The sequence below is a fragment of the Strigops habroptila genome, chromosome 22 (genome assembly GCF_004027225.2).
Source record: "Strigops habroptila isolate Jane chromosome 22, bStrHab1.2.pri, whole genome shotgun sequence".
Classification (NCBI taxonomy): domain Eukaryota; kingdom Metazoa; phylum Chordata; class Aves; order Psittaciformes; family Psittacidae; genus Strigops; species Strigops habroptila.
The window spans coordinates 2,702,966-2,834,853 of NC_044298.2; the positions used below are offsets into that span (position 1 = coordinate 2,702,966).

The following is a 131,888-nucleotide window of genomic DNA, read 5'->3' on the forward strand; positions in this document are numbered from 1 at the left end:
AGGTGCTATTCCTAGAGGAACACATCTAAAAGGGGCCGCAGGCAACGGAGCCAGCGCACCCTCGCTGTCACTCGCTGGATGAAGGAGTAAGTCCTGTCTTTCACTTCCACTTAACAACTGCCCTTTTCTTCATGGAGTAACTTCCACATTCGTTGTGCTTTAGGCACTTTGATTACCAGCTGAAATCCCAGTTTACATTGCATTTTGCTGATCAGAATCCTTTGGCTCCTCTTCCTACAGAGTGCTCGGAGGCCAGGAAGGTTTTTTGCCTGTCCAAAACTAGCGTGTGTGGTTATGTGTATGGATGTCAGTCATGTGTATGGATGTCAGCTATGTGTGTGGATGTCAGTTATGTGTATGGATAGCTATGTGTATGGATATCTGTGTGTATGGATGTCAGTTATGTGTATGGATAGCTGTGTGGATGGATATCTGTGTGTATGGATGTCAGTTATGTGTATGGATAGCTATGTGGATGGATATCTGTGTGTATGGATGTCATTTATGTGTATGGATGTCAGCTATGTGTGTGGATATCTATGTGTATGGATAGCTATGTGGATGGATATCTGTGTGTATGGATGTCCGTTATGTGTATGGATATCTATGTGTATGGATGCCAGTTTAAGTTTTGGGCAAAAGTTGAGTGAGTTTTAAGGCAAGAAAAGCTCTTTCTTAACCTCGCAGAGGCTTTAAGAGTTGTATTTGCAGATGAGTCCAGAGCTATCCCATCGAGCTCAAGTTAAGCTGAACAGACTTTGTGTCTTCAATCGCTGTGCTTCCTCATGGAATCATAGAACGGTTGGGTTGGGAAGGGCCTTAAAGCTCATCCAGTTCCAACCAGGGACACCTTCCACTGGAGCAGGTTGGTCCAAGCCCCTGTGTCCAACCTGGCCTTGAACACTGCCCCATTCAATTGCCGAGGTGAGTGTCTCCAGAGAGGACGCCTTTAACACCGGAGCGGGGGGAAGCACAGCGTCCCGGAGCCTCAGTTCGGAGCGGCAAGAGCGACCGAGGGAGCCTCCAGTCCCCGACAGGACTTGCCCAGGAGCCGGCAGCTCAGCTGACGCGAGCAGCTGACTCACAGGGGGCGGCGCCAGGAGTGGCGGCACCAGCCCTCAGTGGGGAAAAACCCATCCCAGGGGGCGCGGCGAACAGGGCGTGGCGCGGCAGTTTGCGCGGGCAGGGCGGGCGGGATGGTGAGCACTCGCCTCAGGAGCAGGGCCCGCTCTGGGAGCTCTGCCCCGGCGGTGGCCAGCGTAGGCACCCAGACAGAGCCGATGAGAGGGGAGGCTGCTGCGCAGACCTCGGAGTGTAGAAAGTGCCTCGACTGGTCTCTTGAGGTGAGGGTGCGCAATGGACAGGGCTGCACTCGGTGCGCCCTGGTGGAGGTCCTCCTGCAGCAGGTGGCTGAGCTGCGGGAGGCTGTTGGAGAGCTAAAAGATGCCAGGGAAGCAGGGCTGCTTGCTCCAGGCCCAAACTGCACAGGGGCTGCAAACGTCCAGCATTGCTCATATAGGAAAGAAGGAGGGCAGCAACCCAGGAAGCTGGGAATTAGTCATGAGAAAAACTAACAAAAAAAGGAGGAAGAGGACAATTAACGACAAGGGGCTTCCTCCTAAATCGGATGTCCCCACCCAGAACCGCTTTGCAGTTCTGCAGAGGGCTAATGAGAAAGCACCCACCACACCTAATGAGCATCCTGCTGATGCACCAGTAAAGAGGATCGCTACTGGTGCCTCCAGGAAAAAGCGGCGGGTCATAGTAGTAGGGGACTCTACTTTGAAAGGCACAGAGACACCCATCTGCCGGCCTGATCCAGTCTCGAGGGAGGTGTGTTGCCTGCCAAGGGCTCGGATCAGGGATGTTGCTGAGAGGCTGCCTGCTCTAGTAAGTCCTGCTGACCCATTACCCCCTTCTAGTGGTCCATGTGGGTGCTAGAGATATAGATAGCAGTAGCCTGGAGAACATTAAGAAGGACTACAGAGCCTTGGGAGAGGTGGTTGGGGGCTCTGGAGCTCAGATAGTTTTTTCATCGATTCTCCAGGACAAAGGGGAGGACCTTAAAAAAGCTAGGTGCGATTGGCAGGTTAATAAATGGTTAGAATGGTGGTGCCATAGTCAGGGGTTTGGCTATTTAGAACATGGGGCTCCATTTGGGAGGCCAGATCTGCTGGAGGCTGGTGGAGCTGGTCTGACAAAGAAGGGGAAGAGCTGTTTTGGTAGGAGGCTTGCCAGGCTGGTCAAGAAAGCTTTAAACTAGATGTGTTGGGGGAGTGGAGCATTGATCCATCCCAACACTCCTGGTCAGTTGCCAGCAGCTGTAATAAGTGCTTGGAGCGATGTAGAGATGTTCCAGCCGCCCCAGCCATTGAGTCGGCTGCATTTGGAGCTCGGCTAAGGTGCCTCTATACAAACGCCCATAGTATGGGGAACAAGCAAGAGGAATTAGAGATGTGTGCAAGGCTACAGGAATATGATGTCATTGGTATCACAGAAACATGGTGGGATGGCTCCTATGACTGGAGTGTCGGAATGGAAGGTTACACGCTATTTAGAAAAGACAGGCCAGGCAGACGGGGAGGGGGCGTTGCTATCTATGTCAGTGATAGGCTAGAGAGTATGGAACTCTGTCTGGGGACGGGTGATGAGGTAACAGAGCGTTTGTGGGTCAGAATCAAAGGGAGAACAGCAATGGGGGACATTACGGTGGGGATCTGTTACAGGCCGCCTGATCAAGAGGACTCTGTGGATGAAGCGCTCTACGGACAGATAGGAGCAGCCTCACGCTCGCAGGCCCTTGTCCTCATGGGGGACTTCAACCATCCTGACATCTGTTGGAGGGACGGTACGGCCCGGCACAAGCAATCCAGGAGGTTCCTTGATTGTGTGGAAGACAACTTCCTCTTTCAAGCAATAGAGGAGCCGACGAGGAGAGGTGCCATGCTCGACCTTGTGCTCACCAACAGGGAGGGACTGGTTGGAAATGTAACGCTCCAGGGCAGCCTTGGCTGTACTGATCACGAGATGGTTGAGTTTGAGATCCTCAGGACAGTGAGAAGAGCATGCAGCAAGCTCACTGCCCTGGACTTCAAGAAAGCAGACTTTGGCCTCTTCAGGAACCTCCTTAGTAAGGTTTCATGGGATACAGTCCTAGAGGGCAGGGGGGCCCAAGACCGCTGGTCGATATTCAAGGATCACCTGCTACGTGCTCAAGAGTGTTGCATCCCGACTAGAAGAAAGTGCAGCAGGAGGGCCAGGAGACCTCCATGGATGGACAAGGAGCTGCTGAGGAAACTTAGAGGGGAAAAAAGCAGCTTATAGAAGGTGGAAGCAAGGACAGGCGGCCTGGGAAGAATATAGGAGCATTGCCGGGAAGCTAGGGACCAGGTTAGGAAAGCTAATGCCCAGCTAGAATTAAGTTTTGCAAGAGATGTAAAAGATAACAGGAAAGGATTCTATAGATACATAGCAAATAAAAGACAGACTAGGGACAATGTGGGCCCTCTCCAGAAGCTACCAGGAGAACTGGCTACCATGGATTTGGAGAAGGCTCAGTTTCTTAATGACTTCTTTGCCACAGTCTTCACCAGCAAATGCTCTGACCACACCACGAAAGTCTTGCAAAGCAAATGCAGGGACTGTGAGAATGAAGACCTTAGGCCCACTGTAGGAGAGGATCAGGTTCGAGACCATCTTAAGAACACGAATGTGCACAAGTCCATGGGACCTGATGAAATCCATCCACGGGTCCTGAAGGAGCTGGCGAATGAAGTTGCTAAACCACTGTCCATCATATTCGAAAAATCCTGGCAGTCAGGTGAAGTTCCCGATGACTGGAAGAAGGGTAATATAACCCCCATTTTCAAGAAGGGGAAGGTGGAAGACCCAGGGAACTACAGACCAGTCAGTCTCCCTCTGTGCCTGGCAAAGTCTTGGAACAGTTTCTCCTGGAAAACATGCTAAGGAACATGAAAAACAACGAGGTGGTTGGTGACAGCCAACATGGTTTCACTAAGGGGAAATCCTGCCTGACCAATTTGGTGGCCTTCTATGATGGAGCCACAGAACTGATTGACAGCAGCAGAGCAGTTGACGTCATCTACCTGGACTTGCGCAAAGCGTTCGGCACTGTCCCGGACAACATCCTTGTCTCTAAATTGGAGAGACATCAATTTGATAGATGGACCACTCACTGGATAGAGAACTGGCTCGATGGCAGCATGCAAAGCGTTGTTGTAAATGGCTCAATGTCCAGTTGGAAAACAGTAACGAGTGGTGCCCTCAGGGATCGGTGTTGGGACCAGTCCTGTTCAACATCTTTGTCGGCGACATGGACAGTGGGATTGAGTGTGCCCACAGCAAGTTTGCCGACGACACCAAGCTGTGTGGTTCAGTTGATACGCTGGAGGGAAGGGATGCCATCCAGAGGGACCTTGGCACACTTGTGAGGTGGGCAGATGCCAACCTTATGAAGTTTAACCAAGCCAAGTGTAAGGTCCTACACCTGGGTCAGGGCAATCCCAGGCACTGCTACAGGTTGGGCAGAGAAGAGATTCAGAGCAGCCCTGCAGAGAAGGACTTGAGGGTGTTGGTTGATGAGAAGCTTAACATGAGCCGGCTTCAGTGTGCGCTTGCAGCCCAGAAAGCCAACCATATCCTGGGTTGCATCAAAAGAAGCGTGACCAGCAGGTCGAAGGAGGTGATCCTGCCCCTCCACTCTGCTCTTGTGAGACCTCACTTGGAGCACTGTGTACAGTTCTGGTGTCCTCAACATAAAAAGGACATGGAGCTGTTGGAGCGAGTCCAGAAGAGGGCCACGAGGATGATAAGAGGGCTGGAGCACCTCCCGTATGAAGACAGGCTGAGAGAGTTGGGGCTGTTCAGCCTGTTGAAGAGAAGGCTGCGTGGAGACCTCATAGCAGCCTTCCAGTATCTGAAGGGGGTCTACAAGGATGCTGGGGAGGGACTCTTCCTTAGGGACTGTAGTGGTAGGACAAGGGGTAATGGGTTCAAACTTAAACAGGGGAAGTTTAGATTAGATATAAGGAAGAAGTTCTTTACAGTGAGGGTGGTGAAGCACTGGAATGGGTTGCCCAGGGAGGTTGTGGATGCTCCATCCCTGGCGGTGTTCAAGGCCAGGTTGGACAGAGCCTTGGACCACGTGTTTTAGGGCAAGGTGTCCCTGCCCATGGCAGGGGGGTTGGAACTAGATGATCTTAAGATCCTTTCCAACCCTGCGATTCTATGATTCTATGATTCTATTCCTACTTGCTCTGATAGGAAGGGCACAAATGGAAGCAGGTACAAGTTCTGAAGCAAAGGAACACGAAGCAGAAGAGCTCCAGGTGGGTTTGTGCTGCAGTCGAGTCCTCCAGCCCCGCTCCCAGCTGGTGATGTTCTGGGAGATGAGCTGAAGCGGCCTCTAGATGTCATCGGCGCTCTGCGGTGCTGCGAGAGGGGACGTGGTGCTGCTGCTTCGGGCTGGGTTTTGCCAGAGGGAAGCCTGGCGAGAGCATTCCAATGGGTTCTTGTGTGTTCCGTGTCCCGCCCGACTGTTCTCTCCCGGTTGTTCTCTTCCAGACTTCAGCAACGTGATCAGTAAGAGTGATGTCAAGTCTTTAGCTGAGGCTGATGAACAGGAGGTTGTGGCTGAAGTTCAGGTGGGTTGTGACTGTTTTGACTCTTTTCAGTAGATCTTCTATTCCAAAAGCAGCAGCAAAGTGCCCACACAAGGTGAAAGCTCAGGTGTGGCCACGTAGCTCTGGAAGAGCATGCAGCAGCACTGCAGCAGCCTCAGGTGGGAGAAGAGATGAACATAGGTGCTATTTGCAGTTCTCTTTCATTGCTAGTGGACGTACCAGGCGATGGTTCACGAGCTGCTGGGGATTAACAACAACCGCATCGACCTCTCCCGGGTGCCGGGGATGAGCCAAGACCAGCGGGAGGTGGTGCTGTCTGCGGAGAACGACGAGTTCTACGCCAGTGTAGGTTCCTAGTGGGACCTTAATGGCTTCAGCCTGCCAGAGGGGAGGCTGAGATGAGCTCTTAGGCAGAAGTTCTTCCCTGTGAGGGTGCTGAGGCGCTGGCAGAGGGTGCCCAGGGGTTGCACCGAGACCCGAGGGTGTGTTTCCAAGGAGGGTTTCAGCACAAATATCCCTTGGTGCTGAACCCTGCAGCCACCCAGCAGCAATGGCCCCAAGCTGCTCCTGAGAGCCAGGAGCTGGAACCGTGTGCTCGTTGCTGAGTTCCCAAAGGAGCTGGCAAGGTCCGTGTTGCCCCTGTGCTGAATCTGACTTTAGGAGCCTTGGCTTCACGATGGATCTGGCAAGTGATGGAGGGTAGAGCCCAGTGCTCCCTTTTCTTGTCCTGCTGGAGCTGGCGGGAGCAGCAGCAGCCCCGAGACACGTCCCCATCCCTCCCTGCAGGCTGAGGGCTCATGTCCATCCTGCACAAGACACATCCTCCCACCCCAATGGGCCTATGTCCCACCATCCGAAGCCTCCCATGGGGAATGACTGTGGAAGGGCTCCTGATCCCAGCAACACAGCTCCCCCATCACCCTCCCATTCCCCAGCACCCACTGCAGCTGCCCCAGCACAAAACGGACACCTGAAAACCTGGTGTTTAAGGTTCCAATTCAATGCATACATGGACAGACATTGCTGGAATTAGGGACCATACCTGTGCCACCAAGCCCTGCCTTGCAGAGACAGCCAAATGGGCCACCTCAGCTCTGCCCCCTCGAGATGCTGTGGTGCTGCTGCCCTGCACGCTGGGAAACACCCAGTTGCACCCTGCTGGTGTCACTGGTTGCAGGTTCAACACGTCGTGCACTGTCACACTGCTCATCAGCCCTGTAAAGGCAGTCGCTGGCAGCAGGTGATGGTCAAGGAGCTCCCACATCCATGGGGAGCCTCAGGAAAGGCTCAGGTTGGGTTTCCCTGCAGGTCTCAGGGCCAACAAGAGGGTTTCCAAGCAGTTAACCATGAGAGTGCCAGGGTTCTTGAACAGCCTTGCAGGAGGCTCCATCCCTGTTCTGCTGAGGGCTGGAGGACGGGACCTCTAAGTAGAGGAAAGGAGAAAAGGTGAGGAGGGAAACTGAGGCACGGAGCTGCCCTGAAGGCAGCGGCAGAGCGCCGCGAGCTTGGGCTGCAGGAAGCCCATGTGGAGGAGACTGGGTGGCTGCTGCTGTAACAGACACTGGTTGTGAGGGTTCCTTTGCATCGTTCTGCATCCAGCCCGGCTGGGGCCTTCATCCAGGAGCGGGGGGTGATGAGACGAGGAGAGATGTCAACCGCAGAGCAGCCTCAAGCCAGAGCGAGGAGGAGGAGGAGCTGGAGTGCCAGGGCCACCAGCACGCTGGTGGTGGTGCAGGATGTGGCACTGGAGGACTCATCTGGAGGCAGAGGGAGAGCCAGGGCATGGGGAGGGCTCTGAGCTGCCCAGACCAGGCAGGGGACCCCCCAAAACCCCTCCTCATACAGTCTCCTGCCACCCACCAGCCCACCAGAGCCATGGGTCACCTCCAGGCTGGCAGGGACCCGCTGTCCTCAGGGGACCCTCCAAAGCCAAGGCCACCTTGCAGCCCACCCACCCAGGTTCTGCCCGCTCTGCAGTACCTGTCCAGGAGCAGGGGTGCCTGTAGATCAGCGAGGCGTTGTTGGAGGACACAGGGTTGCTGACCCTGCAGGTGTAGGTATCTGGCGAGGTGTTGAGGGACACATGCAGCTCAGAAGCACTCACACGGTCCCACTGGAACTGGGAGGGGGAGATCCACTCATAGGTCACCCCTTCAAGCCCCACCGAGCACTCCAGGGTTGCTTCACACCGCTCCGGGTTACCCATGACCACTTTGGCCTTCACAGTGGGCTTTGGGACCAGCTCTGCGAGAGGCACCAGGATGTCACAGCCTGCCCCTTGTCCCCTCATGGGATGCTGGGACAACCCTCCCACGTTCCCAGCTCACCGTACACCGTCAGGAGGACGTTCTCAATGAGCCCCTTGCCCATCTCATCCTCCAGGTACAGCTGGTACATGCTGCTGTCGTTCTTCTGCAGGCGGCTGATCTTCAGGGTGTTGTTGGGGAAGAGCTCCAGGCGTCCCCTGTAGCTGTTGTTGCGGTACCAGACCTTCCCGCTGCTGTCCCGGATGGCGAGGTTCAAGGTGTCATTGCGCCGCCAGTGGACTTCATGGTAGGAGATGGTGCTTTGCAGGCTTGGACTGAGATATGCTACCCCATGAACGGCCCCGACCACCTCCGATGATGGCTTCTGTCGTGCCTGGGCTGCTGAGAAAGTGGAGACTGGAGCTGCTTGGCCAGCTTGGCCAAGGGGTGATGGGTTCACACTTAAACAGAGGAAGTTCAGCTTGGGCATAAGGAAGAAGTTGTTCCCTGTGAGGGTGCTGAGGCGCTGGCGCAGGGTGCCCAGAGAAGCTGTGGCTGCCCCATCCCTGGCAGTGTTCAAGGCCAGGTTGGGCAAAGCCTTGGGTGACATGGTCTAGTGTGAGGCATCCCTGCACATGGCAGGGGAGTTGGAACTAGATGATCTTAAGGTCCTTTCCAACCCAAATTCTATGATTCTGTGATTCTAAAATGCAAATAACCCATTTGCTCACTGCTTCATAGAATCATCTTGGAATGATTTGGGTTGAAGGGACCTTAAAGCTCCTCCAGCTCCAACCCCTGCCACGGGCAGGGACACCTTCCACTAGAGCAGGTTGCTCCAACCCCCTGCCACGGGCAGGGACACCTTCCACTAGAGCAGATTGCTCCAAGCCCCTGTGTCCAACCTGGCCCTGAGGATGTGGCAGCTACACTCTGTGTCAGTGTCCCACCACGCCTCTGTGCTTTCGGCCACGTTGCAGGGATACTGTGGTTTCAGTGGTGCAGAGACCGATGGTTTCAGGATTTCCTCTTTCACACACTGAGCATGTGACCCCACTGAAGTTGTTTTTTGCCTTTGCTTTAATTTTGCTCCCTCTGTACTCTCAGCTCACCCAGAGCAGCTCCTCACCCCCAGCCCCTGGCAGCGATGCCGGGGATCCCATGGGAAGGGAGCCAGTGGGTGATGTCACGGTTTGAGCCCAGCCGGTAACTCGGAACCACGCAGCCGCTCGCTCACTCCCCCCTTCTGCCCCCCGCGCTCCCGGAGCAATGCGGAGGCGAATGGAAAGAACATAACTCAAACAGTTTGAGATAAGAGCAGCCCAGTAACTAAGGAAGAATACAAACCACTGCTGCTACCACCAGTAATAATAATGATAAGGTAAATAACAAGGGGAGAGGATACAATTGCTCACCATCTGCCAACCGATACCCAGCCCGAGCTGAGCAGTGATCTGGGCCTTCTGGGTAACTCCCCCAGTTTCTGTACTAGGCATGACATGCTGTGGTATGGAATACCCCTTTGGCTAGTTTGGGTCAGGTGTCCTGTCTCTGCTTCCTCCCGGCTTCCCCTCTTCCCCGGCAGAGCATGAGACTGAGAAAGTCCTTGGTCAGAGTAAACATCACTGAGCAACAACTAAAACCATCGGTGTTACCAGCGTTGTTCCCAGGCTGAAAGTCAGAAACACAGCACTGCACCAGCTACTAAGAAGGAGAAAAATGGCTGCTATAGCTGAACCCAGGACAGTCACACCATGGCACAGCGCTGGGATGGGAAGAGCTGAGGTGGAGCGGGATACAGGGAGGGTTTAGCCATGAACACATGCCCAAGGTCTGCCTCCCAACCCCAAAGCCATCTCCTCTCAGGTCAGCTCCCTGGGCAACCCACCACCGTACCTTGCGTGATGAAGAGGGGGAAGAGCATCGCCACTGTCAGCCCAGCCACCAATCTGCTCTCTGCATCCAAACCCAAGCTGCAACACGGAGATCCTCGTCGCCAGGCAGTGGCTCGCCCAGGACCCCGTGAACCAGCCTGCACCATCTGAGCATGGTCCCTGCACGCAGCCGTGATGGGACCGTGCTGGAAAAGAGCCAACAGCAGAACTTGAAAATGTAGCTGCTGCTTCCTGCCTTTCCCTTCCCTCAGGCAAGGGAAATGAAGAGCATGCGCAGTTCAGAAACATCACGCAGCAGCCTCAAACCTCCCTGGCAACACCACGCACAGCGCCCCAGGGACCCCGACCCCATCAGTCACCACCACTATGATGGAAAATGAAGCACAGACCCCACAGAAAACCCCACAGAAAACTGCAGGCAAAAAGCAGTTGTGATCCAGTGCTGAGAAACGATGAAGTGGGTTGAGGAAGTGTGGCTTGTGACATGAAAAATAGGCAGAGGAAGGGCAGGAAGCCCCAGCACCACGAGTTTATAGCCACTGGGAGGGATTCAGGATGGGAACACTTGTGTGGTGTCAGGAGTCTGAGCAGCGCTGTTCAGTTTAAACGAAATTAGAACAGAACTGGTGTGTGTTCAGAGTCATGTCTTGGGTGTGAAGCTCCAAATGTGAAAGGGATTGAGCTTCTACTTTTACATTAGCAGATAAAAGGAGACAGAGCAAAAGGGTTGCTTTGCCAGTGCCTCTTGGAATAACAAGGGAGATCACGGGTAACAGAGTGAGCTCGTGGGTAACATCACCACTTTGGAAAGTTCGTTCTGTAGCTGAATGGCTCTGAGAAGGAAACCCACCACTTTGGGAGATGCTACAGCCATTCACTTGGTGTATCCCGAGGTGTTCCCACAAAGCCGTGGCTATGTGTGTGTTCGGGTTTGAGTTATAAGATGTTTCCATCTGTGCTGCTTTGGGAGAAGCCTGCCCACCCCGTATCAGCCTCGCTTAATGATCAGTTTTCATTGAAGACTTAGATTCAACAACCAATTCACCATCAACAACCCCAACGTGCAGCCTCGGGGGGAAGCTCCAAGAGGGCAGTAGCGTTTTGAAACGGGTTTGAACTGCGTTTGGGTTCCTGCAGCAGCGCTCAGGCAGAGGGCGCCTGTGGAGCAGAGCAGAGGCAGGTCTGCATCCTCCTGCTGCGAGCTGAACGCCGTGAGGACACCAGGACACACAGAATCCATCAGGCTTTACTGGTCCAACTGTTGTGGTCGGAGGAACAGCGCCGCGATGCAGCAGAGCCCCAGGTTACGTGGTGTTGGCTGGGTACGTGATGTGGTCCATGGCTTGGGGCTCATCCTCGGCATCCCCTGGCACAGAAGCCGCAGGGGAATCTAACAGCAACAGAAGCAAGGCACGTCTCTGTCTCCCTGCTTCAGTTTCTGTGCCACACAAGGAATATCCCAGCTGCTTTTTGTCATGAAACATGAGTAAAAGAGGGTGACAAATGGGGTTGGTTGCGAGATGTAGCTTTCATGAAGAGATCTGCTTGGGCTGATGGAACATCAAACCACAGAAAGAGGGGAGATCTAGCTGAGATATGAGGAAGAAGTTCAGAGGCTGGTTTGAGTTGAAGGGACCTTAAAGCTCATCTAAAGCCACGGGCAGGGACACCTTCCACAGGACCAGGATGCTCCAAGCCCCGTCCAGCCTGGCCTTGAACACTCCCTGGCCCTGCTGCTCACACGCTGGTGATGCAGCCCCAGCACACGGGTGGTTCCTGGGCTGCAAGTGCACAAAATGAGGTCACCCTCCTCTTCAGCAGCACCAGCTCTGCTTGAGTCATGTCCAAGCACCCAGAGGAGCCTCTGCTAATCGCCCTAAGAACAGGAGCCGGGATTAGGTGCTATTCCTAGAGGAACACATCTAAAAGGGGCCGCAGGCAACGGAGCCAGCGCACCCTCGCTGTCACTCGCTGGATGAAGGAGTAAGTCCTGTCTTTCACTTCCACTTAACAACTGCCCTTTTCTTCATGGAGTAACTTCCACATTCGTTGTGCTTTAGGCACTTTGATTACCAGCTGAAATCCCAGTTTACATTGCATTTTGCTGATCAGAATCCTTTGGCTCCTCTTCCTACAGAGTGCTCGGAGGCCAGGAAGGTTTTTTGCCTGTCCAAAACTAGCGTGTGTGGTTATGTGTATGGATGTCAGTCATGTGTATGGATGTCAGCTATGTGTGTGGATGTCAGTTATGTGTATGGATAGCTATGTGTATGGATATCTGTGTGTATGGATGTCAGTTATGTGTATGGATAGCTGTGTGGATGGATATCTGTGTGTATGGATGTCAGTTATGTGTATGGATAGCTATGTGGATGGATATCTGTGTGTATGGATGTCATTTATGTGTATGGATGTCAGCTATGTGTGTGGATATCTATGTGTATGGATAGCTATGTGGATGGATATCTGTGTGTATGGATGTCCGTTATGTGTATGGATATCTATGTGTATGGATGCCAGTTTAAGTTTTGGGCAAAAGTTGAGTGAGTTTTAAGGCAAGAAAAGCTCTTTCTTAACCTCGCAGAGGCTTTAAGAGTTGTATTTGCAGATGAGTCCAGAGCTATCCCATCGAGCTCAAGTTAAGCTGAACAGACTTTGTGTCTTCAATCGCTGTGCTTCCTCATGGAATCATAGAACGGTTGGGTTGGGAAGGGCCTTAAAGCTCATCCAGTTCCAACCAGGGACACCTTCCACTGGAGCAGGTTGGTCCAAGCCCCTGTGTCCAACCTGGCCTTGAACACTGCCCCATTCAATTGCCGAGGTGAGTGTCTCCAGAGAGGACGCCTTTAACACCGGAGCGGGGGGAAGCACAGCGTCCCGGAGCCTCAGTTCGGAGCGGCAAGAGCGACCGAGGGAGCCTCCAGTCCCCGACAGGACTTGCCCAGGAGCCGGCAGCTCAGCTGACGCGAGCAGCTGACTCACAGGGGGCGGCGCCAGGAGTGGCGGCACCAGCCCTCAGTGGGGAAAAACCCATCCCAGGGGGCGCGGCGAACAGGGCGTGGCGCGGCAGTTTGCGCGGGCAGGGCGGGCGGGATGGTGAGCACTCGCCTCAGGAGCAGGGCCCGCTCTGGGAGCTCTGCCCCGGCGGTGGCCAGCGTAGGCACCCAGACAGAGCCGATGAGAGGGGAGGCTGCTGCGCAGACCTCGGAGTGTAGAAAGTGCCTCGACTGGTCTCTTGAGGTGAGGGTGCGCAATGGACAGGGCTGCACTCGGTGCGCCCTGGTGGAGGTCCTCCTGCAGCAGGTGGCTGAGCTGCGGGAGGCTGTTGGAGAGCTAAAAGATGCCAGGGAAGCAGGGCTGCTTGCTCCAGGCCCAAACTGCACAGGGGCTGCAAACGTCCAGCATTGCTCATATAGGAAAGAAGGAGGGCAGCAACCCAGGAAGCTGGGAATTAGTCATGAGAAAAACTAACAAAAAAAGGAGGAAGAGGACAATTAACGACAAGGGGCTTCCTCCTAAATCGGATGTCCCCACCCAGAACCGCTTTGCAGTTCTGCAGAGGGCTAATGAGAAAGCACCCACCACACCTAATGAGCATCCTGCTGATGCACCAGTAAAGAGGATCGCTACTGGTGCCTCCAGGAAAAAGCGGCGGGTCATAGTAGTAGGGGACTCTACTTTGAAAGGCACAGAGACACCCATCTGCCGGCCTGATCCAGTCTCGAGGGAGGTGTGTTGCCTGCCAAGGGCTCGGATCAGGGATGTTGCTGAGAGGCTGCCTGCTCTAGTAAGTCCTGCTGACCATTACCCCCTTCTAGTGGTCCATGTGGGTGCTAGAGATATAGATAGCAGTAGCCTGGAGAACATTAAGAAGGACTACAGAGCCTTGGGAGAGGTGGTTGGGGGCTCTGGAGCTCAGATAGTTTTTTCATCGATTCTCCAGGACAAAGGGGAGGACCTTAAAAAAGCTAGGTGCGATTGGCAGGTTAATAAATGGTTAGAATGGTGGTGCCATAGTCAGGGGTTTGGCTATTTAGAACATGGGGCTCCATTTGGGAGGCCAGATCTGCTGGAGGCTGGTGGAGCTGGTCTGACAAAGAAGGGGAAGAGCTGTTTTGGTAGGAGGCTTGCCAGGCTGGTCAAGAAAGCTTTAAACTAGATGTGTTGGGGGAGTGGAGCATTGATCCATCCCAACACTCCTGGTCAGTTGCCAGCAGCTGTAATAAGTGCTTGGAGCGATGTAGAGATGTTCCAGCCGCCCCAGCCATTGAGTCGGCTGCATTTGGAGCTCGGCTAAGGTGCCTCTATACAAACGCCCATAGTATGGGGAACAAGCAAGAGGAATTAGAGATGTGTGCAAGGCTACAGGAATATGATGTCATTGGTATCACAGAAACATGGTGGGATGGCTCCTATGACTGGAGTGTCGGAATGGAAGGTTACACGCTATTTAGAAAAGACAGGCCAGGCAGACGGGGAGGGGGCGTTGCTATCTATGTCAGTGATAGGCTAGAGAGTGTGGAACTCTGTCTGGGGACGGGTGATGAGGTAACAGAGCGTTTGTGGGTCAGAATCAAAGGGAGAACAGCAATGGGGGACATTACGGTGGGGATCTGTTACAGGCCGCCTGATCAAGAGGACTCTGTGGATGAAGCGCTCTACGGACAGATAGGAGCAGCCTCACGCTCGCAGGCCCTTGTCCTCATGGGGGACTTCAACCATCCTGACATCTGTTGGAGGGACGGTACGGCCCGGCACAAGCAATCCAGGAGGTTCCTTGATTGTGTGGAAGAAAACTTCCTCTTTCAAGCAATAGAGGAGCCGACGAGGAGAGGTGCCATGCTCGACCTTGTGCTCACCAACAGGGAGGGACTGGTTGGAAATGTGACGCTCCAGGGCAGCCTTGGCTCTAGTGATCACGAGATGGTTGAGTTTGAGATCCTCAGGACAGTGAGAAGAGCATGCAGCAAGCTCACTGCCCTGGACTTCAAGAAAGCAGACTTTGGCCTCTTCAGGAACCTCCTTAGTAAGGTTTCATGGGATACAGTCCTAGAGGGCAGGGGGGCCCAAGACCGCTGGTCGGTATTCAAGGATCACCTGCTACGTGCTCAAGAGTGTTGCATCCCGACTAGAAGGAAGTGCGGCAGGAGGGCCAGGAGACCTCCATGGATGGACAAGGAGCTGCTGAGGAAACTTAGAGGGAAAAAAGCAGCTTATAGAAGGTGGAAGCAAGGACAGGCGGCCTGGGAAGAATATAGGAGCATTGCCCGGGAAGCTAGGGACCAGGTTAGGAAAGCTAAGGCCCAGCTAGAATTAAGTTTGGCAAGAGATGTAAAAGATAACAGGAAAGGATTCTATAGATACATAGCAAACAAAAGACAGACTAGGGACAATGTGGGCCCTCTCCAGAAGCTATCAGGAGAACTGGCTACCATGGATTTGGAGAAGGCTGAGGTTCTTAATGACTTCTTTGCCACAGTCTTCACCAGCAAATGCTCTGACCACACCACGAAAGTCTTGCAAAGCAAATGCAGGGACTGTGAGAATGAAGACCTTAGGCCCACTGTAGGAGAGGATCAGGTTCGAGACCATCTTAAGAACCTGAATGTGCACAAGTCCATGGGACCTGATGAAATCCATCCACGGGTCCTGAAGGAGCTGGCGAATGAAGTTGCTAAACCACTGTCCATCATATTCGAAAAATCCTGGCAGTCAGGTGAAGTTCCCGATGACTGGAAGAAGGGTAATATAACCCCCATTTTCAAGAAGGGGAAGGTGGAAGACCCAGGGAACTACAGACCAGTCAGTCTCACCTCTGTGCCCGGCAAAATCTTGGAACAGTTTCTCCTGGAAAACATGCTAAGGCACATGAAAAACAACGAGGTGGTTGGTGACAGCCAACATGGCTTCACTAAGGGGAAATCCTGCCTGACCAATTTGGTGGCCTTCTATGATGGAGCCACAGAACTGATGGACAGCGGCAGAGCAGTTGACATCATCTACCTGGACTTGTGCAAAGCGTTCGACACTGTCCCGGACAACATCCTTGTCTCTAAATTGGAGAGACATCAATTTGATAGATGGACCACTCACTGGATAGAGAACTGGCTGGATGGCTGCACGGAAAGAGTTGTAGTAAATGGCTCAATGTCCAGTTGGAAAACAGTAACGAGTGGTGTCCCTCAGGGATCGGTGTTGGGACCAGTCTTGTTCAACATCTTTGTCGGCGACATGGACAGTGGGATTGAGTGTGCCCACAGCAAGTTTGCCGACGATACCAAGCTGTGTGGTTCAGTTGATACGCTGGAGGGAAGGGATGCCATCCAGAGGGACCTTGGCACACTTGTGAGGTGGGCAGATGCCAACCTTATGAAGTTTAACCAAGCCAAGTGTAAGGTCCTACACCTGGGTCAGGGCAATCCCAGGCACTGCTACAGGTTGGGCAGAGAAGAGATTCAGAGCAGCCCTGCAGAGAAGGACTTGAGGGTGTTGGTTGATGAGAAGCTTAACATGAGCCGGCTTCAGTGTGCGCTTGCAGCCCAGAAAGCCAACCATATCCTGGGCTGCATCAAAAGAAGCGTGACCAGCAGGTCGAAGGAGGTGATCCTGCCCCTCCACTCTGCTCTTGTGAGACCTCACTTGGAGCACTGTGTACAGTTCTGGTGTCCTCAACATAAAAAGGACATGGAGCTGTTGGAGCGAGTCCAGAAGAGGGCCACGAGGATGATAAGAGGGCTGGAGCACCTCCCGTATGAAGACAGGCTGAGAGAGTTGGGGCTGTTCAGCCTGTTGAAGAGAAGGCTGCGTGGAGACCTCATAGCAGCCTTCCAGTATCTGAAGGGGGTCTACAAGGATGCTGGGGAGGGACTCTTCCTTAGGGACTGTAGTGGTAGGACAAGGGGTAATGGGTTCAAACTTAAACAGGGGAAGTTTAGATTAGATATAAGGAAGAAGTTCTTTACAGTGAGGGTGGTGAAGCACTGGAAGGGGTTGCCCAGGGAGGATGCTCCATCCCTGGCGGTGTTCAAGGCCAGGTTAGACAGAGCCTTGGACCACGTGTTTTAGGGCAAGGTGTCCCTGCCCATGGCAGGGGGGTTGGAACTAGATGATCTTAAGATCCTTTCCAACCCTGCGATTCTATGATTCTATTCCTACTTGCTCTGATAGGAAGGGCACAAATGGAAGCAGGTACAAGTTCTGAAGCAAAGGAACACGAAGCAGAAGAGCTCCAGGTGGGTTTGTGCTGCAGTCGAGTCCTCCAGCCCCGCTCCCAGCTGGTGATGTTCTGGGAGATGAGCTGAAGTGGCCTCTAGATGTCATCGGCGCTCTGCGGTGCTGCGAGAGGGGACGTGGTGCTGCTGCTTCGGGCTGGGTTTTGCCGGAGGGAAGCCTGGCGAGAGCATTCCAATGGGTTCTTGTGTGTTCCGTGTCCCGCCCGACTGTTCTCTCCCGGTTTTTCTCTTCCAGACTTCAGCAACGTGATCAGTAAGAGTGATGTCAAGTCTTTGGCTGAGGCTGATGAACAGGAGGTTGTGGCTGAAGTTCAGGTGGGTTGTGACTGTTTTGACTCTTTTCAGTAGATCTCCTCTTCCAAAAGCAGCAGCAAAGTGCCCACACAAGGTGAAAGCTCAGGTGTGGCCACGTAGCTCTGGAAGAGCATGCAGCAGCACTGCAGCAGCCTCAGGTGGGAGAAGAGATGAACATAGGTGCTATTTGCAGTTCTCTTTCATTGCTAGTGGACGTACCAGGCGATGGTTCACGAGCTGCTGGGGATTAACAACAACCGCATCGACCTCTCCCGGGTGCCGGGGATGAGCCAAGACCAGCGGGAGGTGGTGCTGTCTGTGGAGAACGACGAGTTCTACGCCAGTGTAGGTTCCTAGTGGGACCTTAATGGCTTCAGCCTGCCAGAGGGGAGGCTGAGATGAGCTCTTAGGCAGAAGTTCTTCCCTGTGAGGGTGCTGAGGCGCTGGCAGAGGGTGCCCACGGGTTGGACCAAGACCCAAGGGTGTGTTTTCAAGGGGGGTTTCAGCACAAATATCCCTTGGTGCTGAACCCTGCAGCCAGCCAGCAGCAATGGCCCCAAGCTGCTCCTGAGAGCCAGGAGCTGGAACCGTGTGCTCGTTGCTGAGTTCCCAAAGGAGCTGGCAAGGTCCGTGTTGCCCCTGTGCTGAATCTGACTTTAGGAGCCTTGGCTTCACGATGGATCTGGCAAGTGATGGAGGGTAGAGCCCAGTGCTCCCTTTTCTTGTCCTGCTGGAGCTGGCGGGAGCAGCAGCAGCCCCGAGACACGTCCCCATCCCTCCCTGCAGGCTGAGGGCTCATGTCCATCCTGCACAAGACACATCCTCCCACCCCAATGGGCCTATGTCCCACCATCCGAAGCCTCCCATGGGGAATGACTGTGGAAGGGCTCCTGATCCCAGCAACACAGCTCCCCCATCACCCTCCCATTCCCCAGCACCCACTGCAGCTGCCCCAGCACAAAACGGACACCTGAAAACCTGGTGTTTAAGGTTCCAATTCAATGCATACATGGACAGACATTGCTGGAAGTAGAGACCATACCTGTGCCACCAAGCCCTGCCTTGCAGAGACAGCCAAATGGGCCACCTCAGCTCTGCCCCCTCGAGATGCTGTGGTGCTGCTGCCCTGCACGCTGGGAAACACCCAGTTGCACCCTGCTGGTGTCACTGGTTGCAGGTTCAACACGTCGTGCACTGTCACACTGCTCATCAGCCCTGTAAAGGCAGTCGCTGGCAGCAGGTGATGGTCAAGGAGCTCCCACATCCATGGGGAGCCTCAGGAAAGGCTCAGGTTGGGTTTCCCTGCAGGTCTCAGGGCCAACAAGAGGGTTTCCAAGCAGTTAACCATGAGAGTGCCAGGGTTCTTGAACAGCCTTGCAGGAGGCTCCATCCCTGTTCTGCTGAGGGCTGGAGGACGGGACCTCTAAGTAGAGGAAAGGAGAAAAGGTGAGGAGGGAAACTGAGGCACGGAGCTGCCCTGAAGGCAGCGGCAGAGCGCCGCGAGCTTGGGCTGCAGGAAGCCCATGTGGAGGAGACTGGGTGGCTGCTGCTGTAACAGACACTGGTTGTGAGGGTTCCTTTGCATCGTTCTGCATCCAGCCCGGCTGGGGCCTTCATCCAGGAGCGGGGGGTGATGAGACGAGGAGAGATGTCAACCGCAGAGCAGCCTCAAGCCAGAGCGAGGAGGAGGAGGAGCTGGAGTGCCAGGGCCACCAGCACGCTGGTGGTGGTGCAGGATGTGGCACTGGAGGACTCATCTGGAGGCAGAGGGAGAGCCAGGGCATGGGGAGGGCTCTGAGCTGCCCAGACCAGGCAGGGGACCCCCCAAAACCCCTCCTCATACAGTCTCCTGCCACCCACCAGCCCACCAGAGCCATGGGTCACCTCCAGGCTGGCAGGGACCCGCTGTCCTCAGGGGACCCTCCAAAGCCAAGGCCACCTTGCAGCCCACCCACCCAGGTTCTGCCCGCTCTGCAGTACCTGTCCAGGAGCAGGGGTGCCTGTAGATCAGCGAGGCGTTGTTGGAGGACACAGGGTTGCTGACCCTGCAGGTGTAGGTATCTGGCGAGGTGTTGAGGGACACATGCAGCTCAGAAGCACTCACACGGTCCCACTGGAACTGGGAGGGGGAGATCCACTCATAGGTCACCCCTTCAAGCCCCACCGAGCACTCCAGGGTTGCTTCACACCGCTCCGGGTTACCCATGACCACTTTGGCCTTCACAGTGGGCTTTGGGACCAGCTCTGCGAGAGGCACCAGGATGTCACAGCCTGCCCCTTGTCCCCTCATGGGATGCTGGGACAACCCTCCCACGTTCCCAGCTCACCGTACACCGTCAGGAGGACGTTCTCAATGAGCCCCTTGCCCATCTCATCCTCCAGGTACAGCTGGTACATGCTGCTGTCGTTCTTCTGCAGGCGGCTGATCTTCAGGGTGTTGTTGGGGAAGAGCTCCAGGCGTCCCCTGTAGCTGTTGTTGCGGTACCAGACCTTCCCGCTGCTGTCCCGGATGGCGAGGTTCAAGGTGTCATTGCGCCGCCAGTGGACTTCATGGTAGGAGATGGTGCTTTGCAGGCTTGGACTGAGATATGCTACCCCATGAACGGCCCCGACCACCTCCGATGATGGCTTCTGTCGTGCCTGGGCTGCTGAGAAAGTGGAGACTGGAGCTGCTTGGCCAGCTTGGCCAAGGGGTGATGGGTTCACACTTAAACAGAGGAAGTTCAGCTTGGGCATAAGGAAGAAGTTGTTCCCTGTGAGGGTGCTGAGGCGCTGGCGCAGGGTGCCCAGAGAAGCTGTGGCTGCCCCATCCCTGGCAGTGTTCAAGGCCAGGTTGGGCAAAGCCTTGGGTGACATGGTCTAGTGTGAGGCATCCCTGCACATGGCAGGGGAGTTGGAACTAGATGATCTTAAGGTCCTTTCCAACCCAAATTCTATGATTCTGTGATTCTAAAATGCAAATAACCCATTTGCTCACTGCTTCATAGAATCATCTTGGAATGATTTGGGTTGAAGGGACCTTAAAGCTCCTCCAGCTCCAACCCCTGCCACGGGCAGGGACACCTTCCACTAGAGCAGGTTGCTCCAACCCCCTGCCACGGGCAGGGACACCTTCCACTAGAGCAGATTGCTCCAAGCCCCTGTGTCCAACCTGGCCCTGAGGATGTGGCAGCTACACTCTGTGTCAGTGTCCCACCACGCCTCTGTGCTTTCGGCCACGTTGCAGGGATACTGTGGTTTCAGTGGTGCAGAGACCGATGGTTTCAGGATTTCCTCTTTCACACACTGAGCATGTGACCCCACTGAAGTTGTTTTTTGCCTTTGCTTTAATTTTGCTCCCTCTGTACTCTCAGCTCACCCAGAGCAGCTCCTCACCCCCAGCCCCTGGCAGCGATGCCGGGGATCCCATGGGAAGGGAGCCAGTGGGTGATGTCACGGTTTGAGCCCAGCTGGTAACTCGGAACCACGCAGCCGCTCGCTCGCTCCCCCCCTTCTGCCCCCCGCGCTCCCGGAGCAATGCGGAGGCGAATGGAAAGAACATAACTCAAACAGTTTGAGATAAGAGCAGCCCAGTAACTAAGGAAGAATACAAACCACTGCTGCTACCACCAGTAATAATAATGATAAGGTAAATAACAAGGGGAGAGGATACAATTGCTCACCATCTGCCAACCGATACCCAGCCCGAGCTGAGCAGTGATCTGGGCCTTCTGGGTAACTCCCCCCAGTTTCTGTACTAGGCATGACATGCTGTGGTATGGAATACCCCTTTGGCTAGTTTGGGTCAGGTGTCCTGTCTCTGCTTCCTCCCGGCTTCCCCTCTTCCCCGGCAGAGCATGAGACTGAGAAAGTCCTTGGTCGGAGTAGACATTACTGAGCAACAACTAAAACCATCGGTGTTACCAGCGTTGTTCCCAGGCTGAAAGTCAGAAACACAGCACTGCACCAGCTACTAAGAAGGAGAAAAATGGCTGCTATAGCTGAACCCAGGACAGTCACACCATGGCACAGCGCTGGGATGGGAAGAGCTGAGGTGGAGCGGGATACAGGGAGGGTTTAGCCATGAACACATGCCCAAGGTCTGCCTCCCAACCCCAAAGCCATCTCCTCTCAGGTCAGCTCCCTGGGCAACCCACCACCGTACCTTGCGTGATGAAGAGGGGGAAGAGCATCGCCACTGTCAGCCCAGCCACCAATCTGCTCTCTGCATCCAAACCCAAGCTGCAACACGGAGATCCTCGTCGCCAGGCAGTGGCTCGCCCAGGACCCCGTGAACCAGCCTGCACCATCTGAGCATGGTCCCTGCACGCAGCCGTGATGGGACCGTGCTGGAAAAGAGCCAACAGCAGAACTTGAAAATGTAGCTGCTGCTTCCTGCCTTTCCCTTCCCTCAGGCAAGGGAAATGAAGAGCATGCGCAGTTCAGAAACATCACGCAGCAGCCTCAAACCTCCCTGGCAACACCACGCACAGCGCCCCAGGGACCCCGACCCCCATCAGTCACCACCACTATGATGGAAAATGAAGCACAGACCCCACAGAAAACCCCACAGAAAACTGCAGGCAAAAAGCAGTTGTGATCCAGTGCTGAGAAACGATGAAGTGGGTTGAGGAAGTGTGGCTTGTGACATGAAAAATAGGCAGAGGAAGGGCAGGAAGCCCCAGCACCACGAGTTTATAGCCACTGGGAGGGATTCAGGATGGGAACACTTGTGTGGTGTCAGGAGTCTGAGCAGCGCTGTTCAGTTTAAACGAAATTAGAACAGAACTGGTGTGTGTTCAGAGTCATGTCTTGGGTGTGAAGCTCCAAATGTGAAAGGGATTGAGCTTCTACTTTTACATTAGCAGATAAAAGGAGACAGAGCAAAAGGGTTGCTTTGCCAGTGCCTCTTGGAATAACAAGGGAGATCACGGGTAACAGAGTGAGCTCGTGGGTAACATCACCACTTTGGAAAGTTCGTTCTGTAGCTGAATGGCTCTGAGAAGGAAACCCACCACTTTGGGAGATGCTACAGCCATTCACTTGGTGTATCCCGAGGTGTTCCCACAAAGCCGTGGCTATGTGTGTGTTCGGGTTTGAGTTATAAGATGTTTCCATCTGTGCTGCTTTGGGAGAAGCCTGCCCACCCCGTATCAGCCTCGCTTAATGATCAGTTTTCATTGAAGACTTAGATTCAACAACCAATTCACCATCAACAACCCCAACGTGCAGCCTCGGGGGGAAGCTCCAAGAGGGCAGTAGCGTTTTGAAACGGGTTTGAACTGCGTTTGGGTTCCTGCAGCAGCGCTCAGGCAGAGGGCGCCTGTGGAGCAGAGCAGAGGCAGGTCTGCATCCTCCTGCTGCGAGCTGAACGCCGTGAGGACACCAGGACACACAGAATCCATCAGGCTTTACTGGTCCAACTGTTGTGGTCGGAGGAACAGCGCCGCGATGCAGCAGAGCCCCAGGTTACGTGGTGTTGGCTGGGTACGTGATGTGGTCCATGGCTTGGGGCTCATCCTCGGCATCCCCTGGCACAGAAGCCGCAGGGGAATCTAACAGCAACAGAAGCAAGGCACGTCTCTGTCTCCCTGCTTCAGTTTCTGTGCCACACAAGGAATATCCCAGCTGCTTTTTGTCATGAAACATGAGTAAAAGAGGGTGACAAATGGGGTTGGTTGCGAGATGTAGCTTTCATGAAGAGATCTGCTTGGGCTGATGGAACATCAAACCACAGAAAGAGGGGAGATCTAGCTGAGATATGAGGAAGAAGTTCAGAGGCTGGTTTGAGTTGAAGGGACCTTAAAGCTCATCTAAAGCCACGGGCAGGGACACCTTCCACAGGACCAGGATGCTCCAAGCCCCGTCCAGCCTGGCCTTGAACACTCCCTGGCCCTGCTGCTCACACGCTGGTGATGCAGCCCCAGCACACGGGTGGTTCCTGGGCTGCAAGTGCACAAAATGAGGTCACCCTCCTCTTCAGCAGCACCAGCTCTGCTTGAGTCATGTCCAAGCACCCAGAGGAGCCTCTGCTAATCGCCCTAAGAACAGGAGCCGGGATTAGGTGCTATTCCTAGAGGAACACATCTAAAAGGGGCCGCAGGCAACGGAGCCAGCGCACCCTCGCTGTCACTCGCTGGATGAAGGAGTAAGTCCTGTCTTTCACTTCCACTTAACAACTGCCCTTTTCTTCATGGAGTAACTTCCACATTCGTTGTGCTTTAGGCACTTTGATTACCAGCTGAAATCCCAGTTTACATTGCATTTTGCTGATCAGAATCCTTTGGCTCCTCTTCCTACAGAGTGCTCGGAGGCCAGGAAGGTTTTTTGCCTGTCCAAAACTAGCGTGTGTGGTTATGTGTATGGATGTCAGTCATGTGTATGGATGTCAGCTATGTGTGTGGATGTCAGTTATGTGTATGGATAGCTATGTGTATGGATATCTGTGTGTATGGATGTCAGTTATGTGTATGGATAGCTGTGTGGATGGATATCTGTGTGTATGGATGTCAGTTATGTGTATGGATAGCTATGTGGATGGATATCTGTGTGTATGGATGTCATTTATGTGTATGGATGTCAGCTATGTGTGTGGATATCTATGTGTATGGATAGCTATGTGGATGGATATCTGTGTGTATGGATGTCAGTTATGTGTATGGATATCTATGTGTATGGATGCCAGTTTAGGTTTTGGGCAAAAGTTGAGTGAGTTTTAAGGCAAGAAAAGCTCTTTCTTAACCTCGCAGAGGCTTTAAGAGTTGTATTTGCAGATGAGTCCAGAGCTATCCCATCGAGCTCAAGTTAAGCTGAACAGACTTTGTGTCTTCAATCGCTGTGCTTCCTCATGGAATCATAGAACGGTTTGGGTTGGGAAGGGCCTTAAAGCTCATCCAGTTCCGACCAGGGACACCTTCCACTGGAGCAGGTTGGTCCAAGCCCCTGTGTCCAACCTGGCCTTGAACACTGCCCCATTCAATTGCCGAGGTGAGTGTCTCCAGAGAGGACGCCTTTAACACCGGAGCGGGGGGAAGCACAGTGTCCCGGAGCCTCAGTTCGGAGCGGCAAGAGCGACCGAGGGAGCCTCAAGTCCCCGACAGGACTTGCCCAGGAGCCGGCAGCTCAGCTGACGCGAGCAGCTGACTCACAGGGGGCGGCGCCAGGAGTGGCGGCACCAGCCCTCAGTGGGGAAAAACCCATCCCAGGGGGCGCGGCGAACAGGGCGTGGCGCGGCAGTTTGCGCGGGCAGGGCGGGCGGGATGGTGAGCACTCGCCTCAGGAGCAGGGCCTGCTCTGGGAGCTCTGCCCCGGCGGCGGCCAGCGTAGGCACCCAGACAGAGCCGATGAGAGGGGAGGCTGCTGCGCAGACCTCGGAGTGTAGAAAGTGCCTCGACTGGTCTCTTGAGGTGAGGGTGCGCAATGGACAGGGCTGCACTCGGTGCGCCCTGGTGGAGGTCCTCCTGCAGCAGGTGGCTGAGCTGTGGGAGGCTGTTGGAGAGCTAAAAGATGCCAGGGAAGCTGAGAGGAAGCTGGGCTGCTTGCTCCAGGCCCAAACTGCACAGGGGCTGCAAACGTCCAGCATTGCTCATCTAGGAAAGAAGGAGGGCAGCAACCCAGGAAGCTGGGAATTAGTCACGAGAAAAACTAACAAAAAAAGGAGGAAGAGGACAATTAACGACAAGGGGCTTCCTCCTAAATCGGATGTCCCCACCCAGAACCGCTTTGCAGTTCTGCAGAGGGCTAATGAGAAAGCACCCACCACACCTAATGAGCATCCTGCTGATGCACCAGTAAAGAGGATCGCTACTGGTGCCTCCAGGAAAAAGCGGCGGGTCATAGTAGTAGGGGACTCTACTTTGAAAGGCACAGAGACACCCATCTGCCGGCTTGATCCAGTCTCGAGGGAGGTGTGTTGCCTGCCAAGGGCTCGGATCAGGGATGTTGCTGAGAGGCTGCCTGCTCTAGTAAGTCCTGCTGACCATTACCCCCTTCTAGTGGTCCATGTGGGTGCTAGAGATATAGATAGCAGTAGCCTGGAGAACATTAAGAAGGACTACAGAGCCTTGGGAGAGGTGGTTGGGGGCTCTGGAGCTCAGATAGTTTTTTCATCGATTCTCCAGGACAAAGGGGAGGACCTTAAAAAAGCTAGGCGCGTTTGGCAGGTTAATAAATGGTTAGAATGGTGGTGCCATAGTCAGGGGTTTGGCTATTTAGAACATGGGGCTCCATTTGGGAGGCCAGATCTACTGGAGGCTGGTGGAGCTGGTCTGACAAAGAAGGGGAAGAGCTGTTTTGGTAGGAGGCTTGCCAGGCTGGTCAAGAAAGCTTTAAACTAGATGTGTTGGGGGAGTGGAGCATTGATCCATCCCAACACTCCTGGTCAGTTGCCAGCAGCTGTAATAAGTGCTTGGAGCGATGTAGAGATGTTCCAGCCGCCCCAGCCATTGAGTCGGCTGCATTTGGAGCTCGGCTAAGGTGCCTCTATACAAACGCCCATAGTATGGGGAACAAGCAAGAGGAATTAGAGATGTGTGCAAGGCTACAGGAATATGATGTCATTGGTATCACAGAAACATGGTGGGATGGCTCCTATGACTGGAGTGTCGGAATGGAAGGTTACACGCTATTTAGAAAAGACAGGCCAGGCAGACGGGGAGGGGGCGTTGCTATCTATGTCAGTGATAGGCTAGAGAGTATGGAACTCTGTCTGGGGACGGGTGATGAGGTAACAGAGCGTTTGTGGGTCAGAATCAAAGGGAGAACAGCAATGGGGGACATTACGGTGGGGATCTGTTACAGGCCGCCTGATCAAGAGGACTCTGTGGATGAAGCGCTCTACGGACAGATAGGAGCAGCCTCACGCTCGCAGGCCCTTGTCCTCATGGGGGACTTCAACCATCCTGACATCTGTTGGAGGGACGGTACGGCCCGGCACAAGCAATCCAGGAGGTTCCTTGATTGTGTGGAAGACAACTTCCTCTTTCAAGCAATAGAGGAGCCGACGAGGAGAGGTGCCATGCTCGACCTTGTGCTCACCAACAGGGAGGGACTGGTTGGAAATGTAACGCTCCAGGGCAGCCTTGGCTGTACTGATCACGAGATGGTTGAGTTTGAGATCCTCAGGACAGTGAGAAGAGCATGCAGCAAGCTCACTGCCCTGGACTTCAAGAAAGCAGACTTTGGCCTCTTCAGGAACCTCCTTAGTAAGGTTTCATGGGATACAGTCCTAGAGGGCAGGGGGGCCCAAGACCGCTGGTCGATATTCAAGGATCACCTGCTACGTGCTCAAGAGTGTTGCATCCCGACTAGAAGAAAGTGCAGCAGGAGGGCCAGGAGACCTCCATGGATGGACAAGGAGCTGCTGAGGAAACTTAGAGGGGAAAAAAGCAGCTTATAGAAGGTGGAAGCAAGGACAGGCGGCCTGGGAAGAATATAGGAGCATTGTCCGGGAAGCTAGGGACCAGGTTAGGAAAGCTAATGCCCAGCTAGAATTAAGTTTTGCAAGAGATGTAAAAGATAACAGGAAAGGATTCTATAGATACATAGCAAATAAAAGACAGACTAGGGACAATGTGGGCCCTCTCCAGAAGCTACCAGGAGAACTGGCTACCATGGATTTGGAGAAGGCTCAGTTTCTTAATGACTTCTTTGCCTCAGTCTTCACCAGCAAATGCTCTGACCACACCACGAAAGTCTTGCAAAGCAAATGCAGGGACTGTGAGAATGAAGACCTTAGGCCCACTGTAGGAGAGGATCAGGTTCGAGACCATCTTAAGAACACGAATGTGCACAAGTCCATGGGACCTGATGAAATCCATCCACGGGTCCTGAAGGAGCTGGCGAATGAAGTTGCTAAACCACTGTCCATCATATTCGAAAAATCCTGGCAGTCAGGTGAAGTTCCCGATGACTGGAAGAAGGGTAATATAACCCCCATTTTCAAGAAGGGGAAGGTGGAAGACCCAGGGAACTACAGACCAGTCAGTCTCCCCTCTGTGCCTGGCAAAGTCTTGGAACAGTTTCTCCTGGAAAACATGCTAAGGAACATGAAAAACAACGAGGTGGTTGGTGACAGCCAAGATGGCTTCACTAAGGGGAAATCCTGCCTGACCAATTTGGTGGCCTTCTATGATGGAGCCACAGAACTGATGGACAGTGGCAGAGCAGTTGACATCATCTACCTGGACTTGTGCAAAGCGTTCGACACTGTCCCAGACAACATCCTTGTCTCTAAATTGGAGAGACATCAATTTGATAGATGGACCACTCACTGGATAGAGAACTGGCTGGATGGCTGCACGGAAAGAGTTGTAGTAAATGGCTCAATGTCCAGTTGGAAAACAGTAACGAGTGGTGTCCCTCAGGGATCGGTGTTGGGACCGGTCCTGTTCCACATCTTTGTCGGCGACATGGACAGTGGGATTGAGTGCGCCCACAGCAAGTTTGCCGACGACACCAAGCTGTGTGGTTCAGTTGATACGCTGGAGGGAAGGGATGCCATCCAGAGGGACCTTGACACACTTGTGAGGTGGGCAGATGCCAACCTTATGAAGTTTAACCAAGCCAAGTGTAAGGTCCTACACCTGGGTCAGGGCAATCCCAGGCACTGCTACAGGTTGGGCAGAGAAGAGATTCAGAGCAGCCCTGCAGAGAAGGACTTGAGGGTGTTGGTTGATGAGAAGCTTAACATGAGCCGGCTTCAGTGTGCGCTTGCAGCCCAGAAAGCCAACCATATCCTGGGTTGCATCAAAAGAAGCGTGACCAGCAGGTCGAAGGAGGTGATCCTGCCCCTCCACTCTGCTCTTGTGAGACCTCACTTGGAGCACTGTGTACAGTTCTGGTGTCCTCAACATAAAAAGGACATGGAGCTGTTGGAGCGAGTCCAGAAGAGGGCCACGAGGATGATAAGAGGGCTGGAGCACCTCCCGTATGAAGACAGGCTGAGAGAGTTGGGGCTGTTCAGCCTGTTGAAGAGAAGGCTGCGTGGAGACCTCATAGCAGCCTTCCAGTATCTGAAGGGGGTCTACAAGGATGCTGGGGAGGGACTCTTCCTTAGGGACTGTAGTGGTAGGACAAGGGGTAATGGGTTCAAACTTAAACAGGGGAAGTTTAGATTAGATATAAGGAAGAAGTTCTTTACAGTGAGGGTGGTGAAGCACTGGAATGGGTTGCCCAGGGAGGTTGTGGATGCTCCATCCCTGGCGGTGTTCAAGGCCAGGTTGGACAGAGCCTTGGACCACGTGTTTTAGGGCAAGGTGTCCCTGCCCATGGCAGGGGGGTTGGAACTAGATGATCTTAAGATCCTTTCCAACCCTGCGATTCTATGATTCTATGATTCTATTCCTACTTGCTCTGATAGGAAGGGCACAAATGGAAGCAGGTACAAGTTCTGAAGCAAAGGAACACGAAGCAGAAGAGCTCCAGGTGGGTTTGTGCTGCAGTCGAGTCCTCCAGCCCCGCTCCCAGCTGGTGATGTTCTGGGAGATGAGCTGAAGCGGCCTCTAGATGTCATCGGCGCTCTGCGGTGCTGCGAGAGGGGACGTGGTGCTGCTGCTTCGGGCTGGGTTTTGCCAGAGGGAAGCCTGGCGAGAGCATTCCAATGGGTTCTTGTGTGTTCCGTGTCCCGCCCGACTGTTCTCTCCCGGTTGTTCTCTTCCAGACTTCAGCAACGTGATCAGTAAGAGTGATGTCAAGTCTTTAGCTGAGGCTGATGAACAGGAGGTTGTGGCTGAAGTTCAGGTGGGTTGTGACTGTTTTGACTCTTTTCAGTAGATCTTCTATTCCAAAAGCAGCAGCAAAGTGCCCACACAAGGTGAAAGCTCAGGTGTGGCCACGTAGCTCTGGAAGAGCATGCAGCAGCACTGCAGCAGCCTCAGGTGGGAGAAGAGATGAACATAGGTGCTATTTGCAGTTCTCTTTCATTGCTAGTGGACGTACCAGGCGATGGTTCACGAGCTGCTGGGGATTAACAACAACCGCATCGACCTCTCCCGGGTGCCGGGGATGAGCCAAGACCAGCGGGAGGTGGTGCTGTCTGCGGAGAACGACGAGTTCTACGCCAGTGTAGGTTCCTAGTGGGACCTTAATGGCTTCAGCCTGCCAGAGGGGAGGCTGAGATGAGCTCTTAGGCAGAAGTTCTTCCCTGTGAGGGTGCTGAGGCGCTGGCAGAGGGTGCCCAGGGGTTGCACCGAGACCCGAGGGTGTGTTTCCAAGGAGGGTTTCAGCACAAATATCCCTTGGTGCTGAACCCTGCAGCCACCCAGCAGCAATGGCCCCAAGCTGCTCCTGAGAGCCAGGAGCTGGAACCGCGTGTGCTCGTTGCTGAGTTCCCAAAGGAGCTGGCAAGGTCCCTGTTGCCCCTGTGCTGAATCTGACTTTAGGAGCCTTGGCTTCACGATGGATCTGGCAAGTGATGGAGGGTAGAGGCCAGTGCTCCCTTTTCTTGTCCTGCTGGAGCTGGCGGGAGCAGCAGCAGCCCCGAGACACGTCCCCATCCCTCCCTGCAGGCTGAGGGCTCATGTCCATCCTGCACAAGACACATCCTCCCACCCCAATGGGCCTATGTCCCACCATCCGAAGCCTCCCATGGGGAATGACTGTGGAAGGGCTCCTGATCCCAGCAACACAGCTCTCCCATCACCCTCCCATTCCCCAGCACCCACTGCAGCTGCCCCAGCACAAAACGGACACCTGAAAACCTGGTGTTTAAGGTTCCAATTCAATGCATACATGGACAGACATTGCTGGAATTAGGGACCATACCTGTGCCACCAAGCCCTGCCTTGCAGAGACAGCCAAATGGGCCACCTCAGCTCTGCCCCCTCGAGATGCTGTGGTGCTGCTGCCCTGCACGCTGGGAAACACCCAGTTGCACCCTGCTGGTGTCACTGGTTGCAGGTTCAACACGTCGTGCACTGTCACACTGCTCATCAGCCCTGTAAAGGCAGTCGCTGGCAGCAGGTGATGGTCAAGGAGCTCCCACATCCATGGGGAGCCTCAGGAAAGGCTCAGGTTGGGTTTCCCTGCAGGTCTCAGGGCCAACAAGAGGGTTTCCAAGCAGTTAACCATGAGAGTGCCAGGGTTCTTGAACAGCCTTGCAGGAGGCTCCATCCCTGTTCTGCTGAGGGCTGGAGGATGTGACCTCTAAGTAGAGGAAAGGAGAAAAGGTGAGGAGGGAAACTGAGGCACGGAGCTGCCCTGAAGGCAGCGGCAGAGCGCCGCGAGCTTGGGCTGCAGGAAGCCCATGTGGAGGAGACTGGGTGGCTGCTGCTGTAACAGACACTGGTTGTGAGGGTTCCTTTGCATCGTTCTGCATCCAGCCCGGCTGGGGCCTTCATCCAGGAGCGGGGGGTGATGAGACGAGGAGAGATGTCAACCGCAGAGCAGCCTCAAGCCAGAGCGAGGAGGACGAGGAGCTGGAGTGCCAGGGCCACCAGCACGCTGGTGGTGGTGCAGGATGTGGCACTGGAGGACTCATCTGGAGGCAGAGGGAGAGCCAGGGCATGGGGAGGGCTCTGAGCTGCCCAGACCAGGCAGGGGACCCCCCAAAGCTCTCCTCATACAGTCTCCTGCCACCCACCAGCCCACCAGAGCCATGGGTCACCTCCAGGCTGGCAGGGACCCGCTGTCCTCAGGGGACCCTCCAAAGCCAAGGCCACCTTGCAGCCCACCCGCCCGGGTTCTGCCCGCTCTGCAGTACCTGTCCAGGAGCAGGGGTGCCTGTAGATCAGCGAGGCGTTGTTGGAGGACACAGGGTTGCTGACCCTGCAGGTGTAGGTATCTGGCGAGGGGTTGAGGGACACAAGCAGCTCAGAAGCACTCACACGGTCCCACTGGAACTCGGAGGGGGAGATCCACTCGTAGGTCACCCCTTCGAGCCCCACCGAGCACTCCAGGGTTGCTTCACACTGCTCCGGGTTACCCGTGACCACTTTGGCCTTCACAGTGGGCTTTGGGACCAGCTCTGCGAGAGGCACCAGGATGTCACAGCCTGCCCCTTGTCCCCTCATGGGATGCTGGGACAACCCTCCCACGTTCCCAGCTCACCGTACACCGTCAGGAGGACGTTCTCAATGAGCCCCTTGCCCATCTCATCCTCCAGGTACAGCTGGTACATGCTGCTGTCGTTCTTCTGCAGGCGGCTGATCTTCAGGGTGTTGTTGGGGAAGAGCTCCAGGCGTCCCCTGTAGCTGTTGTTGCGGTACCAGACCTTCCCGCTGCTGTCCCGGATGGCAAGGTTCAAGGTGTCATTGCGCCGCCAGTGGACTTCATGGTAGGAGACGGTGCTTTGCAGGCTCGGACTGAGATATGCTACCCCATGAACGGCCCCGACCACCTCCGATGATGGCTTCTGTCGTGCCTGGGCTGCTGAGAAAGTGGAGACTGGAGCTGCTTGGCCAGCTTGGCCAAGGGGTGATGGGTTCACACTTAAACAGGGGAAGTTCAGCTTGGGTATAAGGAAGAGGTTGTTCCCTGTGAGGGTGCTGAGGTGCTGGCACAGGGTGCCCAGAGAAGCTGTGGCTGCCCCATCCCTGGCAGTGTTCAAGGCCAGGTTGGACAGAGCCTTGGGTGGCATGGTCTAGTGTGAAGCATCCCTGCACATGGCAGGGGAGTTGGAACTAGATGTTCTTAAGGTCCTTTCCAACCCAAATTCTATGATTCTGTGATTCTAAAATGCAAATAACCCATTTTTTCACTGCTTCATAGAATCATCTTGGAATGATTTGGGTTGAAGGGACCTGAAAGCTCCTCCAGCCCCAACCCCCTGCCACGGGCAGGGACACCTTCCACTAGAGCAGGTTGCTCCAAGCCCCTGTGTCCAACCTGGCCCTGAGGATGTGGCAGCTACACCCTGTGTCAGTGTCCCACGACGCCTCTGTGCTCTCGGAGCCCGCTCCCCGAGTGATGGGAAGGAGAATCCGAAGAGCGTAACTCCCACTGGTTGAGATAAGAGCAGCCCAGTAACTAAGGTATAATACAAAACCACTGCTACTACCACCAATAATAATAATGACAAGGGAAATAACAAGGGGAGAGGGTACAATTGCTTGCCACGTGCTGACCGATACCCAGCCCGACCCGAGCAGTGATCTGAGCCTTCTGGGTAGCTCCCCTTGGTTTCTATACTGGGCATGACATGCCATGGTATGGAATACCCCTTTGGCCAGTTTGGGTCAGGTGTCCTGTCTCTGCTTCCTCCCGGCTTCCCCTCCTCCCTGGCAGAGCATGAGACTGAGAAAGTCCTTGGTCAGAGTAAACATCACTGAGCAACAACTAAAACCATCGGTGTTATCAGCGCTGTTCCCAGGCTGAAAGTCAGAAACACAGCACTGCACCAGCTACTAAGAAGGAGAAAAATGACTGCTATAGCTGACCCCAGGACAGTCACACCATGGCACAGCGCTGGGATGGGAAGAGCTGAGGTGGAGCGGGATACAGGGAGGGTTTAGCCATGAACACATGCCCAAGGTCTGCCCCCCAACCCCAAAGCCATCTCCTCTCAGGTCAGCTCCCTGGGCAACCCACCACCGTACCTTGCGTGATGAAGAGGGGGAAGAGCATCGCCACTGTCAGCCCAGCCACCAATCTGCTCTCTGCATCCAAACCCAAGCTGCAACACGGAGATCCTCGTCGCCAGGCAGTGGCTCGCCAAGGACCCCATGAACCAGCCTGCACCATCTACCACAGTCTCTGCTCGCGGCCGTGATGGGACCGTGCCGGAACACGGCCAACAGTGGAAACTGTGGAAAGCGTTACTGCCTTTCTCTTCCCTCAGGCAGTACGCGGCAAATTTTTGAAATCACGAGCATGCGCAGTCAGCAAGAGCAGGCAGCAGCCTCAAACCTGCACGTGACCGTGATGGGACCGTGCTGGAAAAGAGCCAACAGCAGAACTTGAAAATGTAGCTGCTGCTTCCTGCCTTTCCCTTCCCTTGGGTGATACACGGCAGCTTTATTGAATCACAAGAGCATGCACAGTTCAGAAACAGCACGCAGCAGCCTCAAACCTCCCTGGGGACACCACGCACAGCGCCCCAGGGACCCTGACCCCCATCAGTCACCACCACTGTGATGGGAAATGAAACACAGACCCCACAGAAAACCCCACAGAAAACTGCAGGCAAAAAGCAGTTGTGATCCAGTGCTGAGAAACGGTGAAGTGGGTTGAGGGAGTTTGGCTTGTGACATGAAAAATAGGCAGAGGAAGGGCAGGAAGCCCCAGCACCACGAGTTTATAGCCACTGGGAGGGATTCAGGATGGGAACATTTGTGTGGTGTCAGGAGTCTGAGCAGCGCCGTTCAGTTTAAACGAAATTAGAACAGAACTGGTGTGTGTTCAGAGTCATGTCTTGGGTGTGAAGCTCCAAATGTGAAAGGGATTGAGCTTCTACTTTTACATTAGCGATAAAAGGAGACAGAGCAAAAGGGTTGCTTTGCCAGTGCCTCTTGGAATAACAAGGGAGATCACGGGTAACAGAGTGAGCTCGTGGGTAACATCACCACTTTGGAAAGTTCGTTCTGTAGCTGAATGGCTCTGAGAAGGAAACCCACCACTTTGGGAGATGCTACAGCCATTCACTTGGTGTATCCCGAGGTGTTCCCACAAAGCCGTGGCTATGTGTGTGTTCGGGTTTGAGTTATAAGATGTTTCCATCTGTGCTGCTTTGGGAGAAGCCTGCCCGCCCCGTATCAGCCTCGTTTAATGATCAGTTTTCATTGAAGACTTAGATTCAACAACCAGTTCACCATCAACAACCCCAACGTGCAGCCTCGGGGGGAAGCTCCAAGAGGTCTGTAGCGTTTTGAAACGGGTTTGAACTGCGTTTGGGTTCCTGCAGCAGCGCTCAGGCAGAGGGCGCCTGTGGAGCAGAGCAGAGGCAGGTCTGCATCCTCCTGCTGCGAGCTGAACGCCGTGAGGACACCAGGACACACAGAATCCATCAGGCTTTACTGGTCCAACTGTTGTGGTCGGAGGAACAGCGCCGCGATGCAGCAGAGCCCCAGGTTACGTGGTGTTGGCTGGGTACGTGATGTGGTCCATGGCTTGGGGCTCATCCTCGGCATCCCCTGGCACAGAAGCCGCAGGGGAATCTAACAGCAACAGAAGCAAGGCACGTCTCTGTCTCCCTGCTTCAGTTTCTGTGCCACACAAGGAATATCCCAGCTGCTTTTTGTCATGAAACATGAGTAAAAGAGGCTGACAAATGGGGTTGGTTGCGAGATGTAGCTTTCATGAAGAGATCTGCTTGGGCTGATGGAACATCAAACCACAGAAAGAGGGGAGATCTAGCTGAGATATGAGGGAGAAGTTCAGAGGCTGGTTTGAGTTGAAGGGACCTTAAAGCTCATCTAAAGCCACGGGCAGGGACACCTTCCACAGGACCAGGATGCTCCAAGCCCCGTCCAGCCTGGCCTTGAACACTCCCTGGCCCTGCTGCTCACACGCTGGTGATGCAGCCCCAGCACACGGGTGGTTCCTGGGCTGCAAGTGCACAAAATGAGGTCACCCTCCTCTTCAGCAGCACCAGCTCTGCTTGAGTCATGTCCAAGCACCCAGAGGAGCCTCTGCTAATCGCCCTAAGAACAGGAGCCGGGATTAGGTGCTATTCCTAGAGGAACACAGCTAAAAGGGGCCGCAGGCAAGGGAGCCAGCGCACCCTCGCTGTCACTCGCTGGATGAAGGAGTAAGTCCTGTCTTTCACTTCCACTTAACAACTCCCCTTTTCTTCATGGAGTAACTTCCACGTTCATTGTGCTTTAAGCACTTTGATTACCAGCTGAAATCCCAGTTTACATTGCGTTTTGCTGATCAGAATCCTTTGGCTCCTCTTCCTACAGAGTGCTCAGAGGCCAGGATGGTTTTTTGCCTGTCCAAAACTAGCGTGTGTGGTTTAGATGGGTCAGGATTTCTGTAGGAAAACTCCAATTCCAAGCATCAGATTTTACTTCTCCTCTTCAAAGTGACTAACACCTCACTGAAGGAGGTAGTGGGGGGACCCATAGCCCAAGGTACTGCTTTCTGTGCATAATAATTGCAAACTAAGTTAAAACCCAGTATTTGATTGCATCCTATTGTTTAGACTGCAAATGATTTAGTGTCTGGAAAGTACCATTTCATTGTCTGTTTGCTTTGTAAATGCTTTTGTAACCATGCCAGTGATGAGGGTTTTTTCAGCTAAATAAGCCCAGAGTGTTGTCTCCTCCTTAAATACATCTTTGTCCTTAAAGGAATACCATCTTCCTGCAAACTTCCTACAAGGAGCAGCCTTTCTACCAAAGAAATACCTTGAATTTCCCTATTATACCCCATCCATGTGTGTGTTGTGGCGTCCAGGGACCAGATCAACCAGTGACATGAGTGAGTCCAGCTCTGGAAATGGGTTGAGAATGAATCATTTGCTCCTAGCAATGGACACCTTCAGTTCAGCACCAAAATCCCCTTCCTCTTGTGTCAGGAAAAGGGCAGGAACATCTCTAAGTATAGAGGAGAGAGGAAAACCAGATCACTTCAGGCAGAAGGGAGCTGAAATCTGTGTAAGCTTTGACAAATAGAGGAGTTGCCTGGAAACGGTTGTGTCCTGTGATGAGTTTCCTCCTCTGGTTTTCATTAACACAGAATCATTTCTTTACCTGTCCCTCTCCTGGCTGCAAGAACGTTTCCAGCATCCCAGGCCCTGGGCTGGTTTCTGGTGGCTTGGGAGAATCTTGACCCTTTCCCTGTGCCTCAGTTCTTACTCTAAAGCAGCGCTGGTGACTGAAACATCTTCTGCCAGAGCATCCAGGTCTCCTGCTCTTGGCAAAGGAATAACATTTGGATGAGTTTCCATCTTTGAAGCCCAAAATGAGTTTGTTTTCCTATTAGCTTTGCTTGTCAGCTGCCATTTAACCCTCTGCTTTTCTACTCAAGCTGAAGAAAGAACTCATCACACCATGAGGAGGCATGTCTGTCTTTCCTACTCCATTATCTCTCAGGAGTAAATCCAGGTAACACCATTTAACTGCCTTGGGAACAACATCTGCACCCATTGAGCTGCCCTGCAGCAAGTCTGGTGGTTTCCTCTTGGAACACGAGCACACTTCAGGAGGTGCAATGCTTCACCTCATTCTTTTGTCGTAATCTGATTGTGTTTCCTCTTTCAATAGTGACAAGGGGGAAGAAAAGAGGTAAATAAACAACTAAAGGTGCTTTTGCTCCAGAATCTTCTCCAGTGTCTTTTGAAAACTGTATGGATGCCATTATGTGTATGGATGCAAAGGTTTTGGGCAAAAGTTGAGTGAGTTTTAAGGCAAGAAAAGCTCTTTCTTAACCTCGCAGAGGCCTTTAAGATTTGTCTTTGCGGATGAGTCCGGAGCTATCCCATCGAGCTCAAGTTAAGCTGAACAGACTTTGTGTCTTCAATCGCTGTGCTTCCTCATGGAATCATGGAACGGTTTGGGTTGAGAAGGACCTTAAAGCTCATCCAGTTCCAACCAGGGACACCTTCCACTAGAGCAGGTTGGTCCAAGCTCCTGTGTCCAACCTGGCCTTGGACACTACCAGGAGCACAATCCTACCTTCCTCTTCACTAGTGAACTGGTTCAGACACCATTGGCTCAGCGGGGCTCTGCCTCACCTCACTTCTTCAGTGTCTCAGCACCGCTCACCATCTGCTGCTCTGCCTTTATCCCCCTCTCCTCCCATCCCTGATCCTCTTTATGGCAATTCTTCTTTATCCCAATGTCCCCTAACAAATCCAGGCTAGTCACCATACGCTTTAATCTCCATCATTGCCGCGACGTGAAGCACCACAACGGCGCTGCTGTGTCCCGCTGCGGATGCCCCTGGAAGCATTTCCAACCTGGTTGATTCCATGATTCCTCCTTTGCACAAACACTGCAGCCGGGGAAGGGGAATAGAACCCCTCTGGGGGGGCCGGGCCGGGACAAACTGTTCTTTCTTTGCTGGCCCTTTCTCGTCCCCGGCCACCATAAACAATCCTTTTGTGTGAGATACAAACAAGGCCGGGCGCTGGCACGGAACAAAGGCGTGATTCAGGCCGGGATCAGCTGAACCCTGCGCATGATGCTGCTGCTCCCAGACCCCCGGCGCGGCCGGTCCCACCAAGGGCTGCAGCAGGAAGATGGAGCAGAGCAGCAAATGGGGCCACAGGGATGCGTGGGGGGCTGGAGCATCTCTCCTATGGACAAGGACCTGGGACTAGTTAGTGCAGAGAGGAGCAGGGTGAGGGGATCCCATCAATGCACACCAATAGCTCAAAGGGGGTACCCGAAGGATGGTGCCAGACTCTTCCCAGTGGTGCCCAGCGACAGAACGAGGAGCAATGGCCATAAACTGAACCACACCAATGGTGCCCCGTTGCGATCCACCGGGATCTGCTGGCACATCCCGCAGCATAGCCGCTGGCAGCACGAGGCTCCTCGCACCGGACACTGGGCGCTCCAGTTCGGCTCCACACTGGGGGCTCAGGCCCAATGCTGGGGGGTTCAAGCCCCACATTGGAGGGTTCAAGTTCCACACCGGAGGGTTCAAGCTGCACATAGGGGGGTTCAAGCCTCACATTGGAGGGTTCAGGTCCCACATTGGGAGGTTCAAGCCCCACGTTGGGGGGTTCAGGCCCCACATTAGGGTTCAACCCCCACACTTTGGGGGTTCATTCCCCAGATTGGGGTTCAAGCCCCACATTGGGGGGGGTTCAGGCCCCACATTGGGGTTCAAGCCCCACACTTTGGGGGTTCATTCCCCACATTGGGGAGGGGTTCAGGCCCCACATTGGAGTTCAAGCCCCACACTTTGGGGGTTCATTCCCCACATTGGGGTTCAGGCCCCACATTGGGGGGTTCAAGCCGCACACTTTGGGGGTTCATTCCCCGCCGGGGCTCGGGCCGCTGCGCCGTTACACCCCGGCCGCTTGGGGGCGCTCTCCCTCCCCTTTCCTGCGCAGGCGCCGTGGCGCGGCCGGAGCCCGGGGGCGTGGCCGCAGCGCCGCACGCCATTGGCCCGGCGGGGCGGGGCGGGGCGGCCGCGTGCGCCCGCCAAAGCGTTCCGGGCGGGAACGGGGGCGGTGCCGCGTGTCCCCCCCTCCTCCCTCCACCCCCCCCCCGGCAGCGCGGCGGCGGCGGCGGGGCCCGGAGCGCTCCCGCGCCATGGAGCCGAGCGCAGGTAGCGCCGCGGCCGCGCTGGGCCGGGGGGGGGGGGCACCGCGGCGCCGGGCCCCGCCGCTGGGGCGGGTCAGCGGGGCGTCGTGGCGGGTTGGGGTCGCCTCAAGCGGCGGGAACCGGTGGGGGGGGAGCCCGGCTTGGCCGCGGGCGTCAGCGGGAGAGGGTAACCCGGGAGCGAGCAGCCGTTCTCCGGTCGCTTCCCCGGCGCGGAGCCGGTGGGGCCGCCGTTTGTGACCCCGGTTCCATCGGGCTTCCCGGTGCCGGGCGTGGGGCTGGGACCGGGGCGAGCCGTGCCCGCGGCTGGGGCGCGGGAGCCGGTGTCTGGGGTTCGCTGGGGTGATGGGGTCGGTGCGAGCGGCCGCCGGGGCCTCGTCCGGGCCCCATGGAGCTCCACAACAACAACTTCGGAGTTGCCCGGTCGGAATCGCGGGAGGAAAAGGGAGTTTCTCGGCCGGGTAATTACAGGTTGTGCCGCGGCCTCGGAGCACTTTCCTTGTGGGTGAGGAGCCCGGAGGTGACTCACGGGCTGGAGCAGCTCCACAATCCCCTGCTTAAGGGAAACGTCTTTGCACCGTCGTGGGAGTCGCTGACGCAGGGAGCGCGGTAACGGGAGCGGGACGGGGCCTCCCGGGTCACATCCCCGTCTGTGACATGGGCCGGGGGGGACCATGAGCCGCACGGGCGGGGGGGGTCTGCGCCGCGCCCCGGCTGAGCCTTCGGCGATGGATCGCAGGGAGAGGAAAGGCGCCGCGGTCAGGTTGAGGAGCTGGAAAAGCTGAGCCTGGTGGTTGGAATTGTCGGTATCGGGTCGTCGACAGTGGCTGGATTCTTCTTTATGGAACCATGGAATGGTTTGGGTTGAAGGGACCTTAAAGCTCATCTAAAGGCACGGGCAGGGACACCTTCCACTAGAGCAGGTTGCTCCAAGCCCCTGTGTCCAACCTGGCCTTGAACACTGCCAGGGATGGGGCAGCCACAGCTTCTCTGGGCACCCTGTGCCAGCGCCTCAGCACCCTCACAGGGAAGAGCTTCTGCCTCAGAGCTCATCTCAATCTCCCCTCTGGCAGGTTAAAGCCATTCCCCTTGGCCTGTCCCTCCATCCCTTGTCCAAAGCTCCTCTCCAGGTTTCCTGGAGCCCGTTTAGGCACTGGAGCTGCTCTAAGGTCTCCCCTTCACGCAGCAGAGGGGGAGCATCCCCTCCCTGACCTGCTGCTCACACTCTGGGGGTGCAGCCCAGCACACGGGATCCATGTCGGGGTTTGAGCCATTGTTCTGCCTTTGGGATCTGTCAGAAAGTTGTTTTATAATTTATCTCCAAAAGCACAAACTCTCTTAAAATGGGAATTGATACATAAGAGTGATGATGATGATGATGGGGGAAGAGCCTCGGACCTGATGAAGCTGCTGTGTTTGTGTTGGAGGGTTTTCTATGGCTTGGAGGCTTCGTTCCCGTGCGGCTGCCGACGTGTTCATCAGCCCAAGGTTTAGGCTAATCTGGGTGTTGAAACGAGCAGGGTTGTATTTGGAGCAAAGGGAAGCAGGTGATTGCGGCTCTGGAAAATAGGGTCGAGTTTTATTTAGCAGCAGTTAAACGTATGAAAACCATCACATTTTTATAAACTTTCACTGTGCCTCTTGCTTAACTGTTGCTTTCCTTGTGCTCTGCCTCTTGAGCAACAGCATGTGTTTAAATACACCTTTTCCCTGCTGGAAAACCTCTCTTTGTTGGGATGGCACTGCTGTCCCAAAGCAGCCTGAGATGCACTGAAAAGCTTCAGAGCTCACCTTTGAGGCTGGAGCTTCCCAAGGTGGTCAAAGAGCTGCTTGTACCAAACAGGAGATGCTGTAGCCTGACCATGGGCTGCAAATATCCCTATTTTAGTGGGCTGGATTCCTTTTTGCAGGGCGAGTAAAGACACTGTGGTCAGATGAAGTCATGTAGCTGGAAAAGCTGAGCCTGATAGCTGGAATTCTCTGCCTCAGGTCACCAACAGTGTCTGATATCTTCTTGATAGAACCATGGAATGGTTTGGGTTGGAAAGGACCTTAAAGCTCATCCAGTTCTATGTGCAGGGGCACCTTCCACTAGAGCAGGTTGCTCCAAGCCCCTGTGTCCAACCTGGCCTTGAACACTGCCAGGGATGGAGCATCCAGACCTTTTCCGTTCAACCCGTTGCAGTGTCCCACCACCCTCACAGGGAAGAACTTCTTTCTCGGATCTAACTCTGTCTTCCTAATGTCCAGTGACTGTTGCCCTGGATGAAGCTGAGCCGCTCGCTCCGTGTCCACCTCGCACAGCACCTAGTCGGAGCTCAGCGCCTGTGAGCAAGGTATTAGGTCAGGTCAGGCTCCGCGCTAATCCCGGCTCTGTTTTGGCTGTTGTCGCCTGCGTTAGGTAACCTGCGGTGTCAGGTCAGGGATGCTGGACCAAGGCAGCACCCTGGGATCCTGGGGAGGAGGAGGAGGAAGCGAGGAACCTCCCTTGGGAACCTTCAGGTCTGGCTGGGTTGGAGCTGAGCCCCATCAGTAGCTGGGTTTGCTGGTAGCTATTGTGATGAGGCTGGTGAAGGGCAGGGCTTGGTGATGGCGCCAAACCTCCCTTGGCTTGTGCCACGGGGCAAGGTTTGGTACAGGTCTGGAGGGGATCAATCCAGTTCCCTCTGTGTCAGTGGGAAGTGCTGCTGATCCCGGGTGGATGTTTGGTGCTGGAGTTCAAACACATCACATCCTGCTGCGTTGTGGTGGGAGCTTCCTCCAAGGGGAGCTTTGCAAAGCAAAGAGGGGGATAAAGGGCAGCAAAAAGCTCCTGCCTGGCTCTGGCAGGATCAGATCCAATGGGTTTTGGCACCTCAGTTCCCATCTGAAGGTGCCTGTTGGAGGGTCCCACTTTGAGGCCCCCCGGCTCCTTTCTGCCCCTGGACCTGGTGGAGGCGCTCAGCCAAGGTTGTGCATTGACTTTGTGGGGCTGGATGGAGCCTGGAGCCTGCCTCGGGTCCTGCCCTCCTCAGAAACAACGTGGAGAATCCCAGGAAGAGCTGGTGCAGTTTAACGCTCCTAAAATACTTTTGGAAATACCTTTTTAAATGTAGCAAAGGCCACTGGCTACAGGAATCCCACATCACGTTTCAGGCTGAGTTTTGCTTTTAACCTTGTTCTGTTCTCCACATAATTCCCTTGTTTTAATATTCCAATGAAAGCCCCTCAGAGTGATGATCCTGGAGCTGATATCCATCATTCCCGTGCTGTGGATTGGGTTTGTTTCCAGGGAAATGCTTATTTAGGTAAATGTGTTGGATGACTTCCCTCTTCCTCGTGCCCCGGGAGACACAAGGGATGAAGCTGAGCTACATTTCATTATCGTACCTTGCTTCCTCTTTATCCCTTCCCTCGGTCTCTTTATTTGCCTGATGGAGTTGGGGCAGGGGGGTTTCTGCAGCAAGCATGGAGGAAATGGGTGCTCTGAGCCTCCCTGGCTCTACTTCTGCTGAACTCCTACCAGACCCCTCAAATCTAACCCTGGAGGTGTGTTATCCTGTGGAGACGAGGTAGGAAGTCAGGGGGTGCAGTTCACGTGGCTTTGGTGTGTTGTTTCAGGCTTTAATCATGGAATGGTTCAGGCTGGGAGGGAGCTTAAAGCTCCTCCAGCTCGAGCCCCTGCCACGGGCAGGGACACCTTCCACTAGAGCAGGTTGCTCCAAGCCCCTGTGTCCAACCTGGCCTTGAACACTGCCAGGGATGGGGCAGCCACAGCTTCTCTGGGCACCCTGTGCCAGCGCCTCAGCACCCTCACAGGGAAGAGCTTCTGCCTCAGAGCTCATCTCAATCTCCCCTATGGCAGGTTAAAGCCATTCCCCTTGTCCTGTCCCTGCATCCCTTGTCCAAAGCCCCTCTCTGGGTTTCCTGGAGCCCCTTTAGGCACTGGAGCTGCTCTAAGGTCTCCCTTTCACACAGCAGAGGGGGAGCATCCCCTCCCTGACCCGCTGCTCCCGCTCTGGGGGTGCAGCCCAGCACATGGCGGGGTTCTGGGCTCAAGCTCACACTGAAGCTGGGTCATGGGGAGCCCAAGCCCTTCTCCTCACTTCCTCCAGCCTCCATCCATCCTGTGCTCGTGTTTCAGGTGAGCTTTTGGCATCAAGTGTTTTGGTTTCTGTTACTAAGGTTTTGCTGTGCAAGGATTAACTAAACCCAGCTTCTTCCTCACTGCCCCTTCCCAAAGGCAGAGCCGGGCCGGTGCTCGTCACCGGTGGTTTCCTGCGCGGAAGGATGAAGGTCGGTGTTGATGGAGGATCCTTGCGGTGCTCCGGGATGCAGGGCTTTCACTCTCTGCTCCTATGGGTGTGGTGACCAAGCAAGAAATACTGTTTGTGTAAGGCTCAAGCTTATTATAGTTCAGAGCAAGGTGTGACTCATGGCTCCGGGTAATCTCCCCTCTGCTCGCTCCATGGGAAACACCGCGGTGCTCAGGCCCTGCGAGCTGGGGGAGAGGTATTATAGAACCATGGATGGGGTTGGGTGGGAAGGGAGCTTAAAGCTCATCTAAAGCCACGGGCAGGGACAGCTTCCACTAGAGCAGGTTGCTCCAAGCCCCTGTGTCCAACCTGGCCTTGAACACTGCCAGGGATGGGGCAGCCACAGCTTCTCTGGGCACCCTGTGCCAGTGTCGCAGCACCATTAAATAACACAGGCTCCAAGCAAAGCTGGAAGGTTATGAACAGATCAGTCCCCACCTTGAGATGTTTCTAACATTTCAAGCCATGGGGTGGTGGTGAAATCAGCAGCAGCAAGGAGAGGAGAGGAGGAAGGGCTCACAGGCTCCCATCTCCTGTCTCGCCACGCATGGAGATGCCAGGAGGGAGCAGCACGATGCCCCGCCAGCCCCCGAGGTGTTTCTCAGAGCTTCCAGCAAATGGTTTCAGGCTGATTCACCGGGGTTTGGGTATTGTATTGTCCTGTCCAGAAAGGAGGAGTGAGTTCATCGCTGCTGGAAATACTTCACCCCGTTCTGCTGTCATGCCTCAACACGCTGTCATACCTGGCCCTCCTGAGCTGTGGAAGGAACCAGCCGTCAGCAGTGGCTAACGAAGGAGATGCTTCCACCATGAGAAAGCCTTTGCAGGCAGTACAGGGTTTCAGACCAGAAAGCTCACCCCGAGAGATGCTGGTGCTGCCTCAACAAGCCCCCATGTCCCTGCTCGCCTCAGGAACCGGGAGCCAAGCCCAGAACCAGGCTCTTGGAGGTGCCATGAGGGTGACTTGGTCTCGAGGAGTCAGAAGCAGGTGTCCTCCTTCACCCTGGGCATCCGCTTCCTGCTCGCTCAAGGAGCAGGACACAGCAATTCCATCGGGAAACTTTAGTTTCAGCCCAAGGGAAACACTTCATTTGGTGTCAGAAGCTCATGTGCAACCTCACTTGGTCTTAAACTCCTGCTATTAAGTCAGTGTTGTGCAGGACACCATCAATGAGAGGACTTTCTTCTTCAAGTGCATTTAAATACTCCCCTCACATCACATATATTCTGTGGGCTTCCTGCTGCTTCTGCCAACTGGCCAGGCTGAGAGAGCTGGGCTGGGGCAGCCTGGAGAAGAGAAGGCTCCTGAAGGGGAGCCCTTAGAGCAGCTCCAGTGCCTAAAGGGGCTCCAGGAAACCTGGAGAGGGGCTTTGGAGAAGGGATGGAGGGACAGGCCAAGGGGAATGGCTTTAACCTGCCAGGCTCCTGGTTTTGCTGCCCAGCACTCATCCATCTCCTGCTTCCTGCGACTGCTTCCAGTGTCTCATTAGGGTGAGGCTTAATGAAGCTTTTGATAGCATTTTACAAGTATTAGCTAAGGAAATGTTGTGACATCCCTGTGGGGCTGGTATTTTTCCCTTACCCTTTTCCATCCATACAGGCACCGGGAGAATGGTGTTGCTTTTGAAATGAGGTTTCTGATAATGCCCAATCCTTGAGGGCAACCCACGACTGACATTCCAGCAGCCTGCTCAGCAAATACTGCCATTCCCAGAGGTTTGGGAGTGTCAATGTTATCCCATGCCCACGGGACGCGTCCAATGGAAGTGTGAGATGATGTAAAAAGGCGTCTGGGGATTGGAGCATCCTTACAGCTGAGTGGCTTTTAGGCCAGCTGAGGTTGTGGATGTGGTGAAGGTGCTGCCGGTGGCCTGCTCATAGCGACGTCTGGAGCTTGTGTTTAACAAGTGTGTGTTTCTAGAGGAGAAGGAGAATCTGAACTAGGGTGAAGGTGGGTTCCACACTGAGCTTTTACCTCATTTCTTACCTTTATGGCACTTGGTGGGAGATTGGAGTCATATGTGTTCAAGGCCAGGTTGGAACGGGCTTGGAGCAACCTGCTCTAGCGGCAGGAGCTTGGAACTGGAGAAGCTTTAAGGTCCCTTCCAACACAAACCGTCCCATGACTCAGTGATATGAAAGGAGCGGGGGTGCTGGTACCTGGGACAAGGGAGGGGAAGGGTCAACCCTCCGAAACGCCGACTCCATGTGGATGGTGACACAGCAGATCCTGGAGGGGAGCTGAAAGATGCCAGTGTTCCCTGCACCGCGGGGGTTGCTTTCACCGGGAGCACCCGCAGCGGCTCCCGTCGGAGCCCTCGTGTTTCACCCGCATAGCTCAGCACTTGCATCACGGCAGAAGAGGCGTTGTTGGGCTCGGAGATTCCTGAGGGCCGAGGACGTTGTGGTTTCTCCAGCGAGGAGTCATGCTCGGTTCAAAGCAGTCTTGACACCACTGTCAGCTCCAGGGCTTGGTCACTGCGTACCCGGTGGAAGCCTCCGAGCTGCTGGTGCTGCCGCTGACACCAGGAGAAGGTTTGTTTTCTCTTGAGCTTCTCCTCTTGGTAGGACAAGGGGTGATGGGTTCAGACTGAAACAGGGGAGGTTCAGGTCGGAGATAAGGACGTTCTTCCCTGTGAGGGTGGTGGGACACTGGAATGGGTTGAATGGAGAAGCTGTGGCTGCCCCATCCCTGGCAGTGCTCAAGGCCAGGTTGGACACAGGGGCTTGGAGCAACCTGCTCTAGTGGAAGGTGTCCCTGCCCATGGTTTTAGCTGAACTTTAAGCTCCCTTCCCACCCAAACAGTTCTGTGATTCTCTTTGAGCTCTTCTACCTTTTTTGGCTTGTTCTGTTGGAATTTCAGCTTGCTTGTGCTACCTTTTGCTTCGTTTTGAGTTTCTTCTCCCTGGGCTTTGCCAGGTCCTGTTGAAACGTGCTGAAACATCTGGGCAGCTCCGTGCTGGAGCAAAACCCATCAGCTCATAAGCTCTTATGGTTCCAAAGGTTTGACCCAGCATTGTTGGGATATAAGTCTTTGGTGAATTGAATGCTCTGCAGTTCCTAGTGGAGGGCAGCTCCTTCGAGGAGGTTGTGATCAGATGGATCATCCTCATCTGTGGTGGTTCATCCACCGCATTGTGGTTCATCCGCCATCCCCTTGTTCAGCCTCCCACCAGCTCAGGGGCTCAACAGTGAGATTTGAGTGACCCACAGGAAAGAAAACGTGGAGAAAAGGAAAGGAGGAGATCAGGAAGAGCACAACTCCATGGGGTAGCTAGCTGGAAGGAGGGACCTGAGTTACCATGCCAAGAACATGAGGATTGCAACCAAGGACCTGAAGCCTGAAGCCTTTATTCTGCAGTGACCAATCCAACGGATTATTCCCTTGAAATTAGGGGGTTTTCCAGGTTTTAAACTGGAGCTGAACGGGAGGGAAGGGGAAGGAATGCACCGCATCCCTCGGTCTCCTGTTTGGTTGCAGGGTGATGGCTGAAATGGGATAACTTCTGTCCATTGGAAAGCTGCTGATGGAGCTGGGTATACATTTTGTATCATCCCCCTTCCCCAAACATGCAGCATTCCATGTAAACAGCCACTGCCGCTCCACGGTGTCCGTGCCAAAGAGTTTTAGTGCCGGGGTGGGATAACAATGTGCAATTGTGTGATTCCCACCAGCAGGGTTGCTCAAATAGCAACCTCTTCCCAGACACTGCTGCGAAGGAGGCACCCGCTTCCCCACGCTGCTCTTCTGGTCCTCGGTGGGAATTCTGGGGAGGCTTATGGATGTGAGGCCAATCCCAGGTGTAAATCCTCCCGATTCCCAGCACAGAGCTGCATTCCCAGCTCTCAACATGGGATATTGCACCTATTGAGGTGCTGGAGCGGGGCCAGGGAAGGGCGACGGAGCTGGTGCAGGGCCTGGAGCACAAGTGTGATGAGGAACGGCTGAGGGACCTGGGGGGGTTCGGATGGAGAAGAGAAGGCTCAGGGGGGACCTTATCGCTCCCTACAACTGCCTGACAGGAGGATGGAGCCAGGAGGGGGCTGGGCTCTGCTCCCAAGGGATGGGATGAGAGGAAATGGCCTCAAACTGCACCAGGGGAGGTTTAGATGGAGATGAGGAACAATTCCTTCCCCAAAGGGAACTTGGAAAGAGACTGGGGGCATGTGTTCAAGGCCAGGTTGGACACAGGGGCTTGGAGCAACCTGCTCTAGTGGAAGGTGTCCCTGCCCGTGGCAGGAGGCTGGAACTGGGTGAGCTTTAAGGTCCCTTCAACCCAAACCATTCCAGGATTATATTGCAGCGAGCTTCCAGTTAGGAACTGTTCCCTGTTTCTATACCTCTTGCTGGTGGTTAGAGGGTATAAATACACGGCTTCCAGTCAGGGCTGTTCCCTATAGTGGTGATGGGGCGAGAGCAGGAATTCCCTGCCCAATTCTGCTGTCTGAATAGTCTTAGGTTTAGGCTTTGCCTTCAGCTGACAGTGCTGAGGAATGGTATTTAACCAACAAAGCCAGGAAATTCCAGATTAAAGCGTGGATGTTTGACTTGCTTGGGCTTTGGGAGTTGTGTTGTTAGGGAGCTTTGCCCATCTTTAGGAATAATCCTGAAAAGAGGCACTTTGAGGCACGAGGAGCTTTGCCCATCAGGAATAATCCTGAAAAGAGGCAGTTTAAGGCACCAGAAGCTTTTGCCCATCAGGAATAACCCTGGAAAGAGACTTTTTACCCCAAGACATCAGGAAAACAGAGAGGTTTGTTCCTCTCCCACTCTCAGCAGGGCACCACCTCCCTCAACCCCTTCTCTTCAGCTGGGGATGAATTGTTTTTCCAGCAGTTTTTGGTTCCTTGAGAGTGGAATTTTGATCCCAACCCTTTAAGTGCAATAAACCCAAACTCCCAGATTGCTCCTTGCCCGGTCCCGGCTCCGGTTGTGCCTCGAGGAATGCAGAAAATCAGGATTTGAATGCCCAGAAGGAGCACACACCTTGGAATCTCAGCTTCTTCAGATTCAAACTTCAAGTTCATGTAATATCCCTTGAGCCAGGCTGGGTTTGGGAAGGATGATCCCAAGTGGTGCATTCATTTCTTCCTGCAGCTGGAGGGGGTTTATTGCCTATAAAGGGGCTTTGGAGAAGGGATGCAGGGACAGGCCAAGGGGAATGGCTTTAACCTGCCAGAGGGGAGACTGAGATGAGCTCTGAGGCAGAAGCTCTTCCCTGTGAGGGTGCTGAGGCGCTGGCACAGGGTGCCCAGAGAAGCTGTGGCTGCCCCATCCCTGGCAGTGTTCAAGGCCAGGTTGGACACAGGGGCTTGGAGCAACCTGCTCTAGTGGAAGGTGTCCCTGCCCGTGGCTTTACATGAGCTTTAAGGTCCCTTCCAACCCAAACCGTTCCATGATTCTGTGATAGGCAACATCTATTAATTCCACCATTTGGGTCTTTTATTCTGCTCTGATTTCAGGGTGCTCAGTGGAGCCCACCCATGCTCTCTACAAAGATAGAAGAGAAGCTTCCAGCTGTCTCACTGCTTCCAAAGAAACTCCTTTCTTTTCCTTGCTACTTTTCCATCATTTTGGAAATAAAAGCATCAACACCTTTGAAATGAGGAAGAAACCCCCTAATTTGCTGAGCTTTCGCTATACCCAGCAGCAGCAGCATTACAGCCCCTTCATGCGGGGAGAAAGCAGCAAAACCTGTAGTTTCCCTTCCAATTATCCATTGTTTAAGTCCTAAATCCCAACTAATTTTAGGGGAGGGAGGTTTATTTCCCTTGCCATCAGGTAGCTTGGCTCCTGCCTGGCCTGGCTGGTGGGTTTATGCTTTGCAATGTGAGCTACAGGCGCTGTTGGTCTCGTTCCTAGATTGATGCCGAGGTGCTTATCCGGGCGCTGCTGACCCCAAGCTGCCGGGAAGGATCCATGAGCCACGACCTTGGCTATGGACATCGTTCTGTCGGATTTTGTTCGCTCAACGGGGGCAGAGCCGGGACTGGCCAGAGATCTCCTCGAAGGTAAACAGGATTGGGAATGGAAGCAGGGAAAAGCCAGGCAGAGGCTGATGGGGAGCTGGGGAAGGACAAAGGGGTTGGAAGAGGCGTGGGAGCTGCTGCTGGTCAAACCCAGGGGCTGGTGGTTGGTGAGTGTGGTGCTGGAGCTGTTAGAGCTGTGCCCTCAGCAGCGTGGCTGGTGACATTCAGCCTTGGTTTCTTGTTACGCATCCATCAGGGAATGAATTTCAAGTGGTTGGAAGGAGAACGCATCAACCAGGAGCGCGGTTTCCTTCCCTCCATCCTTTCCCTTTGCCTGTGTTTGATGCAAGTGGCAAAAACGAGGGTTTCTTTTTCTTTATAGCAGCAATACCTTCACAAGGGCTGAAGGAATAGCATTAGGTGAAGGCTGCCAGTGTTTTGGAAGCAGTATAGGGATAATTATACAGGCAAAACTATGCTTTTACTGGTATATCTTGTTCTGCTTGTGGCAGTGGTTTGATTATGCCGATAGAACTTGCTGTTTGGTGGGTGCCAGTGACCTCTCCTGGCAGAGCATCCCCTTAGAGCCCTATTTACACCGGGGCTGGAGGCTGCTCCTGAGCAGGACTGGTGGGTTTAAGGTGATGGAAGGTGCTGAGATGCTCTGATGCTTCCTCCAAACTACTGGGAAGTTGCTCACTCCTGATTGTGTTTAGCTGGAGGCTGCAGGTGCTTAATTTCCACCCTGTACTTAGTGATGGGAAGAGCAGAGGAGAAAGGACACCAGGTCTTAATGCTTGAGCTGTAAACTTGCTCATGAGCATGGCCTTTGGGTTCATGTAGACAAAAGGATGGTGAGTAAATACCAGTGTGTGTTGTAACGCTGGAGGACAGAAATGTTGCACAAGGAGCTCCCCATGACCCGGCTTCAGTGGGAGCTTGGAGCCCAGAACCGCCCGCCGTGTGCTGGGCTGCACCCCCAGAGCGTCAGCAGCAGGTCAGGGAGGGGATGCTCCCCCTCTGCTGCATGAAGGGGGGACCTTAGAGCAGATCCAGTGCCTAAAGGGGCTCCAGGAAACCTGGGGAGGGGCTTTGGACAAGGGATGGAGGGACAGGACAAGGGGAATGGCTTTAACCTGCCAGAGGGGAGATGGAGATGAGCTCTGAGGCAGAAGCTCTTCCCTGTGAGGGTGCTGAGGCGCTGGCACAGGGTGCCCAGAGAAGCTGTGGCTGCCCCATCCCTGGCAGTGTTCAAGGCCAGGTTGGACACAGGGGCTTGGAGCAACCTGCTCTAGTGGAAGGTGTCCCTGCTTGTGGCAGGGGTTGGAGCTGGAGGAGCTTTAAGGTCCCTTCAACCCAAACCGTTCCATGATTCTATGATTTTGGGCTTGGTTTTTCCACCCTGTAATTATAAAGCAAGACCATACTTGCTGTGTTTCTTCCTATCACCCCTTTTCTTGTATAATACAGGTCATTTTTGTCACTGTTTGATCCCAGGACCAGCTGATGCTCCCACACCATCTGCACCAGCTCCCTGGTGCTGCTGCTCTGGATGCTGTAGCAATAATGAAGTCAAAGCCCTGAAATCCTTGCTAGAATCCATGTCTTTAGGCGCTTTGCTCCACCTCCCTGCCTTGGTGCTCGCAGCATCCATTGGGAGCTTGTTCCTCTTCAGAATTCCCATTAGCTGTGCTGGGTTCAGGGCTTCACCCTTTCACTTTGGCAGCCCCACGTCACCTCCGCAGGAGTCTGGCACGTTGTGAGGTGTGTGGTGTGGTTTTGTGCTGGTTCCTGGGTTTAACTTGCTTTGTTTCATCTCAGGGTTTCTAAGATTATCTGTTGGAAGACACATTTAGGCTTGTGAGAGCAAAGGTTAAAGCAGATGTTGCTTCAAGCCTTCCCTCTCCTGCTCGGCACATGGGTGGATTATTTTGGCTCAGTCCTGTGACGTGCTGCTGAGTTGCTGCTGTTTCTCCTGCAGCCTCAGTGGAGCTGACAGCTCCAGGGGTGGGAATGAGGGAAAACACAGAGATTTTTCTATTTTGGGTGGGTATTAGTGAAAGCAGTTGGATAAAATAGATGTCTAAAGTGAATTATTCAGATGCAGAGTTGGAGGGGGATATAGAATCACAGAACGGGTTGTGGGAAGGGACCTTGAAGCTCATCTGAAGCCACGGGCAGGGACACCTTCCACTAGAGCAGGTTGCTCCAAGCCCTGTTCAATCTGGCCTTGGGTTCTGCTGCTTTAAATCACCCCTGGTTCTGGCAACAAGAGCTGGACTTCTGGCCCGTGGTGTCCCCAAGGGACATCGGTTTTCCTGCTGGAGGAGGGAACCTCCCTTTTATCTCATCCAAGCACCAGCACAACCCGCTCTGTGCAAAAAAACCTCCCTGAGCACTTGAACCACCTCTCTTGGCAAGGTCCTGCACATGGGCCAGGGCAATCCCAGGCACAGCTACAGGTTGGGAGAGAAGTAATTCAGAGCAGCCTGAGGAGAAGGACTTGGGGGGTATTGGTTGATGAGAAACTGAACATGAGCTGCGTCAGTGTGAGCTTGAGCCCGGAACCCCCCGTGCGCTGGGCTGCAGCAACAGGAGTGTGAGCAGCAGGTCATGGGGGGGATCCTGCCCCTCTGCTCTGCTCTGTGAGACCCCCCTGCAGCACTGTGTGCAGGGCTGGGGTCCCCAGCATAAGGACATGGAGCTGTTGGAGCAAGGCCAGAGGAGGCCACAAGGATGAGCAGGGGCTGGAGCAGCTCCCATGGGAGACAGGCTGAGAACATTGGGGCTGTTCAGCCTGGAGAAGAGAAGCTGCGTGGAGACCTCAGAGCAGCTTCCAGGGTCTGAAGGGGGCTACAAGGATGCTGGAGAGGGACCTTCATCAGGGACTGGAGTGACAGGACAAGGGGTGATGGGTTCAAACTGAAACGGGGGAAGTTCAGGCTGGATGTGACAGCAAACTGGATTTTAACCTGATGGGTCATTCTCATCCCTTGACACTGATTCACTATTTCATTATAAGAAACCCCAACCAACCAACCAAAAATAGCCCCTTGACTCAAAAGGTGAAGCTTAAAATAACTTTCCATGTGGAGTCAGTCATTAAAAGCTGCCAATTGCATCTCTCAAAAGGATTTAAATACCTGAGGAGCATATTTCCTTTAGGGAATTAGACATAATGGCTTCTTTTATTGTCCGTGAGCTATCATATAAACCAACTGGTGGTTCATGTGTCTGCCTGTAGTGGAGTTACTCTATCTACAGGTGGCTGTACATAGACTGTGTATAGTGTACATCATCACTTCTACTTGCTAACTTAAGCAAGCACAGGGTGCCCAGAGGAGCTGTGGCTGCCCCATCCCTGGCAGTGCTCAAGGCCAGGTTGGACACAGGGGCTTGGAGCAACCTGCTCTAGTGGAAGGTGTCCCTGCCCAAGAGCAGCAGCTCTGGATGTGTCTCTGCACACACAAGGTGTAAAGCACCCATGTAACCTGTGGCAGCAGAGCCAGCACCTTCTGAGCGCTTGAGGTTCATGGTTCTTGCAGAAATGCAAATCCTGGACAGAAATATAGTGAGTGTGGTGCTGCATCCCTTGCTCCTGCTGGACACCTTCATGCTTCGTGGCAAACTGCACTAGTACTAGTTTCTACTGTGGAACTAATCTACAACTACCTGTAAGGAGGTTGTAGTGAGGTGGGGTTGGTCTCTTCTCCCAAGGAACAAGGGATAGGACAAGAGGAAACAGGCTCAAGCTGGGCCAGGGGAGGTTTAGGTTGGATATTGGGAAGAGTTTATCCACCTAAAGAGTGCTCAGGCATTGGAACAGGCTGCCCAGGGAATGGTGGAGTCACCGTCCCTGGAAGTGTTCCCAAACCACGTAGATGAGGCCCTCAGTGCCATGGGTCAGTGCTGGGGAACGGTTGGACTGGATGATCTTGAAGCTCTTTTCCTGGTTGATGCCATGACTCTATGTTAAGGAAATGACTTTGCTTTCTTGCTTGTGTGGTGGTGACCTCTCTTGCTGCCTTCCCATGCAGGCAAGAACTGGGATCTGAGCGCAGCCCTGAGTGACTTTGAGCAGCTGAGGCAAGTGCATGCAGGCAACCTGCCCCCTTCCTTCAACGAGGGCCGCCCCTATAAACCCCCTGAGAAGGAGACACCTCGTCCCGGGCGGCCGCCGCTGCAGCGGCAGGATGACATCGTGCAAGGTCAGTGTCACAGAATGGTCCAGAGCCATCCAGTCTCCCTTCTGGTGCCTGGAATACTCACATGCTGGAGCCATGCTGGGGTGCACTGGGGGGAGTGTGGCAGCAGGTCAAGGGAGGTGATGCTCCCCCTCTACTCAAGCCTGGTGAGGCCACATCTGGAATGATGTGTCCTGTTCTGGCCTCCTCAGTACAAGATGCTACTGGAAAGGGTCCAGTGGAGGGTCACAAGGATGCTCAGGGATCTGGAGCATCTCTCCTATGAGGAGAGACTGTGGGAGCTGGGCTCGTTTAGCCTAGAGAAGAGCAGAGTGAGAGGGGATCCCATCAATGCAGATCAATAGCTCAAAGGTGGTACCAGCAGGATGGTGCCAGACTCTTCCCAGTGGTGCCCAGTGACAGGACAAGGAGCAGTGGCCATAAACTGAACCACAACAAGTTCCACCTCAGCATGAGGAAGAACTTCCTGACGCTGAGGGTGGCAGAGCCCTGGCACAGGCTGCCCATGGGGGTTGTGGAGTCTCCATCTCTGGAGACATTCCAAAGCCACCATGGACACATTCCTGTGTGAGCTGCTGTGGGTGGCCCTGCCTTGGACTGGGTGATCTCCAGAGCTCCCTTCCAGCCCTAACATTGGGGTTCTGTGATCCAGCTACTTGCAACCAAAAGCCACCAGCTGAAGGCAGGGATTTGATCATGGCTTGTGCACCATTCACGTGTCTCCTCCCCTTCCTCTCCCCCTCAGAGAAGCGCCTGTCCCGAGGCATCTCTCATGCCAGCTCCACCATCGTGTCCCTGGCCCGTTCCCACGTCTCCAGCAACGGCAGCAGTGAACATCTGCTGGAGATGCCCATTTGCACCTTCCAGCTGCCCGACCTCACCGTGTACACCGAGGACTTCCGCAGCTTCATCGAGCGGGACCTCATCGAGCAGTCCATGCTGGTGGCCCTGGAGCAGGCTGGTGAGTGCTGTACTTAATGCCAACACAGTGCAGTGGTGCCAGTGTGGCAGCAATGCCAACAGGAGCGAGCCTGAGGCCACGGAGAAGCCACCACATGGCAGGGATGTGGCTCTGATGGGTGTCATTCCGTCCCTTTTCATAGCGTGGTGCAAGAGCTGAGTATGAGTCTGCTGCACTTTGCCTGCAGACACTGAATGTGCATAAACTGTGGGTGTCCTCATCACAGGTTGCATTATCTCATCCCCACCCTGAGCTTCCCGGTGCCCTGCACCATCCCGACAGCCTTCCTGAGAGAAGGAAGGGAAGAAATTCCTGTGTAATACACACAGTGGCTCACTGCAAACGTTAGGAGGCAATTCCAAACGTTTCAGATGGATGATGCATTTTATGTGCTGCTTCAATGCAGGAAATGGCTTTAACCTGCCAGAGATGAGCTCTGAGGCAGAAGCTCTTCCCTGTGAGGGTGCTGAGGCGCTGGCACAGGGTGCCCAGAGAAGCTGTGGCTGCCCCATCCCTGGCAGTGTTCAAGGCCAGGTTGGACACAGGGGCTTGGAGCAACCTGCTCTAGTGGAAGATGTCCCTGCCCATGGCTCTAGATGAGCTTTAAGGTCTCTTCCAAGCCAAACCAGGCTGGGATTCTATGAAAACTCTTCTGTTTGCCTGGAAAGGAACCACCTTACAAGTGCAGGTGGGTTTGTTTTCCAACCTGCTGGTTTCCCCCTGGATAGTTGCTAAGTGATCTGTGAATCAGATTGAGCTGGTGAATGCGTGGCAGAGAGAACCTAATACTTGTTCCCTGGCCAGCTTCCATGGGGTGGGGCAGTAAAAGAACCCCAGGCAAGATGTCAGGAGCTGTTACACCTCTTTCTGTCACTGATGCACATAGAGAGCTCTTCCCTCAGAGATAACATATATTCTTGATGTCAAATTTTAGCCCTCTCCTGCTCAAGTGTTGCTGTAATATGTACTCTCATGTTTTGGAAATGAACACTTGATCCAAGTGCTCTCGTTACAGCAGCGTTCGCTGCTCCTCGGCATGTCTGATGCAAAGAAACCATCCTGATCCGCACCTGAGCTGGATTCAGGGAAAGAGGGAACCAGGCTTTTTCATCCACGTGCTGGGGAGGCTTCAGATTAAAGTCTCTCTGCGTTAGAGAATCGTATCGTATAGAATCACAGACTGGTTTGGGTGTGAAGGGACTTTTAGCTCATCCAGTTCCCCCTGCCATGGGCAGGGCCACCTTCCACTAGAACAGGTTGCTGAAGTTTGTTGTAAATGAGTGTTTAGCTTGATTAAAGGGTTATCCTACATATAGAAACTCTTCCCATCTTCATTCAAAGCAGGGGTTTGAGTGTGGCGCTGCGATCTACAGTGACTCCCGTTATTCATGTAGTACATGCTGTCCTTAGGGGATTAAACAAGTATTTTATAGACTAATAAATGTTGAGATCATCTTCTTCTCTCCAGAGATCCCTTTACACCACTGTGGCAGAGTAAAGTGGCTGTAAATTGTAATGACACCCTCTTGGAAAGCTTTGAACAGGCTGAGTTGGATGAAAAGGTCTTGGTGGAGCTGAAACCGTGGCCTTGGCGTTCTTTGTCAGAAAACTGAATGGATTAAGCCCTGCCCTATATTTTGAAGCTGCAGCGTGGTTTTTCTTGTTGCACACTTGAAGGAGCAGTACCTTGCCTGAGGCTATTGGGAGAAACAGTCCAATCCCCTACTCCAACATCTCCTAGACCCGGTTGCTCCAAACCCCATCCATCCTGACTTTGAGCGCTTTCAGGGTTGGGGCATCCACCGCCTCTCCCGGCAGCTTTTGTCAGTGCCTCACCACCCTCAGCAGAAAGAATTCCTTCCTTCCTTCCTTCCAGCCTGAGATAGAATTTTGCCAGAGCAAGATTCCTGGTTGTAAGTTGAGGAATGGTTTCATGCCTTTGCCTTGGCTCTGAGCTCAGGCTTTCACCCCAGGGTCAGGGCTCTGACGCCAAGCCCACCTTCAGAAGTCCTCCGTGCATTGGCAAGAAACCAGCTTCACACTTCATCATGTTTAATAACCATCTGTAGGTAGACTGTTAAAAACTGCTGAGTTAGAGATCAGCTTCCCTGTGGGAATGGCATGGGAGCAGCAGCCAGCGGGTTCCTCGTTCCTGGGCTGGACATGTGCCGCGTCTCGGAGCGGGCGGTCAAAGCCATGGGTGCGTTGGGAATGTATCACCCGGGCTTTGAGAAGCTTTTCAGGCCGTGCATGAGCAGAGGCACGTGTGTACACGTACCCCTCTTGTCTTACCTACCTGGCATCCAAATAGCTTCACCTATAAGTCATTGGCTGGACTGGTTCCCTGAAGCAGGAGAGACAAGTCTGGGTCCACCTTGCTTGGACAAGCAGGCCAAACCTTCTCAGAAGCTGGGTGCTGGGCTCTGTTGGACCACTGCTGTGATGACTTCAGCCCCTCTGCCGTCATCCTCAGCAGCAAGACCAGGAGGCTGAGTCCTGGCTGCCAGGAGGAGGATGACCAAGCTCTGGGCAAGATGAGCATGGCCGTGGGTTGCATCGATTGGGCAGGCAGAGCAGCAGCAAGGTTGGTTGGAAGCTTTTGATTCCCATCCTTCCTAAGCAGGGAAGAAAGCAGCTACTGATGGAGTGATCGAGCTCTTGTCACTGCCAGATCCTGACACAGAAATGTTTGTGTTGTCTTCATCAGAGATGGGCTCACGATTAGAGATTAGAGCCAACCTCTCTCTCTTTCATAAATTGGTAATAGGTGAATCATCTCATTTTAGGTACATGAAACAAGCTCACTTCAGCACAGATGCCACCTTTTCTAGCTGCTTTCCTCTTCCAGTCTCTTCTTTAGCCCACTTCTAGGTGGTCATCCTGCTCCTCTGCCTCATCCAGTGATTCAGATGGGGGGAGGAACCCCAGCAGGGCCACTGCCCAGGGGTCCTGGTGGGTGTTGGTGTTGGATCTGTCACGTCAGCATGGGGAGCACAGGGTCAGGTTATCCCTGGGAATGCTGCCTTCGTCATGCACTTACGGTGCTGGATTCCCTGGTAGCCTTAGGGAAGCCATTTGGGTTCTGATGAGTCAGGCCTTGTCTTTGGGTGGGGGGGAGCAGCATCTCTATTCCTTCCCATGGCCATGACCTATTTCAAGGTTCCCATTAGAAGAAAGGACAGTGTTTTACCAAACACACACCTTTGTGTGCCGGTGTCTGACCTGTGCAGGGACAAACACATGAACTGCAGCAGAACTGGGCCCCAAAGAGTCACAGGATCAACCAGGGTGGAAAAGAGCTTTAAGATCATCAAGTCCAGCCATTGCCCAGCACTGCCAAGGCCACCACTAACCCATGGCACTGAGGGCCTCGTCTACACGGTGTGTGAACACTTCCATTCACTGACCTCACTGCTTGATCACAGGAACATCCTTTGTGCTCCTCAAACCAGTTCCCTTCCTCATCAAGCTTCCAGGGCTTGCTCCGAATAACCACATGCAGAGAAGTAATGTTGATTTAAATACTTGTAGGGGACCTCTTGGCCTTTCCACGGCCTTGACAGGAGCAGAACATTCAGAGGAGGGTTTGGGGAATGTGAGATGGCTCCTCCTGTGTAAGTGGAGATCTGCACCAGCGGCTCTGCCGTGCTGGGGACCTGCGCAACGTGACCACACTGCAAATAGCAAATGCCTCCCCAAGGTGTGTCCCCTCCACATCATTGAGCTCAGCTCAGCTCACTGGGAGGTTGCACAACCTCCACTGCCCCAGCCAGGACTGGCAATGCCCCTGACATGGGGAACAGCAGGGAATTCTCCAGGAGCACCATGAGATGGGTTAAAGCAGAGCAGCCGAGCACTGCTGGCTGCAGCGTTCCCTTGGCTTGGCTTTTGTGCGACGCTGTTTTGCTGCTCACGTTGCTCCTCTGGCCTTGTGCCACTTGGCACAAGCTTGTGCCTTGGCTGTGCCAGGAGCTCTGGTGAGTGAGAAATAGGCGGCTTTTCCGAGCAGAGCTATTGTCCTGAGGCAGCACCAAACACTCTGCAACCCCGACGGGTTCCTTTCCCAATGCTGGGACCGGCACGGAGCCGCCTGGTGCTGCGGTGAGCTTTGCTGCTTGGTGTCCTCCTGTGCTTAGGGGAGTTTGAAAGAAGTTTTCTCTATTTAGTTCTTCTGCAGCTGCTGTTGCTGAGGTGGTGCAAAGAACTTCAAGCAATCCTGGGCTTGGGAGCAGGGAGAGGTTCATTAGGAATTATAGAATCATGGAATGGGTTGGGTTGGAAGGGACCTTAAAGCTAATCATCTCATCTCAATCTCCCCTCTGGCAGGTTAAAGCCATTCCCCTTGTCCTGTCCCTCCATCCCTTGTCCAAAGCCCCTCTCCAGGTTTCCTGGAGCCCCTTTAGGCACTGGAGCTGCTCTAAGGTCTCCCCTTCAGGAGCCTTCTCTTCTCCAGGCTGCCCCAGCCCAGCTCTCTCAGCCTGGCTCCAGAGCAGAGCTGCTCCAGCCCTCGCAGCAGCTCCGGGGCCTCCTCTGGCCCCGCTCCAACAGCTCCACGTCCGTCTTGCGCTGTTGCCCTGGAGCTAGACGCAGGGCTGCAGGTGGAAATGCTGGGAAAGGGCTGGTTTTCTCCAAAAGCCATTGAAATGCGACTTGTTGGAAACCCGAATTGCTTCTCCCAAGCCAAAATAACCTGCCTGTTGCATGGGATCTGCTACAGGATAAAGTCACAGCCAAAGGAGGCAGAGCCTGGGTTTGAGGGCACAGCAGAGCGAGACAAGGCTGGGTTGGGAGTTCAAAGTCCTAATTCAGCCCAACTTCATTTCCTTGATGAATGTTTAACCTCCAGCCACACTGTATTTGACTCCAGCGCCGATGCTAATTTTCTTCCCTGCTTCTATTTTTAGATGCTCTTGGCTTGAATGACTACAAGTGCCTTTATATTGCCAAAGAGCTGTTAGATTTAAACGGCTTCAAGCACTGTCAGTTTGCATTTGCATTGGTAAAGCTGCTGGGATCAGCAAAAGGCCTGGAGTGTTGTACCTACCCCAGGAGCAGGGGACAATGAGGTGGCCTTCATTAGGGGTTTGGTTAGAAGGAGAAGAAAAGAGAAGCAGTTGTTAAGTGGATAAGTTGTTGAGGACTGTTTTGAGAGGCACTTGGAGGCGTTGGCAGCCCGATGGCTTTGAAATAAGAGGGATAAATGAGAGAACACTGGTTTGGGTGAAAATCCTCGCTGGGTTGGCTCCTGTTTGTAGTTAATTCTAATTTGCGTGACCTTCAGTTCAGCCTGGCCGTTCCCCTGCATCCCCATGAAGTGTTGCAACTCCCATCTCCTCTGTTTGATCCTTCACTACCACCTTGCCTCCCTCCTTCCTCCAGCCCCAGGATGGGTATGGAACTGCTCATCCCTTCATGTGGTCCCCCTGCAAACTAAGCAGGTTTCATCCTTGCTGGTGGCTTTTGGGGGTGACAGGGCCCCGTTGTCATGCTCTTCAATGCTTCCACAGGTCGTCTGAACTGGTGGGCGAACGTGGATCCCAGTTGCCAAAGGCTGCTTCCCTTGGCCACCACCGGGGACGGGAACTGCCTGCTCCACGCCGCCTCCCTGGGTAAGCTTGGCTTTTACAGCACTGCTTCACTTCAGACCTGCTCATACACACCTCCCTTCTCTGGCTGAGACTGGGGAGGACCCATCCTTTAGGAGCAGGACCCAGCATTTTCCAGCCATTCCCGCAGGAAAGCGGGATGCTGCCGCTCATCCTGGCCGTGGCAGCTGGAGGTGTGTGAGCGGTTGTGATGCTCAGGCTCTGTGGGAGGGGAATGGCTTGAAGGAAACAGGCTGCTGATGGCTTGTGGGCTTCCAAAGTACTTCTCCTTGTCTGTTTGGCAAGTTTCCCTGGGTTCCTGAAGGGAATGTGCAGTGACGGAGCCACCCCTTCCCTCCTCTTGTGTGTTCAAGAGCCCAGGTTCATCTCCCCCAGCTTCATCTTGGCACGTGTGACCGTAGCAAATGGCCTGAGGCTTCCAGACTCCTAAATCAGGAGGGTTTCCCATTTCCTTTTGTGTTGGGATTCCAGACACGGCGAAACCACAGTTTCACACGCTCTGGTCTCCTTTTCCCGTCAGACCTCGATGTAAAGGAGCGTGTGATTTGGGGAACAAGAGGTTGCTGTGTCTGTGAGATGCCTTTGAGTTGAAAGCTGAGGTGGCAGCAGCTCCAGCTGCAGGAAGACCCGGTGCAGGTGGGAAACACAGGCTTTGAAGCAGGAATTGGGGTATTTAGATTGAGGAACTTGCATTTCCCAGCCTCTGTTTCCCAGTTCCCCTGGTTCATGGCGGGTTGCAGCACCTCAGCAGATCGATGGAGCAATTCCAGCTGCTGCTCATCCTCTGCTCTTCTTCCCTCAATGCAGGAATGTGGGGTTTCCACGATAGAGATCTCATGCTTCGCAAATCCCTTTACACCTTGATGGATAAAGGCGTGGAAAGGGAAGCCCTGAAGCGGAGGTGGCGTTGGCAGCAAACACAGCAGAATAAGGAGGTAGGACCTAAACCAAACCCCATCCTCTTTGCAGAGGGAAAGGTCTTGATAAAATATCCCATGGGGCTGGGAGGTGCTTCCTGTCATCACAAAGTCGTGGTAATGTTGAGCAACTCCCTGGTTGTTCCACGATGAGGCGAATCCTTCAAGTTCTTCCCTGTGAGCATGGTGGGACACTGGAATGGGTTGAAGGGAGAAGCTGTGGCTGCCCCATCCCTGGCAGTGTTCAAGGCCAGGTTGGACACAGGGGCTTGGAGCAACCTGCTCTAGTGGAAGGTGTCCCTGCCCGTGGCAGGGGTTGGAACTGCATGAGCTTTAAGGTCCCTTCCAACTGAAAGCAGTCTGGGATTCTATGATCTGTCCCACTGTCTATTGTCAATAGATGATGTCATCTCTAAGACTGGAAGGATTTAGTGTAAAAGCAAAGGTTTCTTCTCATTCTGTGGGTTGCAGTGTTTACTTCCACCTCACAAAGAGGCAGACTTTCAGCCAGATTCTCTCCCTGGGCTGGCTTGAGAACCCACATGCAGAACTGTGCATGTTTCCTGCATAATATAGTGATTCCTTTTGCCTAAATCCACGGGGAGAAGCTGTGTCTGTGTGTCTAACGCTCTGCTGCAGAGGCTGGGCAGTGTTTCCTGTGGTGACTTGGGGCTGATGTGCTCTTTTCCAGTCTGGCCTGGTTTACACTGAAGAGGAGTGGCAGAAGGAGTGGAATGAGCTGATCAAGCTGGCATCCAGCGAGCCCCGTGTGCACTATGGCACCAACGGGAGCGGCTGCGGAGGGTACGTGAGTGGGAAACCACCACCTCGGGAGCTAAAGCACAGGGAATACCCCCCCTGAGCTCACAGCTCGGGTGGATCCTCAAGGGCTGCTCGAGGGGACAAGGCTGGGAATTGCTGCTTTGGGGGTTTGAGGAGAAGGATGGAGGGTCAGGAGAAAGCAAGAGGTCCCGAAAGCATCGCAGGAAGCGATTCTAATGCTCCTTATGGTGGGGTAACACATGCATGGAGCAGCAAATGAAGCTTTTTCTCCTGTTCCATCATGATGGATACTAAACGAGAGTCATAAAGAGAAGCTGAGAACTTGTGCAGTGCCCACTCTGTATTTCAAGGGCACTTTGTCGCCTCAGCCATCCCAAGCAAACACCAGCTTTAGTTAAGAGGCTCCCAAGCAGCAGCGTGGTATTCCCTGGGTACAAACCCTTGTCTTGGAATAAGACTTTTTGGGGGGTGAATCTGCATCTAAAATGTCAACTTAAGAGCTGAGATCAAACCAGACAGTGAATTTCTCCTTTCCCAAAGTGTGGAAAGCTCAGAGGAGCCGGTGTATGAGAGCCTAGAGGAGTTCCATGTCTTCGTCCTTGCCCACGTGTTGAAGAGACCCATCGTGGTGGTGGCAGACACGATGCTGCGGGATTCAGGAGGAGAAGGTGAGAACTCCACTCTCTCTTGAAGGTCTTTATGACCATGCTCAGGCTGCACAGTTCCTCTTTAGGGCAGGTTTTCATGGGCTCATGAACTGTTTCCATGGGGTCTTCTTGCTCAGTGAAGCTCATCTTGAAGCAGAGAGCAGAGATACCCCCAGAGAGCATGAGACCCAGCTCAGCATCACCGGCTGCTCTTTTCCTGTTCCTGAGAACATCTGCATGATGGGTTGGGTATTTTCCTACCTCTTTGGCCCCCACACGTGTGTGTAGAGCTGGGAAGTTTCCTGCTTGTTGGATTTGCCACTAGCAGGCTTAATTTCCTGTCTGAAAAGCTGAATCAGTTGCCATCATTCTGGGTGCACAATTGAAGTTGTTTTGTGGAGGAGTGAAAAAGGGCTTTTTATAGAAAAATCCAGGTTCGTTTTGCAGCTGTGTTCCTCCTGATGTGAAATCAGTGTCTATTTTGGGTTGTGGTTTGGGGCTTTTTGGTGGCTCTAGAGTGGACAGATAATTGCAGGTGAAACCTTGAATGAAGCACAGTTTGTTCCGGAGCAGTTGCAGGATAAACAGCTCTGAACTCTTTAACCTCTTGTGAAAACTAACCCTGATTTCTTGCCAGCATTTGCCCCTATTCCCTTTGGAGGGATCTATCTTCCCCTGGAAGTCCCAGCCAACAAATGCCATCGTTCTCCGTTGGTACTGGCTTATGACCAAGCCCATTTTTCTGCCCTGGTATCCATGGAGCAGAAGGAAACCACAAAGGATCAAGGTGGGTGGTAAGGTTTATATTAATCTATCATTAAGGGCAGCCCTGGGAGGGAGGACTGGTACTGGTGAGGTACTGGTGAGGTGCTGGCACAGGGTGCCCAGAGAACCTGTGGCTGCCCCATCCCTGGCAGTGTTCAAGGCCAGGTTGGACACAGGGGCTTGGAGCAACCTGCTCTAGTGGAAGGTGTCCCACCTCATTGCAGTGGGCTTGGACTAGTTGGCCTTTAGAGGTCTTTTCCAACCCAAACCAGTCTGTGATTCCATGAGGATTCTGTGATCTCAAGCACGGGCAGTCGCTGTGTGTCTTGCTGTGCGCCGGTTGCCATCAACGGTGGGTGCCAATGTGAAAGGTTTGTCATTTTGGGCATTAAAGCAGGCTCTTGTCCCTTGTGCAGCCGTGATCCCCCTGACAGACTCCGAGCACAAGCTGCTCCCTGTGCACTTTGCCGTGGATCCCGGGAAGGAGTGGCAGTGGGGGAAGGACGACAGTGACAATGTCAAGCTGGCCAGGTTGGTGATCCCCAAACTGGAGTGGATACAGCTGGAGGGGTTGTTGCTCTGTCCCCATCATGTGTCTGGATAGAAGTTGAACCCCTCTTCGGTGGGGTTGGAGCAGCTTCATCTTTAACTTCATTCTCATTTGATTCCCTGATTTCCTGAGGGAATTGCAGGGATTTAGTCTGGAGAAGAGAAGGCTCAGGGGGAAGCTTATCGCTCTCTACAACTGCCTGACAGGAGGATGGAGCCAGCAGGGGGCTGGTCTCTGCTCCCAAGAAACAAGGGATGGGACAAGAGGAAACAGCCTCAAGCTGCCCCAGGGGAGGTTTAGGTTGGATATTGGGAAGAGTTTATCCACCTAAAGGGTGCTCAGGCATTGGAACAGGCTGCCCAGGGAACGGTGGAGTCACCGTGTAGACATGGCCCTTGGTGCCGTGGGTTACTGTTGGGGAACAGTTGGACTGGATGAGCTTAAAGCTCTTTTCCACCCTGGTGGATTCCATGATTCCATGATTTCAGTACACTTTGGGTAGGGTTGTGCTGTCTCCTGAGCTTCATTCCCACAAGCTAAGGAGCTGATTGCTCCAAATCCTTGAGCTTCACCCATCAGCCATTGTATTGACACCAAAACCAAAGGGTATTTTTCCATTCCTCTGTCCCCACTGGACAATAACAGCAGATATCCCTGAGCCTGGGCCCCTGGAGCTTTTCCTGAAGTGGTTTTTGTGGAGAGGAGGATCATTTGGAAACCAGCTCTATTTAAATCTGTGACATGTTATTTGTCTCATGGAAAGGAAGTTTATTTGTGGAGTTCAGCTTCTTTTGTAGCAAGCTTGGTTCTGCCATTCAGGAATCCTATTTCTTCATTTGGGATTTAATGGAAAGGTTTGGAAGGCTACAAAAAAGTCACCTTTTGTCTCCTGCTGCATTAAAATGTGCGAAGACAAATAACTAAACGTGGAGAAGGGAACCTCAGTTGTTAAACTTGCCTCTAACCCACCCTTGGTTTCGATTTCAGCGTGACGTTATCCCTGGAGGCAAAGCTGCACTTGCTGCACAGCTACATGAATGTTAAATGGATCACGTTGCCTTGTGACACGCAGGTAAAGAGACAAAGAGGATTCTCTTTCCTCTTGAATTATTTAAAGCTCCTTTCCGCAGGGTGGCAGAGGTGGGGTTGTCATCTGGCCTGTTCTCCTTCACGTGAGCCTGTCTGTGCCCAACAGCCCTTGACAGCGTGAGGCAGTGTTGTTGCCTCCCCCTGTTTGAAAAGAGAAAACTCCCCAACTCAAATAAGAGCTGCTTTGGTCTGTCTGCAGTGGTCGAGGTGGCATCTCTGTAGCTCCAATGGTGATGGTTTGGTCGTGGCCTCCTCAACTGGCCACGTGCTCTTGGATCCTTTGCTTAGAAACATGTCTTCATCAATGCACCAATGCTCCATTGATGTGGAGCAGCAGAAGATGCTGTGACCCCAGGGGGATGCCAGCCATGCCCACACGGTGACCAGGGCGGGGTGTGTTGGCTCCTCCTCACCAGTAGCACCTCTTCTTCTCTAGCTTTGTCCCCCAAAACCTTTAGTGAGTCACAACGGTCACAGACGGCTGCTGGGAACATGTCACCTTGAGTGTGTTTGAGCATCCGGAGGCGAGCACCCACTTCTCTGTTCCACCTTCAGCTTGAAAAGCCTCATCTGAGAAGCCTGATAGACCTTAATATGTGTCTTCTTCCTCCCCAGGCACCTTTGGCACAGCCGGAATCCCCCACGGCCTCCGCCGGTGACGATGCTCGATCGGCTGCTGAGTCGGGAGAGTCAGACAAGGAGTCGGTCTGCAGCAGCTCAGCCAGCAACGGGGGCAGCAGAGCTTACAAGGACAAAGAGAAACCAAAGAAAGACCGGGAAAAGGATAAGGAAAAGGATAAAAAACGGGCAGACTCGGTTGCCAATAAGCTGGGCAGCTTTGGGAAGACTTTGGGGAGCAAGCTAAAAAAGAACATGGGTGGCTTGATGCACAGCAAAACTATCAAGGGAGGTGTGAGCAACGGGCAGGGAGATACCTTGGAGAAGAAGAAGAAAGGTTCCTTGAAGGCAAGGAAAGGCAGCAAAGAGGAATCTTCCCAAGGAGACTTGTCAGCTCCTGTGGAGAAAACCTGCCCAGGCAAAGCAGTCCCGGAAAAGCCATCGGATCCCTACAAGTACAGCAACGACGTGAGGCTGAGCCTGAGCATCCTGCGGGCTGCCATGCAGGGAGAGCGCAAGTTCATCTTTGCCGGCCACCTCAAGACCAGCAACCGGCACCAGTACCAGGAGGAGATGATCCAGAGGTACCTTCTGGATGCTGAGGAACGCTTTATGGCCGAGCAGAAGCAAAAGGAGGCAGAGAAGAAGGCGCTGGGCAGCGCTGCCCCTGCCAAGAAGCTGGAGCCGGAGGTGAACACCCATAAGGGTGAGGAAGCGATGCTCAACCCTGCTTACCCCCAGCCTCCCCCTGCATACACCATCCAGACCCCGGAGGTGGCCATAGGTGCTAAAATAGCAGCTTTTCCCTCTGGTTATTCGGGAGTTTTCACCTTTCCCAGACCTTCCATGGTCAACAGCATGGAAGGGTCGCATCCCCCCAGCTACCAAGACAGCAGGCAGCAGGTAGCGGGGGGGTCCTGCACCAACCTCCCTCCCTACGCCACCTTACCCAGGCACTGCCCCCAGGCCCGGCCAAATCCCTACCAAACCAGCCCTTCCCACCTCAGGAGGTTCTCCCCCACGGACATGGACATCCATCCCACCTACCCACCGGAGTGCAACGGCTCAGCCTGCCTCCCCCCGCACAGCAACGGCTACCGGGAATACCTGGAGCAGGACAGCTCGCAGAGAGGAACCCCGGCAGACAGAGCTAAAAGCAGAGTCCTTTATAACGTGCAGCAGACCAAATGCAAGCAGCCGAACTGCAGTTTTTATGGACATCCAGAAACTGGGAATTTCTGCTCCTGCTGTTACAAAGAGGAGCTGAAACGCAAGGAGCGGGAGGCTCTGGTGCACAGGTTCTGAGCGCTCTGCCCCGGCGCTGATCTTGGGACCCATAAAAGATGGGGAATGCAATAATATATATATATATATATTATGTTTTTTAACACACACACACACCCCCTGCTCCTCTCCCTCTCTGTGGAAGGAGGGAGCAGGGATTTGGTTGGTTGGGATGAGAAATGGCATTTGGCTGGTGTGATGGAAGTGATGCAGGAGGGAGAGGGGGTGAGGAAAACCAGCCTCCCCTCCCGGACACCCTGCAAGGAGGAGGAGGAGGAAGCTTTTCCAGAGGCTTCTCCTGGCGTTTGGGAAGGGAACACAGGGTGGAAGTTGGGGGGGATCCTTCAATAAACCAGACCAAAGCTTTGGGAGCACAGGGAGCAGCGGCCCACCGGGTCCTTCCGCCGGCCTCAGATGTCACTCACTGCCCAGAACCCAGCAGAAACACCCCCAGAATTCCACTTTGAACGTCACAAACCTTGGAATTGTGACATTTGAATTCCAGCCATTTTCCGTTTGTGTTTCTTTTTGCTGGTACTGAGCAAAACGTGGTTGGAATCGGACATTGTTGGGTTTGGTTCTTCAGTTGAACTCACCCGAGCCCGGCCCCATCGGATGTCTCTGAGCATCCCTTAGAGCGGGCTCAGGGCTCTGCCCTTCCAACGGGCTCAACTTTGGGTTTAAAAGGTTCTTTTTCAACTCTTTCTTGGGGTGGGAGGGGGACAGAGGGGGTGCTCACAGTGCTCGAGTGGTTTTGAGTTTCTTTTCCCTGCAGAAGTACTGTGCAAAGCCGTTGTGTCCGCGGTACGGCCGCCCCAGCTTAGGAGTGAGACAAGAACCAAGGTCAGTGTCTCCAGCCAGCAATAACCATCGGTGTGGGGAAGTGGGAGAGGACAAGGAGCATCCCGGAGCACCGGGAGGTAAATCCACAAGTGTCCATGGACACAAACCCCTGCGATAACTCTTTCTACTTGAGCTACTTCTGTACTACCTCTGTTCTGCTGAATCGAATTAACTCGGCTCCATTTTGCTGAGCCACGATAACTGACCTTAGGCTGAGGAATATTAAAGGATATTTTTGATAATAGGGCTAAAAAGAGTGAACCCTGAAGTCAAAGCAAACCTTTAACTCACTCACACGCTCCATGTGGTCCCCTCCATCCCCTTTCTCCCCCCATCCCAGCCCCGCTCCCGTCTCGCAGGGTGGGTTTCACTTGAGCACTGCGATGTTTGCACACATCTTTGGGGTTAGGTTTGGAACTGCAACTCCCCCCCCCCCATCCTGGCTCAGTGTTTTCCCCCTCGGAGTAAACCCTGACCGAAACTGCTCAAAGCTTTATAACATTCCCTCCTTTCTGTTTTTGGGGTGGTTTTGTCCGAAGGCAGCAAACTATGCAAATCCCTCCTAACCCACTGCCCAGCCTGGTGATAAGGGCTTAGAGAGCCAGGCAGAGGAGGCGAAAGTGTACTTAGCACTGGGGAATCACCCAAAGCCTTATTCTCCCAAATACCCCAAAGCTTGGCTCTAACCTACACGTTTTACCAGTTTAATGTGTATAAAGAACCCAATGAAGGCCTTTTCTAGAGGAGGATGCGGGAATGTGGTCCTGATGGATTGGATCAAGCCATGGGAGCTGCTTGTCCACAGGTCGGAGCTATCCTGGTGAGGGTTGAGCTCTGATTTAAGCAATTCCTTTTGGGTTTATTCAATCCCCAAGTGTCAATAAGCCTTGCCCAGCGTGATGCAGAAGGAATAGGTATTAAATACTGAGGGCTCAGTGCCAGATGCCAGGTTATTCCCACAAACTGCAGGAATTCCGATGTATTCCATCACAGGGATGAGGATGTGGAGCACCGGTTAAGCAGCAATCTCTTGCTTCACCCCAAATACTAAGCTTGAGGCATTGAAAACCCAAAATCTCACTATATAGGGGAGGGTCGCTTGATTTCTAGACCCATTTCTGCCAGAGATTCATGTTGTTTTGGGGTGGAATTCCTCTTTTTCCTTGGTAAACCCCATCCTGATGGATGCTGGAGGTTATGTGGTGGGGATTTTTGGACCCGCTCCCTGGAAAAGGGGCTTGTGATGCTCCTGGCCTCTGATGGTAACAAAGTGCTGCTCTTAAAACAGTGCAGGTTTAGGGGAGCTTTGCTTTAACTCGTCGTTGGGAGAGTTGTGCAGAATATTGTCTTAAAAGGAGGAAAACCCAGGGAATCCCTGGCAGCAGGAATCCATCCTAGGGGAAAACCATCTCCAATCCCTTGTTACCAGAGCTGCTGTCACTCTTCCTCCTCCTGAGGGGGGTTTTTTGGGGGGTAAATCAAGTTGGGCCGGGTGCTCTGTGTTCCTATTAATGAGGTTTGACTGTATGGAGGTCTGAGGCTGGGATACGGAGGCAAACGTGTCCCCATGCCGTGGGACCAGCTGGGTTTTATGGAAGTTATTGCAATTCGGGGCTTTTTAAAGACCCAAATGGGGCAGAAAACGACCCAAGTGAAGTTCAGGTGCCAGGGACAAACCTTTGCAGAGGGTTTTCCTCTGGGGGGCAGAGTTTTGGCTGTTCCCAAGAGCCCCAAACCCCGGTTGGGTCGCGCTGAACCGGCAGCACCTTCAGAACCACAAAGGATTTTTTCAGGTCATTTTTGTTTCCTTTCTGGTGAAACTCGGATTTTTTTTCTTTCTCTTTCTTTGTATTGCTTCTTTTTTTAAGGGATTATTAAATACAAATTCTATTTATTGACAGAAGATATTCCCCATGGATTCAGGAACACCCGTGTGGTGGTTTCAGCCCCATCCCAAGGCCCAGGTTGGACGGGGCTTGGAGCAGCCTGCTCTAGTGGAAGGTGTCCTGGGTTGGAACTGGAGGAGCTTCAAGGTCCCTTCCAACCCAAACCATTCCATGATTCCAAGCGTGGGACTGGGTGTTTTTGGTGGCACCAGTGTGGGATTCATTGGGGAGGGAGCAACTCATGGTCCAAAGCACCTTTCCTGGAGGAAAGGCACCAAACCTGCCCCAATGAGGGGTTTTCTCCCATGGGAGAGGCTGTGACATGATCTTAAGTGCACTTAATGGTGTGGTTGGAAGGAACCTTGATGCCATCAGGCCCTGGGTGTTGGAAAAACCCATTGAAGAGCATCGTAGTTGGTTGAAGGAGCATTTACCTTCACTGATCCCACCCAGGGGAAGGCTGAGGGGATGCTTTGGTTCCCACTAACCCTACGCAAAGTGACCTGAATTAATTCTGCAATTGTTTTATTCACCAAAAAGACTTCATTTTATCGCATTTGGTTTGGTTTCATGTTCAATTAAACACTCGGTTGGTGATTTCTTGTCTTGTTCCTCCTTGGGAGCAGCGGCCGGCGCGGCGCGGGCCGGCTGGACACTGCGTCCTTCCTTTGTGCTACCATAGACTCACTGACAATAAACCACGTTCGACTAATGAAGCCCTGAGCAGCGGCCGTGCCTCTTTCCTTCCCTTCATCCTGGGAATTCAGCCCCAACAGGCTCAGGGAGGGTTCCAACCCCCTGCCCTGGGGCTGCTCTTCATCCCCCCTATCACATCAGTGGGGTTTCTTCTCCACTGTGGAGTGCAGCATCCTCCTCCCTGGGGATGAGGGAAGATTCTGTCTCGTTAGGTACCAAACTCAGGCTTTCATTTAAATAAGGACCCCCCCCAACCTCCCCTCATCATCATTTGTGATTTGGGAAGAACCTTTTCCTGGCTGCAGTTGAAAGGGAGGCTTCAGCTGGTTTGATTCCCAAGGAAATCCAGCCCCTTTGCTGGATGCTGAAGCTTTAAATGCTTCCAAAAGAGGAAAAATGACTGGAATGATGCTTAGCACCAGCTCCAGCCTCAGGGCTGCGTTTGGGGGCTGCTTGGAAACACGGATCCCAAGGCAATGGGAACCCTTTGGGGGCTGGGGGAGCCCCGAGTGCTTTCCCACAGGCTCTTTGCATTGGAATTCTCTATCCCAGCTCCCAGCGTTTTCCTTTCCGCCCAGTGCCACGTCTGTGCCGGTGCCTGCCCCCGGGGTGTCCTGGGGTGACCCCGAGCTAGCGCTGCCGTTGGAGAGCAGCCCTGGCTCCAATCCCTGCGCTCAATTCCTCCCATCCTCCCAGTGCCGGATCCAAAGACCCGGCCACGCTCCTCCGCGATGCTCCTGCTTCCTGCGGGAGGAAAACTGGGGTGCCCCAAACAACCTGGGGTTAAGTACACCCAAACCCGCGTGTGCTCCGGCGGGCGATGGGTTTCCTGCTTCAAGCCAAGGTTTACCCCGCGTCGTGCGGCAGGAGCTGAGCCCGGAGGGTTTGGGGGGCGCTTTGGGGGTTCCGTGGCACTGGGGGGTGGCTGCAGGGCCTCGGGCAGGTCGGGGCCGCCGGGAGCGAGGCCGCTGGGCCCTGGCGCGGCGCCGGTGGCCGCTGTTGTTTCCGGGCTGGGAGGAGAAGCCGTTCCTGGGCGGTGAGTCACGGAGCGGCGCGTCCCGCCCCGGCAGAGCCGGAGCCGAGGGGAGGCCGCGGGGCTGCGGGTGCAGCCCTGCCCCGCACGGCGCGGGGTGACCCCGAGCGGCGGCCGGGGCTGCGCTGGGCCCCATCTATCACTTGTGGTGTACCCATCCCACAGCATCCATCCCTTATGGGGGGCCTGGAGCTGTTGTATGCACCCCAACCTGCACTATCCATCCCCCTCCTGCACCATTCATCTCTTATGGGGTGCTGGAAGCTGTATGCACCCCACCCTGTCCATCCCCTACAGGGTGCTGGGTGCTGTGCGTACCCCATCCCGCACCATCCATCCCTTGCGGGGTGCCCGCGCTATGGGTCCCCCTCCAACCCCACCCTTTCGGGGTGCGGACCGGGAGCGGGCCGGGTCCAAGCAGGGAGCGGGCTGGGTGCGGGCAGGGAGCGGGCTGGGTCCAAGCAGGGTGCGGGCAGCGCTGCCCTCCTGCCGCCGCCGCTCCGCCCCGCCGGGAGCCGGGCGGGAGGGGCGGGATGCCGGGACCGGAGCCGCAGCCAGGGCCGGGGCGGGCGGCGCGGGGAGTGCAGCAGCGCTCGGGGCCCGGGGGTTGTTCCGCTGCCGCCGCCGCCGCTCCGGGCCCGCCCGGACAAAGTCCCTGCGCCATGAGCGGCCGCCGCCCGGTGTTCCCCGGCCTCCCAGGTAGGGCCGGTGCCGGTACCGGGGGGTGCGGGGGGTCCGGGGCTCCCCAGGGCTCCCCCGCACCCAGCGGCCCGTCCCCGCAGGGGAGCTGGTGCTGGAGGAGGCGGCGGGCGCGCGGCAGCGCTGCGGCGGCAGCGACGGCTCCGTCCCCGGGACGCTGCTTTGCACCAACCGCCGCGTCGCGTTCCTGCCCGCGCAGGTGCGGCCGGGAACGGGAACAGGAACGGGACAGGGAACAGGACAAGGAACAGGAACGGCCACGGGAACGGGACAAGGAAGGGGACAGGGAACGGGAACGGCCACGGGAACGGGACAAGGAAGGGGACAGGGAACGGGAACGGGACAGGGAACGGGAACGGCCACGGGAACGGGACAAGGAACGGGACAGGGAACGGGAACGGCTTCGGGAACGGGACAAGGAACGGGACCCCGCCTTGCCGCCCGCGCCCCGCCCCGGTCCGGGGGACCCCCGACCTCCATTGCGCTTCATCCCCAACCCAGCCCCTTCCCGGTCCCCCATCCCACGTCTTCCCTACCCCATCCTGACTCCCATGCTGACCCCATCCCAGCTGCATCTACAACCCCATGCCAGTGGCACCCCAGCTACATCCCAACTCCATCCATCCTCACCGGCTGCAGAACCACTGCGTTCACGCGGGGAACTCCTTGCTGCGGGACGCGGTGGGGGGACGAGGGCCCAGCACCAGCCGGTACAGGGCGGCGGGGGCTCGGGTCCGGCCCCTTTGCCCTTCCCAGGGGGGAGCTTCCAGCTCTTCCCGCTCTCTCGCAGGCCCCCGGCTCTTCCCGTCCCTTCCTCCACAGCGAGCACGAGGTGGCGCTTCCCTGCATCCGCAAGCTGGTGGCAGGTAACGGCGGCCCCGTGCGATGAGTTGGGCAGGTCTCAGCGCGCACTGACGCCCGCCCCGTCTCACCCCCCCCGCAGCCAGCAGCTTCACCAAGCCCAAGGTGCTGACGGCCTCCTCCACCCTCAAGTTCATCCCGGAGGAACTGGCCGTTTTCTGCCGGGATTTCCGCCTCCTCCGCTTCTACTTCCATGAGAACGGGTTGGCTCCGCAGGCGTTCCGGGTGAGCAGGGTGGGAGCTGGTGTTTATGAGGGGGGGATGGAGAGGTTCCTGGGGTGCTCCACAGCCTTTGGGGGAGAGGTTTTGGGGGGCTCAACCCCATTCCTGCTCTTTGCAGGTCGCCAATGCCATCGCCCAGGCGCGGGAGGCAGCTGCGTGGTTGGGGGATGCTGGTGAGGGATGTGATGGAGCCCGGCCGGAGGAGGAGGAGGAGGATGAAGATGAGGAGGAGGAGGGGGATGAGGAGGATGAGGACGGCTCCTCTGCCACGCTGCTCTTCGAGAGCCTGCGGGACTGGGAGAAGGAGCTGAAGCGCCTGGGTGCTGCGGGCTGGAGGGTGAGCGCCGTCAATGAGCGCTTCGACATGGCCCCAAGGTACGTGTTGGGGGGAAGACACACACACACCGTGACCCCCAAACCAAGGGGGGACGGGGGGACGCGAGTATCCACCCTCCATCCGCCACTCAAAACGGGATGGGGGGGTCCCCCGCAGCCTCCCCCGGTACCTGTGGGTGCCCAGTGGGCTCCTGGACCACGACCTCAAGCGGCTCTTCGCCCACTTCGAGGAGCGCCGGGTGCCCGTGAGTGCGCCGGGAGGGCGCTGGGGGGTGTTGCGAAGGGGATTGGGAGGTGATAATGGGGGGGGTCACCCCATTTGACCCACAGCGCCTCTGCTGGCACCACCCGGGCGGCAGCGACCTGCTCAGAGCCGCCAGCTTCCACGCGGGGTCAGAGCCGGGCAGCGAGGACGTGAGGTGAGTCCCGACGGGTGGGGGGGGGCCTGGGGATGCTCTCCCCAACCCGTCCCCACTTGGGGGTCCCTGTGCCCCACTGCAGGTGCCTGGAGGCACTGCTGGGGAGCCGCGGGCCCTGCGTGCTGGTGCACACCGCAGAGCTGCCCAGCCCGGCCGACATCCAGCTCGCACACCTCAAGCTGCGGGCGCTGTGCCTGCCCGGTGAGCACGGGGGGGACACGGCGGGGATCCCCCCACCCCGACCATGGGGGTCCTGACCCCCCCATCCCGCTCCAGGCGCCGCGGCGGATGAGAAGTGGCTCTCGGCGCTGGAGGGGACGCGGTGGCTCGACCATGTCCAGTGAGTGAGTGGTGGCAATGGGGGGGGCTTCAGCTTTTTTTCAGCTCAAACCACCCCTTCCCCACGGTGGATGGTGTCGTGTCCCCCCCCCAAACTAGTGGCTGTGGGGTGATGAGGGCATCACAGTGCCCATAGAGACCCGTTTTGGGGTGCCCTGATCCCCCCCTTTCCATCCCTAAGGAGCTGCTTGAGGAAAGCCGTGGAGGTGGCGTCGCTGCTGGCGGGGAGACGCTGCTCTGTCCTCCTGCAAGGTAGCGCCATGGGGAGCCCCAGCATCGGGGGGACACCGGTGGGGACCCCCCTCCTCACCTCACCCCCTCCCCAGAGCCGTCGGACCGGGACCTGAACTGCCTGCTGGCCTCGCTGGTGCAGCTCCTGGGGGACCCCCATTCCCGCACCCTTCCTGGCTTCCAGAGCCTGCTCCAGCGGGAATGGGTGGCAGCCGGACACCCCTTCCCCCACCGGCTGGGGCTTCTCCGTTGTGACAGCCCCTGGGAGGAGGTGAGACCCCCCCCGCATCCCACCACCCATCCCTGTCACCGAGGAGGGGTTGACCAACGTGCGTCCCCCCATTCCCAGGCTCCTGTTTTCCTGCTGTTCCTGGACTGCACGTGGCAGCTGGTGCGGCAATTCCCGGCGGCGTTCGGCTTCACCGAGGCCTATCTCCTGGCCCTCCACGACAGCAGCTTCACCCCCTACTTCAGCACCTTCCTCTTCAGCTGCCAGCGGCAGCGGGGCCACGGCAGCCTGGTGAGGGGGGGGGACACCCCACCATGGCCCCAGCAACAGGGTGCAGGGATGGGTTTGGAGATGGATCCTCCCCGTCCTGCTTGGCTGGGCTCAGGGATTGGTTTGGGTTTGGAGATGGATCCTCCCCATCCCGCTTGGCCAGGTTTAGGGATGGGTTTGGTTCAGAGATGGATCCTCCCCATCCCACTTGGCTGGGTTCAGGGATGGATTTGGTTTGGAGATGGATCATCCCCATCCCGCTTGGCCGGGTTCAGGGATGGATTTGATTTGGAGATGGATCATCCCCATCCCACTTGGCCGGGTTCAGGGATGGATTTGGTTTGGAGATGGATCCTCCCCATCCCACTTGGCTGGGTTCAGGGATGGATTTGGTTTGGAGATGGATCATCCCCATCCCACTTGGCCGGGTTCAGGGATGGGTTTGGGAGATGGATCCCACTCAGCCGCATCCCGTGCCTCAGTTTCCCCACTGCATCCCCCCTTGGGGACTGCTCCCACCTCAAGCTCCCGTTTCCCCCCCTGCTCCCGCAGCACCGGTCCCGCAGCCAGAGCTACCGGCCGGTGAGCGGGTGGCGGGAGCCCAGCGCCGCGGCGCTGCCGGAGGTCTGGGAATGGGGCCTGCGCTACAGCCGGCAGCAACGGGAGCGCTTCAGGAACCCGGCGGGAGCTGCTGGTCCCACGGGACCCCCCGGCACTGCAGAGCCCCAGCCCAGCGTGAGTGGGGCTTGGCTCTGGGGGGGCTGCACCAGGGGGAGGGTTGTGCTGCATGAGACACCCCCCATCCCGCTCTCCAGGTTGATGTGGGGTGCTCTGCATGGAATCATGGAATCCTGGGATCCTGGAATGGGTTGGAGGGACCTTAAAGCTCATCCAGTTCCAACCCCCTGCCATCCAACCCTGTATCTATCCATTCCATCCCATGTCCATCCATCCAATTCCATGTCCATCCATCCAATTCCATGTCTATCCATCCCAAAACCATGTCCAGCCATCCAACCCCATATCCATCCATCCAACCCTATGTCCACCCACCAGGACCCCATTCATCCAACCCAATGTTCATCCATCCTTCCACTAGACCAGGTTGCTCCATGCCCCATCCAACCTGGCCCTGGCCTTGAACCCCTTCCTGGTGCCATGTGCCCCCCCAAAGTTGCCTCATCCCTGGTTACAGGTTCCCCCCCCCCCCATTCCCCCTTCCCTCTGGCTTGTCCCCCCCCTTTTCCCCCCTGATCTCCATTCCCGGCTCTGTTCCCAGCCTGCCAGCGCCTGGCCGGGCCCGGGGGCCGGGAACGTGTTTGTGCTGACCAAGGGGACGCTGTCGCCCCAACCCCTGCCCTGGAGGAGCGGCCGCCCCCCCCCGCGCCATTCCCGCTGGGCACTGAGCCCGGAGCCGGGGGGCGGGCGGCCCCCCCCGGGGCTGCTGCTGCCCTGCGCCGCGGGACCCGCCGTGCGGCTCTGGGCACGCTGCTACCTGCGGGGGCTGCCCGAGGCTCAGGTACCGCGCGGGGGGGGGACCGAGGCACGGCCCAGCCCCGCCTCCATCCATCCATCCATCCATCCATCCATCCATCCATCCATCCCCACATCCATCCATCCATCCATCCATCCATCCATCCATCCATCCAGCCCCACGTCCATCCATCCAGTGCCACGTCCATCCATCCACCCCCACATCCATCTATCCAACCCCACGTCCAGCCATCTAGCCCCACGTCCAGCCATCCAGCCCCATCTCCATCCATCCAGTCCCATGTCCATCCACCCAATCCCATGTCCACCCATCCAATGCCCTGTCCGCCCAATGAATGTAGTGTCCATCCATCCAACCCAATGTTCGTCCCTCCCGACCTCATGTCCATCCATCCATCCATCCATCCATCCATCCATCCATCCATCCATCCCATCCCATCCATCCATCCAACCACACGCCCATCCACCCCAAAACCACGTCCACCCATCCCACCCCATGTCCACCCATCCAACCTACTACCCATCCATCCCATCCCCTGTCCCTCCATCCCAACCCCACATCCACCCATCCCACCCCACACCCGCCCCACACTCCCCATGGCCCCGCTGTCTCCCGCAGCGCGGGCGCTTCGCCCCGTCTCCGGCCGGGCTGGCCGAGGAGCTGCTGCTGCTGCAGGACCGGCTCAGCGCCCTCTCACCCTGAGGACACGGGACCCGGGATGGGACCCCGGGAATGGGCCCCCGCCACGGGGAGGACCCCGGGATGGGGAGGATCCGGGAAGGGATCCCGCTGCACATGCTGGATCCTTGTTTCCCATTAAATTCCTGCTACCTCCGCGGAGCTGTGGCTGCTCGGGCCCGTCAGAGCGCTCCGAGGGGGGCTGCGAGGGGGCACAGGGAGGGGACCCCGCTATTGGGATCCCTCAGCACTGGGATCCCTCGTCACTGGGATCCCCTGGCACTGGGACCCTGCAGCAATGGGATCCCCTGGTATTGGGATCCCTTGGCACTGGGATTCCCTGGGGATTGGCACCCCCCAACACTGGGATCTCTTGGCACTGGGATCCCCCAACACTGGGATCCCTCAGCATTGGGATCCTCCCAGCACTGGGATCTCCTGGCGCTCAGATTTCTTGGCACTGGGATCTCTCGGCACCAGGATCCCTCAACACTGGGATCCCCCCAGCACTGGGATCTCTGGCACTGGGATCCTGCAGCAATGGGATCTCCTGGTACTGGGATCCTTTGGCACTGGGATCCCCAGCCCTGGGATCCCCTGGGGACCGGGGCCGCTCAGCACCGGGCTCCCCTGGCACCGGCCCCGCTGGCAGCGAGCTCCCTCCGGCGCTGAGGCCCCTGCCCCGGGAGGGCCATATCCCGACAGGCGCTATCGCGACACGCCAACATGGCGGCCGCCGCCGCCCCTGCCGGCGGGGAGCGGAAGGGGAGGGGCGGGGCCCGCGCCAGCGGTGACGTCGCGGTGCGTGGCGGCGGCGCCGCGAGGAGCGGGAGCGGGTGAGGGGGGGCAAGATGGCGGCGGGGCCGATTTCGGAGCGGAACCAGGGTGAGCGCGGGGCGGGAACGGGGGCCGGGAATGAGGGTCTGTGAGGGGCCGGGAGGGGCTATGGGGGCCGGGAATGGGGGTCTGTGAGGGGCCGGGGGGGGGCTATGGGGGCCGGGAATGGGGGTCTGTGAAGGGCCGGGGGGGGCCGGGAATGGGGGTCTGTGAGGGGCGGGGGGGGCTATAGGGGCCGGGAATGGGGGTCTGTGAGGGGCCGAGGGGGCCGGGAATGGGGTCTCTGGGGGCCGCTGCGCCCCTGTGGACATGGGGAGCCAGCTGGGGGGCCCGGCCTGGCACAAGGCGGGGCAGTGGGGTACGTGCCCGCAGGGGTGGAGGGGTGCGGGTTTCCTCAGGGAGCGGTGGGGGGCACAGCGGCCGCCCTGGCCTGTGGGGCAGCCGGTTGGGCTGTGAGGGGGGTCCCTGCCTTTGACCCGGGGCTCTCAGCGCCAGCCCCCCTCAGGTGCTCACCGGGGTTCGCTTTCCCCCCCTTGCAGACGCCACGGTGTACGTGGGGGGGCTGGACGAGAAGGTGAGCGAGCCGCTGCTCTGGGAGCTCTTCCTCCAGGCAGGACCCGTGGTCAACACCCACATGCCCAAAGACCGGGTGACGGGCCAGCACCAAGGTGAGACACCCCTAAAGCCCTGTGGGAGGGGAGGAGGTTATGGTGGGAGGGGGGTAAAGAGCCCCGGGGGGGGGGGGATTTCCTGCCTGAAGGGGGGTTTGGGGCTCCTCACTCAAGCAGGTTTGGAGGCTCTCCTCCAGCTCTGCCCTGGGGGGGCTCATTGCAGGCTATGGCTTCGTGGAATTCCTGAGCGAGGAGGACGCGGATTACGCCATTAAGATCATGAACATGATCAAGCTGTACGGGAAGCCCATCCGGGTGAACAAAGCCTCAGCCCACAACAAAAACCTGGACGTGGGGGCCAACATCTTCATCGGCAACCTGGACCCTGAGATCGATGAGAAGCTGCTCTACGACACCTTCAGCGCCTTCGGGGTCATCCTGCAGACACCCAAGATCATGCGAGACCCCGACACGGGCAACTCCAAGGGTTATGCCTTCATCAACTTCGCCAGCTTCGATGCCTCCGATGCCGCCATCGAGGCCATGAATGGACAGTACCTCTGCAACAGGCCCATCACCGTGTCCTACGCCTTCAAGAAGGATTCCAAGGGCGAGCGGCACGGCTCGGCCGCCGAGCGCCTGCTGGCAGCGCAGAACCCGCTCTCGCAGGCAGACCGGCCCCATCAGCTCTTTGCTGATGCTCCTCCTCCTCCCTCCGTCCCCACCCCTGTTGTCACCACCCTGGGGCCCGGTGTCACCCCTCCAGGTGGGTAAATGGCTGCAGCAGCCATAGGATGGGTTGGGTTGGAAAGGAGCTTAAAGCTGATCCAGCTCCAAGCCCCTGCCATGGGCAGGGACACCTTCCACTGGAGCAGGTTGCTCCAAGCCTCATCCAACGAGGCCTTGAACACTGCCAGGGATGGGGCAGCCAAACCTCCATTCACCCCATCCCAGTGTCCCACCACCCTCACAGGGAAGAACTTCTTCCTTATCTCCAGCCTGAACTTCCCCTGTTTCAGTTTGAACCAATCACCCCTTGTCCCATCGCTCCAGTCCCTGATGAAGGTCCCTCCCCAACATCCTTGTAGCCCCCTTCAGACCCTGGAGCTGCTCTGGGGTCTCTAGGCTGAGCAGCCCCAGCTCTGTACTGGGCTGTTGCTGCCTTGTGTGGAGCTCCTGGTTGAACAGTTATCACCGCTTCTTGGTTTGCTTTTCCCGCTTCACCACATTCCCGCTCTTTCTCTTCCCAGGTCTCCCGCCCCCTGGATCATTCCCGCCTCCGGTGCCTCCCCCCGGAGCGATGCCTCCCGGGATGCCTCCTGCCATGCCACCTCCTCCCATGCCACCCGGCGCCGGTGCCCCCGGGCCCCCGTCCGGGGCTGCACCCACCGCGGGGCACCCACCTCACCCGCACCCCTTCCCTCCGGGCGGGATGCACCATCCAGGTAAGCCTGAGCACCCTTTAGTGGATAAACTCTTCCCAGTATCCAACCTAACCCCCCCCCGGGGCAGCTTGAGGCCATTTCCTCTTGTCCCATCCCTTGGGAGCAGAGACCAGCCCCCTGCTGGCTCCATCCTCCTGTCAGGCAGTTGTAGAGAGTGATAAGGTCCCCCCTGAGCCTTCTCTTCTCCATCCGAACCCCCCCCGGTCCCCAGTTCTTGGGGGTGGGATAAATCCCCCCTTCCTTTTGCTTCCCTGAGGTTCCCCTTGTGTAAAATGGGATCGTTTTTGGGGCTCCCAACTCCACATCCTCGCCCAGGATGTTTCTCCCTGCAGCCTGGTGAAGGAACAGGGAGAGGTTGCATGGGAGCAAGTGCTTCACCTTTCCAGTGCTGTGCCTGCTTTCTGGAATCCTCTCCTGGATGTTCTAAACCGTGCTACAAAATAGCTCAGGAGCAGGATTTGGGAAGCTCTTGGGTGATTTAGGAAGTTCTGCCTTGCTGGGAAGCATCTGCCTGGCTCAAGCCTTGAGTTTCCTTGCACTGTGGAGGAGCAGGATGCGGGAGGGCAGGGTCTGGTGCAGGCTTCGAAGGTCTTGGGTGCTGTTCTGCTCCTCCAAACCCCCCGAAATCCCACATCCTTGGCCCCCAAACCCCAAGACCTTTGTTAACATCCTGGCCAAAGCTCCAAATCTTCCTCATTTTCCTCTGGTGTGAATGAATTCCAGTAAGTGGGAACCTTCTTCTCGCAGTGTGCAGCTCCGCCAGGCAGGAGCTAATTCCAGACACGAGCACAGAATGTTTCATGGATTTCCTGCCATTTTTAGCCCTGTATTCCCAGGGAATGAGCAGTGTGGACGGGGAGGCTCTGGCTTTAGATGCAAATGGAATTTGCAGTTTAATTTGGGGTTTTGCTGCTTCAATCCTGCCCGCTCCGAACCCAGCCCTGCGCCGAGCCCTTCTCCCCCCCCACTGATTAGGGGGCTTTGTGTGCTGGTGGCTCTGGCTCTGTGAGGGACCAGATGGCTGCTGCTCAGTCCCGATTACAAAAGGGATTTCCAGGCTTTAGAGGAGCCAATTACACCCGGCAGAGGGAAGCCTGGGGGAGCATTTCCACACCCCAGCCCTGTGGAGCCGCACCGAGCTCCGGAGCGTCTGAGGAGAGCGGAAGAAGCTGTGGTTGGATGGGTTTGAAAGGGAGAAAGGAGGAAGAATAGGGGAAAAGTAGGTTTGGAGGGAGCCGGGTTGTTCCTGCTCGGAGCAGAGTGAGCTTCAAGCCTGCCCCACATCCCTGAGGGAAGCGATTCCTCAGCGAGCCCCATCCCAGGGCCCCACCACGCTGGATGTCACCACACAATGACACCCAAGTGGCATTTACTGGTCCTGTTGCCTCCTGGGGGGGAGCTTTGCACTTCCTCCTCTTTCACCTCCTTTTTTACGGAATGGTTTGGGATGAAGAGACCTTAAAGCTCCTCCAGCTCCAACCCCTGCCACAGGCAGGGACACCTTCCCCTAGAGCAGGTTGCTCTCCAGGCCTCTGTGTCCAACCTGGCCTTGAGCACTGCCAGGGATGGGGCAGCCCCAGCTTCTCCCTTCAACCCCTTCCAGTGTCCCACCGCCCTCATGGTGAGGAACTTCCTAGGATCTCCTCTAACTCTTCTCTCTTCCAGTGGGAAGCCGTTCCTGCTCATCCCATCCCTCCATCCCTTGCCCAAAGCCCCTCTCCAGCTTTCTCGTAGCCCCTTTAGGTGCTGGGAGCTGCTCTGAGCTCCTGCCCTTGCCGTGGGCATCCCTTAACTCGTTATTCCCACAGGAATCCCTCCCATGCAAGTGCACCACGGGCCGCCAGGGATGGGCCAGCATCACCCAGGACCCCCGGGCTCCGGCGGGCAGCCCCCCCCGCGGCCCCCGCCTGGCATGCCGCACCCTGGCCCCCCACCCATGGGGATGCCACCCCGAGGACCTCATTTTGGGTCGCCCATGGGTAAGTGGGTGCCTGCAGGAGGTGGGGGGTGGGTGCTTTGCTGCGGGTGGGATCAGTGCTTGGTGCCCATCATTCCAAGCTCCACGTGGATGGGTGGGAAGGAGGTGATGCCGGAGGTGTCCTGGAGCAGGACCCACTGAGCCAGGCTGGCCTAGGGCTCTCCTTGGCGTGGGGCTCTGCACCCTGGTGGTGTCTCCCCATCTCTCAGGTGGGGAGAGCAGCAGGGAGGGCTCCTCAGGCCTGTGGGGTCCTCGGGGGAGGACTTTCCTCCAGGACCTGTTGGTAGAGGGGGACTGTTGGCCCCGACCGTGGGCACCCCCGGGTGGGGATTGGGGGGGGATCGGTTGTCCCATGTCTCCCCACGGTGCTTAACTCTTGTGCTCTGTCCCCACAGGTCACCCAGGCCCCATGCCCCACCACGGCATGCGTGGGCCCCCGCCCCTGATGCCTCCGCACGGCTACAACGGGCCCCCTCGCCCACCCCCATACGGCTACCAGAGGGTCCCCCTGCCCCCCCGGCCTGCACAGAGGCCCCCTGGGGTGCCCCCACGGGGACCCTTGAGGGGGCCCCTGCCCTGAACGCGGCTGTGACGAGGCCCCCTCCCTGCTGGGGACCCTCCTCAGTGTGTCCCCAAGCTTTCATTTCCCCCCAGGCTAACATTCCCTCCCCCAGCAGGGGCAGGGGGGTCCCCCCCGCTCCCACCTCCTGCCTTTCCCTTTCACTCTCCACATCTTGTTCCCCGTGGGTTTTTATAGTGATCGTTTTCCTTCCTTTCTCACTTCTCCCATCCATGAAGATTCTTCACGGTGCTTCGAAGAGGGTTTTGGGGTTTTTCTATGTAAAGCAGCGAGCCCCCCTGTTGCCAATAAAGCATTCTCTGAAGCAGGGGTTCTCCTGAGAGCAGGAGGAGGTTCTGCCTCTCTGTCAGCTGGGCACTGCGGAGCTGCTGGCTCGGGAGCAGCCACACGTTGTAAGTGAGATCCGGAGAAATCCAGTGCCTGGTGGTGGGCAATGGGCAGGGAAGCTCCTGCTTCCCGTTGCCTTTGGCCCATGAGGAGCCACTGAAGGATCTTGAGGTGAGTGGGGAGAGCTGTGCGCTGCCTTCAGCTGCTCTGTTGTCGAATCCCAGTGCTTTGGATTGGAATTGACCTTAAAGCTCCTCCAGCTCTGCGGGCAGGGACACCTTCCGCTGGAGCAGGTTGCTCCATCCTGGCCTTGGACACTGCCAGGGATGGGGCAGCTTCTCTGTTCAACCCATTGCAGTGTGCCACCACCCTCACAGGGAAGAGCTTCTGCCTGAGAGCTCATCTCTGCCAGCTTAAAGCCATTCCAAGCTTAAATCCTGGTTCTCCCTGTTGGGGAGGGGAATCCCCATGGTCCAGACAGGCTGGGAAGAAGTGATGATGTTGTTTCCAGTCAGGAAATTGGGAAGATTCCAGTTTGGGGGTGTGCGTGTGGGGATGGAGGGTACATGCAGCTTGTGATTGCCACGATGCTGAGCTCCCACATGCTCCTGGGTTTATCCTGCTGGCACATCCAACACGACTGGAGGCCCTCAGGACAGGAAAGAGCCGTTCTCCGTCCCTGCCACAATGCATTTTGCTCCCGTTATGCCCATTAAAGCCTTAGGGCTGAGCCTGAGCTCGGGGCTGCTGGGACACAGAAGGGAAGGGGGACACTGGTGACCGTGGCACATGAGGCACAGCCTGGGGGGGCTGGGGGGCCACGGGGAAGCTATGCCCCCCACTGCAGCCCAGGCCGCGGGGCTCCGTGCTGGGGCGTGTGAGGAGCTGCGGGTGCCCAGCAGGGACACAGCAGCTCCCAGCTGGTTACAGACCCCAGCTCCTCGGCTGCATCCCCCCTTTGGGGGTTTCCAGCAGCAGCTCAGCTATTCCTCAGCTTCCAGTCCCTTAGATCCGTCCCTGTGCTCGTGCTGCTGGTGTGGGCTGGTCCCTGCTCCTGTCCCAGGCTGGTTGTGGCCTCCAGCACACCCTCCCCCTCATCTAAAGCCAGGGGCAGGGACACCTTCCACCACAGCAGGTTGCTCCAAGGCCCATGAGCACTGCCAGGGATGGGGCAGCCCCAGCTTCTCTCTTCAACCCCTTGCAGTGTCCCACCACCCTCACAGGAAAGAACTTCCCAAGAGCTCATCTCAATCTCCCCTCTGGCAGGTTAAAGCCATTCCCCTTGGCCTGTCCCTGCATCCCTTCTCCAAAGCCCCTCTCCAGGTTTCTTGCCCCCCATCCCTCCCTGCAATAACCACGCTCCTCCTTACCCCCCTCCCAAAACGCCCCCGATGCTGGAGGCATTTGTGCCCCGTCCCCGCGGAGAGCCTGGCTCTGGCAGTGAGGATTTGATCCAGATCCATCCGAATCCAGCCCCGAGGAGCCCGTGACTCAGATGTTCCAGCCTGCGCCGCGGTCGCCATCGGGGGGGCGAGCGATCCCGAATCCCACGTGAATCCCTGCGGAGGGCAGCGGGGATTTGGGCAGCTCCTCGTAGCCCCCCCATTAGCCACAGTTGCCTGTCACCGCTTGGACCCAGCGGCTCCAACACGGGAACCCCATTCCCAAGGGAGCTCCCCAGGAGTGTGGGCACACCGGGGGAGGCTTCTCCCTCCCGTTGCTGCCGGTTGGGAGCCGAGGCGAGGGGGGACCCCCCCATCCTGCCGCTGTCCCCCCCTCCCCGGCGCAGTGCTGCAGCACATCCCTCCCTGCCGCCTCCCTCCCTTCCCTGGGCTCTCGCAATGGACTCTCCCAGCGTTCGGAGGCTGCGGCGTTAACACGGGACCCGGGAGCTGTTTCCTTGCTGGATCCCTCTTGGAGCAGCTTTTCCTTCCTCTGCCGGAGCATCCTTCCTCTGCCGGAGCATCCTTCCTTTGCCAGAGCATCCTTCCTCCTCCTGGAGCATCCTTCCTTGCAGCACAGGAGGCAGCAGCCGGAAGAAGGGCTGGAGCAGAGACAGGTAAGGAGAGAAAGAAATTCCCTTTAGCAGGCAGATCCCCCTCCTCTTCCCATTGCTTTTCATTAGCATCCTGGGAGCCGGCATCTGATGGACCAGGGCTTCAGCTTCTCCTTCCCACTTGCTGTGGCCATTTTGTCCTGGAAAACCTTGCCTCAAGCCTTGCTCATGTCTTTTTCCATGCGTGTTGAACAGCCTCTCCTTAGCCCTTTCCGCGCCACTGGAGGGCCGGGAATCGCTGCTGATGGGGATAGGGATTTCAGGGCAGGGATGGATGTTCAGTGTGGTGGCCTTGGGGAGTCAATCCTGGGGGGGGTGTTGGGAGATGACCTTGGACATGGGTGATTTAAAACTCTTCTCCCTTGTCGCCATGTTCTGGGAAAGGCTGTGGAGGGGGGGCACGGAGCCCAACGTAGGACCCCCCCTGGGGGGGTTCGGTGCATCCATAGGATGCTCCGGATGGATGCGTGGTCCAGAGTCCCATAACCTTGGCTCAGGCCGGTGGTGACTGTTCCAGCTCTGCCCAGCACGGGGCCGAGCTGTGACCTTGCTCCCTGGTCCATCCTCTTCCTCATTGGGTATCCGGCCTCTCTCCGCTCCCCTCTTCCTTTTGCCGGCTCCTTACGCATCCCAATCCATAGACCAGCATCGGGAGGCACCGCAGGGACCCGCAAATGGGATGGAGCAAAATGACCTTGGCCATCAACCACCTCCTTCCAGGGGCCTTGGGGGTCAATGGGTTGAACCCGAGGAGGAGATCCGGGATGGGGACAGGGACTCCCTGGGATGTGCACAGGGAAAGGGCTGCCCCCAGCCAGCCGGAGGGGAGAGGGCAGGGGGTGATTGATGCTTTGATGCTGCTCCAAAGCAGCTGCAGGGCTCCATTGAGGAGCCGGGGCCGGGCCGGGCCGGGCCGTGCCGCAGCACCGGCCCCGGGTGCGCAGAGCCGCTGGGGGCTCCCATCCGGGCTAATTATAGCCATGGATTTACCTTGCTCCGGGAGGGAAGGACGCGCGGTGCCGGCTGCGTCCCTCTGCCCTATGGCTCAGCTCCTGCCGGTCCCCACAGCCGGGGGTGTCAGGGGGCGATGCTCTGCCTGCCCTTGGCCTTGGAGGGCTGGGAATAGGGTGCAGAGCACCAGGATAAAGCCTCTGGGATGTATCCGGATGGCCCTTTTCCTCCCCAGAGGTGCTCAGGGTGCCCCCAGCTCTGCCCTGGGGCACCTGGTTCAGCTGCTACTGACACCAGCATCTCCCCAGATGCAATCTGCAGCCAAATCCCTTCTGGAAGCCTCCCCATGGCACCCACTCTGCCACCACAGGGGATCCCCGGCGTGGCTCAGAGCTTGGGGGTCACACAGAGCTCCCCGGAGGTGTCCCCGAAGGTGTCCCTGCCCATGGCAGGGGCTGGAGCTGTGTGAGCTTTAGGGTCCCTTCCAACCCAAACCATTCCATGGTTCTGTGAAACAAGCGCCGTAGCTTGTGCTCAGCCGCGTTATCAGACATTGGAGAATCCACCTTGGTCAATGGGTGTCTAAATCCTGCTGAATGTGGGCATCCCCCTGAGAGCTTTGATCCTCCAAGCAAGGGGAGAGGGCACAGAGATGGTGCCCCCCAGCCCCATCTCTTCCCATTCCAAAATCCTCCCATTCCCGTCCCAGATGAGGGGTGCTCGTGGGGGGAGCTCGGAGCGGCACAAACCCTGGGATGAGGTGGGATGCGGGACCATTCCCACCCTATCCCATCCCCTGCTTGTGTCCAGGCTCCCCAGGTCAGCCGGTGCCACACGGATGGGTAGCGCTGTCCCCCGTCTCCCCGCATCCCACCGCGGTCCCCAGGCGTGAGGACACAGACACAGAGACACCCCCCCTTTACATTCCCCATCGCATCCCGGTGTCCCGGCTCATCCCAGCACCATGGATGAGAGCTTCCGGGACCGGACGGCGTTCATCCGGGGCGCCAAGGACATCGCCAAGGAGGTGAAGAAACACGCGGCCAAGAAGGTGAGCAAGGGCATGGACCGCGTGCAGGACGAGTACACCAAGCGCTCCTACTCCCGCTTCGAGGAGGAGGAGGACGACGAGGACTACGCGCCGCAGGACGGCTACTACCGGGGGGGCGAGGGCGCCAACGAGGAGGAGGGAGCCTCCAGCGATGCCACCGAGGGGCATGATGAGGAGGACGAGATCTACGAGGGCGAGTACCAGGGCATCCCGCGGCGCGACTCGGGGCAAGGCGAGCGGCTGGGCGCCGAGGCGGGCGCCGCTGCCTTCGATGACAGCGAGGGGCAGCGGAGGAAGGACAAGGAGGAGCTGGCGCAACAGTACGAGCTCATCCTGCAGGAGTGCGGCCACGGCCGCTTCCAGTGGACCCTCTACTTCGTCCTGGGCCTGGCCCTCATGGCCGATGGGGTGGAGGTGTTCGTGGTGGGCTTCGTCCTGCCCAGCGCCGAGAAGGATATGTGCCTCTCTGACTCCAACAAGGGCATGCTGGGTGAGGTGGGGGGCTTGGGTGTGGGGGACATGGGATATAGAGGGGTAAGGGGATATGGGGGGTACATGTGATACGGGGGACATGGGATATGGGGGTACGTGGGGTATAGAGGGGTACATGGTATATGGGGGACATGGGATATGAGGGTACATGGGATATAGAGGGGCACATGGGATATGGGGGGTACATGAGATATATGGGGGTACGTGGGATATGGAGGGCACATGAGATATGGAGAGACATGGGATATGGAGGGGGACATGGCATATAGAGGAGTACATGGGACATGGGGGAGGACATGGGGGGGACATGGGGATGCTGGGAGGTGGGTCCATGTGGGGCTCAGAGCAGCACAGGAGGGCACAGGGACAGTGAGGATGAGGCCAATGGGGACGCAGGAGATGTGGGGCACAGCGGGGATGCAGAAGACACAACGAGGGGGTCACTTCCCCCTTCTCCATGGTGCCCCATGGCCACAGCAGAGCAGGGGGGACAACCCAAGTGCCCCCCCCAGCACACGGGGCCGGTGCCCACCTCCGCCGGGTGCCTCAGTCCCTGTGTACCCCCCCAGCACTGATGTCTCTGTGTGTGTCTGTCCCCCCCCAGGGCTCATCGTGTACCTGGGCATGATGGTGGGCGCGTTCCTGTGGGGCGGGCTGGCGGACCGCCTGGGCCGGAGGCAGTGCCTCCTCATCTCCCTCTCCGTCAACAGCGTCTTCGCCTTCTTCTCCTCCTTCGTCCAAGGCTACGGCACCTTCCTCTTCTGCCGCCTCCTCTCAGGCATGGGGTAAGGGGGGTGCACCCGAACCTGTCGCCATTGAACCCCTGCTTTGCTGGGGTGCAGGGTGACATGTGCTGTCCTTCACCCCCTTCCCCAGCATTGGGGGCTCCATCCCCATCGTCTTCTCCTACTTCTCGGAGTTCCTGGCGCAGGAGAAGCGCGGGGAGCACCTGAGCTGGCTCTGCATGTTCTGGATGATCGGGGGCATCTACGCCTCTGCCATGGCTTGGGCCATCATCCCCCACTATGGTAAATGCCGCCCCCAGCACCGGCCCATGCAGGCATTGTGGTGGGGCTCAGCACCAACCCAGTGTCCTGTCCCATTCCCATAGGATGGAGCTTCCAGATGGGCTCAGCCTATCAGTTCCACAGCTGGAGGGTCTTTGTCCTGGTCTGCGCCTTCCCCTCGGTGTTCGCCATCGGGGCGCTCACCACCATGCCCGAGAGCCCCCGCTTCTTTCTGGAGGTGAGGGGACCCCTGGAGGAGGTGGGACCCAAACAGGGACCCCTAAGTGGGTGATGGACATGAAGGGACCCCTGCAGGGACCCCCTAAGTGGGTGATGGAGATGGGAGGAGCTGGTCAGAGACCCTCAAGTGGGTGATGGGACCCCCAAGAGGGTGGTGAAGGAGGACCCCAGGGGTGAGCGTGGCACTGCCTTGCAGAACGGGAAGCACGATGAGGCCTGGATGGTGCTGAAGCAGGTCCATGACACCAACATGCGAGCCAAGGGCCACCCTGAGCGGGTCTTCTCGGTAAGGCCCCCCCCCATTGCTGCAGGAGGGGCTGTGCATTCCCACCTCCGGGAATCGCACTGGGGGGGGTGGAACTGAGGCCCGGGGCCGGAGCATCCCAGTGTCCCTGCACTGTGTCCCCACAGGTCACCCACATCAAGACTATCAAGCGGGAGGACGAGCTCATCGAGATCCAGGCGGACACAGGGACGTGGTACCGGCGCTGGCTCGTGCGGGTCCTCAACCTCTCGCAGCAGGTGAGGTCCTGGCACCCCCGTGTCCCCCTTTGCCACCCCATTGCCACCCCTTTGTCACCCCATTGTCACCCCATTGTCACCCTGTGTCCCCCCATCCTGCAGGTCTGGAGCAACTTCCAGCAGTGCTTCGCGCCCGAGTTCCGCCGCATCACCCTGATGATGATGGGAGTGTGGTTCACAATGTCCTTCAGGTGTGGGGAGCAGTGGGGTGGGAGGGGGTGGGAGGACTGGGATGGGTTGGGATGGGATGAATGGGATGAGATGGGATGGGCAGTGCTGGGATGGGATGGGCAGTGCTGGGATGGGATGGGCAGCACTGCGATGGGATGGGCAGCTCTGGGATGGGATGGGCATTGCTGGGATGGGATGGATGGGATGGGCACTGGGATGGGATGGGCAGTGCTGGGATGGGATGGGCGGCACTGGGATGGGATGGGCAGCGCTGGGATGGGATGGGCAGTGCTGGGATGGGATGGATGGGATGGGTGGCACTGGGATGGGATGGGCAGCGCTGGGATGGGATGGGCAGTGCTGGGATGGGATGGACGGCGCTGGGATGGGATGGGCAGCGCTGGGATGGGATGGGTGGGATGGGTGGCACTGGGATGGGATGGGCAGTGCTGGGATGGGATGGATGGGATGGGCAGCGCTGGGATGGGATGGGCAGCGCTGGGATGGGATGGGCAGTGCTGGGATGGGATGGATGGGATGAGATGGGATGGGCAGTGCTGGGATGGGATGAGCAGCACTGCGATGGGATGGGCAGCGCTGGGATGGGATGGATGGGATGGGCACTGGGATGGGATGGGCAGTGCTGGGATGGGATGGATGGCACTGGGATGGGGGTGGCACTAGGAGCACTGGGAACACTGGGAGCACAGGGCTGGGCTCACTCCTGTCTCCCGCAGTTACTACGGGCTGACCGTGTGGTTCCCGGACATGATCAAGCACCTGCAGAACATGGACTATGCCGCCCGCACCAAGCTCTTCACACGCGAGAGGCTGCGGCACTTCACCTTCAACTTCACCCTCGAGAACCAGATCCACCGCGGCGGAGAGTACTTCAACGACAAGTGTGTCCCAGGGGGCCCTGCCCACTGCTCCCGCCCCATCCCGGCCCATCCCGGCTCATCCCGCCCCATCCCGCCCCACCAGGTTCATCGGCCTGAAGATGAAGTCGGTGACGTTCGAGGACTCGCTCTTTGAGGAGTGTTACTTCGAGGACGTCACGTCCAGCAACACCTTCTTCAAGAACTGCACCTTCATCTCCACCGTGTTCTACAACACGGGTCAGCAGGGCCAGGGCTGGAGATGATGGGGGGGCCATCAAGATGGGCCCCAAAGGAGTGGAGATGGGATGGTTCCCAAAGTGGGGGGTGATGGAGATGGGGGTCAGGATGAGGATGGTCCCCAAAGGGATGGAGATGGGGGGACGCCACCAAAATGGACCCACTAAGATGGTCCCCAAAGCAGGGGGGTGATGGAGATGGGGGTCAGGGTGAGGATGGTCCTCAAAGGGGTGGAGATGGGATGGTCCCCAAAGTGGGGGGGGGGTGATGGAGATGGGGGTGACACCACCAAGATGGTCCCCAAAGGGATGGAGATGGGATGGTTCCCAAAAGGGGGGTGATGGAGATGGGTCTGACCCCACCAAACCTTCTTGGTGCCAACAGATCTCTTTGAGTACAAGTTCATCAACAGCCAGGTGGTGAACAGCACCTTCCTGCACAACAAGGAGGGCTGCCAGCTGGACTTCAGCGACGACAACAATGCCTACATGATCTACTTCGTCAGCTTCCTGGGCACCTTGGCCGTCCTGCCCGGGAACATCGTCTCTGCTCTCCTCATGGACAAGATCGGCCGCCTTCGCATGCTGGGTGGGTATCAAGGATGCTGAGATCCATAGATCCATGCAATGGGTTGGAAGGGACCTTGAAGCTCATCCAGTTCCAACCCAGGACACCTTCCACCAGAGCAGGTTGCTCCAAGCCTGATCCAGCACTTCCAGAGTTGCCCAGAGGATGGTGGATGCTCCAACCATGGAGACACCCCAACCTGCTCTAGTGGAAGGTGTCTCTGCCCAGGGCAGGTCTAGATGGTCTTGCAGGTTCCTTCCAACTCATCCGATGGGTCTATGCTCATGGTTTCCTATGGGTGAGGAGGATGCTCGTCCCCTTTGCCCCTTGTGACGTGTCCCGTGTCCCCTCCAGCTGGGTCCAGTGTCATGTCCTGCGTGAGCTGCTTCTTCCTGTCCTTCGGGAACAGCGAGTCGGCCATGATCGCACTGCTCTGCCTCTTCGGTGGCGTCAGCATCGCCTCCTGGAACGCCCTCGACGTGCTCACCGTGGAGCTCTACCCCTCCGACAAAAGGTGCAGGGCCTGTGGGTGCTGGGGGTGAGGGTTTGGGTGCTGGGGGCCTGGTTCTGGGCATAAGATTTTGGGTGTTGAGTGCCAGATGTTGCCATGCTGGGTGCCACATGTGCTGCTGGCTGCCAGATGTGTTGCTGGGTACCAGATGTGCTGCTGGCTGCCAGATGTGTTGCTGGGTACCAGATGTTGCCATGCTGGCTGCCACATCCGGGTACCACATTCTGGCTGCGTTGCCGGGTACCACTTCCCGGGTACACCCTGCCCAGCATGCTGGGTTTGGGGGGGGACCCAGCGGCTGCCCCTGGGCCCCCCCACCTCCATGGGTGCCCCCCCAACCCTCTGCCTCCCCGCAGGACGACAGCGTTTGGGTTCCTGAACGCTCTCTGCAAGCTGGCGGCCGTGCTGGGCATCAGCATCTTCACCTCCTTCGTGGGCATCACCAAGGCCGTGCCCATCCTCTTGGCCTCAGCCGCGCTCGCCCTCGGCAGCTCCTTGGCCCTCAAACTGCCCGAGACCCGGGGGCAAGTCCTGCAGTGATGGGGGGAGACCCCCCTAATTCTTCCCTTTATGCCCCCCTCCCCCCATTCCCAAATCCCAGCTCCCCTTCCGGGGGCATTAGTCTCGTTAGACACTGTGAAACGTCTTCTTGGAGCATTTGGGATCTTCATTTGCACTTGGACCCCCCCATATCCCTGACACCCCCCCCCCCCCAATTCCTCCCTTGGTGTCATCCCCTCTGTGAATAGCTGCTCGCTCCTGGGGGGGCCGGGGGGACCCCAACATCCCTGGGAGGAGGAGGAGGAGGAGAAGGAAGGCTCCGTGCCTCAGTTTCCCCATCTGGAAGGGCAGGGGAAGGGGTCTCCATCTGCACCCCCAAACCCAGGAGGATGGGGAATGGGGCGGGGGGGGCACAGCAATTTGGGGTGCACCACCCTTGGGGTGCACATCCCTTTGGGGTACATGGCAATTTGGGGTGCAGTGACATCCCCCCCAACTACAGCTGAGTTTGGGGGTGCAAGGGGGGGCAGCTGTGTTTTGGGGTACAGGGGGGTGGGAACCCCCAAAACTGCCTTTATTTAGTGACTTTGAGCTCGTTCTTAAAGGATGTTCCTACTTTGGGGTGCTGATGCCGATAGGGGGGGTGCACCCTGGACCCCTTTTCCCCCCTCCAGCACCCCTTTACCCTCCAGCCCAAAGCACAAAACCACCAGTGGTTTGCAAAGCACAAAGCACCCCCCCAAATAACGGGGTACGGGGGGGGTCCCTGTCACTGTGCCCCCCCCAGCAGAGGATGGGAAGTGTTGGTCTATGCAAAAGCACTTCGGAAGCCCCCCCCACCATGGGAAGCCCCCACTGTGTAGAGCAGCCCCACCCCCAAGCGATCGTGTGCTTCATCTCCTCCTCCTCCTCCTTCCCCCCCATCCTTCGGTGTAGCTGGTCCTGGGGGGGTCCGACCCCCCCAAGTTCTGTCCGTTCGCAGTTGTGCTGTGCTGTAGTTTTTAGATGTTTGTAAATTAATTAAAACGACAGAAAACCAATGAAAAAGAGCCCAAAATGACCCAAAACCAACCCAAAATGACCCCAAGTCCCTTCCAAAATAACCCAAACCCCCCAAAACGACCCAAATCCCCCCCAAAATCCACCAAATCACTCCTAAAGTCCCTCCCAAAAGACCCCAAATCCTTCCCAGAATGACCCAAAAGTCCCCGAATCCCTCCCAAAAGACCCCAAATGACCCAAAAGTCCCCAAATCTCTCCCAAATGACCCCAAATCCCCCCAAACGACCCCCAATCCCCCATGGAACACTTCTCCACCTGCCACTTCTCAGTTGCTCCCATGGGAGAGTTTATTTTCGGGGGGTGGGCTGCACCCCCCATGCCCAATCTCTTTAATAGGGCTGGGGGGGGGACGACGACATGGGGACATCCCCAAAATCCCCCCCCCAAGCGTGTGCTGCGTCCCACGGCGTAGCTGGGTTCGATGTATGGGGGGGGTCCCCCTTAAGACGTGGGCTCCATCCTGGTGTCACCATTGGGGGGGGGGGCGCAGAGGGGCCCCCCATTAGGGCTCCCCGGCGCCGTCCCCGCGCTGCTCGTGCTTGGACCCGCCCATGCAGGGGGGCCGGGGGGGCACGTTGGGGTCGCTCTCCCATTGCTGCGGGGTGCGGGCCACGATGGCGAGCGCGTGGAGCGGCCCCGCCAGCTCGGCGCTGAGCGCGGCGTGCACCAGGCGGTGGCGCTGCAGCGGCGGCAGCCCCTCGAACCGCCCGCTCACCACCACCACGGCCAGGTGCGTGCCCGCGCCCGCGGCGCCGCCGTGCCGGGGGCTCTCGTCCAGCACCTGCAGGTGCGTGGGCTCCAGCGCGGCCGCCAGCTTGGAGCGGACGGTGCGGGCCACGGGGCCGTCAGCCATGGCCCCCCCCGCCGCCAGCAGCGCGCCCCGCATCCGACAGCGCCTGCAACCGACAGGAAAAGGGGGGGGGGGCTGCAGGGCCAGACCCCGCCGATAACATTGATGGGGGGTGGGGGGGTGAGGTTGGGAGGGAGGGGGCTGTGCAGGATCAGACCCCAGTTATGGGAGGGAAGGAGAGGGGGTTGCATGGGGGGGGGGTGACGATCAGACCCCAGTAATGGGGGGAGAGCAGGAGAGGAGGATGGGGGGGTGCTGGGGGGATGAATCTGGGGGGCCCTGCAGGATCAGACCCCAGTTATGGGAGGGAAGGAGAGGGGGTTGCATGGGGGGGGGGATGCAGGACCAGACCCCTCTGATGGGGGTGGCAGGGGGGGGTTATATGAAGGGGGTGAGTTTGGGGGGTGAGGATCAGACCCCAGTAATGGGGGAAGGGGGGGGGGGATTGTAAGGGGGGAGATTGTGACTTTGGGGGGGGGGAGCTGCAGAACCAGACCCCACAACTTGGGGGGGAGGGGGCAGGAGGGGGCGCGGGGCGGTGCAAGGACCGGCTTTCGGGGGGGGGGGGGCAGCCCCAGACCCCCCCAGAGAGGAGAGGGGGAGCGGGGTAAGATGAGCTTGACCCCCCCAAACCCCATTTACCCGACATGGTGCCCTCCAAATAACCCCCCACACATATGGTGCCCCCCAACCCCCCCCTCCGGCCCTCACCACGGACGGGTCCGGCTCCGCTGCGCCGCTGAGCACGCTGGGAAATGGAGTCACCGCGCCCCGCCCCCGTCACGAGACCGCGGCAGAACTACAGCTCCCAGGAGGCTTTGCGCCCGGCTCCCAAACCCCACCCCGTTTCCAGCGGGACACACCTTCCCCTCGTCAGCCCCGCCCTTCTGCCCTCTGATTGGCGGAGAGCCTCCCTCGGCTCGCCCCCTCATGCCCTAATATGGCGCGGAGCGTTGAATGAGGGCGGGGCGCGGGTGTTGCGGGACGGGGACGGGGACGGGGACGGGGACGGGGACGGGGACGGGGACCTCGGCCTCCCTCGTTCCCCGCTTCTGTCCTCCCCCCGGGCGGCCGGACCCTCCCCTCGGCCCCGAATGAACTTTCCTCTTCCTCTGCCTCCTCCTCCTCCGCCCGCAGTCCCTGCCCGTCCCTGCCCGTCCCCGCCACCGCCTTCCCCGTCCGTCTCCCGGGGATCCTGCCCAGCCCGCGGCTCCCCGCTCCATTCCCGGACTTCCCTCTCTAGACTGGGGTTCTTTTCCCACCCTTCTGCATCCCGGGGCTCCTTCCTGGATCCCTCTCTCCATCCCTGGTCCTCCTCTCCATCCTTGGATCCCTTTCTCCATCCCGGGGCTCCTCCTTGAATCCCGGATCAGTCTCTCCATACCCGAACCCCATTTTCCATCTCCGGATCCCACCTCCATCCCGGACCCCCTTCTCCATCCCCGGCTCCGCCCGCTCCACTCCGGACCTCTTCCTCCATCCCGAGGCTCCTCAACTGCGTCCTGCTTCCCCTCCATCCCAGCTTCCACTTCTCCATCCCCTGCACATCCCGGGGCTCCCGTCTCCCCGTCGGGGCTCCTCCCGTCCCCCAGCATGGCTTTGGCGGCGGGGCCGTGGCCGGAGCCTCCTCTTTCTCCCGATCCCCCCGTTCCCCCTCCTCCTGCCCCCGGCGGCGGCGCGGGGCGGGCGGCGGGGCCGTGCCGGGTGTGCGGGGACCGGGCGAGCGGGAAGCATTACGGGCAGGTGACCTGCGAGGGCTGCAAGAGCTTCTTCAAGCGCTCGGTCCGGCGCAACCTCGCCTACAGCTGCCGGGGGGGCCGGGACTGCCCCGTGGACCAGCCCCACCGCAACCAGTGCCAGTACTGCCGGCTCCGCAAGTGCCTCCGCGTGGGGATGCGGCGGGAAGGTGGGGGGACGGGCGGGGAGAGGGGTCGGGATGCGACGGGAGAGGGAGAAGGGATGGGAAAGGTGAAGGGATGGAGAAGGAAAGGGGATGGAGGAGAAGGGACGGGAAAGGAGAGAGGGTGGAAAAGAGGGAAAGGGGATGGAAAAGGAGGAGAAGGGATGGAAAAGGAGGAGAGATGCAAAAGGAAAGGGTGGAAAAGAAGGGGAGAGGGTAGAAAAGGGGGAGAGGGTGGAAAAGGAGAAGGGATAGAGAGAGGATGGAAAAGTAGGAGAAGGGATGGAAAAGGAGAGAGGGTGAAAAGGAGAGGGTGGAAAAGAGGGAGAAGGGATGGAAAAGAAGGCTGGAGCATGGAAAAGAAGAGAGGGTGGAAAAGCAGTGGGGAGGGAGGAAAAGTAGGAGTGGGGATGGGAAAAGAGAAGAAGGGATGGAAAAGATAAAGGGATGAAAAGGAGTGGGTGCAAGAGGAGGATAGAGGGTGAAAAAGAGGGAGAGAGGGATAGAAAGGGAAAAGGGATGGAAAGGAGAGGGGATGCAAAGAGAGGGTGGGAAAGCCAGTGGAGAGGGGAGGTAAAACCAAGGGAGAGGCTGGAAAATGCCGGGACAGCGGGAGAGGGGAAGGTGGGAAAGAGCCGGAGGGAGGAAAAGAATGTGAGGAAAGGGGAAAGGGAGGAAAAACGAGGAGGAAAAAGAGGGAGAGGGGGAAGGAGAGGCGAGGGACCGAGTGCGAATGGTGCGGACAAAAGAGGAAGAGCAAAGTGGGAGCGGGAGAGCTGGAAAGAGGAAGGAAAAGGGGAGAGAAAGGAAAAGCGGGTGGGAAAGGGCAGGTGGGGAAGGAAAGAGAAAGGGAAAGGGGAAAGGGAAAGGGAAAGGGGAAAAAGAGGGAAAGCTCATCTCCTTCTTCTCTTTCATTCCTCCTCCATTCTTTTCCCTCCCTTCCTCCATCCCTCAGCCCCATCATTTTGGGGAGAGCGCCCCAAATCCAGGGATCCATCCCCGAATCCCCCCTGGCCTGGCTCCATCCTCCTGCTTTAGTTTTTGGCTTTTCCCATGGGAAAGGCTCTGCCGCGGGAGCCCGGCTTTTATCCCACTGAATTATATCCTCCTATAAACTCCTCTTTTCGCCTTGAAATCGCTTTTGGCCTCAGCTTAGGCTCGGGTTTTAGCTCCGGTCTATGCCAAGATGGGGCCAATTGACTTTTCCTCTCCATTAAATGTTAAAAAACTCGGGAACAATACAGATAATTCTTTAAAAGATTAAGAATTCCACTTTTTGGGAACAGTATCCGGTAAATCTGACCTAAATTAGACCAAATACTTCACATAAAACCCCATTTCAAGCTCCCAGCGACATGCCTGTGCCTCCAACCAGCCCCAGCACCGCATTTGGGGTTGATTTGATTGCGGTTTTAGCCCCAAAAGTCGGTTTTGGGGAGGTTTAAGCCCCAAATGGGGCATCGGGGCATCCTCAGCACCAAATCTCTGCCTCTGCACCATCCTCCCTGCTTGAATAAGGACCTGGGGGGGGGTCCTGGTTTCTATTCAAGGTGCTTCTTTATACACTTAGTGTTTATAAAGGATTATAACAAGGGCTTAGGCTGCACTTAGCTGCTTGAAGCAGGGATTTATCCTGCGTCGGTGCCGACGGCATCCAGAAAATCGCCTTTTTTAGTATCCAAACCCAAAGAAAAAGGGCGAAAAATTGACAAGTTGCTTTTCCTAGCAATAAAAAAATTATAGCAAATAGATCAGAACCATTGGGATAAAGGGGAAAATCCCGGTGGGAGGAGGGGAAGGGCCATCCTGGCTTGCACAAATACATGGGATTTAGGTGGGAGCAGCTCAGGGATCAGGTCAGCTCAAGCCTAACCCTCAATTCTCCCTGTTTCTCCCCAAAAAGGCCAGTTGGATAGCTGGGAGGGGTTGGATTTTGGGAGCAAGACCCCCTCATAGCAAACCTCTGCCTGCTTGGTGCAACCGGAGCCAGGGATCAAATCCCAGGGATAAAAAACCCCAATCCAGGCGAATTCCCCGAAGGTTTTGGGCTCAGATTTGGGCTTTGGGAGTTTATTTTGTTGTTGTTTTCATCTTTAATTCAGAATTGCCACAAGCAGCTGGTTCCCGCTGGGATCCGATAGGATGGGACCCGGCACGGCATTATTCCCGAGGCAGGGTTCCCCATTCCCTGTGCTCCTCTTGGCTTTGTTTTTGGGGGGCTCCCAGTTGTCCCCAGATAAAGCTGCTGGGAAAATGCTGTGTGTGCCCACCTTAAACCTTCCCCGTTCCCTTCACTGGGGCTGGCCGCTCCGTGCCTCAGTTTCCACACCCTCCCAGGGGTGCTCCAAACCCACCGGTTCATGTTCATCATGATTCCCCTTATCCCGGTGTTCCCAGCTGGGAATCGGTGTTGAATCTGGCACCAAAACCAGCACTGAAAGCTCAGGAGCAGTGTGCTGCTTTGGGGGGTCAGGGTGATGTAAAAGGGGTTCGGGGTGATGCAAAGGGGTTTGGGGCTGATTCAGAGGGGGTTTGGGGTGTTGCAAAGGGGGTTTAGGGGTTCTTGGTGCAAAGGGCGGGGTGAGGAGAGGGTGTTGCTGAGCAAAGGGAGCATTTGGGGGGGGTCTGGGGCTGCACGTCGAGGGCTGGGTGAGAGCAGCCCCTGACCCCCCGATTCCAGGAGATCCCAGCCCTGGAGGAGCCCCATTCCCTGGGGACACCCATTCCCGAGTCCGACCACTGGTGGCACTGGGACCATCACACTGCATTAGGCGAAGCCAGGCTCAGAGCTGAGGAGGAGGAGGAGGAAGAGAAGGAGGCTGGACCCCCCCTTCCCACAAAGAAAACCAACAACAGTCCAATTTGGGGGGAGGTTAACCCCAAAGTGGGACATCTCGAGGGATGGGACCTGGAGAGAAGCTCTTTCTCCTCCCCCCTGTTCTCCCCAGCATCTCTTTGGGATCCATCATTAGCACCAGCAAGAAGGGGGGGGGACCCCAAATGTGATGTGCCTGTGGGAGCTGGTGGAGCAAGTGCATCACATGGTCTTGGGGGGGTTGTCCGCATCCTGGGTGGCACATCCCCTGCTCTAACACAGGTGGAAGGACCCCAAGGGGCCCTTCAGCTCCCACCCTGCACCCTGGGTGGACACAGGGACACGCAGGGGTGGTGGCACAGGGGAGTGCTGACCTCCTGCTTTCCTCCACAGCGGTGCAGCGGGGCCGCATGGCTCAAGGTCCCCCTAGCCCTGGGCAGTGCCCTGCGGTCCCCGGGGACCCCTACAGTGGCCACGGCTACTTGAGTGGCTTCATCTCGGTGCTTCTCCGCGCCGAACCGTACCCGCCAGCTCGCTACGGCACCCAAGTCCTGCACCCCGGTGTCATGGTGGGCATCGAAAGCATCTGCGAGCTGGCAGCGCGCCTCCTGTTCAGCGCCGTGGAGTGGGCCAAGGGCATCATCCCCTTCTTCCCAGAGCTGCCGCTCTCAGACCAAGTGGCGCTGCTGCGGCTGGGCTGGAGCGAGCTCTTCGTGCTGAACGCGGCGCAGGCGGCACTGCCGGTGCACGCCGCACCGGTGCTGGCGGCCGCTGGACTCCACGCCACTCCCATGGCTGCTGACCGCGTGGTGGCCTTCATGGACCACGTCCGGCTCTTCCAGGAGCAGGTCGAGAAGCTGAAGGTGCTGCAGGTCGATGCTGCTGAGTTCGCCTGCCTCAAGGCTGTGGCCCTCTTCAGCCCCGGTGAGGGAGCTTAAAGGGGGCGTGGTTGTGGGTGGGGCTTGGTGGGGTGGGGTCCGAAGAGGGTGGGTGCTTGGGTCCAATGGGTGTCAGTGGGTGTGCAGGGAATGAATGGGCTTGGGATGGGTGGGCGTGGGAAAAGGGGGAGTGGCTAAAGAGGGTGGGGCTTAACTGGGTGGGGTTCAAAGGGGTGGGGCTTAATGGGAGGTGGGAAGTGGGGGCAGGCATCAATGGGTGCTCAAGGGATGAATGGGCTGGGGATGGGTGGGTGTGACTAACCAGGGCGTGGCTTAAAGGGTGGGGTTAAAGGGGTGGAGCCTAATGGGGTGGGGCTCCAAGGAGGGTGGAGCTTAATGCCCACCCACCAAGCGGGTGGGCATAAATGAGTGTATAGGGAATGAATGGGGTGGGGATGGGTGGGTGCGGCTCTATGGGGCGTGGTTAAATGGGGTGGAGCTTAATGATGGGGAGGTTAAAGGGGGGGCTCAAAGGAAGGTGGAGCTTAATGGGGTGGGTTCCCAATGGGAATGAATGGGCAGGGTTTAACGGGGGGGGGGTGCTCAGTGGGGCCGTGCCTCAGTTTCCCCTGCGCAGATGCGGCGGGGCTGTCACAGCCGGGGCGCGTGGCCGGGCTGCAGGAGAAAGCGCAGTGTGCGCTGCAGGAGCACGTGTGGCGGCAGCACCCGGCGCAGCCCGGCCGCTTTGGGCGCCTGCTCCTGCGCCTGCCCGCCCTGCGCAGCGTCCCCGCACCCGGCATCCAGCAACTCTTCTTCAGCCGCCTGGTTGGGGAGACCCCCATCGAGACCCTCATCCGTGACATGGTGCTGGCCGGTGCCACCCTCAACTGGCCCTATGGACCCATGCAGTGACCCCAGCACTGCCTTGGGATGGGGAGCCCGAAGACGGGGACACCAAGGTTGGGATCTCAAAGATGGGGACAGCAAGGATGGGCAACACCAAGGTTGGGACCTCAAGGATGGGAGCTCAAAGGTGAGGACACCAAAGATTGGACCCCAGCAGTGGGAATCCAAAAATGGGGACACCAAGGTTGGAACCTCAACAACAGATGCCAAAGATGGAACACCGAGGACTGAACCCCAACGATGGGAATACAAAAATGGGGACACCAAGGTTGGGACCTCAATGATGGGATCCCAAAGATGGAGACACCAAGGACTGGACCTCAGCGATGGGACCCCAACGTGGGGCCACAAAGGATGGGATCCCAAACATGGAACCCCAACAATGAACCCCAAGGAGGGGCCCCATGAACAGGGGTGCTGGGGGGGGTGTTCCCCTTATTTAAGGTTGGGGGGGGCTGAACCTCGAGCTGGGGATGTGGCCTCAGGGGCTGCTTATAGAGCGAGCGAAGAAATGAAGCCTCCCATTGGCTGCCCACGGGGGGGCGTGTCCAGCGCACGTGTGTGTCCATCGGGCTGGTCCCCCCCAAGCATCGGGGGCTCCTCCCGGGGTCCTGATGGAGCGTTTTGAGTGTGAGATCCCATCGGTTCCACTTGAAATTAATTGTAATTTTGATTTCTTCATTTATCTGTATTTTTTTTAATTTTTACTGACTTTTTAAATGTTTTTCTTTTTATTTTTTCGATTTTTAATTTTTATTTTATAATTTTTAATCGTAATTTCTATTTTATTTACATTTAAAAGTCGAATTTCCATTTATTGTCATTTCGTTTTTGCAATTTTATCTTATTTGTTAATTTTAGTTTTAATTTGTGGGTTTTTTCATTTTCTTCTTTCTAATTTTCAATTTTTATTTGTTTTTTTTATTTTCTACTTTAGTTACAAATCTGGATTTTTCATTTTTAATATTATTTTTTCTTTTATTTGTTTCTTTTTAGTTTATTATTTCTGATTTTAAGGTTTTTCATATTTTTATTTTAGTTTTTATTCTTTTTAATTTTTTAAATTAAAACTCTCAGGTTTTTATTTTATTTTTTATTTTAAATTTATTCTTTTTAATTTTTTTCTTTCCTTTGAAGTTTTTACTTTTTCATTTTCTTTTTTTATTTCATTTTAACTTCATTTCGATATTTCTAATTTCAAGGTTTTGTTTTATTATTTTTAGTTTTTCAAATTGAATTTAGAATTTTTACTTTTTTATTTTCTTTTAAATTTTTTAATTTATTGATTTTAAATGTCAAGGTTTTTTCTAATTTATTTTATATTTTTGGTTAAAAAAATCGAATTTGACCAATTTACACTTTCTTTTGGCTTGTTTTTTTCTCTGTTGGGGCTGGAACTAGCAGGAATTGCCGGTGTTGAACTCTAGGGGCTCCATCCCTGTAGACCCGCGTGTGCATGCAGCACTGCGCATGTATCGTGTACACGTGTGTACACGCAAGCAGCCATGTGCTGGTGCACACGCATGTGCAGAGTGGGAATGGCTCATGAAGGGATTTATGGGATACTGCTCCCTGTGTCCCGCAGCCTGTTCCCATCACAAATCTCTTCCCATCCTTATCCCTATCCTCAGCCCTTCCCTAATCCCATCCTTATCCTCCTCCCCACCCCTAATTCTCATCCAGCTCCAGCCCCATCCTTATCTCTTTTCCTGTTCTCATCCCAATCCCACCCCCATCCCTGTCCTTTTTCCCATCCCTATCCCAACCAACAGCAGCATGAAGGGCACAATCCCGTGTATGTGCTGGCAGGGCTGGGCTGACGGTGGTGGAATTGGGATGGAGAGGCTGTGGCCGGGAGCAGTGGGATAATGTTGAAGGGAAGCTGGATTTGGGACTCAACCCTTATAGCAGACAGTAGAGAATCCACTTGGACACGATGCCTGGGGCCTCCTGCCCCAGGGCCTCACTCCTCAGAGGAGCCCAGGGGGATTCCAGCAACCTTAATTCCCTTAATTCCATCAACCCCTCGGTCCATCCCTCCTGGATCCTGCATCTGCAGGGCCGGAATCATACCATCCCTTTCCATGCCTCACCTTCCCCACCAGCCCTGGCTGGGAAAAGCTGGATAACGGGGAGAGGAAAATGGGGGGGAAGTGAAAATGAGAGGTCCTGGCACGGGATGGGATGTCCCACGGCACCGGCATGTCCCTGCGGATGCTCTGGGGGTATCCATCAATCCGGAACAGCGCAGCTGCCCCTTCCTGTAAGTGTTCATTAATTCCTGCCAAATTCACTGCGCAATTCCAGGACATGGAAATCAAATGACTCCATTGCCATGGACATTTATTGCCGCTGGGGAGTGACAGGATGAAGAATCATTTGCTGCTGACTGGAAAGGGCCATGGGGAGCATTCCAGAGGGACGGAGCTGGCACTGAGGTGTCCATCCCAAGGCCAGGGAGGTGGGACATTGGGGACCATGTGGAATGGGTGGGATGGTGGTGCCTGGCACTGTGGATGGGACACCAACGCCAGTTGTGCCAGAAGCATCCTGGTGGGAGCAGGTGGTCTCCATCCCCACCTGGGGACACGGAGCATCCTTGTCACCATGGTCAGGCACAGTCCCATCACCTCCACTGTGGTGAGGATGGTGCTACCCAGGTGGGTTTTATCCTGATGCTGGGTGACATGGAGCAGGAGGTGTCCCCCTTTCCCAATGCCTTGGCAAGGAAAATTCCAGCCCCATCCCCCCTCATTAAACCCCTTTTCATCCCACTTAGACCCCATGGTCGAGGTCAGTGCCGGCGCTGGCAGCAGCAACACCAGCACTTCTCCAACATCAGTGCTCCCAACCCTCCCAGCTCATGGAATTCCGCCTGGAATGCTGGAACCTCCCCAGGTTTAGGGGAGGGAAAAGGACCCTGGGGCTTGGCTCTATAGAGCTGCAGTGTCACAGTGATCCCAGGGGCAGTGGGGAAGGGATTCCCAGAAGGATTTGAAGAGCCATCTCAGGACATGGCCCAGCAGCTCCATCCACTGCCAAAACCATCCCACTTTGGAATTCCAATTCCTGTCCCCTGCCTTTGGCCATCCCCGCTCCACATGGATCATCCGTGGCTAATGAAACCATGCCAGGGCTAAGAAATCCACCATGGATACAGCATGTGAGGTTAATAACCATGAAACCAGCCCTTCATCCCGACTTTTATCCCTGTGCTGGGAGGGTGGCATGCACTGGAATGTCCATCCCTGTTCCCACAGGATCTTATTCCCTTTTTTCCCCCCATCATGGCTTGGGCTGTTCCAATCCACGGTGCAGGGGAGAGATGAGGATGAGCCATGAGAGGAATGGAGAGAAGGAGGGATGGATATGGGGAAGGAGGGACAGACAGACATGGCATCCCAGGAAAACCAGGACATTCCAGGTGCTTCTGCAGCCCACCTGGATCCCCTTCAGCTCCGCTATAGGTGAGATTCCCCACTGGAAACCTATTCCAAGTCCTTCCCAGAAAAAAACCCATCAGACCCACTTGCTTCAGCCCTCCCGGTCCTGACACCGGGATGGAGCCTGAAAAGGCGACCAACAGTGAGATGTGTCATTCCCTGGCTGGGAAACTATTCCTAATGTGGGGGATAAAGAGGGCTATTGGACACCTGGCTGCAGTGTGGCTCTTGCATTGGCAGGGAAAGGTCAGGCCCTGGCTGGTTCGTTATCATTAGCGAAGGCCAATTCAATCACAGCGATGGTGTATAAATCACTGCGGACAGAGCGGGCTCTTGCCTCCTTCCGCGCCTCAAAGGTTGACAGATTCCAGGCTTCTGGCCACTTTGCCGGATCCTAAAGGACGCGGTAAATCACCGGAGCGCTGCCCATCCATCAGCCTGACAGCCTGCGGAGCAGGGGCACCGCTGCGAAAGGGCAAGGGCTGAGCGGGAATAGCAGCGGGATGGATGGGCTGGAAAGTGTCAGGGATGAGCCAGGAGTGGCCCAAACCCAGCCTTTGGTGCATCCAGATCCTGCTTGAGGCAGTTCCTCCCATCCCGATGGGATGCTGGTACAAGAGGAATCCATACGAATCAAAGCCGGGGTTCCAAACTGGGGTTTGGTGGGGAAAAGAGAATTCCTGTCCATCTCGGATGCTCCAGGCTCCTGGGTTCACCCAATGATTGGATGCGGATGGGACATCCAATTCGGGATTGGAGCTGGCAGAGCTGAGGGAAACTGAGGCACGGAGCAAACCACACGAAGCGGGATGGAGCCCATCCACAGGGAAACAAGAAGGATGGAGCTGGACAAGGAGAGTCTTTTTTCCCTTTTTATTCCCTCCCTGCTTTTCTTCTTGTTTTTAATCTCAGTCTAATTAAAAGGGGAGTGGGAGATAGGAGCTGCCAGGGCCAATTATTCCCATTATTCCCATTCATTACTCCCAGGAATCTCTCGCCCTCACTTCCCCTCAAACACTGGCAAAAGAGATGGGGAAAGGGATGGATATTAAGGGAAAAGCTTTGGTGGAAAACAAAGCTGGATCCTTCATACATCCCCATTCCCAACATGGGGGGCCCTGGGGTGGATGGGCTGGGTTTGGGATGCTCTGGAGGCATCAAGGCCATGTCCTTGGGTGTTCCCACTTGGAAGTGGGATGCTCTGGCTTTATGCTGGGTGCTGTTGGGGATGTGCCTCAGTTTCCTCACTCCACAGAGGGGCAAAATTCCCTGTAACCCTCTACAAGGAAAAGCAGCAGCAGCCCCAGGAGCCAGGATCCCCCTTGATGCAGAGGGAAGGGTTTAACCCCCACATTCCTTTTGCGATCTGCTAAATCAGAGTGGATTCAGGAGTAGATTTGGGGGATATTGTCCCATGGCAGCTCCTGGAGGCAGCCCCAGCACAGGACAGGTTGAGACCCTCCTCCACCTGGATGCATGGCTGGATCCAGGAGATGGAGGGATAACTCTATCCCTGAGTGCCCATCGGATCCCACATTCTGGACGCAGCCATCACCACATCCCTGTGTTCCATCACCTGCTTCTCCCATTGTTAGAGTTTTCTCTCTCTTCACATCACTGTTCTGGTGATCCCAGCTCAGCCTTTCCCACCGGGAAAAATCAGGATAATTCACAGGATTCAAGTAATTCAGATCATTGCGGCTCCACATCCGCTTCCTCATTCCCTTCCTTTGTGCTCCCAAAGTCCCTTTGATTTAAACCCAGGAGGGTTAAATCTATCTTTACCTCCTGTTTACAAATCCCAAAGCAACCTTTAACAGAAGCCAGATTATAGGAAATCTATCCAACTCCTATAATATAAGGACAGGGATACATCACATTGACAGGCTCGGAATGTACAATGAGGAGCATTGGCTCGGAGTGGGATCTTAGAGGATGCCACCAGCTTTAAGTCGTGGCTCTTAGCACATATGTGGCCGTGAATCCCCCCTTCAGAGCAGATTCCTGCCCTGTGGAATGAAGGAAGAAATGATATCTGAAATGAAATGAATAAATAGGAATGAAATCGCCCTTCATTGCTTTTAGCTCCCAAACTCCTTGCTCTAAAGAGGAAACTTGATTTGAATCTCTCAGCTTAGTTTCCCCCCCTTCCCAAAATTCCAAGTATTTCCAAGGGGGAAATACTCCAGCCGACAAAGTCATCCCAAATCCAAACTTTCCAAGGGTTTGGATCCTTGGATCCTTTCTCCTCTGACCCTCAGCAGCCCGAAGCTCATCCTGTGTCTTCCCCTCTGGCTGCTTTTGATGCCAGCTCGATACCTCCTTCCCAAATCCCGTTTTCCAAGCCTTCATTCCATCTTCCTGCCAGGATTTGGTTTGTGGGCATTGGATAATGTTTGGGGTTTTTTTTATGGAAGACTCGATTGCATAAAAAAGATCTCTCACAGGGATAAAACCAAGGAGATGGGAAGCCGATGGGATCTAACCTCAAGGGAATGGGAATGGGAGAATAAAGGCTGATGCGATGGGAGGAGGCTTTCCCAACTGGAACAGAGGATTGTCCCCCCTCGCTGCTGTTTTCCCTGTTATCCTCATTTTCATCCTGGCTGGAAAACTTACTTGGATAGTATTAATCTGGGGAGGGTCTTTGACTTGGCAAGGGGCAGGCAGGGCCACAGGCAAAGCGCTGCTGCCACCTCGCGGTGCCGTGTCCCCGCTGTCCCCGCGTCCCCACATGCACGATCCCAGTATCCCCAATGTCCCTCTGGGAAGCGGTGGCCGCATTGAGCTCCATCTGCTCCCAACTTTTCTTCAGCTTCCCTACCAGCAGCCGCCCATCCTGGAGCAGGAGCCTGGGACTTCTCTGGGAGCGCGGGATGCATCTGGGGAGCACCTCAGAGCTGTGTCCAGGTGAGGGCAGGGGAGGAGGACAGAGGCTTCCTTGTGAGAGATGCCAGCTCCAATGGAAACTGGCTCAGGCTGCACCAGGGGAGGTTTAGGCTGGATATTGGGAAGAATTTATCCACCTAAAGGATGCTCAGGCATTGGAACAGGCTGCCATGGGAATGGTGGAATCACCATCCCTGGAAGTGTTCCCAGACTATATAGACGAGGCTGTTAAAGCCATGGGCAAGTGGTGGGGAATGGCTGCACTGGATGAGCTTAAAGGTCTTTTCCAACCTGATTCCATGATTCCATGGATGTCCCATGGAGAAGCCCATGGGATTTGGGTTGCACCTTCAAGCAGGGTGGCTTCTTCTCAAGATCTTATTTCTCCATAGGTAGCACCACAATTCCTGGTCCTCCCAGTATCCATCCTTCTCAGTGAGCTCCTGAGAGAGGGAATTCTCTGGGCTGCAGGAACCTGGAGGAAGAGTTGGTGGGTTTCCCACCTCCCTCCTCACGGAGCAGTTGCCATCCCACACACGCTTTGGGAAGCCTCTGGCTCTCCCTCCCTTCTCCCTTCCCCACTGGAATCCGCCTTTCGGGATTACTGGCTATTTTTAAAGCCTTCGCCCCTCTCCTGATGGATCGGGCTGTCCGGGAGCTCAGCTGTTTGCTGCTCCCTCCGCACCAAGCCTGGGGTGTGACTCCCTCCTCACTCCTGCCCGGAGCCAAACCTGTGCCAGGAACTGGGAATTGCATCCAGAGAGTCTGGGAGCTCATCCAGTGGGATATGCTGGGGTAAGTGGAGCACCTCGGGGGGAGGGATGGGGGATTTATGCCAAGCAATGTGGAAGGAAGGGTGGGTGTTTTGGGATGAAGCAGGCGCTGGAGAGAAGCGGGATCCTCTCTTCCAGCTCTCTGCAAAACCCTTCCTTCCCCAGGCTGCTCTTCCCATCCCAGTCCTGGCCCTGCAGCTCCCATGGGATGCTGCCTGCCGCACCATGCTCTAAGGAGCGCAGGGATGACATTCCCAGGCTCCAGCCTCAGGAGCCTGGCTCATCCCACTGGCACGGGGATGCTAGGAAAGGCTGGTGATGCTCTCCCTGATGGGATCAATGCTGGGGGGTGGCAGATGGGTTTGAACCAAGCCCTGATCTCTCTTTAGATGCATTTTGCTGCTTCCCACGGGACATTCTGGTGGGAAACCCCTGGGAATGCACCAGGGCTCCTGGCTGCAGGCATGGAATCAACCAGCTTGGAAGAGACCTTTAGGATCATTCAGTTATCCACTGAGGATAAAGTGGGTATGATGGTGGCAGGATTTGGTGACCCAAATGCTTTGGGCCTCCTAAACCTCCTGCTGATAAAGCAGCTGGTTTTCGGATGCAGGTTGCTCATGGATGCTCTTGTCTTGGTACCATGATCCGTGTTTCATGGATCCAGGGATGTGTATCCATAACACTGAGTTATGGATGGGGGGCACCCCAAAACCCAGAGTTGGTGTCTCTAAGTAGAAGTATCCCCTTCCCTTATCCTAATGGAGCTAGAGGGGAGGATACCAAGAGGCCACTGCTCTCACTGAGCTCACATGGTTCCGTCTGCTCTTCCCAAAGAATTCCCACCTGCCCATCATGTGTAAGTGATTCCCTCCGGCAGCAGATGGGAATGATCCCAGGAACCCCAAGCACGGCCAAGGGCCTCGGGAGCCTGCGCTAGGAGATAGGTCTTGTGTTTTAAACAAGATGTTTTCCACTCCCGGGTTATTCCTTGTTACCGGGTAACACATTCCCGGAGCACAAATACTGGGCATGGAAAAGAGCTGCAAAGCCTTTTGCATCCCCCGGAGCAGGACAACAAGTGGGCATCTAAAACCTCCCTCCTCTGGCAGCTGCTGATGTAAATCCCAGCTGGGATTTGAAGCCAGGCTGGGATTTATCCCTTGTTTTCCATTGCTCTGTCCGTTGCTCCCAAAGATGTTCTGCTACACCTCAACCAGCAGCTCCCAGCACCTAAAGGGGCTACAGGAAACCTGGAGAAGGGCTTTGGACATGGGATGGAGGGATGGGACAACCATAAGCGCCACGGGTCCTCAATGGACAGGCCCCCCCTTGGAAAAGCCCATTTCCCTGCAGGAATGCAGCCGAGCTGTCGGGAAGCCAATGGGCACGTCCCGGTGTCCATTGACCCCTGAGGCCACCTTTGGCCAGTGCCGTGTTTGTGTTCAGGCCTCTGGATAAGTGTTCCCTGTGGGGATAATACATCCCATAGGGAAAAGCACAGCACTTTGCCAAACAGATTCAACCCATAGGGGTGCACGTGGAGGGTTGCAAGGAAGGAAAACCACTGGGAAGCTCCAAGGAGTGATGTGACCCCAGGAGCATCACCCGGCCAGAGCCCACCTCTTCCATGGGCTCCCCCCTTTGCCACTCACCGTGTCCCTCCGTCTGCTGTTCTTGGCTGGGTTTGAGCCTGGCTAAATTTAGGTGGATCTATTTCAACACCATCCCCTGCGCTGCGGGGGGACAGGGACAGAGCAAAGGTGGCTCCGGAGGGAAGAGCCGGGAGAGCCGTGCCCTGCTCTGGGAGCTCCTTCCCGCACTCCCACCCGCGCTTCCCACACCAGCACCGTGGGCTTTAGCCGGATCCAAGGCCATGGAGCTGCCCGGGACTGAGGGTGGCCTTTCCCCATGGATTAATCTGGCTGCCACTTGGGGTAGAGCTGGGTGACGAGGACAAGCCCGTGTGTGCCGCTGGAAGCTGAGTTGTCTCCAGAGCAGGTTGATGCAGGTGAGTGGGACAGGGATGGGGGAAGGAGGAGTGGGATGTTGGGTTTGGCACCCAGGGGTGCTCCAGGTCCCACATGGCTCCAAACCGAGGGAGCCCTGCCCGGCACAGCGGGAATCATCCTCCTCCCCTCATGTCAGCACGCCATTGTGCTTCCAGAGCATCTCCAACTGCTGCTGCCACCCCTCTCCAGCTCCATTGGGATGGGGCATCCTAAAGAGAGACCCATGGCAGGGCCTGGCCAGAGCCGTGTTTCTCTGCTACACATTAACCAGCCCTTTATCTATCTGCAAAGCACCAGGGACAGGTCCCCTCTGTGTCACCCCCTTTTGAGGAGACACCAGATCCTGTGAGTTCCAAGATGAATAGGGTCAGACACGGTGGGACACAAGGACCAGGCACTAGAGGAGGATTGGAGCACACAGTCAGTGTCTGCTTGTACCTCTCCATCCACCACGATGTTTGGCTCTCATGTCCCCATGTCCCCACTGTCCCCTGTCCCCTTCCAGCACAGCTTTGTCCTCGCTGTCACAGCATCGCCAGTGGGACTGAAGCGTGTTCTCCCTCTGGATATCTGCCCCACAAGCCATGGATCCAGCTGGCAGGGATGGCTCTGTCCCTCTGCCAGCCGCCACAACCAGTGGCAGCAGCAAAGGGAGCTGGAAGGTGCCAAATGGAGCTGCTGGGACTGAGATTTCCCCCTTTTTGGGGAGCAGGATGAGAATTCCAGCTCTTCTCCCTGCCCCAGTTGTGGCTTACGCTCAGGAGCAGTTGCAGTGCCATTAGGATGTGCTCCTTGGGCTGCCTGGGGTACCAGGGTCCATCCCCACAGATGTGATGTGAGAGGCTCATCTCACACAAGCTAAGGGGGAGGAAAAGATAAAACAATATTGATTTCCATGGCAAGCAGTTGGAACTGGATGAGCTTTAAGGTCCCTTCAACCCAAACTATTCCAGGATTCCATGAATTTGGCTTTCCCACTCTTGTCTCCATTCTCCAAACCCTCATTTTGGTGGGGACAGCACCAGGCCTGATGCAGCCCATGCTGCATCTGACAACATTTGGGTCCTCTCCGCACTCACCAGCTCTTCACATCCCTGCTGCAACATCCCTGGAGCTCACGGATCCTTTCCATGGAAGCTGTAACCTTGACACGTTGCCTCGGGATGCAGGATGGGAGCTGCAGGGCTCGGAAGCAGTCACAACCCCAAATCCAGGGGGATTTCGGTACCTGCAGCAGCTCCCATCACATCCCACGTCCCCTTTGCTTCCAGGGGCTGTGCTAAATGAAGGGGACGCAAGGCAGAGGGTGAGCACGCCCCGGGCTCTGCATGGATTGGAATGGGGAAATCTGCATGCAGTAAGAGTCCAGGGCGATGGGAGCACCCTGGCTTCTTCCTCCGAGCGCTTTTCCTCCTCCTCTTCTGCAGGCATGGTAAGGAATTGCATGTGCAGAGCCACAGGTACCCACAGGAGCGTCAGGGAGGTAACTGGGAGGTGACTGGAGCAAGTGGAAGGTGCTCTCATTGCAGCCAGCTCGGGCAGGATCCAAGTGCCCAGAGGGAAGCATCCCCACCAGCATCCCCCACCCCTACCAGGGTATCCTCCACAGAGCATCCCCCTGCTCTCCTGCAGACGTGCTTTCTCTTTTCCCTCTATTATCTCCCAAGATAAACCAGGGAGCAGCCACATGCCAAGGTCTCCTAGTGAAAAGCACCAGCCATATCCATCCCTTGCTTTCCTTCCTGCATCCCAGGGGCTGTGCTGTGGGTGAGCTGACCTGCATCCCACCACCTTGCCCTGCCCAGCTTGCATTCCCCTATGGATAGGGCAGCTGTTCTTGAATGATCCCTGACTGGGATGAGCTCCTCAGCTCTCCTGGAGCTGTGGTACGTGGCACTGCCTTCCGCAGCACGGAGGCAGCACGTGTGAGGGGCAGGATGTCCCCAGTGCAGTTGAGCAGCTCACTTGATGCAACCATGCATCCCGGCCAAAGCTGAAATGGGAAGAAGGGGTTTTCCCATCTCAGACATTCCCGTTTGTCCCCTGGCAAGCCCCAGGGTGAAGAATCCCGCTCGGAGCCACGTCCCGGGGCCACAGGCACAACTCGTGCGCTGGCACTTGGCCGCGCTCGTGCCCCAGGTACCATCCAACTGGATTCAGAGCATCCCAATGACTTCCCTCTGCCGGTTCTGCAGCAGGAAAACAGGGATTCATTCCCAGGCATCATTCAAACAGGCCACAGGGTTAGTTACAACAGGGACATATGGAAGCGCCTCCACCACGAGATGGTGGGAGGGGAAGGGGTTGCCCTTTCCCACCTTTCTACTGCATCCCATATTTTCCAGTGTCTTCCCAGTGCAAGATCCTGCGCTGCAACTCGGAGTACGTGGCTGCCACGCTGAACCTGCGCGGCGCCGACCGCAGCGCCGGCTACTGCGATGCTCTGCGCTCCTACTCGCGTTGCACCCGCAGGACGGCGCGCACGTGCCGCGGGGACCTGGCCTATCACTCCGCTGTGCACGGCATCGAGGACCTCATGATCCACAACAACTGCTCCAAAGAAGGTCCCACATCCCCGCCCCGGCCCCGGCCCCCAGCTCCCAACCATCAGGGCTTGGAGCCTCTTGCTATGTGCGACTATGAGAAGAGCTTTGTCTACAAGCACGGCCAAGCGCCCAGCTACCAGCACTGCGCTGCCTTCGGGGACCCCCACATCCGCACGTTCCATGATGACTTCCACACTTGCCGGGTGGAAGGCTCCTGGCCTCTCCTGGACAATGAGTACCTGTTTGTGCAAGCAACCAGCTCACCGGTGGCCAAGGGGTCCAATGCGACGGTCACCAGCAAGGTAACGCTGTGGGGATGCAGGAAGGGTTTAGGGTGCTCCTACACCCCCTAAAGTGGCTGGAGGGCAGGTAAACCCACATGGGAGCAGCAGTGAGGGTCTGCAGGAAGGAGTGGGAGTGGGATGAAGGTCCTTGAGGGGATATTCCCCACAGAACTGGATGAGCTTTAAGGTCCCTTCCAACCCAAAGCATCCTATGAGTTTAGGAAAGCAGGAAACATTGAAACAGGGGGCCCAGAGGAGCTGTGGCTGCCCCATCCCTGACAGTGTTCAAGGCCAGGTTGGACACAGGGGCTTGGAGCAACCTGCTCTAGTGGAAGGTGTCCCTGCCCATGGAACTGGATGAGCTTTAAGCTCCCTTCCATCCCAACCCAATTAATTCATGCTGTGATTCTGTGAGTGCTGTTTTCCCCAAGGGACTGTGGCAATGAGGGAAAGCTGGGTGAGGGATGGGGCTGTGATCAGTGAGATCAACCTCCTTGTGATGCGCTCTCTTGCAGCTCACCATCATATTCAAGAACATGAAGGAGTGCATCGACCAGAAGGTCTATCAGGCTGAGATAGGCAACCTCCCTGCTGCCTTTGAGGACGGCTCAGTGAATGGCGGTGAGAGGCCGGGCGGGAGCAGCCTGGCCATCCGGGAGCGCAGCGCTGGGCGGCACGTGGAGATCCGTGCGGAATACATCGGCACCACCATCGCGGTGCGCCAGGCCGGCCGCCAGCTCTCCTTCTCCATCCGGGCAGCCGAGGAGGTGGCGCGAGCCTTCACGGAGGAGCAGGACCTGCAGCTCTGCGTCACCGGCTGTCCCCGCAGCCAGCGCATCTCCCGCTCCGAGTGCTGCCGGGGACCGGTGGCAGCCGATGTGGCGCGAGCCCTGTGCAAGGAGATGCTGCCCGTGGAGGACGTCTATTTCCAGTCATGTGTGTTCGATGTGGTGACCTCTGGCGATGCCAACTTCACCATGGCGGCTCATGGAGCCCTGGAGGACGCCAGAGTCTTCCTTCCCAACGCGGAGAAGCTGCACATCTTCCAGGCTGGAGCAGGCTGCTCGCGTGTGTCTTCGTCTTCCTTTCTCGTCCTCCTCCTCACCTCTGGTCTTTGGGTTGTTCTGTTGCACTTTTAGCTGCGGGTGGTGGTGTGCAGAACTCAGGGGACACCTCCAGCCCTTCTACCAGCCGGCCCATAGGGGTAACACGTGCTGGCTCCAGACCCATGCCTTGCAGGTGGAGATACCTCAGATCAAGTGTCTCCGTGGCAAGAAGGAATCAGAGACCTTTGGAGTGAGACACCGGTCACACCCGTTGTCCTTGCACCGACTGAACCTGGTTCCTCTCCTGAAGGCAGATCACCATGTTCTGCTGCTGGGTTCCTTTTCCTACTGAGGGCATTGCAGCCGTAGCAAAGAAGAAGAGGGTGAAAACCTCTCTGCCCCTCAAAGCCTTCCTATAGACTTGCACTTCTCCAGTGTTACTACAGCAGACTCAGGAAACCAACAAATCCAGGAGTAACAGGCTCAAAGCCCAGTTTTAAGCAGTCAAAACATGTTGTTTGGTGGATCTGGGCCCCTTTATCAGCTGCTCCCAAAGTGATGCTGCAGCAGAGTAAGGCAATAAGTGGGTTAGTGGAGTGTTGAGATTCTGGAGCTGGAAATCAACCATTTTAGGCTGTATCCTCCTCTTCTGGGATCAGCAACATGCTGGTTTCCAGAGCTGGGAGCTACAGGATATCAGGTCTCTGACATTTCAGGCCATTTGCTATTTCCCCTTCTTGCCTTGGCACTTGATACAGCCAGTCCTGGACTTTGGACCAGCACTGAGTTCCAGGAAGGAAAAACACCTCTTAGTGTCCCTCTCCCTTGAGATTCCCTGTCACCGTCTCAATCCAACCCAGACCATGGGGTTCACTTGCAAAAGAGGATTAATAATGAAGACCTGGAACTTTATCAACAGGCAGATAAATTCAGAGGGGAGGCTCAAATAGATGATTAATACATGGAAGAGGTATTAAGAGCTCTATACAATAAGAAATCTTTACCACATGCAAAGACTTCTTCTCCTCCCATTAAAGAACTTGGAGCCAACAGAAGAACCTGGCAAAGCCTTTTGGAGGCAGAGAAGTCAGAGGGGGATGAAAGGGACGCAGGAATGGATATGCCAGGCTCTAGGGCTGGTTTTCCAGCTCCCATTTCCCATCTGCAGTGCCCTTGCTCAGTGCTTTGGGTCTGTTCATCCCCTGGTTCTTCTGCAGGGGGCACAAAGAGTCAATACGGGATCATGTCATAGATCCCTCAGCATCTTCCCTCCTCCACATGGGGACGAGTGGGAATGTTGCTCCATCTCTTGCTTGGTGCTCACTAATCCCCAAGGTTTTGACATTAAAGTGTCTATTTTTGAAGCCCCCATTTCCTGTCATCTGTCTCTTTATTCCTTTGCTGGGCAGCAGCAGGTGAAGATATTAATACCTCGCCTTCCACCCACTGCTTCTTTTAGCTCTGGAGCCACTCGAGCTCTATATATACATGTACTGAATGAGGAGAGGACACCAACCAGCCCTGCAGCTCTGCTCCAGCACGTTCCCATGGGAGCAATGTACTCCCTAGGGATAAAACCCAGCTTTGATAGTGCTGGAGCTCCTTAGAGAACCAGGATTCACTTGGTCTGGTCATAAAAGGTGCAACACTTCCAGGGTGAAGGGTCTGTAACAGCACCCAGTGATGCTACACAATGTCCTGGTCACACCACAGGGACGCATTTGATGATGTAGGATATGATGATCCTTTAGGTTTGGGCCAATGGAGCCGATCAACAGGAGTGTCCTAGGGAAAGGGAGGCTCTCCTAATGGAGAGATGAGGACCTGGAGAAGGGAAGGCTCAGGGGGAACCTTATCACTCTCTACAACTGCTTGACAGGAGGATGGAGCCAGGAGGGGGCTGGTCTCTGCTGGGGACAAGAGGAAATGGCCTCAAGCTGCACCAGGGGAGGGTTAGATGGATTCTGGAAAGAGCTTATCCACCCAAAGAGTGCTCAGGCATTGGAACAGGCTTCCCAGGGAATGGTGGAGTCACCACCCCTGGAAGTGTTTCCAAACCGTGTAGATGAGGCCCTCAGTGCCATGGCTTAGCGGTGGGGAACGGTTGGACTTGATAATCTTGAAGCTCTTTTCCACCCTGGTTGATTCCATGATTCTCTGATCTTGCTAGAAGGACCCCCTAAGGACCATCAAGTCCAACTCCCTGCTCCTCATAGGGCTTCCTAACACTAAACGATACAACTAGGAGCATCATCCAGATGCTCCTTGAAGAGACAACTTTGGTCAGCACTCTATGGAAGAGCTGGAAGAGACCCTAAAATAGACCACGCTGAGGGCTGAAGCTCTGATTGTGCTTGGAGCAAGTATTGGGGACCCACAACACATCACAAGGCCACCTCACATGGGTCACAGATGCTTAAACCCAAGCTGCAGGTCCAGGAGCATGGGAGGAACATGCACAGCATTGAAGGGGATGGTGCCTGTTCTGTCCTGTGCATCCTCCACCTCTGCAGAAGACCTTTCTCAGCCTCATGAGCACAAGAGGGACCTTTCCAGCCCTGGCAGATTGCAGCCTGAACTAAAGGAGCGGAATGTAGGCGCGGATCCCAGCGCCGCTGATGTCAACAGGAGCATTTCCATTGACGTCAGTAGGCTAGGATCGAGCCCTTCCATGTCCCAGCTTATGTCACCTGCTAAAACAGACACGAGCAGCACAGCGGCATCTTCCACAACGAGCCCACTTTGGGCTATTCTGCATCCACATGCCCAACCTGGGCTGTTGGAGCAAGGGAATTCCCAGTGTGGATCCAACCCAGGCTCTGCCTGCCCTGGGGGGTGGTTGCCAACAGGTCTTTCAGGAAGGGGTGAGAAGCCTGGGACAATCTGCTCCACTTTGATCCCATCTCACTCCAACTTCTAGTAAGGAGAGATGTGCCAGAGCACGAGGTGTAGCAGCCAAACCTGCTGCTTCTATGGGTCATAAACTGCTCTGACCATCACACACATTGAGCAGTGTCACCAGCAGGGAACAGGGATGGGGACAGTGGCTGACATGTGGGACGTTTCCTCACATTCCTCCTCAGTTGGTATGGGAAAACCATCTCAAAAGGCAGTAAGGAAATGAAATGGAGATAAGCTGCCAGTGGCCTTTGGGCCTGTGGAGATCCATGTAGTTTTGAGCCTCTTACAGCCATTTCCTCCTTATAGATGTACAAAGTAAAGCTTAATGCTCAACAGATACACACGGAGCATCCACAAAACACAAGAGATCGGCTCAGGGCAGCCAAATTGAAACCAGCTTTATTTGACCATGGTGCCTAGGACAGGGCAGGCCAAATACACCCATATCCCGAGTCTTGTCTGTGTATCCCGCAAGGGTGGATGGAGAATCCCTCCTGTGTCATTCCCGGCCGGGCCTCTAGATGTCCACACAACCCACAGGATGAGGAAGGGCTTTGGGGGAGTGGGACATCTTCACCCCAAACCACCACTGAACGCTCCCAGGACGGTTCCATCCCGGCCTGGTTGCTGGTGGGATCAATGGGGGTGAAGGAGGTCCATGAGGGGGTGCCCACACTCCAGTTTTAGCCACCCAACCTGGTTCTCTACATCATCTCCATCTGATGGGGGTGAGCATCTCCGGTGGGGGTCCCCTTGCTCCCATTCACACACTGGGACCCTCGGAGTAGCTTTGGGTGCTAAAAAGGAAGGAAACTCCCCCATTTCTTTGCTCTTTACAGCATCTTCCAAGGGACAAATGGATGAAGCAGGGACGGAATCTCAGGAAACGTTTTGCTTTATGCTGCTTTCCCCTCCCTTCAGATCACCAAAGGCAAAGGGGACCCCATGGACTGGTTTGGCCAAGAGAGGGGCTGGATTTGCTCTCTCAGTAGGGGCAGGTTTGGCCGATGGAGCCCAGGAGAGGTCACACTCTCCCAGCGGGAGGAAAGAGCTTAAGCAGAGCCTGGAACAGATGATGGACACGAGACTTTCCACGCTCTGCCTTCAAATTCCTCCTTGTTTATGGCTTGGTTCAGGCTCTCGTCACAGACTCCGGTTTTCCCCTTCCTCTGTTACAGCACTGCTGCAAGAGAAGTGACCACATCCCACCACAGCAGAGCCATCTGCTTCTGTGCAGATGGGAGCTGGGAAGCTGGGAATTTTGAGAGGAATTCTCCCCGTTCAACAGGGGGAAAAGGGGATCTTGATCCGTGATCCGTGTGCCACAAAGCCCTGTGCACCCCTGTATTCAGAGTCATGGAATGATATGGGTTGGAAGGGACCTTAAAGCTCATCTAAAGCCAAGGGCATGGGACAAACGGTGGCTTCCCAGGAGCCACCCAAGCCCTGGAGCCACTTGTTTTCCAGTGGAATCAGTGTGGGATTTATCCATCATGTTCCCTATGCACAAACAACCTCGCCAGAGGAAATGCCTTTTCCAGCCCGGTTCCCGACCAGCACACTCTGTCCCATTGTGAATCTCTTCCTGACCCGCTCTTTCCCTCCTCCCTGCCTGGAATTTGCTGGAAGCAGCCATATATGGTGAAAAACATGGAAAAAACTCCATGGAGAGGCTGCAGCTCCAGCATGGACCCACTGTGTATCCCGGGAACTCAGGGCTGGCGCTAGTCGGGATAAAGGACAATGTGCCAGGAGAGGAGTAGTGGCTCCCGATAACCTAAACCAGGGAATAACCACTAAATAAAGGCTTTTATCCGCACCAGGCTTTTCTCCTGACTGGGATTCGGATGGGTGGTAGGAATCGGGGCAGTTTCCAGGAATTAGGGCTGCTGTTGTGCCACCCAGTTCCTGCTCCATGACCCGGGCAGCAGCGCCAGCTCCCAGTGAGTCACCCGGGGCCTGGTTTCTCCCTCAACCCAACCCTGAAGCTTTCAAACCCAGTTATTCCCAGTGCCTAAGGCAGCATTCCTGGCCATCTGGGCAGGAACACCGGGACAAGGCTCTGGCCACTCTCCTTATCCACTTTTACTCACAATTAAGGGGGGGGGGGGGGGGGGAATGCTCCAAGCAGCATTCCCTCTGGGAAATAAGCTGAAAGGGAGAGGAAATGCCTTAAAATAGCTTAGGAAGCCCCCTCAAAGCTGCTCCCTAGAATTCCCAGCGGTTTCTCTACCAATGCCCTTGATGTGTTTGAAGGGGACATTTTGAAGCTTCCTTGTTTTCACCGGCTAGAATTCCTCAGCTTTTCCAAACCCCCTTGTCCAAGCCAGGGTGGGAAAATGTTGTGAAGCAAGTGCCATCCCTTAGGACACTATGGAGCGGGGAGGAATTGCCTGCTGTATAAGGGTTAGGAGAGCAAAGGGCAAGAGCTGATTGACAGCTAAAGAGAGGATTTGGGCTGTGGAATGTGCCTTTGACAGTGTCTTTGGCAAGCTGAGGGCTCCATCATCCTTTGACATTGCTGGAATGTGCTTTACTGTCCATGAGCGCAGGGCCAGGGGCTGGATATGGCTTCCATGGATAGACAGGCACCAAAGGAAATTGGAGAGGGAGAGCGTAAACACGGCTCCTATGGCGCGGATCCAAGCTGGGGGCTTTGGGATTGAGTATCCCAGTGCTGGCAAGGCTGGAAAGAAGAGTTTCTCCTTGTTTTGCCAAATCAGAACAAATCCATTCTTCGTTAATCCACCACCTTTTTCTTAGTGTGCAGTGGGATCCCATGGGATGAGATTGCTGGCACCAGGGAAAAGGTGCAGCTCTTCCATTATGGACCTCCTTGGGATCTGATTTGCTCCCAGAAAGGGAATTTGTCCTGGAGCTTGGCAGGAGAACAGTTTATGCCCTGCACCTTATCAGTTTATACTATCAGGTGTGAATTGACTCCGGGGGAAGGACAGGATACGGAGCGAGAAAAACACGGAGCGTGCCAGGAACACACGGACAAACAAGCTCCAAAGGACAAATGGAGACAACAACGCACTAAACCCCGTCCCTTTTCCTCATGCTGGGTGGGGAGGCCTCGGAAACCCCTGTTTTCCATTCTTGCTCCCCCCAAACTACTGTTTTCCCATTTCCTGAGCTGTTAAAGGATTAATGGCTTGGAAAACCAAAGGGCAAAACAGCCTCTGCTTGCCCAGGAGGGATGTCTGTGCAGGGAAATGAGCTGGGAAAGTACATCGGAGGGTTTCTTGGTGTTGAAAGGCTCCTTTGGGGACAACACATTGTCCCACTCCCCAGTTCCTAGATGGAAGACAGGGATGAGGGGGCTGTGCTGGCCATGGGATGGGGTGTTTGCCACCTCTCCTTCTTGAGGAGCAATACATCCACCCCACCGTGTTTTACACAACAACATGGATGGGGAGAGTCCCGTCCAAGGTGAGGTTTCGATCCCCAACCCCAAATCCACCTTTTTTCCCCCCAAATAATGAGAAGGGGGGGCACAGAGGGGGCTGGGAGGAGGCCAAGGGGGAATGTGGGAATACCCGGGGGCACTGGGGAAGGCGGGAGGAGCCCCCATTGGGGTGACGGCAGCACCGGGACCGCTCCCGGTTCACCCAGTACAGACCGGCCCGGCCCGGCTCCCCCCGCCCTCCCGCCTGGGAACATGACATCCCGTTCCCTGCTCGCCATTGGCCGCCGCCGCCTCCAGTGCTCGCTCTCTATTGGCCCGCCGCGCTGTCACTCCGCCCCCTTCACCTTCTCCCCCCGCTCCCTCCTCCCCGCTGAACACGCTCGCCTCTCCTTCACACGCTGTCCACGCTCCGCACCCGGCGCTCTGATTGGCCGACGGCTTTGTAAACAAGGCAGCGGCGGCCAATGGCGGCGCTGATCACGCGAGCAGCACGCCTGTCCACGCGCCCTCAGCGTGGCGCAGCTGGCATCAACAGGCGCGGGCGGGGGCGGGGCCGCGCGGCCGGGTCTATAAAAGGGCCGCGGCGGGCGGGGGCTGCGCTCAGAGCGTTCCGGCGGCAGCGGGTGTGGTGCAGTGCGAGCCCGCGGACGGCACAGACGAGGGTTCGATCCCCCCTGCGCGGCGGAAAGCAGCCGGCTCCGGGTCCTTTTGGTCTTCGAGAGGCTCAATCGCCCCCCTGCTCCAGCCATGGTGATGTTCAAGAAAGTGAAGACTTTCGTGATGACCTTCAGTGAGCCAGAGAAGGTCTACAGCAGCGGGGAGAAGGTGGTGGGACGGATACTGGTGGAGGTGGCTGAGGTGACCCGCGTCAACGCCGTCAAGGTGCTGGCCTGTGGGGTGGCCAGAGTCAACTGGACCAAGGGGCCTCAGCAGTGCAGGCAGGAGATGGAGTACCTGCGCTTTGAGGATGTCCTCACCTTGGAGGAGCAGCCCACTGGTGAGGATGCGGGGCTAGGAGGTGAAGGGGGGGGGGGGGGGGAGGGTTTGAGGGGTGTCTCTTGAGCAGCTCTTTCTGGTTGGGAGGTTGGCGAGTCATGGGTGAGTTGTGCTGAGCAGGCTGAGTTGGATGGTGGTGGAGTTCTTAAGAGGAATAAGGATGTTCCTTGAAACTTGTGCAACAAAAGGGCTTGGCTAAGATGGGCTTGAAGTTGGAAAAGTGAGGGTTAAAACTAAAGGATAGGGGAGCCATGGGGTGTTGTGGGACTCAGGGAACAGGCACGGAGTTTGCCTTGGTTGTGGAGCCTCACCCAAGGTCCAGAGTCTCTTCCTCTGGGCATGGAGAGCTCCTTCAGCAGCGCTCCCATGGGGAAGGCACAAGAGAGGGATGTGACAAAGTGTCCCAGGAGATAATGGGGGTGACGTGAAGTCTTGGCCGTAAAGAGCGCTGGGAGTGGGGTGTTGGCTGGGGCCCATCGGGACGTAGTGTCCCAGCCTCGGACGGGGATGTTGTAAGCAGTGAGGAGGAGGCACGGGGCTGTCCTGGGGGCAGGTGGAAGCAGCTCTTGGTCAACAGCTTCCCTTGCTCCTCCCCTGGGCGAGCAGAGCAGAGGGGGAAACACGGAAGAATGAAAGTGCTCATTCTCACATTTCCCTTCCCCTTTTCTTCCACAGATGGGGACGGCTCTGTGATCCTGAGACCTGGCAACAAATACGAGTATAAGTTCGGATTTGAGCTTCCCCAGGGGTAAGTCCTTGATGGAACGCTGCTTCCTAAAATGGGATTGGGATGGAGAAGAGGTCTTCTGTTGGTTCAGCTGTGCCTGACAAGCTTCTCCTTCCACAGCCCCTTGGGCACCACTTTCAAGGGGAAGTACGGCTGCGTGGATTACTGGGTGAAGGCTTTCCTGGAGCGCCCATCCTTTCCCACTCAAGAGATCAAGAAGCGCTTCGAGGTGATGGACCCTGTCGATGTGAACACTCCAGAACTGCTGGTAAGTGCTGGGTGTCTCCGGGCATCCCAGGGAGAGGAGCTCTTGGATAGGGTCACTCCGTCCTCTGGCATTAAGGCTCCTCTAATGGGCTTTGCTGCTCAGCACGGATTAAATACTTAGTTCTTCACAAGCCTTAGTTGCTACTCGCAATATACACCAGGGGGATAAAGGGAGATGCTTGTTTCACTGCGAGACACGCAAACCTCATGGGGAATGGGCAGCTTTGCTTGGAAAGCTTAAAGGAGCAGGATGGGAATGGTGAGTGGGTTCGCCTGGGATAACAGTCCCTTTCCTCCACAGTCTCCAGTTGCTGCCAAGAAGGAGAAGAAGGTGTCGTGTATGTTCATCCCCGACGGGCGCGTGTCGGTCAGCGCTCAGATCGACAGGAAGGGCTTTTGTGAAGGTAGGAGCCTCTTGCAGCAGGGAACCAGTGGGGTTGGAAGGGGGGAACAATGGAAGTGGGCATCCCGCAAGGAAAAGGCTCTAACCTCAACACCCAACGTGGTTCCTTCCCCAGGCGACGACATCTGCATCAACGCTGACTTCGAGAACACGTGCTCACGCATCGTGGTGCCCAAGGCAGCCATCATGGCCAAGCACACCTACCTGGCCAACGGGCAGACCAAGGTCTTCACCCAGAAGCTCTCCTGCGTCCGGGGCAACCACATCATCTCGGGCATGTCCGAGTCCTGGCGAGGCAAAACCATCCGTGTCAAGAAGCTCAAACCTTCTATCTTGGGCTGCAACATTCTGCGTGTGGAGTATTTCCTGCAGGTGAGCACCGCGGGGCCCTGCTCGCTGGGTGGTTGAAGCCTTGTGTGTGTGTCCCTATCCTTGCATCCCAACATCCCTTAAAACTCTTGGTCTCACCCTCACAGATCTATGTCAGCGTCCCGGGCTCCAAGAAGATCATCCTGGAGCTGCCCCTGGTCATCGGCAGCCGCTCGGGCATTGGCAGCCGCAGCTCCAGCATGGCCAGTCAGGCCAGCTCCGAGATGAGCTGGGTGGATTTGAACCTGCCCGATGCTCCAGAAGGTGAGTGGTAAAACCCCACTGCTCGGGGTCCGGGGGCTCGGAGGGGTGCAGCAGCAAGCTCACGGCTCTCTGCATCCCTGCAGCGCCTCCGTGTTACCTGGACATTGTCCCTGAGGATCATCGCCTGGAGAGTCCCACCACACCGCTGCTGGACGACACCGACAGCTTCGACAGCCCCATTTTCATGTACGCACCCGAGTTCAAGTTTATGCCACCACCCACCTACACTGAGGTGAGTGGGGCGAGGATCATTGAATGGTGTTTCCCATTGGGATGAAATAAATCCCTTGGGATCTACAGAGCCCCTTCTCTTTCCTCCTTCAGGTGGATCCCTGCATCGCCAACAACAACGTGCAGTGAGTGGCGGGTGACTCTTCCTGCTTTTCCCGGACTGCGGTCCCAGCGCCCTGCCCCAGGCACTGGGCCTGGAGGAGGTGCTGCAGTGTCCTTCCGAGCCTGGGTGTTCCCTCGGGACCTCGCCTTACCGCCGGAATCCTGCGGAAAAACCAATCCCGGACTCCCAAGGTGCTTCCCTGGAAATGAGGGAACCTCGAGGTGGAGTTTGCAGAACCAAGGGGGAGAAGAGGCAGGTCCAGCCCAAAGAGACTTGATTCCAAAGCAAAACCAAGCCAAGGACACTGTCCATAGGGATATTGCGCTGCCTCTGATCCAGTTGGATCCACCATCCTCAGGGACCTTGGTTCTGTGCCGGGATGTGCCATGAAAATAGTTCGTTGTTGCTCTTGAGCATTGTCGCTGCTGCCCCAGTGGAGAGGCCACGATGGGGAGAGACCTCCTGTGGAGGCTGAGTTGTTCCAGAGTGCTGGAACCAAACTCCTTCGGCTCTTCCTTGGGAAAAGGAAGAGCTCTGGAATCTGGAATGCCTCCAGTGTTGGGCAGCAAGTTCTTTTTGTACTGGTTTTGTAGTTAGTCGCGGGGGGGGTTGGGGGAGTGGGAAACGGGCTCTTTTGTACCACTGACACCGTGTGCCCCTGTGGGGTGACGTTTGTAATAAAGACCTAGTGAGATTATCCCGGCCTCTGGAGTCATGGAATGGGTTGGGTGGGAAAAGACATTCAACCTCATTCAGTTCCACGGGCAGGGACACCTTCCACTGGAGCAGGTTGCTCCAAGCCCCTGTGTCCACCCTGGCCTTGAACACTGCCAGGGATGGGGCAGCCACAGCTTCTCTGGGCACCCTGTGCCAGCGCCTCAGCACCCTCACAGGGAAGAGCTTCTGCCTCAGAGCTCATCTCAATCTCCCCTCTGGCAGGTTAAAGCCATTCCCCTTGTCCTGTCCCTGCATCCCTTGTCCAAAGCCCCTCTCCAGGTTTCCTGGAGCCCCTTTAGGCACTGGAGCTGCTCTAAGGTGTCCCCTTCAGGAGCCTTCTCTTCTCCAGCTGCCCCAGCCCAGCTCTCTCAGCCTGGTCCATGGCAGAGCTGCTCCAGCCCTCCCAGCAGCTCCGGGGTCTCCTGTGTCACCCCAGAGCTGGACACAGCACTGCGGGAGGAGGGGGTTATCCCACTGTCTCTCAAAGGAGCTGTTTTCCCACCCCGGGATCAGCGGCTCCTGCTCCCCCCACGCTGTTTTCCGGGGGATGTGGGTGAAAGTTGACGCTGGATCGAGGAACGGGACCGGGAGAGGAAAAACAGCCTCGACCTTGGCTCCGCTCCTCACCCCTGCCCCAGCTGGCACCAGGCCCGGCTCCGCGGCGCCGTCTCCCACCGGGCCTCAGTTTCCCCAGCACTTATCTCCCTGCAGGGCTCCCGTGAGCCCTTATCGCTGCCGGCAGGCGGTGACACCGGTGACACCAGAGACGGACACGGGCTCATCCCCACAGCTCGCTCCGGGCCTCAGGTTCCCTCCCTGGGGCCATGGCACCCATTGCTCCAGAACCACAGCACCCATTGCTCCAGGGCAATGGTATCCATGGCTCATTCTCCTTCTGTGCCTCAGTTTCTCTCCCTGGAGCCATGGCACCCATTGCTCCAGCTCCATCTGTGCCTCAGTTTCCCTTCCTGCAGCTACAGCACACATTGCTCCTGGACCACAGCATCCATGGGTCCTTCTCCTCCTCTGCCTCAGTTTCCCTCCATGGGGTCATGTCTCCCATTGCTCCAGGACCACAGCACCCCTTGCTCCAGCTCCATCTGTGCCTCAGTTTCCCTTCCTGCGGCCACAGTACCCATTGCTCCTGAACCACAGCACCCATTGCTCCAGGGCATCCATGGCTCACTCTCCTTCTGTGCCTCAGTTTCCCTCCCTGGAGTCATGGCACCCATTGCTCCAGAACCACAGCACCCATTGCTCCAGCTCCCTCTGCGCCTCAGTTTCCCTCCCAAGGCCCACAGCACCCATTGCTCTGGAACCACAGCACCCATTGCTCCAGAACCATGTCTCCCATTGCTCCAGGGCAACGGCACCCATTGCTCCAGCTCCTTCTGTGCCTCAGTTTCCCTTCCTGCAGCTACAGCACCCATTCCTCCAGCTCCCTCCGTGCCTCAGTTTCCCTCCCAAGGCCCACAGCACCCATTGCTCTGGAACCATGGCACCCACTGCTCTGGCTCCCTCCATGCCTCAGTTTCCCTCCCTGGGGCCATTGGCACGCATTACTCTGGGACCACAGCACCCATTGCTCCAGCTCCCTCCGTGCCTCAGTTTCCCTCCATGGTGCTACAGCACCCATTGTCCAGAACCATGGCACCAATTGCTTCAAGACCACAGCACCCACTGCTCTGGAACTACAGCACCCATTGCTCCAGGACCATGGCACCCATTGCTACTTCCGGGCCTCAGTTTCCCTCCCTGGGGTCATGGCACCCATTGCTGCAGGACCGCAGCACCCGTTGCTCCGGGGCCACGTCCCCCTTGCTCCGGCTCTGCCCGTGCCGCGGCCGTGCCCCCCCCCGCGCTCTCCCGGGCTCGGCTCCAAGCGGGTGAAGGGTCGGTCCCGCTCCAGGCCAAGTATGGGCAGGAAGAGCCGAGCCGGGGGGGGCGGCGCGGGGGGGCGGCGGCCATCGGGACCTGGAAACGGACCCGCACCCCCCGCCCGGGGCCGTGTCACCCCCAGTGTGATGTGTCCCCCTAGTGTGATGTGTCCCCCCCAATGTGATATGTCCCCCCCAATGCGATGTCCCTCAACATGATGCCCCCCCCAATGTGATGCTCCCCATGTAATGTCCCCCCAATGTCATGACCCCCAACATGATGTCCCCCCCAATATGGTGTCCCCCCCCAATGTCATGCCCCCCAACATGATGTCCCCCCAATATGATGTCCCCCTCAATGTGATGTCACCCCAATGTGATGCCCCCCAATATGACGCCCCCCCCAATGTGATGTCACCCAATATGTGATGTCCCCCCACTTGATGTACCCCCAATGTGATGCCCCCCCCCAATATGATGTCCCCCCCTCTGATGTCCCCCCCCGTGCGCTGTCCCCTCTGCATTGTGTGGTGTCCCCCCCGCTGCTTGTCCCAGCCCCTGGCACTGGGCCTGTGCTGGCTCGGGCCGCGCTTCCCAACCGCTTCCACCCACTTCCAACTCGGCCAAAGGTCCTGGGACAAACAGCCACATCCCGAGGAGACAACGGGGGTAAAAGGGATCCGAACCCCCCTTCCCATGGGATTGAGGGCAGAGCCCCCAACCCCGCTGCAGTCCCGGCCCCGATCCCCCCTTCCCGGAGCTTTTCCAGCTGCTTTTATTCCTGGAGCTGGGGCTGGATCCTGCCCCGGGAGCGCCGTGATGGTCCCGGGGGAACGGGATGGGGTTGGGATGGGATTGCGGGGCTGGGAATGGGAACAAACATTGAATTTATGCAGCTGTTGCTTCTCTTTGGCTGTTTATGAACCAGGGAGCGAGAACGGGCCATAAACAGGAACCAGCCCGGGGGGGGGACACGCACATGAGCCCCACGTGAGCGGCTCCACCTTGTCCCTGCCTTGTCCTCGCCATCGGCACAAACAACTTCCCCTTCCCCCCCCCAAATACCCCTTTTCCCCCTCAAAACTCCCCTTTTTCCCCCTCAAAACCCCCCTTTTTCCCCCCAAAATCCCCCTTTTCCCACCCAAACCCCACCTTTTCCCCCCAACCCCCCCTTTTCCCTCCCAAATCCCCTGTTCCCACCCAAAATCCACCTTTTCGTCCCCAGAATCCCTTCTCCCCCCCCCCACAATCCGCCTTCCCCCCCCCCCCCGCTCACTGCTGTGGCTCAGCCCCCTGCTCTGGGTCAGCCCACTTTTGGGGGGGGGGAGTGTGTGACAAGGGACCTGGGGCACCCCATAGACATGAGGGGGTGGGGGGCAAACCGCGCTGCCCGCCCCTTTGGTCTCTGGGGGGGCTGATCCTGCACCCGCTGTGCTGGAGCTCAGCACCACTGGGGTTAATGCGGGGGGGGGGGAGGGCTATTGGGGTGTGTCCCCCCAAAACCTGCTCGACCCCCCCCCCGAAACGTGCTGCCCCAGCCCTGGGACAGGCAAACATGAGCCAGAAATAGAGAAATTCACTTTAATCCACCCAAAATGAGTTTAAAAAAATCACAAATATTAAAAAGCTGCTTCAAAAGGAGGGGGGGATACGGGGGGGGGGAGGTTGGGGGGACCCCCCTCATCTCTAAAACCACTTCCAAAGGGGACAATCCCACCCGTCACCAGCTTGGGGACAAGGCCGGGGGGGCTGCAGGGGTTCGGGACCCTCCCCCCCCAAAATGGGGAGGCCCCGTGTCCCGTCCTCCCCCGCCATGAGCTGCCACCACGCGGCTGTGACGCCCCACCTCCATCCCTGGAGCACGAGTGCCCCCTGGCGGCTGGAGGCGGTGGTGAGGGGGGGTGACAGGAGACCCCAATGTCCTGTGAGGGGGTGACAGGGGACCCCAATGTCCTGGGGGGGGGGTGACAGGGGACCCCAATGTCCTGGGGGGGGTCAGTAGACGGCCTCGTCCATGTTGTCATCGCTGTCAGCACCAAAGTCCTCCCCGTTATCAAAGTAGGACATGATGTAGTCGGTCTCCTGGGGGGGACATGGTGGGGTCAGCAAGGGACACGGTGGTCCTGGGATCCCCCCACCCCACCATAGCCACCGCCATCACTCCAGTGGGGTTCTACTGCCCCCCCCCCCAGGGCCCCACCTCACCTCTTCATGCTCCTCCTCATCGTACTCCTCTTCCTCCTCTTCCTTCCCTTCCTCCTCCTCTTCCTTCTCCTCTTCCTCCTCCGATGTCACCTCCTCCTCCTTCTTCTCTAGACTCTGGGGGGGGGTCCCACAGCGTTATGGGACACCCCAAAACCCAGCCCAGTGTGGGGACCCCCCCATCACCATCATAGAGGACAGTGGCCTCGCTACCTCCAGCTTCTTAATGGTCTCCTCCTTGTCGAGCGCCACCCGCTGCTTGCACTTGGGAATGAGGATGGTGGTTCCTGCGGGATGGGGGGGGCGAAGGGGAGCGGTGCCCCATGATCGGGACATGGGGGGGACACAGGGGGACATGGAGGGGGACACTCACGGCTCTTCCGCAGCCGTCGCACCCGGATCTTCAGCTCCCGCGGCAGCCGCCTCCAGTCTGTGGGACAGAGCAAGAGGATGGGGACCCCCAGGTTCTCTGTCCCCTCCCCAGGTCCCTTGTCCCACCCCAAGTCCCTCTGTCATCCTGTCCCCCCAGGTCCCCTGTTGTCCCCCCTCAGCCCCTCTACCTGTTGTGTATCTCCTCCAACGTCCCCTGTCCCCCCCAAGTCCCCCTGTGTCCCCCCACCTGGGTTCCAGTCAATGGCGCTGTCAACGGGGCTGGAGATCTGGTACTTGTCCGAGTAGCGCTCGATGTCTGGTGGGGTCCCAAAGCAGGATTGGGGGTGGTGGTGTCAGTGGGGGGTTCGCTGCAGGCTGGGGAGCCCCCAACCCCTCAATGCCCCCCCGGTACCTCTCCGGGGAGCCCCGGGCTTGACGAAGTAGGGGAGGTTCTTCATGGCCCCCCTCAGCTCCTGCTTGAGCGCCAGCATGTACTCGCCCTCCTCGCCCCCCGGCAATGGGGCCGCGCGGTGCTCCAGGGGCTGGGGGGGGCATCAGTGCATTGAGCACATCAAGGCTCAGCCGCTCCGAAGGGACGAGGGACACCCCCCCCCGCCTCAAGGCACTTACCGGGAAGAGCGGGGAGGGCTGGAGCGTGGGGGGGGGCAGCGCCTCCCCCTTCCCGATGCCAACGGCCTCCACGTTGAACGTCATCTGCCCCCGGCCCCGGCCCCGGCCCCGGCCCGCCATGGCTGGGGGGGCGCGGGGGGCGCTGAGGGCGGAAGGAGGCGGGGATTAAAAGGGGATATGGGGCAGCCCCCCCTGCGCTGAAGGAAGGACTGGGGGGACCCCAGGGGTGAGGGGGGGCAGCGGGGACCCCCCCGGACACGGGACCCCGCCGGGACATGGGACACGGCACGGGAACACCCCCCAGGACAACGGGGACGTGGAGGGGGTCGGAGGGGACACGGGACGGGGATACACACGGCGCCCCTCCCCGATCCCGATCCCAGTCCCAGTCCCGATCCCGATCCCGATCCCAGTCCCGATCCCGGTCCTCACCCCGCGCATGCGCAGCCGCTCCACGTGTGTCCGAGGCCGCTATAGCTCCGCGACGTTACTAAAGGGCCGCGCTGATTTGCGGGTGGAGAAGCCAATCAGAGGGGAGGAGGCGGGAAAAGGGGCGGGGCGGAGGGAGGGGAATGAAGGGATGAATGGGGCCGGGGCGGGAATGAATGGGGCCAGGGTTGGTAAACGGGGACCGGGACCAAAGGTGGGAGTACAGAAGGTCCCTGCCCCATGCCCCCCACCCCGCTGCCCTGGGGCGCCTGAGCCCCCCAGCACTGTGGCCTCACTGCCCCACAGCCCCCACTGCCCCATGGCCCACTGTGATATGGACCCACAGCCCCCTGGTTCTCCACATACCTCTGGTGTGACACTACCCTCCCCAGCTCCACTGTTCCATGGGCCCCCCAAACTCCAATACCCCATGGTCCCCAGCCCCTGAGCGCCATGGCCGCCAGCCCCCGTGCCCCCCCAGCCTCGCCGGGCCCCACGGCGGCCTCTCGCTCGCCCCCACGCAGGGCTCGGCGCAGCGGGTTCGGCGCTGGCTGCGCCGCCGCCGGGTGATTCATCCCGCTCCAGCCCTCCCCGCGCCAGCAGCAGCCAAAAATAGCGATGCAGGGGGGGGGGGGGAAGCCTCCAAATAACCTCCGCTGCCTCCCCCCCCTCCCCGCGCTACGCCAGCGGCGGGCCGGGATGGCGGCCACCGGCCGATGGCCCCGACACCTCCATCAGCCCGGCAGCATCTGGGACCTGGACCCCTCGCCGGGGGATACCCCGCTCCGGTCGCTATGGTAACAGAGGAAGGGATGGAAGGATGCGAGAGAGAGGGGCTGGGGGGCGGGGTGGTCCCTCTTCGGGATGTCCCCCCCCCCAGGGGGACGCTGCAGCCCCAGCACCAGGCTCAGGCTCGGTGCCTGTTGGTGTCTTGCTGGGGGGTGGATGGGGACCCGCCAGAGGCGGGGGGGTGGAAATGGGGGAAATGGGGAGGGGGGTGTCCCCCATTTTGTTGGCTGGGCAGAGAGATGAGGAGCAGGATGAGCTGCGGTCGCCATGGGAACCATGCAGGCAGGGATGCAGGAAGGGATGGGGGGTACAGGCAGGGAGGCAGGAAGGGATTGGGGATACAGACAGGGATGCAGGAAGGGAGGGGAAAACAGGCAGGGATGCAGGAAGGGATAGGGGCATAGAGGCAGGGATGCAGGAAGGGATGGGGGATAGAGGCAGGGATGCAGGAAGGGATGGGGGATAGAGGTAGGGATGCAGGAAGGGATGGGGGTACATGCAGGGATGCAGGAAGGGATGGGGGTACATGCAGGGATGCAGGAAGGGATGGGGGCACAGAAGCAGGGATGCAGGAAGGGATGGGGGTACATGCAGGGATGCAGGAAGGGATGGGGATAGAGGCAGGGATGCAGGAAGGGATGGGGGTACATGCAGGGATGCAGGAAGGGATGGGGGCACAGAAGCAGGGATGCAGGAGAGCTGCAGGAGGGGGATAGGGGCAGGAGGTACAGGCAGGGGGATGAGGGGTACCAGGAGGGGGTGCAGGAAGGGGTTTAGGGGGACACGACAGAGGCCCGGGGGGGTCTCGGACCCCGTCTGGGGGAGCCCGCGGCAGGGCCGGGGGGTGGTCACCGCGCGCCGTGTCCCGTTGCAGTGAGCGGGTGACGCTCCCGGCCCGGCCCCAGCACCGGCCATCGCCGCTGCCGTAGGCGCCGCCATGCCCAGCCCCGTGCGCCGCCCGCCGGGCGCCGCCGCCCTGCCCATGTTACCCGCGGACGGGTCGGCGCTGCTGCGGGCCGTGGCCCAGGGCAAGTTCCGCCTCACGCGGCTCTTGCTGGAAGGAGGAGCCTACATCAACGAGGGCAACGCCGCGGGGCAGACGCCGCTGATGGCCGCTTGTCGCGCCGGCTACGCCGACCCGCTGGAGCAGCCGCGGATGGTGCGGTACCTGCTGGAAAACGGCGCCGACCCCAACATCCCCGACAAGACGGGAATGACGGCGCTGATGCACGCCTGTGCCGAGCGCGCCGGCCCCGCCGTGGCCACTGTCCTGTTGGCTCACGGCGCCGACCCCAGCGCCCGCGACTACGCCGGAGCCTCCGCTTTGGTTTATGCCATTAACCGCGGGGACCGGGAGACGCTGCAGGTGCTGCTGGATGCGTGCAAGGCGCGGGGGAAGGAGGTGATCATCATCACCACCGACACGTCCCCCTCGGGCACCAAAACCACGCGGCAATACCTCAACTCGCCGCCGTCGCCGGGGCTGGAGGAGAAGCGCTCCCCGGCGCTGTGCATGTCACCGTCCGACATCGAGCTGCGCACGGCCGCGTCCCCGGCGGGCAGCGAGAAGGAGGAGGAGAGGGATGTCTTCTGCTTCCCGCCGCCGCCGCCGCCGGCCCCGGCCACCGCCAGCGCGGAGCCCCCGCGCTCCCGCGGGCGGCCGCTGAAGCGCCTCAACTCGGAGCCCTGGGGGCTGGTGGCGCCGGGCCCGGAGGGGACGCGGGGCCCCTCCGAGCGCCTGGTGGCCGGGCTGGAGGGGCTGAGCCTGGGCGGGCGCCCGCGGCGGCACAGCGTGGAGGGCCGGGAGGCGGCGGGGATGGCGGGAGCCGCCTGGGCCGAGCGGGTGCCCCCCGCCTGCCCGCAGCCGTTACCGCGCCGCAACACGGCCCCGGAGGCGGCACCCTGGGTCAAACCGCTCCGCTTCGAGGCGGAGGGGTCCCCGTGGGCCGCTTCGCCGCCTCCATCCCCGGGCCGGGGCCGGCGCGGGGCCGCACTGGCCGCGCCGCTGCCCGGCACCGAGTCTCCCCCCGGCCCCCGCCGGCGCCCCCCCGGGCTGCTGGAGCGCCGCGGCTCCGGGACGCTGCTGCTGGAGCCGCTGGGCTCGGGCAGGGCCGGGTTCCTGCCGCCGCTGCCGGCCGGGCCGCACCCCCCCGCGCCCCGCGGCGCCCCCGGCCGCAAGCTGCTGCGCCGGCACTCCATGCAGACCGAGGAGATGCGGCTCCTGGCCGGCCTCCAGAGCAGCCCGGCCCCGGAGCCGGGCACTTAGAGCCCCCCCGCCCCGCGGCAGGCGGGGCCGTGTTCACTCTGAACCCTACTGATGGCTTCGGCCGCGTTGCTGCTGCGGGCAGACACTTTGCACGACCCCAAAGCCCTTCAGGAGCCCGTGTCCGCCCCCCCCCTCCCCGCATCATCCTCCCGCTCCCTCCTCATCCACCCGCTCCTCCTCCTCCTCCCCCCCCCCC

At 56.8% G+C, this 131,888-nt stretch overlaps 13 protein-coding genes and 1 long non-coding RNA gene across 19 annotated transcripts in view; 8 read left to right on the forward strand and 6 right to left on the reverse strand.

Annotated features, from left to right (window-relative positions):
* Nucleotides 1–6,619: 6,619 nt before the first annotated feature.
* On the reverse strand, nt 6,620–11,418 carry LOC115602682 (CD48 antigen-like). 2 transcript variants are annotated; one of them, XM_030474031.1, is made up of 4 exons: nt 9,785–11,418; nt 7,970–8,290; nt 7,623–7,886; nt 6,620–7,399 (listed from the first exon to the last, which is right to left on the reverse strand). In XM_030474031.1, the coding sequence occupies exons 1-4, from the start codon at nt 9,927–9,929 to the stop codon at nt 7,311–7,313; spliced, it is 819 nt and encodes a 272-aa protein (XP_030329891.1). In that variant the 5' UTR covers nt 9,930–11,418; the 3' UTR covers nt 6,620–7,310. The 2 variants fall into 2 exon arrangements, with proteins under 2 accessions (XP_030329891.1, XP_030329892.1); XM_030474032.1 differs by having other exon boundaries at nt 7,970–8,287; nt 9,785–11,417.
* Nucleotides 11,419–18,288: 6,870 nt separating this feature from the next.
* On the reverse strand, nt 18,289–21,761 carry LOC115602680 (CD48 antigen-like). 2 transcript variants are annotated; one of them, XM_030474030.1, is made up of 4 exons: nt 21,454–21,761; nt 19,637–19,954; nt 19,290–19,553; nt 18,289–19,066 (listed from the first exon to the last, which is right to left on the reverse strand). In XM_030474030.1, exons 1-4 carry the CDS (start codon nt 21,596–21,598, stop codon nt 18,978–18,980), a joined length of 816 nt encoding a protein of 271 aa, XP_030329890.1. In that variant the 5' UTR covers nt 21,599–21,761; the 3' UTR covers nt 18,289–18,977. The 2 variants fall into 2 exon arrangements, with proteins under 2 accessions (XP_030329890.1, XP_030329889.1); XM_030474029.1 differs by having other exon boundaries at nt 19,637–19,957.
* An 8,224-nt stretch (nt 21,762–29,985) lies between these two features.
* LOC115602683 (CD48 antigen-like) lies at nt 29,986–33,604 on the reverse strand. Of its 2 annotated transcripts, none has more exons than XM_030474034.1 (4): nt 32,822–33,604; nt 31,335–31,652; nt 30,988–31,251; nt 29,986–30,765 (listed from the first exon to the last, which is right to left on the reverse strand). In XM_030474034.1, exons 1-4 carry the CDS (start codon nt 32,964–32,966, stop codon nt 30,677–30,679), a joined length of 816 nt encoding a protein of 271 aa, XP_030329894.1. In that variant the 5' UTR covers nt 32,967–33,604; the 3' UTR covers nt 29,986–30,676. The 2 variants fall into 2 exon arrangements, with proteins under 2 accessions (XP_030329894.1, XP_030329893.1); XM_030474033.1 differs by having other exon boundaries at nt 31,335–31,655.
* A 4,781-nt stretch (nt 33,605–38,385) lies between these two features.
* On the forward strand, nt 38,386–67,228 carry OTUD7B (OTU deubiquitinase 7B). 2 transcript variants are annotated; one of them, XM_030473920.1, is made up of 12 exons: nt 38,386–38,447; nt 48,600–48,748; nt 52,744–52,914; nt 53,657–53,872; nt 59,380–59,481; nt 60,286–60,413; nt 61,087–61,199; nt 61,719–61,846; nt 62,463–62,612; nt 63,007–63,121; nt 64,128–64,212; nt 64,845–67,228. In XM_030473920.1, the coding sequence occupies exons 2-12, from the start codon at nt 48,676–48,678 to the stop codon at nt 66,150–66,152; spliced, it is 2,589 nt and encodes an 862-aa protein (XP_030329780.1). In that variant the 5' UTR covers nt 38,386–38,447; nt 48,600–48,675; the 3' UTR covers nt 66,153–67,228. The 2 variants fall into 2 exon arrangements, with proteins under 2 accessions (XP_030329780.1, XP_030329782.1); XM_030473922.1 differs by lacking the exon at nt 38,386–38,447 and adding an exon at nt 44,210–45,270.
* A 2,140-nt stretch (nt 67,229–69,368) lies between these two features.
* Nucleotides 69,369–72,158, reverse strand: LOC115602713. The gene is made up of 2 exons (XR_003989693.1): nt 71,919–72,158; nt 69,369–69,737 (listed from the first exon to the last, which is right to left on the reverse strand). It is a non-coding gene; the product is annotated as an uncharacterized LOC115602713 (long non-coding RNA).
* Nucleotides 71,167–76,530, forward strand: MTMR11 (myotubularin related protein 11). Its single transcript, XM_030473943.1, has 15 exons — nt 71,167–71,288; nt 71,372–71,487; nt 72,079–72,154; nt 72,232–72,374; nt 72,490–72,746; nt 72,865–72,952; nt 73,038–73,126; nt 73,209–73,327; nt 73,403–73,466; nt 73,647–73,717; nt 73,792–73,967; nt 74,046–74,216; nt 74,748–74,930; nt 75,475–75,714; nt 76,309–76,530. The coding sequence occupies exons 1-15, from the start codon at nt 71,252–71,254 to the stop codon at nt 76,390–76,392; spliced, it is 1,914 nt and encodes a 637-aa protein (XP_030329803.1). The 5' UTR covers nt 71,167–71,251; the 3' UTR covers nt 76,393–76,530.
* A 69-nt stretch (nt 76,531–76,599) lies between these two features.
* SF3B4 (splicing factor 3b subunit 4) lies at nt 76,600–82,141 on the forward strand. Its single transcript, XM_030473997.1, has 6 exons — nt 76,600–77,253; nt 77,745–77,873; nt 78,040–78,582; nt 79,067–79,261; nt 81,070–81,240; nt 81,635–82,141. Exons 1-6 carry the CDS (start codon nt 77,220–77,222, stop codon nt 81,817–81,819), a joined length of 1,257 nt encoding a protein of 418 aa, XP_030329857.1. The 5' UTR covers nt 76,600–77,219; the 3' UTR covers nt 81,820–82,141.
* Nucleotides 82,142–83,502: 1,361 nt separating this feature from the next.
* Nucleotides 83,503–92,380, forward strand: SV2A (synaptic vesicle glycoprotein 2A). Its single transcript, XM_030473940.2, has 13 exons — nt 83,503–84,205; nt 85,964–86,694; nt 87,301–87,481; nt 87,573–87,724; nt 87,808–87,941; nt 88,140–88,229; nt 88,355–88,465; nt 88,568–88,656; nt 89,374–89,538; nt 89,621–89,754; nt 90,139–90,342; nt 90,676–90,835; nt 91,189–92,380. Exons 2-13 carry the CDS (start codon nt 86,118–86,120, stop codon nt 91,370–91,372), a joined length of 2,181 nt encoding a protein of 726 aa, XP_030329800.1. The 5' UTR covers nt 83,503–84,205; nt 85,964–86,117; the 3' UTR covers nt 91,373–92,380.
* Nucleotides 92,381–92,654: 274 nt separating this feature from the next.
* On the reverse strand, nt 92,655–94,055 carry BOLA1 (bolA family member 1). The gene is made up of 2 exons (XM_030474066.1): nt 93,957–94,055; nt 92,655–93,291 (listed from the first exon to the last, which is right to left on the reverse strand). The coding sequence occupies exon 2, from the start codon at nt 93,279–93,281 to the stop codon at nt 92,898–92,900; it is 384 nt and encodes a 127-aa protein (XP_030329926.1). The 5' UTR covers nt 93,282–93,291; nt 93,957–94,055; the 3' UTR covers nt 92,655–92,897.
* LOC115602537 (nuclear receptor subfamily 2 group F member 1-B-like) lies at nt 94,001–100,102 on the forward strand. The gene is given in 5 exon segments (XM_030473718.1): nt 94,001–94,422; nt 94,943–95,151; nt 96,696–96,716; nt 98,354–98,884; nt 99,476–100,102. Coding segments are annotated over 5 exon segments (1,458 nt in total). The 3' UTR covers nt 99,751–100,102.
* Nucleotides 100,103–108,596: 8,494 nt separating this feature from the next.
* HJV (hemojuvelin BMP co-receptor) lies at nt 108,597–114,108 on the forward strand. Its single transcript, XM_030473999.1, has 4 exons — nt 108,597–108,860; nt 110,133–110,293; nt 111,207–111,709; nt 112,207–114,108. Exons 2-4 carry the CDS (start codon nt 110,200–110,202, stop codon nt 112,828–112,830), a joined length of 1,221 nt encoding a protein of 406 aa, XP_030329859.1. The 5' UTR covers nt 108,597–108,860; nt 110,133–110,199; the 3' UTR covers nt 112,831–114,108.
* A 5,541-nt stretch (nt 114,109–119,649) lies between these two features.
* Nucleotides 119,650–123,107, forward strand: TXNIP (thioredoxin interacting protein). 2 transcript variants are annotated; one of them, XM_030473965.1, is made up of 8 exons: nt 119,650–120,047; nt 120,722–120,794; nt 120,894–121,041; nt 121,342–121,444; nt 121,559–121,815; nt 121,920–122,076; nt 122,160–122,308; nt 122,401–123,107. In XM_030473965.1, exons 1-8 carry the CDS (start codon nt 119,798–119,800, stop codon nt 122,434–122,436), a joined length of 1,173 nt encoding a protein of 390 aa, XP_030329825.1. In that variant the 5' UTR covers nt 119,650–119,797; the 3' UTR covers nt 122,437–123,107. The 2 variants fall into 2 exon arrangements, with proteins under 2 accessions (XP_030329825.1, XP_030329824.1); XM_030473964.1 differs by having other exon boundaries at nt 122,160–122,262.
* A 3,464-nt stretch (nt 123,108–126,571) lies between these two features.
* POLR3GL (RNA polymerase III subunit G like) lies at nt 126,572–131,155 on the reverse strand. The gene is made up of 9 exons (XM_030474047.1): nt 130,886–131,155; nt 128,641–128,711; nt 128,209–128,350; nt 127,991–128,120; nt 127,826–127,894; nt 127,580–127,636; nt 127,420–127,493; nt 127,210–127,323; nt 126,572–127,086 (listed from the first exon to the last, which is right to left on the reverse strand). Exons 3-9 carry the CDS (start codon nt 128,326–128,328, stop codon nt 127,000–127,002), a joined length of 651 nt encoding a protein of 216 aa, XP_030329907.1. The 5' UTR covers nt 128,329–128,350; nt 128,641–128,711; nt 130,886–131,155; the 3' UTR covers nt 126,572–126,999.
* Nucleotides 129,135–131,888, forward strand: part of ANKRD34A (ankyrin repeat domain 34A) — a 2,828-nt gene continuing 74 nt past the window's right edge. The window contains exons 1-2 of the mRNA XM_030473989.1: nt 129,135–129,434; nt 130,301–131,888. The exon at nt 130,301–131,888 is cut by the window's right edge and continues 74 nt beyond it. Of these exons, the coding sequence (XP_030329849.1) occupies nt 130,364–131,692 (1,329 nt within the window). The 5' untranslated portion in view covers nt 129,135–129,434; nt 130,301–130,363 and the 3' untranslated portion in view covers nt 131,693–131,888. The remainder of the gene's footprint in view (nt 129,435–130,300) is intronic.

What these genes read in the sequence shown, in the direction of transcription:
- POLR3GL (XM_030474047.1), bottom strand. Translation starts at nt 128,328, where the DNA reads ATGGCGGGCCGGGGCCGGGGCCGGGGCCGGGGGCAGATGACGTTCAAC. An exon ending in AGACCATTAAGAAGCTGGAG is followed by an intron (nt 127,324 to 127,419) that starts GTAGCGAGGCCA and finishes ACCCCCCCCCAG; the next exon opens with AGTCTAGAGAAGAAGGAGGA. An exon ending in ATGAGGAGGAGCATGAAGAG is followed by an intron (nt 127,087 to 127,209) that starts GTGAGGTGGGGC and finishes TGTCCCCCCCAG; the next exon opens with GAGACCGACTACATCATGTC.
- LOC115602682 (XM_030474031.1), bottom strand. Translation starts at nt 9,929, where the DNA reads ATGGTGCAGGCTGGTTCACGGGGTCCTGGGCGAGCCACTGCCTGGCGA. An exon ending in CCCCCTCTTCATCACGCAAG is followed by an intron (nt 8,291 to 9,784) that starts GTACGGTGGTGG and finishes CCACTTTCTCAG; the next exon opens with CAGCCCAGGCACGACAGAAG. An exon ending in CGTCCTCCTGACGGTGTACG is followed by an intron (nt 7,887 to 7,969) that starts GTGAGCTGGGAA and finishes TGCCTCTCGCAG; the next exon opens with AGCTGGTCCCAAAGCCCACT.
- SV2A (XM_030473940.2), top strand. Translation starts at nt 86,118, where the DNA reads ATGGATGAGAGCTTCCGGGACCGGACGGCGTTCATCCGGGGCGCCAAG. An exon ending in TCCTCAACCTCTCGCAGCAG is followed by an intron (nt 88,466 to 88,567) that starts GTGAGGTCCTGG and finishes CCCATCCTGCAG; the next exon opens with GTCTGGAGCAACTTCCAGCA. An exon ending in CACCGTGTTCTACAACACGG is followed by an intron (nt 89,755 to 90,138) that starts GTCAGCAGGGCC and finishes TGGTGCCAACAG; the next exon opens with ATCTCTTTGAGTACAAGTTC.
- TXNIP (XM_030473964.1), top strand. Translation starts at nt 119,798, where the DNA reads ATGGTGATGTTCAAGAAAGTGAAGACTTTCGTGATGACCTTCAGTGAG. An exon ending in TGAACACTCCAGAACTGCTG is followed by an intron (nt 121,042 to 121,341) that starts GTAAGTGCTGGG and finishes TTTCCTCCACAG; the next exon opens with TCTCCAGTTGCTGCCAAGAA. An exon ending in CAGGAAGGGCTTTTGTGAAG is followed by an intron (nt 121,445 to 121,558) that starts GTAGGAGCCTCT and finishes TTCCTTCCCCAG; the next exon opens with GCGACGACATCTGCATCAAC.
- SF3B4 (XM_030473997.1), top strand. Translation starts at nt 77,220, where the DNA reads ATGGCGGCGGGGCCGATTTCGGAGCGGAACCAGG. An exon ending in GATTTCGGAGCGGAACCAGG is followed by an intron (nt 77,254 to 77,744) that starts GTGAGCGCGGGG and finishes CCCCCCTTGCAG; the next exon opens with ACGCCACGGTGTACGTGGGG. An exon ending in GCCCGGTGTCACCCCTCCAG is followed by an intron (nt 78,583 to 79,066) that starts GTGGGTAAATGG and finishes TTCTCTTCCCAG; the next exon opens with GTCTCCCGCCCCCTGGATCA.
- LOC115602683 (XM_030474033.1), bottom strand. Translation starts at nt 32,966, where the DNA reads ATGGTGCAGGCTGGTTCATGGGGTCCTTGGCGAGCCACTGCCTGGCGA. An exon ending in CCCCCTCTTCATCACGCAAG is followed by an intron (nt 31,656 to 32,821) that starts GTACGGTGGTGG and finishes CCACTTTCTCAG; the next exon opens with CAGCCCAGGCACGACAGAAG. An exon ending in CGTCCTCCTGACGGTGTACG is followed by an intron (nt 31,252 to 31,334) that starts GTGAGCTGGGAA and finishes TGCCTCTCGCAG; the next exon opens with AGCTGGTCCCAAAGCCCACT.
- BOLA1 (XM_030474066.1), bottom strand. Translation starts at nt 93,281, where the DNA reads ATGCGGGGCGCGCTGCTGGCGGCGGGGGGGGCCATGGCTGACGGCCCC.
- HJV (XM_030473999.1), top strand. Translation starts at nt 110,200, where the DNA reads ATGGGGAAATCTGCATGCAGTAAGAGTCCAGGGCGATGGGAGCACCCT. An exon ending in CCTCCTCTTCTGCAGGCATG is followed by an intron (nt 110,294 to 111,206) that starts GTAAGGAATTGC and finishes CATATTTTCCAG; the next exon opens with TGTCTTCCCAGTGCAAGATC. An exon ending in ATGCGACGGTCACCAGCAAG is followed by an intron (nt 111,710 to 112,206) that starts GTAACGCTGTGG and finishes GCTCTCTTGCAG; the next exon opens with CTCACCATCATATTCAAGAA.
- LOC115602680 (XM_030474029.1), bottom strand. Translation starts at nt 21,598, where the DNA reads ATGGTGCAGGCTGGTTCACGGGGTCCTGGGCGAGCCACTGCCTGGCGA. An exon ending in CCCCCTCTTCATCACGCAAG is followed by an intron (nt 19,958 to 21,453) that starts GTACGGTGGTGG and finishes CCACTTTCTCAG; the next exon opens with CAGCCCAGGCACGACAGAAG. An exon ending in CGTCCTCCTGACGGTGTACG is followed by an intron (nt 19,554 to 19,636) that starts GTGAGCTGGGAA and finishes TGCCTCTCGCAG; the next exon opens with AGCTGGTCCCAAAGCCCACT.
- MTMR11 (XM_030473943.1), top strand. Translation starts at nt 71,252, where the DNA reads ATGAGCGGCCGCCGCCCGGTGTTCCCCGGCCTCCCAG. An exon ending in CATCCGCAAGCTGGTGGCAG is followed by an intron (nt 72,155 to 72,231) that starts GTAACGGCGGCC and finishes CCCCCCCCGCAG; the next exon opens with CCAGCAGCTTCACCAAGCCC. An exon ending in GCGGGCGCTGTGCCTGCCCG is followed by an intron (nt 73,328 to 73,402) that starts GTGAGCACGGGG and finishes ATCCCGCTCCAG; the next exon opens with GCGCCGCGGCGGATGAGAAG.
- OTUD7B (XM_030473920.1), top strand. Translation starts at nt 48,676, where the DNA reads ATGGACATCGTTCTGTCGGATTTTGTTCGCTCAACGGGGGCAGAGCCG. An exon ending in GGAAACCACAAAGGATCAAG is followed by an intron (nt 62,613 to 63,006) that starts GTGGGTGGTAAG and finishes TCCCTTGTGCAG; the next exon opens with CCGTGATCCCCCTGACAGAC. An exon ending in CGTTGCCTTGTGACACGCAG is followed by an intron (nt 64,213 to 64,844) that starts GTAAAGAGACAA and finishes CTTCCTCCCCAG; the next exon opens with GCACCTTTGGCACAGCCGGA.